General features: G+C 40.2%; 7 protein-coding genes and 1 pseudogene across 11 annotated transcripts; 4 read left to right on the forward strand and 4 right to left on the reverse strand.

The window, feature by feature from the left end:
• Window positions 1-2,952: 2,952 nt before the first annotated feature.
• Window positions 2,953-5,631, reverse strand: LOC122331660 (annotated as a pseudogene).
• Window positions 5,632-21,749: 16,118 nt separating this feature from the next.
• On the reverse strand, window positions 21,750-26,133 carry LOC122331559 (somatostatin receptor type 2-like). The gene is made up of 2 exons (XM_043229075.1): window positions 25,972-26,133; window positions 21,750-24,992 (listed from the first exon to the last, which is right to left on the reverse strand). Exon 2 carries the CDS (start codon window positions 24,942-24,944, stop codon window positions 23,823-23,825), a length of 1,122 nt encoding a protein of 373 aa, XP_043085010.1. The 5' UTR covers window positions 24,945-24,992; window positions 25,972-26,133; the 3' UTR covers window positions 21,750-23,822.
• Window positions 26,134-34,545: 8,412 nt separating this feature from the next.
• LOC122331574 (gastrula zinc finger protein XlCGF8.2DB-like) lies at window positions 34,546-40,329 on the reverse strand. 2 transcript variants are annotated; one of them, XR_006248215.1, is made up of 3 exons: window positions 39,792-40,329; window positions 37,399-38,408; window positions 34,546-34,656 (listed from the first exon to the last, which is right to left on the reverse strand). XR_006248215.1 is itself a non-coding variant. In XM_043229120.1 (2 exons), the coding sequence occupies exons 1-2, from the start codon at window positions 39,874-39,876 to the stop codon at window positions 37,561-37,563; spliced, it is 933 nt and encodes a 310-aa protein (XP_043085055.1). In that variant the 5' UTR covers window positions 39,877-40,329; the 3' UTR covers window positions 35,636-37,560. The 2 variants fall into 2 exon arrangements, 1 of the variants encoding a protein (XP_043085055.1); XM_043229120.1 differs by lacking the exon at window positions 34,546-34,656 and having other exon boundaries at window positions 35,636-38,408.
• A 1,100-nt stretch (window positions 40,330-41,429) lies between these two features.
• LOC122331590 (sterile alpha motif domain-containing protein 9-like) lies at window positions 41,430-43,535 on the forward strand. The gene is made up of 4 exons (XM_043229145.1): window positions 41,430-41,553; window positions 42,609-42,669; window positions 42,793-42,835; window positions 42,933-43,535. Exons 3-4 carry the CDS (start codon window positions 42,818-42,820, stop codon window positions 43,533-43,535), a joined length of 621 nt encoding a protein of 206 aa, XP_043085080.1. The 5' UTR covers window positions 41,430-41,553; window positions 42,609-42,669; window positions 42,793-42,817.
• On the forward strand, window positions 43,534-44,557 carry LOC122331578 (sterile alpha motif domain-containing protein 9-like). The gene has a single exon (XM_043229127.1). The coding sequence runs from the start codon at window positions 43,547-43,549 to the stop codon at window positions 44,411-44,413; it is 867 nt and encodes a 288-aa protein (XP_043085062.1). The 5' UTR covers window positions 43,534-43,546; the 3' UTR covers window positions 44,414-44,557.
• A 2,656-nt stretch (window positions 44,558-47,213) lies between these two features.
• Window positions 47,214-53,212, forward strand: proza (protein Z, vitamin K-dependent plasma glycoprotein a). Its single transcript, XM_043229151.1, is given in 9 exon segments — window positions 47,214-47,561; window positions 48,859-49,028; window positions 50,014-50,038; window positions 50,296-50,364; window positions 50,857-51,042; window positions 51,203-51,318; window positions 51,625-51,739; window positions 51,812-52,128; window positions 52,658-53,212. Coding segments are annotated over 9 exon segments (1,278 nt in total). The 5' UTR covers window positions 47,214-47,485; the 3' UTR covers window positions 52,862-53,212.
• A 2,106-nt stretch (window positions 53,213-55,318) lies between these two features.
• gprc5ba (G protein-coupled receptor, class C, group 5, member Ba) lies at window positions 55,319-75,046 on the forward strand. Of its 2 annotated transcripts, XM_043229070.1 has the most exons (5): window positions 55,321-55,695; window positions 60,108-60,167; window positions 64,608-65,625; window positions 65,704-65,816; window positions 71,246-75,046. In XM_043229070.1, exons 3-5 carry the CDS (start codon window positions 64,608-64,610, stop codon window positions 71,288-71,290), a joined length of 1,176 nt encoding a protein of 391 aa, XP_043085005.1. In that variant the 5' UTR covers window positions 55,321-55,695; window positions 60,108-60,167; the 3' UTR covers window positions 71,291-75,046. The 2 variants fall into 2 exon arrangements, with proteins under 2 accessions (XP_043085006.1, XP_043085005.1); XM_043229071.1 differs by lacking the exon at window positions 60,108-60,167 and having other exon boundaries at window positions 55,319-55,695.
• Window positions 75,047-75,260: 214 nt separating this feature from the next.
• On the reverse strand, window positions 75,261-84,974 carry iqck (IQ motif containing K). Of its 3 annotated transcripts, XM_043229135.1 has the most exons (9): window positions 84,226-84,974; window positions 81,521-83,648; window positions 80,866-81,221; window positions 80,649-80,775; window positions 80,114-80,166; window positions 79,937-80,014; window positions 79,740-79,824; window positions 79,358-79,472; window positions 75,261-76,032 (listed from the first exon to the last, which is right to left on the reverse strand). In XM_043229135.1, the coding sequence occupies exons 3-9, from the start codon at window positions 80,934-80,936 to the stop codon at window positions 75,821-75,823; spliced, it is 741 nt and encodes a 246-aa protein (XP_043085070.1). In that variant the 5' UTR covers window positions 80,937-81,221; window positions 81,521-83,648; window positions 84,226-84,974; the 3' UTR covers window positions 75,261-75,820. The 3 variants fall into 3 exon arrangements, with proteins under 3 accessions (XP_043085070.1, XP_043085069.1, XP_043085071.1); XM_043229134.1 differs by having other exon boundaries at window positions 81,521-84,974; XM_043229136.1 differs by lacking the exons at window positions 81,521-83,648; window positions 84,226-84,974 and having other exon boundaries at window positions 80,866-81,001; window positions 81,110-81,138.
• Window positions 84,975-125,862: the final 40,888 nt, after the last annotated feature.

Here is a 125,862-nt window from a genome sequence, read left to right on the forward strand (position 1 = left end):
GAAACTGTTAGTAATCACGAAGTTCCTGTAATGAGGTTCAATGCATGAATGAGACCTGATGCTTTATTTCATGCGCTTGAGTCATTGCCCGTTTCTTAAGAGTTCCTCCTCAAAACTATCTGGCCAACGCAAGAGGAAACGAGAGTTTAATATAGAGAAAACAAGTCTTCCTAAAGCTACCCACATCCCATCTGCTCATTAATTATCAGTTTTATTATTATCATCGCTGTTGTCACGATTATGAGCTGAAGTTTTCCTACTGCCACTGGATCATCTGGCTGTATTCCTGTTAAAGCCGCATGTACAGTACGGGGAAATCCAGCTGTGTGCGTAATCATTCATTCACATCTCTCCTAATGACTGGCTGCCTTTCCTGCCTCCATTTTCTTGTCCACTCCACTCCTTTCTTTACTTCCCAGAAAAAGAGAGAATTAATAGAGCCCTCCAGCACATAATACACAGAATAGATCAGCTAAAATTCAGCAGTTCTTTGCGTGTGGCACCGTGTTTCCTCCTCGACTGCTTGGCATGAATGCCAGACCCGCTTTGAAATTCAACTGCCTCCGCCTCTCAGTCTCTCCATGCTTTTCCTATGTAAAGATCGGCTCGAGAGTTTCTGTCCTGACAAACGCTTCCACGCATGACTACGGCAGTGAATACACACGTCATTCCTTCTCGAACACGGCTGCTTAAGCAAAACTGGCTTATCATTTTGCTCCGCAGCACGCTGGCGCATTTTAGAGCTGTATCTAAAGCAGACGCAGAAGTTTTAAAGTTTCGCCGGTAGTTCATTCAGGCGCCTGGAATAATTGTAAAGCGCTTTGCAGAGTTGTTTATCATCCCTCTGCTTTCCAAAGTCGTTACGGTAAATCATTGTTTATGTCTTAGAAAAATATATATTACAATTCAGTCGTAGAACACGACAGAAGCATTTGTCGAATAAAATCACGGGTCACTTCGTCTTGGACGCCAACAGCTAAGCTAATGCCAATACAAGTGCAGCTGCTTCCAAACAAGACAATTTATTATTCCCACAAAAGTATGGAATAATCGTTCAATAGCTTCGGTATAAGCATATTTGCTCTGTATTTGGTAGAAAACCTTAAAAACGTTTCAACGAACTGAATCTGTTTTTTCATCATTTTGACTCGTAGCAGTTTAGTGAAAGTTTACATAACAACCCTTTTTCAAATAAATTTATTTTTCTCCACAAACATTGCCTAGCAATTACTGGTTAGCATATTGTAAGAACGTAATCCTGTTAACAAAAGAGAAGATTCATATAGCCAAGTCGCTTAAATTATACACAAGAATAAACAAATGAGTAAACACTTTCGTGTTTGAGCTTCACAGCCTAAAAGGTAGCTCTAATTAAAAGTTCAACTGATTTGCTGATACAATTAAAGAAACATATTTAAGCCAACGCCGACAAACGGGTATCGATGACTGACGGTAAGCAAAAATGCGATTATTAAATGAGCTTACTGTAAACGAAGAGCCTTTGACGCGGTAAGAAGCGCTACCAAAACGATGCACAACGTAGGAATAACAAATGAGTGAACGATGAATGTCTTTAGTTAGTTGGGCGACATTTAAACCAGGTTCTTACAAGGCCTGACACGCCACCTGCTAACGGATACCCCTTGTGAATGCTTTTTCTAAAAGATACGCTGTTTATCAAAACCATTTCTCGCCCTCCACCCTTTTCAGCTTTTGTAAGTACTGTAAAACACAAATGAACGCTACAAGACGACATAACACAACATAAATATATATGAAACAGTGAAGTAAAATGAACACGCTTTTAGGTAAAAAAGAAAAAGAAGAGGGTTAACCGAGAGGTTCATTGGTCCCGATCCTGGAGCGCCCAGCAGTCCTCACAGAGGATTTCTGCTAGCTCCTTTATCTCGCTTTTAGCACCAACCGGCAATGTTCTGATGTGACGAAAATCAGCAGAATCACCATCGCCGGTTAGTCGCCGCAAACTCCTTTTCAGAGACTGCCGCCCCTTCCATTGGTGCAAAATGTTCTTGGATCAACGTCCTTGTACAACATTCCAAGCAACCAATCAGAATTCAGGATACATTTCAGAAATGTCAGGTTTAGCCTTACAACCAGAGTTTCTTTGGATTTTTAAGTTAGGTTTAGGGCTATGTTAGATCAACAAAAGATGTTGATGCATGAATAGGGTTAGGTATGGATTAAATTTGATCAAATCCAATTCTGATTCTTATCGGATCCCAGTTTGATTCCAATGGTTTAAAAAAATGAAGTCCGACATTTAAATATCAAAGATATTATTCTTTTATGTAAATTTTAAATTGCTACTGAATACCATGATCAGCCTAATCAAACTTGGTTAAGAGCTGTTTGTATGCAAAAAATAGAGCGATTCTGGATAAATTGATACTTTTGTAAATGTTGTAGTGTAGAAGGTTGTAGTTTTCACAGTTCTGAAGAGAAAACATTAAAACCTCTGCGGAATTTAAGGAAAGGAATGATTCAAAGACTCAAGATATCCGCCAGGTTTCTGAACGAATCTCTTTGAATGAATGATTAAAAAAATTTTGACCACAAAAAAAAAAAAAAAAAGATGTGCACACAGAAATTGGACAAGTGGAATGGAAATGTTCATTTTACATACAAATATCTGATTCTCGATTTTTTGTGTTCAAAAAATATACAAAATTGAAATCCATTTTCCTAAACGTGTTTTTGGCTTTTCCTGAATCACTACGCACACCTATGTAAGTGTTTATATTGGGGCTATTTAGACTAGTTTGGGTAAGTACCGCAGTCGGAGGAGCCTAGTACCTGTGTATTCAGACATAAACAGAAAGAATGTAGTTCGCCCACAATGTTCTTCCCGCAAGATGCACGCAGTTCTGTTTATTGGACCGCAGGGCGCTAAAACTTATGGCCTGGCGGCTTTAATTATCCAATTGTGGAATCTCAACCCCATCCTGAACGCCTTGCTTGGCGCAAATCGGGCGATCCGCCCTTCATTATAGTACGGACGAGTACGCCGCTACCGGGCCTCACGGCCGGAGAGAGCGTGGTGTAAACCGGCTGATCCCAGCTGGCCGAGGGACTGTGTGAGGCGGTATGGGCAGGCCGTTGAGGATGTTGCTCCCGTATGGCCTCCGCGAGGAATGGAAGTAGGGTACTGGTAGAGGCCGGACGGGTAGCCGGGCACGGGCTGTAGTATCCCGAGCTCTGGAGGTCTGTATAGTCACACTGAGAGCTGGCGCATGAGGCGGAGCCGCCGAGGGCCCGTGAGCGCCAGACGCCGCCGCCGGCCGAGTGCTCGCCGTAGTGACCCGGCTCAGCTGCTCCGCTTTAATGTGCGCCCCTGTGCTGACCGGCCACTGGTGGCGCCGGCGAGGACGCCGCGGCTCTTTGCGCCCAGGAGGCCCCGCCGCCAGAGGGCGGCGCAGGAGCCGCCGCCTGCCCGCCTGGAGCGTACGCTGCTGGGCAGGTACTGGTTTCGAACTCGTGCACGCCGAAGGCCTCCATGTTGCTGATGACGCCCGCGCTCAGCCCGAGATGTCCACGTTTGCTGAAGTCGAGTGTTCTGTCGCTGCGCCGCCGCAGCAGGCGCGCCCTCTGCTTGGGGTCTGGCTTTCTCCGTGATGGAGGTCCGCTTTGGGCGCCGTGGGGGTGTCGGGGTCCATGAGGCTGGCTCTGAGGATCATAGTAAATTTCTGTCATCGATTGAGATATTTATCAGACTTGTAGATATTTTTTGCCTTTCTAGCTTTATTTGATAGGAAAGCTATGAAGCTGATATTAAAAAAAAAAGAACTGCAGAGAAGAGATCTGCCTACCACTTTTCCGAATACATAATCTGAATAAACAAGCTTCCATTGCTGCATGGTTTGTTGAGTACGCACGATATTCGACTGAGATCCAATTTCCAAAAAAAAATGTTAATATTGACAAAAATATTGTCCGAATGAAGTAATGCATATTACCAATCAAAGATTAAGTTTGAATACATCTATGGTAGGAAATTTGCTAAATATCTGGGCAAAAAAATATAAATAGATAATAAAAATCATTTTTATTATTTAAAGGTATTTTGGGCTGTGAGGGTTTTGTGGTCCAGAGTCACATATGACACAAAAATATGTTGAAATATATATTTAATATATAATAAATATAATATTTGAAGTATTTTATTCAAAGATGCTGATTATTTTACAAAAGTATAAATTTTGATTTAATATCACTCTCGAAGATTCATTGCATTTCAAACTAATAAAACAGCTGCCCTAACAAATAGTAGCAAGTTTTTGGTAACGCTTTATTTTAAAGAAGCCCAACAAATGATGCATGATTAGCCATCAGCCGAGGCCTACTCCTGTAGATGCATGACTATCTGGTGTGTGTGTGTGTGTGTGTGTGTGTGTGTGTGTGTGTGTGTGTGTGTGTGTGTGTGTGTGTGTGTGTGTGAGAGACCTGTGTGATCGGCCGAGCCCTCCAGTCGACTCCATCCCCGGTTCAGCTTTATACATGTGCTGGGTGAGATCGGGCGCCGGCCTCAGCCTCGCTCTGACCGGGCTTCACACTCTTTCGCGCCTCGGCTGGTATTTGTAATCCGGGTGATCCTTCTGTGCTGAACTCTCAGTCTCTCGGCTTCCTCCACGAACGGTCTCTTTTCACTCCGTCAGCAGCCTGTTGAGCGAGGTGCATTCTGGTTAAAACATTTCTACTCTTGTTATAGTTAAGAAACAGAGAACTACATGCATTTAGTAATGAGTGAATTAGACCCGGGCGTGACAAAATATAACCCATTTTAGACCAAAAATACTGCATCATGAAATGAAGAGATTTTGACCGCTGGATGCTTTTATCATCCTCATACGTAGATTCAGTCATTTCAGCTTTAATTGCATGGTTTTTTTTATATGCGTTAAAGTAAAAGAGCTGGTCGTGACCTTATGAGCCTGAGGAAAATGCTCATTTTAGAAGAACATTTCAAAATACCGTTTAAATGCATTTAAATTTTAAGCGATAATGCATAATTGCATGCAAGTGTCCTTAAAGCAAGTGCATGTAGTACATAACATCACTCAACACTTAAATGTGCAATCTAATAAAGTTTAAGCACAAATGTGCTTAAGTTAATAATAGTAATAGCCATTATTATAAAGCGTTGCCTCTCCGCGCCACGCATTTGGGCATCCAGCTCTAAAAAGTGTGCGTAACAGCGCTCTTACCTCCAGAGCTTCCGAGGGTCTTGCTGAGCTCGGCGTTGTGCAGGTGCGGGTACTGATCCGCCAGCTTCCTGCGCGCCGCTTGCGCCCACACCATGAACGCGTTCATGGGGTCTCTTGACGTGCGGCTTGCTCTTGATCGCGCGCTGCCGCGCGCCGGCATGGGCACCAGGGGTGGGACCAGTCGTAGCCTTGAGCACCTGGGACACCGCGTCCCTGATGCACGCCGGGAAGCGCTCGTCCTCGCGCCCAGCTTCGCGATCGCGAGCGCCGCGGGGGACGCCGGCGCGTCCGAGTCGGACTCCTCGGGGACATGGAGCTGGGACGAGGCGGCGGGGCTGCACGGCGGCTCCGCGCCGGACTTATCCTGCTCCTCCGTCATGATGAGCGCTTCGGCGAGGTGTCCTGGTTCAGACGCTGCTGCGGTCCATCCAGGAGCTCGGAGGCGCAATTGACGGAGCTCAGGACGGGCAGCCGGACTTTGAGGCGCTCCTCCCGCGGACGCTCGTTGGCGGACGCTTCAGCCGTGATCGGCTCCGATTGGTTCAGCGCGCTTCACTGAACGAGGTCAGCTGATGAGTGTCACCCAGAGAGATGCTCAGGGTGAAGGCAGGCCCTCAATTCACTTCTTTTCTTTTCTCGTGGGTGTGTTTAATTATGACCAAACATCGTTTTAAGAAACCCAAGCTGTCTTAGTAATCCACTAAATTCAGGTGTAAAACCGATACACCAGAATAGTCAGATTTATGGAAGAAAATGCAATTCATAAGGGTTATTATTTTTATTATGTTGCCATGTTGAGAGAAATCATCAGAAACGATCTTACTGTGGTTCTAGACTATAATATATATTTACTCATCACTGCAAAAACTGATTCAACGTTCCTCAAAATGAGGATCCTTAATCATGTCTTTACTGATTTCTGAGGACCATTCACTTTTTTTACATTATATTTTACAATTTTACATTAGAACCCATAATATTAAAAATAAACATGCAAGCTGTTCGGATTGAAACGGTAACCGCCAATAAGTCACTCGTGAATTACGTGAATATAATTAGTTACTTTTTTAGAGGAACGCAATGTTGTAATGAATTATATAAAAGTAACTTTCATCATATTTGGAGTGAATATAATGAAATATTGATGAAAGTCATATCTGCAATAACTTTAGAAACGAATTTCCTCAAACAGCTTTCCACTCCTCTCATCCTTTCAATCCAGTTTCACCTTCATACTTCGTTTTTCTTTCTTCCAGCTCTGTTTCTACGGGTCACTGAGCCGTCCGCCATTTTGTAAAGGGTAAGTTAGCAGGTCAAGCGCTCGCGTTCACTCTGTAAGTAGCTGAAGGATAGTTTAGGTTCTTTCAGTGCGCCATAACGGGTTAAACATCGACGTGGAACAGAAACGAACTGAGCAAGAAACGAGGTGGCCCACAGCTCTACCGTGAACAAACCCTTTCCTACAGAAAGATTCAATCCGACAAACGATTGTTCGACGTAATGAAATGCACGCTTATGTAGTGTGTTATGAGACACATATGCGGATGATAGCGGAGGCTGAATCACTGTCTTTGTTCCAGTGTATCGCAAATGATTTTATCAAACATCTTTCTCATGAAAAGACAATGCCTCGCTTGTCAGATATCTGAGTTTGCCCGAGCCGCAAGCAGCGCTCGAACATCGGAGCAGAATGAAGCGTTTGGATTTATTTGTTAATTGAGATCGCTTGCAGCGTGGTAAGTCTTATATATTAAGGTTATAGATACATATATTTGTATTGCTGTAAATCTGATATCATTGCACACGTCATTTTGTTCGTTTTTTCCCTAATATTAGATGTTAAGATACTACGTGCTCGAAGAAATAAGAAATGCAATAATGTACATATCTTAAGAACAAAGATGTTGCAAATAATGCATTGTTTGAAACCTTTTGTATCGCTTGTATGTATTTGAATTTAATCATTTTGCGATTTTTATCCAATGTGACTTAAAAACTAGTAATAAGCGATTTTTTTAACTCCTTGCCAACCCAAAACTATTTTAAAAAGGTGAGTCTCGTGAAAAAGCGTGTTTAGCGTGGAAAACGGATTTTACCGCACTAAAAACAGCACCTAGTGGCAAAGAACGAATTAGCATTTTCGCTTTGGACCAACGCAAAAAGATCAGTAAGCTTGCCAGTAAATATGCTAATGCTAATGACATCGTGAAATGGCTCGGATTCATTTTAAAAACAATTCAAGAGAAAATAAATTTATACGCGCGTGATTTTGAGATTTAAAACTTTTCAGTCACTTTACACACTTTTCAAAAATCCATAATAGAGGAAAATAATTCAAAGACAGTCAATGGCTACCAACTGTTTGGTTATTCACATTCTTCAAAAGATCTACTTTGAATCCCCAGAAGAAGAAACTGACCGGACGATGATCGAATTAAAATTTTTGGTTGATTTCATTTGAATTTAGCGCTTGCTTTAAGTGGTAGAACTGTGACTTCAGTGGAGCGAGAGATATGGGTTATCTTGGGCTGACTGAAGAAAGTCTTTTTGTGCTAAGAGTTGCTCTTAGAAAATTTGTGTTTCCTTGTAACATTGAAGAAAAGATCCTACTAAAGAAAAAGTAATTCAGAAAGCATCTGAAAGTTCCAAAATTGGTGCGGAAGAGAACTTTGAGACATTAAAGAGTTTCTTTAGCAGTGGGTTAATAAGACGCTACACAATTAGATCGTGTAGGGGTCACGCTTGTGAAACGATCTAGAGACACGCTAACATCTTCGCATCACTATAAATCAACTACATTAATATATTTAGCAAATTGAAAAAGCTATTCCTTCTAGGGCACAATTTTTTCCTCATAAATCCACAAAAATCCCGGATGCATGGTCCATTTGAAATCAGCTTGAAACTAAATCTAAAGTGCTGCAATAGCATTCATAAGCTTTGCGTGAACCTGCTAGTTGAGACAGATTTCAGTTCGAGAAAATACACATTCATCGCTTGTCAGACACATGCGTTTTGAGTACAACCAAAAGTAGAAGCGCTTTCTGCAGCTTGTAAAGTCAATTCATGTTCACACATATTTACATTCAAACACGGCAGTAAAAAAAGAAAGAATATTCAGCTTCAGCCCACGGTCTATGTTACGAGTCTTGAAATGAAAGGAAACGCTGGCCACAGCTGGTTTCACTTGATGACAAGCGCTGGAGCTGGTTTGAAAGCGTCTGAGAGTAAGAGTGTCAACAGAGGTTACACATGAGACAACAATGAATCCAGCCGTCACAGCGCTCTGTATTGTGGCGAATAGTTCTGCTTCATTTTTATAATATGAGAAAAAGAAGGAAAGAGTAACAGATGAGGAAAAGAGGCGCAGATGAACTCACCGTGTCCCAGTGAGACAGAAGGCTTTATTTCTCGGGGACACTTTTGGTTTTTGTGTCTGCCATCTATATGTCTTTGTCCTGACCAGTTCCTGTAAAACCCCGACAATCAAAACCATTTTCGCTCAGTGGATGGAAGTATTTATCTTTTTCTTCCGTTAGGTTTTCTCGATGTTGTACTATATACTGTCTGTAGCTTTTTGCAGGGATTAAACAAATATTTAACCACATAATTAAACATATATCCATTGTTTTTATATGTGAACTTGTTTTGTGTTTGACTGCAGCGTCTCGCAGCATTTTAATACCAATTGTTTCAGACCAATCAGAGGAGACCGGGGCAGGGCAAGCGCTGCTTTTGTTTATGGTAGCAGGTTGGCATGATGGAGGAAAATCATGTTTGAGCACTTTGTCTTTTTTTGTGTACTGCCTTAAAGAAAGCTCCACTTTTTGTCTAAATAGGCTAATTTTCCAACTCGGTTAAAAAGTTGAGTTTTACCGCTTTTGAATCCATTCAGCCAATCTCCGGTCGGGCGCTAGAACTTTCAGCATAGCCTAGCACAACTTTTGTTCAATTTTAATGTCTTAGTACATTATATAACTACAGAAGAGTGAAGTATTAAATAGGAAAAATATCGTAAACTCGATGCTTCTGGTCCAATTGATTCAATGATCTATGCTAAGCTATGCTAAAAGTGCTATCACCCAGACATCAACTGAAAAGATAAAAAAAAAGTAAAACTCTGGGGGAGTTGGAGAATGAGCCTATTTCCAAAAAAGTGGAGTGTTGCTTTAATGTTCTCACTGCTTTTGTCCATTAATTGAAAACATACAGTGACCATAAGGTTCAGTTAAATGCATCACAGAGCAAAGAAGACTCTGACAACATGCCGACAGACAAGACATAGTAGGTTACTTCTGGTATAAAACAAAGTCTCAGCTTTCAAATCTTGTCATTTATTGAGAAATTCAAACAAATACCGTTTAAATGTGCTGTGTCAGATCCCTTCTGCTCCCCAGTTCAATTGATCATCTCTTTTTCTTTACTAGTTAAAGCGTGAAATAATAAACACGAATGAACATCAGTGGTTATCTTTTTGCATAGTTTCAACTGCAGGAAGGCATTGATTTGAAAATTAAGTCCTTTAAGTAAGTTAATCTACTCTTGTTTGCAGATTTGGTGCTTTGATTGGTCAGGTCGCCTGTCAATCAAGCTTTCTCCGCAAAGGGTCAAATGACCGTATCAGAACCTGGCAGCAGTTCAGTGATATCAGTGGTGTAATGTGATTAGTTATCAAGGTACACATGATCTAAGTCGGCCTCTGAAGTGAGAGCTGGTCTGAAGATGAACGAAGGTCTGAAGGGCCGTTCACAACATGTTTTTCCATACCAATGCGCTACTTTTCTATTTCTATTTTCTAAAAAAAACGTTTGACGGATGCGTGTAAACGTTACGCTTCGCTGCCTCTCTTATCTTTCACAGTGCGCCACGCATGAGCACCACATTTTTAAGTTGTCGGTGTCTAGTTAAAAGAACCTTTACAGGCAGCGCCACTCATCGATGTCAGTTCTAAAGCCATGGACCAATCAGAGGCACTCGGAGGCGTGCCAAGTGTTGTTAGCTTGGCATGACAACTGTTGTATTTGACTGGAGTCACTCTATGCTGCTATCATGTGACAACAGGGTTGACCTCTGATGCGTGTCTGACCTCACGCTGCTCTCTGACCTCACACTGACCTACACTCATTCGTCTTAATGAAAGGTTTACAGTTCTAATTAGAGGCTTTGTTTAAACATATTAGTGGGAATGTTGAGAGGAGCGGGAGGGTTTGAGGATTCAGACTGAAGGAAACAATTAGTGTGAACGGCTTCGAGTGAATGGCTTGGAGCCATTTTTTAGCTCTGTGTGGAAGAGAGTTCAACTACTTCCAGATTGTATTGGTTGTACGTGTTTATTCCCAGATACTTCACTGTCTTGTTTGTTCAAGAAGGGATCACGCTCAGTCACAGGTCAGATTATTCAGATCACTAATTGATATTCGACAGAAATGCTAAACGTTTTCATGTATGTCTACAAGACACAGTCTCTTTCTTTGCTAATGAAACTTTTGCGCAATGCGTTGACAGAGATTTTCCGATATCTGAAAGATGTTTGGCCTCCGTTCTATTTTTCGACTGTGACAGGTCAAGTGCTCGAAAGACTAGTAAGATCTGCGTCTGAGTTCTTCGACGGGACAGCTAAGGACACATATTATCACCCCCCCACCCTTCCCACTCCATATGGTCTGGATAAAAGTTGTGGCATCCTCCGTCTTCCAACTCGTCTGTCTTTTTGATCCCATATTCTCATAAATCAACTTCCTAATTTTCATGTTGAATTTAATTTGCATGGGACGTTTGTTTTCCGAGCACTGCGATCCACCCCGCGCTTTTTACGGGAAACGGGATGTCTCCGCACAAACACACGATCACTAGGGACTGCTCGGTTTTCCACAGGCTTGTCTTGTTCCATCGCAAACCCACCAACAGCCTTATCAGCAGTCTTATGCTAAAACAACATACAAACGTATTAAATAGAATGGAAAAAACTGTTAGTTGAAGCACGCGTGAGCAATTAAAGGCTGAACGTCTATTTGAGTCACGATACCAGGAGCTCACCTGGATTCGACAATATTCTGCCATTCTTTTCTGCAGATCTCAAGCTCATCATTTTCAGGTCTCTTCAGAGAGGTTGCACTGGGTTCGAGTCTAGTGGCCACTTGAGGACTTTCGCAGAGTCGTCCCTAAACCACTCTTGCATTGTGTGCTTGGGGTCAATATACTACGGTCGTAGCCAGCTATTTCTCATATTCGAAAGTAACATTTTAAGGTCTAATGACTAATTAGCACTTCAGAACTCCTCCTATGAGTGTCCGCATGTGTAATTCTGTTGAGACTAGGCTTTCTAGATTGCCCATGGTGTGAAAATGATGGCGAGCAATTCGTGTGAATGGGGCTTGGGAGAGTTGGCTGTGCCATGTTGCCAGATCCAGTTGTTATAAGACTTTATCTTTTAAAAACAAAAGATTTCAACTTATTTCCTTTTTTGTTTAGAGGTTTTTGTTTTCCTACCGTAAATAAAACAGTAAATAATACAGTTAATACAAAAAAAAACCCTTAAGGCTGCAGCAGCAACTGCATCTTTCACAAAGCTTTTAAAATGGTGTCTAATGTATACATGTCTTCTAGTGGAGAGCTGGACTTCCATTGCCTTCAGCCTCAAATAAAAAAAAAAAACTGAGAATTAAAATAAAATACAGCAGGTATATTTGTTTTCTTCGGATGAGGGACTTTGCATATGTGAATATAATGTGCTCAACTTTTGAATGTATTCCTCACGTATAGCTGGACCACTCGGGTCCACACTTCCTACTTGAATGATCATATACCGTTTGTTCCTCTTCTGTGTCTGCATCAGGTATAGTGAAATGTGTCAGTTAGCTCAAACGGCGCACGGCTTGCTCTTACTTCACTATTTTGAACTGCTGACCGTCAATGTCACTGGATGCAAATCTTTACCTGCCGAAAGCGATGAGATGTGTGCGTGTGTGTCACAGCGTGCCTCAAGTATTCAAAGCATTTACCAGTTGACTCACGCTGAATCACAAATTCAGTTTTTCCCCTTATGTGGAAAAAAATACACACGTCTTTGGGGAGACTACTAAAGGGATAGTTCTAAGAAAAAGGACAATTCTGTCATCAATCACTCATGTCGTTCTAAACCCGTAAGACCTTCCTTCATCTTCAGAGCACAAATGAAGATACTTTTGATGAAATCTGAGCGATATCTGACCCTCCATAGACAGCAACACAACTGAAATGATCCAGAAACGTAGTGAATACATCGGTAAAACGTTCAAACATTCTTCTCCCCTGCATTCCACCATTTTAGAAAGTATCATGAACATGAACGCTTTAACTTATTTGACGTAATCATGCTCTCTGATGTCACATCCTGTTTTACTCATGTTTTTACTACATTTCTGGAGCTGGAGCCTTTCAGTTGCAGTGCTCTCTATGGAGGTTCATCAAAAATATCTGAATTTGTGTTGAGAAGATGAACGAAGGTCTTACGGGTTTGGAACAACATGAGGGCAACCTTACAACCTCAAACATCCTGTCCTCCTTCTTCTGTGCTGAGGTTGAGCTGCCAACCAACAACCCCTCAAGAAGACCAAAGAAGAGGTCCAGACCACTGCTGTCGCTATGTTCCTTAAGAAAACAAAAGCCATGGAATCAAACGCCACTTAAGTGCTCTGTTGTCTGCAATCTTCAGGAAGATTCATTACAGCTCTGGAAACAAACATGCATGTAGACTGGGATCCAGAAGCTTTTCTGATCATAAAAATTATTGTATTAGTGGCTTAGGTTAAACACACAAGGTCCTCAGTGTTACATTAACACAAACATGTCAAGAAAGATAAAGAGCAGCAGTAAAAGTGTGTATACTTCTTTTTGTACATAATATCCTAACGTCTTAAATAAAGGTAATAAATACCTCATACAAAGTATCTTTAAGAAAAAACTAAAAAAATATCAAATTGCTCATCTTTAAAAAAGTAGTAATGGTAGCCCTAGTAGTGTCTCACACACACACACACACACACACACACACACACGTTAGTTTCTGGGGATTTTGGCTACTTTCCATAGACCTCTATTGTTTTTTCTCCTAATCCAATTCTTCCTCTAAACCCTCCCTTACACTAAAACCTGTTGCATCGTTCCACTTCACAGTTCATTTGTGATTTTCAAACACATTGTATTTGAATACATCACATTGATATATGCTGTGCTAAGATTCGATTTTCACCGTTATACATGCTAATGCCACTTTTTGACAAGTCAGATCTTGTCAGGTTTTACTGTCCTTGGGGGGGGACGTCCGGTCCTCATAATGTAGTATAAACACACACACACACACACTTACGCTCAAACACACTCTCACAAGTTCAAATTCAAGTTGCTTTATTGGCATGACATTTGTTTTATAGTATTGCCAAAGCTTTCAAGTGGTTGTGTAGAGGGTTGTGATCCTGTAACTGGTGCTCAAGAATGCATGACAAGTTATTAAGACATTGATATTTTTTGTCCGTAATTGTTAATGGTCCTTAACAACCATTGTTGTCAGCCTTTGTTTCAATAACTTGTTGAGATTGAAGAAATTACTATTGCATGCTTCTACCTAAATGCCCTACTTTCACTGCAGCATGAACTTTCCATAAATTTCAAATATCCCTAGCTTTTTGTGGGTAGTGTATATATGTGTGTGTGTGTGTGTGTGTGTGTGCGATTTATGGCAGCCCAGTCCAGCTGACATGTGTGGGAGAGATGTCACTTCCTGGACATTTCCTGTGAGCTGCCAGGGACAAACAACGCTTTTTCTGATTCATCCCCATCATCTTCAATATCATTTTCAGCACCTTTTTTGCTCACTCCTTATGCTGTCCGTTAAACCCCTCCAGTAGCTATCGATCGCTTTGTGATTCATTTGTGACTCTGAAAGTGAAGAAAACAGTATATAAGCTGTCGATATATGCTGTTTTTATGATATATGCTGACACATTGTAATGCTGTTTTTCGACGAGAAAAATATATATGATCTAATCTAACAAATATGGTTAGCCCATGCATTTTTATGTGAATGCACTAAAATAAGTCTGTCCGCGCATTACACTTTTAATGAACCAAGCAAAACTGGTCCTTGTGGTATGTTTTTGAGCGAGTATGTTAGTTAAGTAGAGATTTCATATTTCATATTCTCAATCTGAACAGGACCAGAGTACTCAACAAACCTCAACAAACTCCTAATTTACTGTTAATCAGTAGTTACTGTGTTACAGAACTTGTTAATTTTAGCTATTGGGAATGATTGTGGACGTAGAATATGTGCTTTATAAGTAATAATAAACAGCTCCTTTGAACCCATGTAGTGTTAGTTTAGCGTGGATGATCCAAATCAAGTGTTACCAACCATACTTCAATGGAAAGCTTGTATATACTGTTTGAGATTATGTATAAATCCCTATGAATAGTTTTGTGGTCCAGGGTCACATACGACCGTGTGCTCAAAATGTATATGACAGGGTTTGTCTCACAACAAACTGAAATCGAATCAATTTAGCAAATATTCTGACGGGTCTCTGATAGCACACATACATCTAGGAGATGTCCGTTTGATGTCTGCATTTACATCTGCAAGACATTTTATTTAAGTTGTTTGACGTCTATTGGATGTCTCCTTTTAGATGTCAAATAGGCGTCTATGTTTACGATTTAGAATGTATGTAAAACTATGTATGCCAGATGTTTGACATCGGATGCTCTCCAGATCAAGAGATCTTTACCAGACATCTTGCAGACGTACTCGTGCTATCTGGGGTCTGCTGTGGTCGTGAGACTGTGAGAGGAGCAGTTCGCTCTAGCCTGCATCCATTTCAGAAATCACGTTTAATCAAAAAACAATGCCCAGACAACCTGAAAAACTTCTCTGACCCACTGAGAGCTAGTTTTGTTATTGCAACAACCACGACACAAGAGAGATATTCACCTCAGAGGAGAAAGAATGCGCACAATTTCCAAGAGCAGCTCTTCCCCTTGATTTCTCAAAATGACGTGCTTGTATGTTATTTGTCAAATCACAAATTCATTCATCCATTGCTCACTACAGTATTTTTGATTGTGATTTGTTGATCAGGTGTTTGTCATTCATACTTTTAAATGTATCTGTGTCAGCGGTCACACACGCTCTATGAAGGTTGAGGGTCGGAAGCAGGCATGAAGTCGACACATACGGTAGCGCACGCTCTTACCACATTCAGAAAATTTGACTAAAGTGCAGCAAACAGGCTGCTCAGCTATTTCTGCCTCGGTCACATTTGCAAACGTGCTTTGCATGCTGCTGGAAGAACACAGGTTTGAATATTTGACATCTGCATGTGAAATTATGTGCAGCGCTCGTCTTTTGTTCAGTTACTTGGACGCGTTCGTTAGTTTTGCCCTCTGCATGAAGCTCATGTAACAGGTGTGTGTGTGTCAGGCATGAAGGTATGTGTTCATCTAGTAGCATGAAGGACAGTCAGTGTAAAATCAGTGAAGGAGGCAAGACGAGCCGTTTCTGCTTCTCTGTGTTTCCTCTGCTCCTTGTGTCCACCCAAGGACGGATTACAAAGACGTGCTTTGTGAGCGGCTGCAGCTGCTGAAATGCGACAAGATCCAGCTGAAGAGAGATGGGAGCAGGTGGGTCAACAACACGACCCCTCCGTTCCCAGAATATCAGACTGCACTCGCGCACACACACACACACACACACACACACACCTACTATGGTGTAACAAACACGCAGTGGTGCAGAATCACATGTTTACCGAGTCTTCTAAATGAAGACGCCTATTGTTTATATATAAAGCTATTTATGATGACTCAAACGAACCTATTCTAAAACCCAACGCCCTAGAAGGAGCCCTTTTTTTCCACGAAGATGTTCCTAAGTGAAGGTTACAGTCATATTTAGCTCAGTGTAGTAGACACACACATGCACCATTTTGACTCTACAGAAGAAACACAGTTAACTAAATTAGCTTATGGTCTTAAAAGGATAGTTCACACGAAAAAGAAAATACTGTCATCAATCACTCATGTCGTTCCAAACCCGTAAGACTTTCCTTTATCTTCTGAACACAAATGAAGATACTTTTGATGAAATCTGAGAGATATCTGGCCCTCCGTAGACAGCAACACAACTGAAATGATCCAGAAACATCATGAATACATCGATAAAACAGTCCATGGGACATCAGTGGCTCAACTTCAGTTTTGCAACGCTACGAGAATACTAGAACATAATTTACTCAACCATTCTTCTCCCCAGAGTTACGTCTTCCGCCATCTTAAAGAGTATCGCAACAAGGCTGATTACGTCAAATACGTTCTCAAGTACTCGCCAATAACTGAAGATAAGCCATGATTGTCACGTGGACTGTTTTACCGAAGTATTTACTATGTTTCTGGATCATTTCGGTTGTGTTGCTGTCCATCTCTAATTTACCTCAAAAACATGTTAACTTGTCTTCTGAAGATGAACGGTCTTATGGGTTTAAAGAGACATGAGGGTGAGTAATTAATGACAGAATTTTTATTTTTGTGTGAATGTTTGGAATTAGTCACACAAAAATATAAACTGTGCCTCCATAGTGAACCCTAAACATAGACTGTAAAGAAAGATGGATGACGCATCTCCACTTCCTTTCACCATTACTAAACTCAACTTTTCAAAAACAAAAATGAACAATTAAACGTATATCAGCGTGACGATAACTGCCATAAAAAAACATATTTTGAAAATTGTACTGGAAGCGCAATAATTTTTTGAATGTTCCAGGACGTGTGAGACACACTCGATCCTAAATAAAAACTTTTTTCTTTCAATGACAGAATTATTACAGCGTTAAAGGGACAGGCACATGTTTAAGTTAAGTAGCCAAACAATCGATCGATCTATAAATCCACGTCAATCAATGTCACAGTGACGCAATTAGCCTCTTTTTCTTCCTTCACGTAGTCTGAAACAACAGAAGAAAGAGCCAAAGGAGAGGATGAGACACAGACAGTTCTCATTTAACACACACACACACAGACACACAGATATTCTGCTCTTTGTAGTCATGTTTCATAAGCTGCTTCTTTGATAATTATAAAAGCCAATGGAAATGAGGGGCTGCGGGATCTTCATCCATTCAGCAGTTACCAGTGTAAGGGGTGTCTCTGCCGCTGGCCGTGAGCGATCCCCCTCAGTGCATTCACAGCTCGGCCTTTTTTGTGGCATCTGTGATGAGAACGGGCTTCTGTCATCACTTCTGCTTGCTCGCATTATGGCCGAGCGACGTCCCCTGCCCGGCGGTCCCTGCGGGTCCTCAAAGACTCCAGTGTTTTGGGCACACTTAGTATTCTCGCAGGGGTATGTAAGCCACATCCTTAACACCCGTACACACATGCTTTAATGATGAAGCCTAGAAGCAGGGCCATACAGAAACTGCTTCAGTACAACGGCAGGATGAAAGGGAGTGTTATGATGACTCAGAGGGAAAAAAACAACTGTTTTGACGTATTGAGACGTGAGCCAAAACGTACTTATGACGTATGTATAGAGCCACGTAAAGTCTACAGTAGGGGTTAAACGGCACGTTCACGTAGAGGACGATAACTATAAAGAAATAGTTGTAAATATCGTCACAGTATTAAAGAATAGCAGAGTACACATCACAGTTATAACAATAAAGGCACAGAGAAATTATATGTTTGGAATAGTTTCAAAACGATTTTGAATCGGCCGATGAACACTAAAAACACTGGCAGCCAATCAGTACGCATGATATACCCAACAAATACATTTTTGTACAAAATTGTTTTAACTACTATGACGAGTGGAACGCTCTTTGAAAACGCTCAGTTTTATATTTCTTTCCTTTTGATGAGAAACAGGAAAGTCGCTGGGGAAATTCAAACACTCCTGATGAGATCGCTGTAGAAATGAGTTTTGCATATCTTAATAAACGTCTCATCCCTCATGTAATCTGTGTATAGTTACACTCAATAGAGGTACATTTGTGCGTCGAAGCAGCGGACTGTGGTTCGTTTTCATTTCAGTACATGTCTCCTTCCTCTTTTGGATGCCTGTAACCTACACAAGATTTTCTACTGTAATTGAAGCGCTCAGTTCACCAAATGACATAAAAACTGTCACTGATGATTCAGTCCGATGATAATGATTGTGAACAAGTGGAGACGCTTTGCATGGACAAATGACGGGCCGTGCAAGGCTGTCTATGACTGTGCGATAAGCTCAAGTGAAAATAGGGCTCATTTGTTATTCAAAGCTGCTCCGTTTTCCCCACTCCCAGGAGCCCTCGCTGGGGAACTTATCCCGAGCCATCAAGGATGTTTTGGATGCAAAGTGACATGCAAAAAGTCAAAGATTTGCATATTTGCTTTCACCTGTTAGTCATGCCGTGTTGTTATTAGTGCTTATACAGTGCCATATACAACATAGTGTGTTTTTGTTATAGTGAGGAACATAAGTCCAGTTTAGCTGTTTCTGACCTGTTCATGTCACCCGGGTGCAGTAAAAATTACACTTGTAATTGACAGGATGATACACACACACACAAAATACACAAGATTACACTTACTGTAATTTCCCAAAATTTATTACTCTAAAAGCAGTGCACTACAAATATGAAACAATTTTATTAGCATTTTTACCTCGCCTGCCTTGGATTATGGGTAGTGTAGTTCATCACAGGGAAATCGGCTCCGTTTTTAAAAGGAAGCTGAAATCTAACTGCACTATCGCTCTCTCCTTTTCACTTTATTAATATTTTAAACCTCCCCTGCAGGACATATTATTGTATGTTGAGTGAACTGCGTTGTTAAATCACTGGGTCAGTCGCTTTTACAGAATGATTGCAATAGAATTAAAAGCATACCGTATCTGTCACCACCACCTTAATTTTAATTCAGTATAAGTGCTCGAAATGCCCCGAAGGAGCTGATGTTCTGTTGATAAAGGGTGAGGTTCTCCACTCTTCTGGACCACACAGCCCGAGAAAGTCCTGCTGCAGGACCCAGCCCTGATGGAGTGGGTGTAGAAGATGACAGCAAGATCAAACCAAACGGAAAAATAAGCTGCTTTCCTCTACGCTGCGCTGACCTCCAGCTCGCGACGAAGCTTGTGTTTTGTTCACACATCTTTGCAGTCATTTATCTTCTCATAACAAAAGCGTCAGAACTGATTTACTGTTGTTTTTGAAATGCTCCTGATCTCAACACCTTCATAAGAAACAGGAATAATGTTCTCTGAGGAGACGAATCAAAGGTGGAGTTGGCCAAAACTGCTCCACATATATATGAAGCAGTGTCAGGAACATGCCAAACCAACAGGTGGCGACCTGTAATGCCATGTTGGCCAATCAGAAGCTTGAAAAAGTTCAAAAATGTTAGGTTTCAGTGACCTGGTGCAGCGTTTACCTGTGGACAAACGGCCAAACCGCATAGAAAAAGCTGCATCTGAGAAGACAGGACCATAGACTCAAGCAGAACTCTCCATCGCTTCAATCTTCAATCTAAACTCTATCATCAACCAACCCCCTGAAAACTGGTCCAGATATGTCTTGTTTAGGTCTGCAGGACAGTAGTGCTCCAGGAGTAGGGATGAAGACCCCTGGGCCAAGGCCTGAGGGTGGGCTGCTTTGACTTGACTTCTAAACAGGCCGAAACAAAGGCTTGTGAATAAAATCCCAGTAAGGTGGCAACCGTGGCATCCATTTAGTAATTTAAATTAAAATTTATACTCAGGGTGAGTAAACATGTTCATTCATCTTTCTGACACAAAAGCATGTCTTTCAAAGAAATCTGAGGGATTTCTGTCCATTGAAAGTCTATTCACATACAATATGTGATGCTGAAATGTTTGTGAAAAGATGGTGAAGTGAATTAACACTGATCAAGTTGTTTAATCTGATTCAAACCTTCTGAATAGGTTTTAATTTAGGTCATTTAATTTAGATTTTATTTACATGTAAACAAAGTAAATCGACTTTAGTTCTATTTTCTAGTTCCCTTCTGTTTCTCTAAGGTTATTTAAATGAATAACATTGCAGTTTTATTAAAATAGTTTTAGAACTGGAAAACAAGACAAAAAGTAGGTAAGAAAAGAAGCGTGGTGCTTCCTGGTCACAGGATCTGAAGGATATGACTTCACGTCGCATGCTCATGAGGATGCCATAACCTCGACTAGATCATCTTGTGGCCACAACATATCCCGCCAAGTTAATTAGCTAATCTGTCTTACCCACAACAGAACTAAGTGAACTGAACCGGTCTCTTGAAATAACTTACTAGCTCATGCAACAACACAAGAAACAGTTTATAGCAATTAACGCATGCACAACAAGAAAATATTGGAGTTACTCGTTCATCCTCTTCCTCTTAAGGTTTTAAGGGCAGCTTGCATCCTTGGTGTTGCTTTACCGCCATCTTCTGGAGCTTCTGGTTACCTCGGGGCGGATTTACTGAATTTAGCCCCATATATATTTGCCCACATTTACCGAAATCAACCATTTTTGTTGTGATGCTTGCTGCTTCACAATGGTGCTCCACAGTTGTCCAATCTTTCTACATTTTATAATCATATTACATTTATTCATTTAACAGACATTTTTATTCTTTTATGTTGTAAACCACAAAACAGCAAATGATTTTCCATTGAGATACAAAAAAAAAATGTAATAAATTATAAAATGGTAAAACCATTTTTCAAAAAAAGCAAAGAGTCAGAAGTAAAAGTAATGGCACGACTGTCGTGAATAAACCTTCGAATAATCTCGACTTAATTTGATCTGTTTTAAATGTAACACTATAATGGACACATATTTGAAACGGATTTCATCAGAGTTGTCCTAAAACTCTTTCTGATCCACCTCGAATGCTCACTGCTAGTAACTTCCTCATGTCTGACAGATCTGCTGTTGCCATGTTGAGAGAAATCGGGAGTAAAAGTGCAGAGGTGTTGCGTGTAGCTCTATATAAATATGAACATGTATTTATTCATCTCACCTGCACAAAAACACATCGGTATTCATCAAATATGTATTTAATCCTAATTTATAAAGCAATGTCTTTGCTCCTGACCTTTAATGATCCAATTTGACCATATTAATGAGTTTAATTTGTTCTCTGTGAAGAGAAGAAATGACGCAGTTTCCTTGTATTTGCGACCTCAACCACAAACCTTTGCTCATAAAGCAGCTTGACGGTTGTTTCCGGGTCAACTGCGTTAGCAATGAACTAATAACTAAAACAAAGCAGGATCTTGACATGCACTCAAATTGTACATTATAGTTAAAATAAAATCGAAATGTAATTTTGTTGTCATTTTTAGAATAATGAGGTCAACCAAAATGCAATAAGAGATTCGGCCTCGCAGCTCTATTTTGTTGTTTCTCCAGAAGATGGTGCTCTTTAGGAGATAATGAATGATGACCGATCAGGCATATACATACAGAAGATGTTTATGTTGACCTTACAACATCTTTAATATAGCAGCATAACATAGAGGATTTAGTGCAGAGATTTATTTAGAGTCACCAAAGGTATTCCACTCAAAAGATAGAACTCTCCAACTAATGAAAGCTGTTTATAAATATTAAAAGTCAAATATAAGATCGCAGAATTATGGCTTATTCGGCAACAGATACTAATAACATAAATAAAAAGAAGACCAGAACTTGCCGAAAAGAAAAGATAACCGAAAACGTGACCAGGTTTGCTTTCTAACAGGCATGGAGACTGTTTTTGTAACTCTTTTGTTGCACGAAGTCTTGAATAAAATCACCTTATCGCTGGCAGATGAATGCTCGCCATTAAAAAGACAAATAAAGTCAGAAAGATTCTGGACAAAGAGGTTAACGTGTTGACATAAATGAAGCCTTTCACAATTGCAATGACTGTAACCAATATCATTGGTACAAGCCTTGTATTCAGAAGGCAAGATATGTGCGAGAGATGATCCAAGATCATGATACACGTGTCCCTGCCTGATCTCAGAAGCAACATAAGGACAATGCTTTAGCCCTTTTCAAATGAGACGAGGAAAATCTCTCTAGATTACTGTCTGACCTGAACATTACGTTGATTCAAAGGGATAGAGGCCAGAATCTTTGAACAGTTATTAGAAATTATCAGAGAGACCCACTATTTTTGGCTTGAATTGCCGCTAACAAGACTACAGCCATATTGCATTTCTGGGTAAACTCTCTTCAGATTAGTTAGATTCTTGAAAATAATATTAACAGAGAGATGCGTATTCCAGTTCAGCATGTCTGGCCACGCCGTAAACAATTAGAAAGCGTATTTGTGTAGTGTAGTGAAATTACGGTAGTGGAGGTGTTTGCTATTGTCTGTGAGTAAAAATAAAAAAATAAATTAGAAAATTAGTATTTTCTTTGAACACAATGCCACAGGTGAATACCATAGTCCTTTAGTTTACAATCAGAACTCTATAAATATACTAGATAAAATATAACATTTTTATACAATGCATGGTAACACTTTAGTTCAGGGAACAATTCTCACTGTTAACTATTGTATGTAACTATGCTTATTAGCTGCTTATTAGTACGAATAAAGCATGCCATATTCTGCTTGACAATATACTAGATCTCTTCATCCACCCCATATCTAAACTTAACATCTTACTTACTAACTATTAAGAAGCAGAAAACTAGGAGTCATAGTTAATAGTTAGTAGAAAAAACTGGTAAACTATTCCAATTCTTGCTATTAACAAAACATTAGCTATGACTTTTGCCTCAATAAACTCTTAATTTGCTTCTCATTAATAGTTGGTAGTCAGAGTAATACAGTCATGCAGAATATGTGTTTTATAAGTACTAATATGTTAATAACAGGCATGCTAATAAGCAACTAGTTAGAGGAATAGTTCAGCCGAAAACATTACACCGTATTTTATACACTCTGAAGACATCCTAGGTGTATATGAACACAGAACTTTTAAAAAATGTATCCTGGCTCCTCCAAGCTTGGTAATTCTGGTGGATAGCAGCCATTATTTTGAAGCTCAGCAGCTCAGATATATCCACAAGTGCTGTAATGTAAAACTAAACTATATGCCTCCCGTGGGGGTTATCACACGTCCTCTGAAGCAGATCGAAGGTTTTCTGTCACAAAAATATTTCTGGATTTCAAACTTTTCAAACTGCATCATGAGTCAGTTATTTAACTCATGGATCTGCTTCAGAGGACGTGTGATGACCCCCTGAAGGCGTATAGGTTAGTTTTACGTCGTCGTACTTGAGGATATATTTGATTTATGAAGCTTCAAAATCATGGCCGCTATCCACCAGCAATACCAAGCTTGGAAGAGCCAGGATAAATAAAAAAAAAACTGTGTTTATCTGAAAGAAGAATGTCATATACATCTAGGTTTCAGGGTGAGTAAAATATGAGGTCATTGCCAAAATATGGCAAGATGACAAAAAATCTATTAGTTTGTAACTTTGGGAAACTAAGCCAGTAGGCTTTTAACAAAACCATATTTGATGGTTTCACAGTCAGTTACTATGGATTTCAAATCCACAGTTTGCCGAGCAGTGACCTTTGTTTTTTTCACATGCTGGTTTGCAGGTCTCCGTTGAGCAGTGTGTCGTGAGTTTCTGTTGGCTCCTTCAAGATTCGAGGCTTGTCCTGTTTGCTGTCGGTGTGCTCAGCCTCATCCAAAGCGCTCGCTCTTCTCAAGCACAGGACGTTCTGGAAACTCTTCTTGAAGTTCTCTGACAAGAAAGCGTACAGTATTGGGTTCGCGCAGCTATTGGCGTATCCCAGCACCACCACGAAGGCAAACATGCTTCTTAAGAAAGCCGTGGTGCTGATGGTGCCGGTGACCGACGTCACGTTGAAGATGTAGAAGGGCAGCCAGCAGAAGACAAAGACGGCGACCACGATGGACACCATCCGCGTCACCCTCTTCTCAGACTGCCTACGTTTGCCAGAGTTCACCCTGACTGCCGAGGACTTGACCTTGATGATAATGCACAGATAGCAGAGACATATGACCATCAGGGGCAGGAAGAAGCCCAGGAAAAAGGTGTAGAACATGAAGGCAGTGTAGTAGGTCTCCTGCGGCTCTGGCCACACGATGGTGCAGAAGCATCCGTCGGGTTTGGTGATCAGTCCGCTGTAGATCACGATCGGGAGGTTGACGATAAGAGACACCACCCACACCACCAGATTAATGGTCTTGGCCACATGGGGCTTCCTCCATTTGGTGGACTTGATGGGATGCACCACAGCGAGGTAGCGGTCAATGCTCATCACCATCAGACAGAAAATACTGGTAAACTGGTTCAGAGAATCCACGGTCATGACCACGCGACACAAAGCCGCGCCGAACGGCCAGTGCACCAGCGCTAACTGGATGGCGATGAAGGGCAAGCCGAGCATGAAGAGCACGTCCGCCACCGCCAGGTTCAGGATGTAGATATTGGTGACCGTCTTCATCTTGGCGTAACGCAGGATGACGTAGATGACCAGAGCATTTCCACACAGGCCGATCGCGCACACCACAAAGTACATGAAGGTGATGACGGCCGTGCAGGGCAAGCTCATGCCCGTCTTGTTTCCCTGGCCTTCCTCAGATATGTTGCCGAGCAGGATGTCGTCGTACATGGGGAGTACAGACAGATTGCTGGGGAGGTTGCTGGGTGAGAACGAAAATGTCCAGGAATCCATTTTAGTGTATGCTTCAGATTCCTAATTCCATTAAGTGTGACTTATAGCCTGGGGGGAAAACATATAGTGGTCAATGAAGTATATATCCTATACTGTTATCAGTTCTAATCCCAATGCGACCAACACTTAACATCTCTGTGGCAAAACCTAGGATGCTTCCTTGTTTGTGAGAGCCCACATAGGGAGCTGTGCTACTGCCTAAAACATCAACCTAGCCGACAGATGAGGAACAATCATATCAACGGCAAGTCACAGAATATGATTAATAGTTTAATTGTTTGAAGAGATATTTCACAATGTAAAAAATCTTACTGATCCCAAACAGTCATCCAGCATCGCTCTATAATAGCGTTACTTATTTACAGTTTTAGGCCAACCACTAAATCTTCAGACGAACTTTAATGAAGACGGTATGGTCCTGTAAGTTTACCGCTTCTGGTCAGTTTGTTTTCTCAATGTTGTTCTGTACAGCTATAGAGAGCACAGTCTAACCGACTTGAGAGAGCAATGTCCTCTATGTCACAATCATCCCCGGTGGACAAACAAGCAAAGTAATCAATGTCCCTCTCAGATCTGGACCCATTTATGGCTTTCATTTTTTTTTCTAGGGCATGTGTGCATTAATCCTAATATTAACCAGTAAAGCTCCAGGACTGAAAGTGTCTGTCCCGTCACTCACAGTCCAAAGCTGCTCCTGTCAGTGAAAGGGCTTTCATTTGTAGCATTAATTACAGTCTCTTTAGGAAAAAACAAACTTTGAATGTGAAAAGTTCATATTCCATCTAGACATGAAGGTAACAATGACGTTGCTCAGTATGACTCAGTTAATGGTTCATTCATACAAAATGGCTCTAGAAATAAGTAAACAAATGCTACAAATATTTTTAAACACAAAACTGTGTTTCATATTAATATACGCAGTGATTTTGCCGATTTTGCCAAAATAAATATTTAAATTACAGAATTTTCTGATAGACAAAATGAATACAAAACATGTTAAAAAAGATTCAGAGCAGGTGGTTCTTACCTTCATGTTGATGTGTGCTGTACAGTACAGTGTCTGCTGAAGAGCACATGTGGAATATCCAAACACATGATCTGATCTGATCTGAACTGAAACTGAAGAGATTTGACCCTGTGCCGAGACAAGCCTCTCAGAGAGAGAGAGAGAGACAGACTGTGTGTGTGTGTGTGTATTGAAATATGACTGTATGACCGGTGTTTGTTCAACACTGATGAGTCGAAAACATTGTTCGTATACAGTGTTTATCGTGTACTATTGAGATTGTTTTTGTGCGCATCGTAAAAACAATTAGTATATGAACCCTTTTAAAAATATTTTCCGTTGAATAAAAACTATAGTTTACCCCATTGTAACCAGTAAAACCACTACAGATTTTGTTATTATTTCTGTTGTATGTCTTTTCAACTGGGTAGATTTCTGAAATGAATAACTTATAACATGTGGTGTAAAGACGTGATTATAGACAAAGACGAGAAAACCAAAAAAGACTCGGATGTTCATCTGCGAGATATTTACAGTCGATCTTGAGAGAGGTGAAAAATAACCTGCTGAGCACAAACTTTTTTTGCTGCCTGAGGGTCAAAAGAACAATCTCAGCAGACACAGAACGTCATAAATATTCAACAAAATTCAACACCTAATGTCAATGTTAAGTTGATGTCCAATACAGACATCAGCTGATGTTGATATTCGTAGTTTTTAGGTTGTGTAACCAAAGTCCAACATTAAGTCAAAGTCAAATTGGCATCAAATATTGACGTCAACCCGCATTTTATTTTCATGTCATCCAACGTCAATCTGACGGTACATAGACGTCCGGTGCCTGGAGGGTTGAAATCAAATGCGTATCATATTTAGCCTAAAACCGCACATGAACTCAAACAGGATTGTGGGGAGGGACGTACCAAAAGCAGGCAGGGAGATCTGCAAAGTACGAAATTTAAGGGTTCACTTACTTTTTCCACCCTGCACTCCGAATGATTGCTCGATTGTAATTTTCACAATACATTACAATATTAATATATTTTTTTGTGTCTGTAGTTGTGAGTCAAGTTGGAAGCAATGCTTAGCTGATGCCACGTAGCGTTTCGTTTTCTCATCTTCCTACAAGAACCAACGTGACGTCTCCGTTTAGTGTCGTGAGTGGATAATTGCCTCTAACTTGTGTACTTGTTCTGATTCAGCTGCATTAAAGTACATGCGAGCACAGAAACTAGAAGAGGAAAAACTGATACAAAGCGGGCTGAAATTAGACAGAATGCAAATGTTAGCGATGCAACGAATATTCTAATTAGCATACAGCATTAAGCATTAGGATTTAGTGATTTTTCAAACAGGCTTTGGCCACTTTCCATCGAGAGTGTTTGGCAACAGTCGTGACCGGCTTTTTACCTCATTACCAAAGGCTGGAAGTGAGAAGCGGCTGCTGAGCTCTTCTGTGGAGCTGCAGCTGGCCGTCTCTGAATAACTCCAGCAGCTTATGTAGAACATGCCTTTGAAGAGCCGCGGCAGGATTTGTGAGAAGGATTACATCATACAGCACTAGGAGGATTACATCATGTGTCTCTGGTCAGCCCTGCATCATTTACAGAGCGGGGGCAAAGACACGTTACTGAAGTTACCCACTGGGGAAATTAAAGAAAAGACTTACCCTCACCCCCATCTCAACTAATTAAACCAATAAGTATGCAATCATTACGCTGCAAAAAATGTCGTCACGTCAGGGTCTGAGCAGACGTACGCACTGCTCTAAATATATTTCATGTGTCAATGACTTTAATTAAGAGAGCTGAAACCATTTATTTGCGCGCAAGTATAAGGATCATTTGCGATTTGTAGATTTCACATCGCTTAGGCACAATTTCTGTTTGTACGATTATTCTACGAATCTGAGAAATGAACGTAAGATCAAATATAGGATGGTTTGGTTCCATTGTCCTCATTTGAAAGTCGCTTTAAGTAAAAGTGTCTGCTAAATGTCTAAATTTAATAGTAACAATAAAAGAATCCGATTGTTTATGTCTTCCTACCATTTTGTATTAATCTTGCAAATGATGCTACTTTCAGTTCATGTAGTTTAACGGTTCAAAATCTGGTAGAGGTTGTACACAAAAGCCCAGAGTGAAAGCTAGCAGGTTTTATGAGGTTTCTCATGGGCAGGAGAAGACATCCAGACAGGAACTAGGAAGATGGACACTCAAAGAGATAGTTCACCCAACGAGGAAAACTCATCATTCACTTGCTGACTCTTATTTCAAACAGAAAACGAATATCTTGCTCATATTTTGGATATTTCCTACCGTAAATATGTTAAAAACCTAATTGTATATGTTAAGATTTTTTTGCACCCTCAGATTCCAGATGGTCTATCCTAACATCAATGTAAACATTATTTATTCAGTTTTCAAGTGGAAACATGTACACTTACGTCTGGTTTTGCTCTCCATACATATACATATATAGTCAAACTACGTACATGATGCCGTTAAGCGGTCATTTTGTTGCTGTTGACGTGTTCGGCTGTGTCCGCAATCTAATATGTATGTCACATGTATTATGTCTGAAATATTAAATAAAGAATTAGGAAATGCTAAGCTATGCCACAGAGATTGAAAGGCAAAGTAGATAAAGAGTGTACTTTGTGCCACACTCCTAAATTGTAACCTCGCATCACCCTCGAGGCAAGGAAAAATCCATAGCAGCTGGCTGGTGTTTGGATCAGCCCTTTATGGACTTTTATCTCTTCAAGCAGTTCGATACGCGATGCTTTTCGTTTGGAAAATGCATGAAAGCTTTACAGCCCCGAGATGTAGTTAGCCTTCAGCTCCAGGCTTGCGTGAGCCTTCAAAGCTTCTCCAGGTCTTACTGTAAACGCTTCAGGAGAGTGCGTGTCGCTCGCTGGATGTTACTGTGACGTTTCATTTGTGGAACGTTTAATAGCGTTGCGTAACGGTCGTGACCCATTCATCAATCTATAAAATCGAACACGTCTGCCGTAGAAGACAGTTTTTATGTGCAATTTCACAAACCATTCACTCAACCTTCGCATTAAAGCACATACAAAGTATATATCAATGTTTATATGTCACATTAAACGTATATATACTGATGAAATTGTTACGGTAGTGCACAACGTAATGCAGTGGTAACAAAATAATTGCTATTGTGTGAATAATCATGCAATCCATAAAAAAGTAACTGTAGTCTGATCCCGGGTATGTTCAAATGTAAGTTACTCTAATTACAAGTACTTTTTGTAATCAGTTACTTCTCAGCTCCGATAACGCGTGTAGTGTTGTGACTGTAACAGAACGGACTTTGCTTCACGTCATCTTCTCAACTGAACTACGATCATCGTGACACTGTAAGGTCATCAAATACATTCATTTGACCAGGAACACCAGAAACCTAAAGCACTGTTCCAGTCGCGGAGAAAAGCCAACTCGGAAACAGCTCTCCATGCTGCTTTTCGTTAAAAAATGGCTGCCACATACACGAACCTAGCAACGTTTGGCGAAAATACAGTCAAATCCGTATTGGAAACACATTCTCTCCTTTGTTTTTTTTGCTGAAAGCCTTGCTGGTGCGATGGTCTTTTCTTTCTGTGGGATGACGTGGATTTATTATGGAGTTTCTTGAGTAGGATAATACCCCCGTGGATTACACGCTCTGCACACAGACCACCCGCAGTAATCAACCTGACACAAAGCATTTGACGTGAATCAGCAACGGACAGATGTTCAGTGTCTGTCCTGATTTCTTACACTGTCTTCTCTGCTCTACTTTACCTGCACAGCGGCGAGCTTTCCATGTCATATCATTGTTCATTGGTTTAGAGGACGCAGTGCTTTATAACAGTGTAGGGGTGCACAGCTTGTCTGTAATGCTCAGGTCAGCCCCAAAAAACATGGCTATACCAAAGCATTTTTTCATTTAACACATATTTTCATCTCATTAAAGTACAATATTATCCTATTTAATGTATGTGAAAAACACGATCTATACGTCTCAGCATATGAACATTGGATCCGAGCGACGCAATTAAGATCTTGACATGTTTATTGCCATTAATATTGGCATATGCCACGTAATTTGGTATGATTGTGGACATTAGTTTGATCTACGCCTCACTTTCTATTTTTGCTCCAACTAATTAATAAACGATGAACAAATCGCGTCTTTGTTTTCTCAACGTAACGTTTCTGTGTTCTCCGTTAACCCAAAGTGAAATATTGTTGATAGGCATTCATGTTTATTGGAGAACATTGTTACATAACACCAGGAACAAGTTTGCATTCAGTGTTCTTTGCGGCATGGGATTGATTTTAAGCTGCGCAGCGTGTATAATACATTGACTTTGTTCAGATTCTTCCAGATAATCTAGAGTGATAATCTTTGATGCAGTGATCGTCTGTGATATGACATTCAAACATTGATATTTATAATGTAGACTCGGCCTCTTGAGGTTTTCTCAGAAAGCAGTTATGTACTATCTTTCAGTAATTTCATGGTTTGATTGTGGTACAGTTATGAAAAAACTTCATGGTGTTGCCGCATTTCACCAAAGTCCGACCGATCCTCTCTGGGTTTCACGGTCACCATTTCAAAATGTCCATCTTCTCACAGACTGTTTCTTCTTGGCTGTTGTGAAAGTACTGATAACTGTGCTCATCTTAAAGTCTTTAACATCAAACGTGTTTGATGTTTGGGGAGCTCTGGGATTTATAATCCACAATGAATACTTGAATGCACCCTTTGCTGCGAGTGACATATGGTAACTGTGACTTCTGCTCCAAATCTACTGAGCGTTGCATTTGTCCCATTCGAAAATACATGAGTGACCACATGTGAGGCAACCAAATACCAAGTGACTTATACTTTTAAAGGTCCATGAGCCCAAAGTATACGTAGGTGTACACTAGCATGTGCGTACAGTTGAACACGCAGCCTTTTCAGAGTATTCTTCATTTGGTAGCGTCAATTTTATAATCGTGATTTGATGCTATCTCATAACCCTCTGCCGTCAATGGGAGCTTCTGTTGCAGTCTCTGCTCTTTTCCTTTTGTTTTGTATGTTTCTTGAAGTCGGTGCTGCCATCTTGTGGAACATCTGAGTGCAAAGCCGGTTCAATGCTGGTGTTGGAGAAGAATTGGGGTTCTTGTTGAAGAACATCTCCAAAGCACTATGAACCATCTGACTAGTAAGTGAGCCTTAACTGTTCAACTGATTATCATGATGTTTTACAACTACTGAGATATTGTGCACAGTTTAATTATTAATATTTTAATTCTGTGTGTTTTAAATGCCTCCTAAGATAATAATGTTGCATAATGTTTTGCTCTTTCATTTATGTGCCAGAAACATCATAGAACACATAACTTTGTTGGTTCATGCTGAACTGGTGCTGACAAATGTACTTTTTATATTAATAACTTGTCACTGATAGTTTTTTAGTGACCAAATATTGTTTGTATTAAATGTGTTATGAGGGGCAAATTATTATTAATGTATTTAAATGTACTTAAATGTAATATGTTAACAAAAATTTATATATGGACATATTTTTCAAATTATTATTTTACACTGTAAAAAAATCCTTAAAAATACAGTAAAAACTTCCTGTTTTCAGTTGAAGGAATTGTTCGGGAACCGCGTAAGAAGCAAATCCCATTAATACACAGATTACTTCATTCATTTTCCAAAGAAGGATTAGTTGAACTCCTCTGAGGTAAAATTTAAGTTTAGGATTTAGTTTTTGTTCTTTACAATCTTTAGTAATGCCAATGTTTTATTTAGGTGCTATATCTTATCAGTTTGTCTTATTAAATACTACGCCTTGTCACAGGTGACTCCTTTGGGACAATCAACAGCTTTGGTGTTGTGTTCTCCACAGTCACCAAGATCATCCCTGATGTCACCATGGCCTCATGGACGAGTTCATGGCTGTGCCCACCAGACAGAAGTTTGAGCAATGGTGGACTTTTGTGCTCTGTTGTGGAGCTCTGGATGGGAAGCATATTGTCCTAAAAGCGCCTTCTAACGAAAGTTTTACATCTACAAGGAAAGTTCCCCCTTGGTCCTCTTGGCAGCTGTGGATGCCCAGTATTGTTTGAAGGTAATTGATGTTAGGGGCTACGGGAGGACCCAAGATGGTGGGATTCTTTTGGTCAAGCATTTTAATCAGGCATCCTCCAACTCCCCCAGCCACATGTGTTTGTTGCTGATGAGGCTTGTCCAGTATGGAGAAACCTCATGAGACCATTCCCTGGATGCATCCTTCCAAGAGAGCACTGCATCTTTAACTACCGCCTGACCTGCCTTACAGAAATAGTCCCAAATCATGATTTATAGTGCATATATATTTTATGAGCATGTGTCTTATCTGGGATCGAACATATCATCGTATTAACGATGGAGTAATTGTAGCATACGCTACATTATATTCAAAGCACTTTTTTGTTCCTCAAAATAGCACAACTGAGTACACTTAGTTGATCTTAAGTTCATCTTAAGAAGTACTAGTGAGCTACTTTTAGTATATTAAGTACAAAAGTGCAAAAATAGTGCACTTTAAGAGCACTGTAAATAAAGGCCCCCGGTAGCAAATCCATGCGTTTTTTAAAGACAGATATTCACTACTCTATTTAACTTTTTTAAAGTGTTTACAGCAAACGTACCTGGTTACTGTCGTAACCTCTGTTCAGCAACATACCCGAACAAGTATTGTTTCTGTTAAAGATGCTATGGGAAACGTTACACCGCACAGCAAGGAATGCTGTACTCATTCCCATATCCCAGGAAACCAAGGTTACGATAGTAGCCAAGTACGTTCCCTTTCAATACTTCACTTAAAGAAGCTATGGGAACACAGTTTAATGCTAAGATAGAGAAATGAACATGTAAACATGCCCTGATACCACAGTGGTCAGGGGACGATAACAGCAGCTTTACTCGAACAGGGCATTGTAGACCCAAGGAAGAATAGGTCAGCAGAATAGTGTCCATTTATCTATCCATTTATCCTTTGGATATACAGCCATGTCTAGGTTTCAGGACGACCTTAGAGTTGACAGGCCCGAATCCAGGCAACTAGGGCTCACAGAGAACATGGCCACAATTAGATACAACTTTTATAAAACTGAAGAAAATCATTAAAGAGACAAACGCTTCTCACCTGTCTGTTGATGAAGAAATCTGAAATTACCTTGTGCTTTTAAGTGTATTTTTCTTTAGGTCTCATTCACAGTAGCAATTAATAGGCTATATCTTCGGGACCGGGCAAAGCCAAAACAACAAACAAAACATATCACTAACTACAACCGCATTTCCACCATTGAACTGAACGGTTCGCTTTGAGTTATGGTTTAGTTATCAGATGTTTACATATGATGTGAGGTAATAATAATTATTATGGAGGATGATCTAACATTTCTTACAATTAATTTTATTACTAATTTGTGTTTATGGAGAAGCTAGCAACCCGGCAACAGATGTGACAGGTTCTGACTGTTTAACCGTACCGAGACTTGCTTTGGACCAAGCTCACGTGGAAACAAAACATCATTCACTTTCCTATAGTTGGTACAGAACCTGTAAGTGCCTCAAATTTTAGCACTAAGAGACAGGGCGAACTCCATAGACTAGAAATGGGAACGGCAAGACCAATATGCTGCAAACATTCATTGAATAATACAGGAGCTGCAATCATTGGGGTCACAATCACAGGAGCCGCAATTATAGGAGCCGCAATGACAGGAGCCACCATCACTGGAGCCACCATCACGGGAGCCACTATTACAGGAGCCAGAGTCACAGGAGCCACAATCACAGGAGCCACAATCATCGACACTGCCATCACCAGAGCCACTGTGACAAGGGCCACAGTCAAAGGAGACTACATAGGAGCCACAGTCTTTCGAAGACCCTTCAGACGTCCTTTGCTTAGGTTTCGGTTGACTTTGGGTTACCGTATGGCCATGACACTGGCATATGTTATTGCAATTCTTTTTGCAGTTTTTACATCCTTCTTCATTATTTTTAAACTCCATGGCTTGTCTAGGAGTCTGAGGTGAATAGGTGAGCTGTATCTTGTATCTTGGGGGAATCAGGATGTGGTTTGCAAGGTGTCTCAGGACGGCACTGCTATAAAGCATCAGGTTAGAGACTTTCACCAGATGGTCAGGTTTCGTGGAAATAATCATTTATTGTCATCACAACTCAGTACACTGAAGAAATTCTGCTTCGCATGTTGTTTTTCTACAAAACAGACAAATAATATGCAAGTATAGCATATAACACGTATAATAACAAGAATATAAGATTAATAGAGTAGATAGGAAATTAAGCTCAAAGTAATATTCAAACTGATTTGTGATGTTAATCCTGCTATTTTTGACTCAAGTGCAGTGTAAAATGCTCGGATTCAGATCACTTAAGAAAAGTGCAGCCTGAGACATGATGTGTGTTAGATAAACCATAAATGGCACATACAGTAGATTATGTCATCTAAACCTAACAGTGATAAATGTGAGGAATCTAGTACACTTGACTAGGACGAATGAATAGACTGGTACTTACTGTTCAGAGACGCACACCGTTAACAAAGATCTCTACACAGCTTTCATCTCTGACTCGGTGGGCGGGGCCTCTGACCAGAGCAGCACTGATTGGCTCGCTGGTAAGTCGACTCTGCAAATTAAACTAAAAAGTGTGAATGCAGCCCAAATCTTTCTGAGGGAAAATAAAGCTGCAAAAACAAACATACTTTCCTTTTTATTCACCATGTCATGTATGGCTGCTAACATTTTCAACTGGAATGTTCCATCGTGTTTCATTTATTTGACAAATAATCCGAATGAGTGTAATATATGATAATATTTCGATAGTGGGCTCGTATTTCAGGTAAAAAAAACTATTTCTTAGGATTTTGTGGATTTAGGGACAACTGATGGGATAACTACACTAGAATGGAGATTAATGTTTATCACATTATATTTCAAAGAAACAACCTGTCTCTCACACACATATCTGTGATACACTTTACTATAATTTGGCTTTTTCCTGTAAAGCTGTTTACTTTCGTTTTCACTTGAGCAGGAAAAAACAACAGAATTCTGCGCTCATCACATGTCAGAAGACTAGAGAGGATCGTACCAAATGTTAGAAACAATAATTTTAAGTATATACAAATAAAATCAATCGGGAGAGAACTCCGAAGTTTACCCCTTAAAGCCATGTCTTGGGAACGACTGAAAGACCATACACTGTTGCAGATATGGATGATTACCTGTTTCAGTTTTATTTTATTTTGCTTAGAGTTGACGCCTACACTGTAGAATAGGTGTGAAAACCTAACGTTTGTAACTAACCACGAAGACTGCTAAGACACAGTGTATAGGAAGTTTAAAGCCACCAACAGAGAAAAGAAGAGTGCTAGAAGAAGACAGAAGAACATCCAGCAAATGGACATGAGTTACAGGAACTGACACCTAAAAACAAGTGTGCAATCAATCAATCGATGATTCAATTACTTTTATAGCGCTTTTAACAACTCAAAACAGTGGACAGTATAAAGTAGAAGAATACAATGATAGGGATGTATAATGACGAGATTGAACAATTTGTTATTAAATGCATGACATCTGTCATCAATTCAACGATAATCTCTAGAAGTTAAGTGTCCCCAACAAAGCAAGCCAGAGGAACCACAACCCCATCCATACAGAATGGAGGAAAAAAACCTTGGGAGAAAGCCAAATTAATTGCACACATTTTCATTTTTGTCAACCAAGTCTGAAAATGTCAATGTGGTGTAACCATAGAAAACGTGTACCAAAAAAACTTGGTAAATGCTCAATAAAACATCAGATTAACTAGTTCATTAGCTAAACATCCGATTAACTAACCATGCTAAAATACTGTTTATTAGTAAATAAGTAGAGCATTATTGTTCTGTCCAATTTCTTGTGTCAAGGGGGTGTAACCATCATTTAAGGAGCCATTTTGTTGATATTTTTCAAGAAGATCATGTGATAGGACATTATATCCCAGAGAAGGACCTCTGGTGATACAAACTGCTTCATGCTGATGTTAGTAACTCTCTTTAAAATGTCAGATAATGTGACTTTTTTAGGGAATGGTGGGGTATTCTTAGGTGTACTTGTCAAATGGTATGACCTCAGAAATATATTGATAATTCATCATCGTTATGAAAATGAGTATTACATTTAAAAAATAGCATTTGAAATATTTATCGGTGTCCATGACAATGCATGTCAAATTTGATTTTAAATTGAATTGTCAAGTGGTGTAACTGAAATTTCTACACTATTAAAAAAAAAGGTAAAAGGTATGATAAAGACTGATTGGTTGCAAGAATTTTACCATAAAAATATGCTAATGATGGTTTAGATGGTTTACGGATTTAAATTACAATTTAAATGTACGAATAAAAAGTGTATTTCTTTAGCTGACATAATGTTACTATGCCAAACTATTAAATCAGGCGGTGAGAAAGTCACATGAAGAGTATCATTTTCTTAATATCCATTGCATTCCAAATGTTTAATTGGTGTAAACAAATTACTAAAATACAGATACTGATCAGGTATTATTTTTTTGCATATTGTGACTTGTGTTCCTGTGTTTTATGTTTATTGATATGTGAAGATGCAGAAATAATTGCATTAATAAAAGAAAATAAACCACAATGGACAGACTCAGAAGGTGCCCTGTGTCTTTCTTGACTTTAACATCTTCCCTCACCAGACACCAGAGGGTACTACACTTATAGAAAAAAAAACAATACCGTTTATCATGTTGAATTATTTGAATGCCTAAAACAACTTCATTTATAACATTTCATCTGATTTAGTTTTTTTTTTTCTCACAAATTATGTGTTGTGTATTTATTTTCTTTCTGGTTAACAAACAAAGGCATAAAATGTTTCATTTAATTTATAATTAAGCAAACTTTATTTTTGCTATTAAAATTCAAACATGGAAGAAATATTGTGTCATTATTCCACCAAAAGATTGTGCAGAAAAATTGTTTCATCTTAGTAGGCTATATAAAGTAGGCTTCATAAAAATAGAAAATGTGTTTTCTATTTTTATAAATGCTGCATTAAATTAGGGCTCTGCTCGTTTTAAATGTTTCAGAAAAGTATCGATATAAAGTTTAATTTCTGCCATTTTCTCTTTATTCTATAGTACAGAGAGAATCTAGCCGTTTATGTATCATATTAACTAATGTACAGACACTGAAATGAAACATTGGAACTTTATGTAAATGATTAATGATTAAGTTTTTATAAACAGTTCCTGAGACTTATAAGAGACAGATTTACTTGAGACCTTCTTCCTGGGTGCTGTTTTTTGTGGGCCAGGTTTCAGTGCAAGTTTCTTTCAGTTGAAACAGCTCAGAGTTACCTTTTAGTGTGGGTTGAGGCTTAAGCCTTGCCTGTGAAACCAGGGAGTGATGGACTGAGAAAATGGACTTCTCCTAGTCTCTTGTAGGTATGGACGGGTTCCAGAACAGGTGCATCTGCACGATGATCACTCTGTAGTTAACGTGCAAGCGCCCGGCGGACACTAGGCCTCGTTCCCGGAGTGAGTGAGCAGATGCCGCTTCAGGTCTCTCCGGTACGTGAAGCTCTCTCCACACTCGCCGCAGCCGTACGGCTTCTCCCCGGTGTGCACTCTGCCGTGAGTCTGGAAGTTCCCCACAAACCTGAAGCTCTTTCCGCACCGAAGGCAGGTGAAAGGCTTCTCTCCCGTGTGGATTCTCATGTGAACGCCAAGGTTTGTGTTGTTTGAGCAAGTCTTTCCGCAGTGAAGGCACATGTAGGGCTTCTCTCCGGCGTGAGACATCACGTGACTCTTAAGGCTGTCGCCGTCCGGGAAACTCCGCCCACACCGATGACACCTCAGGCTGCTCTCTCGAAGGTGAGCCTTCTTGTGCTTTTGGAGGGATACTTTGTGCCGGAAGCTCCTCCCGCAGCGGTCGCACGTAAACGGCGTCTCGCCAGTGTGGCTGCTCACGTGATAGCGGAGGTTCAGTTTAGTTGTGAAGCTCCTTCCGCACAGTCTGCAGACGTACGGCTTCTCTCCGGTGTGAACTCTCAGGTGTCTGTTGAAGCTGCCCTGCTGCGTGAAGCGGTGTCCACACTGAGCGCACGTGTAGGGCTTTTCTCGACTATGAATGCTCATGTGGCCTTTAAGGGTTCCTTTTTTAGTGAAGCTCTTTCCACACTGCTGGCAGGAGTAAGGCTTCTCTCCCGTGTGGATGTCAGCGTGGACCTTCAGGTTTCCTTTGGTAGAGAAGCTCTTTCCACACTGATGGCAGGTGAAACTATTTTTCTGTGAGGACGCCGTTTCTTCGTTATCTTTTCCTTGGGTTTCTTCCAGTACTTCTCCCTCCTCTTTCAGTGGCATCTGGTCTAAAAAAAAGGAAAATACAAATGAACCCGTTTACTGAGCACAAAGCAACATGCGCACATGCTGCTGAAAAGGTTTGAGAACCTCTTATCAATACTTTAAGATCACAGAAAGATGTTCAGGGACAAAAAAAACTCAAACGACTGATTCCACACTGCTGGTGTGAATGAAGAAACATCTCATCAGATACGAGTACGGGGTGCTCCAGGGCTCAGTCCTAGGTCCGCTCCCGTCCTCCTTCTATATGCTTCCCGTTAAACATATTTGCTTTACATTTCACAGCTACACTGATGATCTACATTTACCTAAAGAAACGACAAAATGAAATAACAAAAGTTAGAAGTCTTCCCGTTTTGGCAAGACACGACCGACCATCTTGATCTGGGACTGATCAGCTTGTCAGTAGAGAACTAAACCGGGTGTGTCCAGGTAGGGAGACGAGGGGCCCCTAGGACAGGACTTGGAGCCACTGCTCTACATCTGGACGTATACTCAGTGTTTTGTAGCACGGCCCACTGGATCGTATCAGACCTGAATGCTCATGATGTTAATGCTACTACTGTTTCTAAATCTCTGACCAGGTGAAGTCACTCATTTCAGCCGCTGTCCACATTAATTTCAGCGGATTAGGACATGTGCTCTAATGCTAACATCTTAGTTGTGGATGAGTAGATGTAGATGTAGAGTAGAACATCAACTCTGTTACCACAACAACGCTGGCTTATTTAAAGGTCTTTTAATCGTGTTTTCATTAGCGTTGTGTGCTATTTAGCATTATGCCTGTAAGTGGAGTTTTTGGGAAGTTGTCGATTCTGTTAGCGTCAAATTTTACCAAGATAGAGATACTCATCTTATTCTTTTAAATCTCATAAACATTACTGAGATATTGTTGCATCTTTATAATACTTCAAGACATAAAGACATAGGTATTTCTTTCAGTTTTAAGGTGTGCACAGGTGAAATGATCTCAGTTAAAAGTTGGCACATAAGGACTGTTTCTTTAATGGAACAAGAAGGATTTTTTGATTTATAATCGATTGTTATTTCTGCACAAACATCTATTGTTTCAATTAAAGTAACCTTCACGACCTTCTCTACTAGAAGATTACAGTATTACTTTTACATGCCCTGAGAGTTATTCTGGCGTCCGTGGAGAAGCATCAGCATGCTTCATGTCTCAGTGCATTTTGACAAGAAGTTGTTTAAGATAGCCATGTATTGTTTTCTTCTAATTTAAGGTCTAATATTACAGTAAACTTAAATGCAGTGTTAGCACTCGTCTGGTCAAGCCATCTTAACTTAATGTCAAAGTTTTTTTATTAAAAAGCACTCCTTAATGTTAATTCTTCAGAGAGAAATGTTCATCTTTGAGAATAAAAACCGACCTGTGTGCTCCTCATTATCTTCTTGTTTCACGCCGAACGCCTCTTCAATCTTCAAGTCTTCTCTCTCCTCTTTAACAGATGTCATCTTTGTGTGTTTGGACACTCTGTCGTGATTAGATGAGCAGAAACAAACCTCAACCCGCTCCCCAGTTCAGTGTCAGTACGTTTTCATTTGTAAGTGAACTTGACGTTTGATGAATGTTTGTGTTTTGAGCAGCAGATGTCGTCAGTGTTCACTGAACCGAGTCATTTGAATCGGTTCGTTCGGTTCAGTTCACTCGAAGTTCCTCCATCTCTGCTTAAAGTGACTGAATGTTTACTATGAACTAATCGATATAGGGAGCGAAACGAGACGCGTCTTTTCTGTAACTCCGTGGGAGCGTTTTACTTAAGAATGCGTAAGGCTAACGTTAGATGAAGCATCGCGATGTTACACGCAGTAATAGCATCACTCGAGAAAACACAAACAGCGCTGATTTAAACGCACTGAACGTTTAAAAGCGCAAACCCGGACCAGAAGCAGCGGCGCAGCCCTGTGACGTCATATCCCCGCGACGAAGATAAGAGTCCCGCTCGATTGAAGTCTCCAGAACAAAACACACAGATAACAGATGACAAAGAAACTAATTTAATTAAACGCTTTAAAAGCACTACCAGGTACACACAGAATTGTAATGAATTCAGAAGTTATATACACTTTAGACAGATTCATATAAAACCGCCTCAGACGTTTAGAGCTAAAACAAACTCCCCAGAACACAAACATCTCACAGGACGTTCAAGACGTGTTCAAGAGCGTCAGCCTCCCGAAAACACATGATTTCAGTGATCACGTTTATTTTCTGCTTGTTGAAGATTCAGCCAAGCAGGAAAGTTCACAACATGAATGCCTCCATGCCCTTCAAAGGCTTCCACTGCAAACGATCGGATATTTATCACACATTAATTTACATTTTTATTTCATTTACATTGTGAAATGCATTAAGCACGAGTGGAGTGAACATGACGGAGACCTAAACTAAATACAATGCGCGAGGCCCTGTAAGGAGGAGGCGGATTAAGACAATATACATCAACGTTGAAACAAAGACAGGGTCAATACCAGGAAAACAGGTTCGAGGGTGATCCGGTTCTCAGAGTCAAGAGTCAGCTTACAGTAAAACTTACATTTCCTTCACCAACAGCGTGGTTGTTACCTCGCTAGTGAGAAGTCAAGTTGTTTTCAAGCTGATGTTAGAGTAGGGCTAAGAACATATTAATGTGTGTCTCTGATACAGTTCGGGCTCTCTGTACATAATAAATCATCATTTTTGTGGCAAAACGTTGAAATGAGCTGTCGTTTCTGTTGATTGCTGCATTTATTTGTTTGGTCAGTCTTGTTGTGGGCTTTGGTTATTTTGCTGTTGTAAGATCTTGGTCATAATATAATTATTAATTGAATTGCCTTGCAGAAGAACCAACTCTTGGTGTATATATATATATATATATATATATATATATATATATATATATATATATATATATATATATATATATATATATAGTTAAAATAACAGCCTTGCTAAAGTTTGTGAACAAGAATTGTAACATACACCCTAGAGTACTGACAAATATGTGTGATATTGAAGAAAACATCTGGCAACCTTGCTGAGTTCATTCTTTTGTCAAAAAAAGACTCCCAGCCGTCAGAAGAAAACAAATGAGAAAGATCAAAACTTCAGCTCATATCCTTCTTCACTCTTTCAGCAAGGCTACTCGACGGGTAAATATAACAGCTTTAACTTCTATTCATTTACCATTATTGATCAAAGATTAAACCTTTACAGCACAGGAAAGGGTAAAAAAACAGCTGATTTAAAAAGGTTCTAGAAACGCTGTATATCTAAAGTTAGTGTAAAGCTCCACAGAAAAAGGATCAAAACTTTCATATCCTACTCACAGGCCTACTTGTTCACTCTTGACTTTCATTTGTTTTAAACATTTAACATTATTAATCAAAGATTTCACACCGAATTACATGCATTGGAAAGGGTAAGAAATAAGGCTGATTTCTCACTTCTCAGAACCCCAGTGAGGGTATGAAGATATTATTTCTCAGATCGTTTTCTAAATATTGGTTCACGTGTGCTTCGTTTTTCTCGAGCTGTGGAGTGACGGTGGAGGGTCAATGAGTGAAAGTGTTCCTCCATGATATTTCATAAACCGTATTTATAACAAAGATTATATCAGTCAATCGTTTGAAAGATTGAAAAAAAAGTCGCTGAAACAGAGGATCGAAGTCCTCCGCTGTTTGGATTGAGACGATCACAAATCTGTGTAGTTTATGGAGCTAATGGCAAAATTCTAGGGGGCTAAGTAATGATTCCAGGGAAGCTTATTCTATAGCATTTGCACAAATACGTGCTTTAAATGATATTTGTTGTCTGAGCTATGCTAAGTTCGCTTGTTTTGGCGTGACAATTAGTTTGATCGGTCTACAGTAACACAATATCAAGAGGGTTCATTTTTAAAGCTGATTTTGAAAATTGACCAGAATAGTTTCTTAAACTAAACTCATTTCTATTTACCCATATGTTTACAGTAGATTAACTTCTTCCTTCGATATATTTCCTATATACATCGAGTCCTTCTACTGCGATACAATACATGGGCAAATGAGCTTAAGTTTTGTTTAGTTTTTTTGTAATGAGACAACGCTTAAAACTAGAAATGCATTAGATTATGTGCTTGTATATAACCTGCCTTCTTTCTCCCTTGTTTAATTGAAATAATGAAATTGTTTAGTCTTACAGAATAGTTTCATTTCTGAAATTTCAGGTGGCACTGAAACGTTACAAAACCCTGAAGCCAAGACGTATAAATTCTATTCCTTGATTCGGTAAGTCAATCATTACTGATTTTAAATTTTATTATTATTGTTATAACTTATAACTTAACTTAAAACTTTACTGATTTATGTATACAACACAGTTTTAATGCCATGTTTAAATGTCCTATTTAGCTCCTAATCAGTCTCTGCTTTCATTATGGACGGAAATTCTAAGGTCAGTCATTTTTAAGTGCATCGTCTTACCAATTTATTTAAATCATTAAGATGCAGGCATCAATACAACATAACTTTACGTCTTGATTTCCTTTTAGGAAAATAAACGTCCAGAGGACATGAGTGACTGGAACAGAGACCATGTGAGACAATGGCTGCTCGAGATAAAGATAGATAAAAAACATGTAGACAAGTTGTACGATGAGGGACTGAATGGAGCTGGTCTTTTCCGCTTCAAGGAGGTTTATCGTTTAATGCGAGACCTATCGTCAGAAGAACAAGAGTTGATTTCTCAAAAAATAGACCTTTCGAAAGAAGAGCTGAATGACGTGAGTCAGGCTTGTTGCTTGAAGCCTTATCCTTTCAGTAGATACGATGCTTCATACAGGTACATAGAAAACAGCATTCTAGATGTAACTGAAACTGGTCCTAAAGACCTCATACAACCATGCCATGAGTTCAAAGCCTTCACCAAAACAAAAGAGTACGCAATGCAGAAATACACTTATGAAGTCATTCGATTTGCAGCAGCTTGTATGAACAGTCGCACGAACGGCACCATTCATTTCGGCGTGTCAGACAAACCGCACGGACTAATTCTTGGTGTTGAAATCTCGAAAAACGATGACTTCAATGATCAGCAGATACATGCAATTGAAAGAAATTTCAAATCAAAAAGAAAGTTCAAACAGAACAAATAGATAATGTTCGAATGGCAAAAAGGTGTATAAAACCCCCTCGGTTTGTTGAAGTTCTCAAAGCTGACATGACGCCCTCAGGAAAATATGTTATTGAGGTAGACATTGAGCCATCCTCCATTGTCTGTCAAGACCTCTATTTTAAGACATTTGATGTGGTCGTAGATGAACAAGCTAAGAAGAAGAAAGGTGGCGAGTCTTTCTTCATAAGAGACGGCAGCAGCAGCAAGCAGGTGGATTATGACACATACATCGCTAACAATCCAGGCTTGTCCCAGGAGAGGAAGGAGGCTGAAGAAAAGCATCTCTCTGTTGTCAAAGTCCATGCACATGGCTCTGCGTTGGGGGCGATGATAACAGGAGGGACACATTCTATGGACAGGCCTAATTTTACTTCGTACATTGTGGTGGCTAACAAGTCTCATCCTGTTCAGCTGGACAACCTGGATTTCCTTCCTTGCATGAATCTTACGGCTGTTTTGGATTTTGATCCACAGTCTGCTGAGAATGGCTTGAATAAGCTTATCAAAGAGAGAAAAATGAAGATAAACGATCATTTACCTGCTCAGTATACAGTGACAAGTACGGTTAAAGACACCGTATGCAGCTTAAGTCTGACTAAAAGCACAAGCTGGGTTTTCTGTAACGGAGGCATTAATGGGGAAACTCCCTCCGATGATGATAACTGGCTGACTGAGAAAGGACACTCTGTGCGTCATGTAGTCTCTTTCCTGTGCCAAAGCGTTCTCCCTCGCAAGGAAATTTCTTGTCATATTCTTGTTACTAAATCAGGTGAGCAAAGCCAGCGACCCCTTGTTTCAGACCTTCGGTATGTTTCTACAGGAGCTTCAGGGACAAAACCAAATCTTGTGCATCAGTGACAATGAAACATCACACACCTACTGGAATGACCTTGTCAGGCAGCGACATCGATGGGACGTATCAAAATGCATTTATGAGCTAAGTTTTGCTGAAATCAATGGCACCATCCTAAGTCAGTGCTCAGAGCTACGCAAGTTAGTACGGTTTCTGCCTAGTGGTGGTGGCAGTAAGGTTGGGCTACTGAAGCAGACTGAGGAATCCTTAAAGACGCTCAGTATTCTTTGCGTGAACCAATGCGAACAGGAACACGAAGACCAACAGCTACACGAGGAGAACTTCTATAAGGGAGGCAAGGCATCTTGGTGGAACTTCTACTTCTCAGAGCAGTCTGGGTCTGTCATCAAACGTGACAAGTTGGACTACATTTTAAACACTATTATACCAAATGTGTTGAACCAGAAGAGGTCTTGTGTGTTTTTCAGTATCTCCCATGTTTATGGCAGGGGTGGCACTACATTAGCCATGCATGTTCTGTGGACCCTCAGGGAGAAATACCGCTGTGCAGTGCTGAAAGACACCAGCGATGATTATACCACTGCAGCCGAACAGGTAGTGCAGCTACTGACGTACAAGACAAAAGGCCACCCTACACGGGTTCCTGTTTTGCTCATGATCGATCACTTCCAAGGCATTGACAAAGTACTAAAGCTCCAACATCAAATTGAGGAGGAGTGTTTGAACCAGCACATTTTTTCAAAATCTCCACAAGTCATTGTTGTCAACCTCATAAGTATCGATTCCTGCGAACTAACCGAGGACACTGTTGATGCAGTTTTCATCCCAGACCGTTTATCTGAGAAGGAACTGCCACTGTTTAGGGAAAAGATAGAGGAGTTTAAGAAGACCAACAGAAGCACAGAAACATTTTACGTGTCCATGATTTTGAACAGCTTTAAACCTGACTATATTCAAGGTGTTGTGAAAAACATCCTGAAGGACTTCGAGTTCAAACACAAGAATGCTCAACTTTTTACTGTTCTTGTCCTCTTGCAAGTCTACTCCAAGAAGACATTGCTCACAGTCTCTACGTGTGAAGAGTTTCTTGGTCTGCGAGAAGAAGATAGATCACAAGGTCAGAAGGTTGAAGATAAATTTGGGAAGTTTTCCTCTCTTTTGAAAAGATGCACGGCTTGTTCCAAAATGACCTTTGAAGGCATGAGGGTGATTAGCTCAGAAATAGCTCAACACTGTCTGAAAGAGCTTTTTGCTTCTCATAAAGTGACAAAAGCACAAATTGCTAACCTTCTGCTCACAACCGATTTATTTTATGAGAACAAAAAATTCACACAGGATGTTCAAGACATGTTCAAGAGTGTTAGCGTCCCGAAAACAGATGATCAGGAGATATCGTCTTCAGATTCAGCCGAGCAGGAATGTTCACGTCTTGTTCAAGATATAAAGACAGAGACACCAGAGAAGGTAAATTCTCTACTCAAGACAGCAGAGTGCCTCGGGAGAAAATAAGTGATATTTCAGCTCCTTCAAGGGGACTACTGAATCAAAAAACAGCCAAAAGACAGAAACACCAAGCTGATAGGTCTCTTGAATTGGCCGGCCGTCTCGATGAACTTCAGACCACAGCTACATTCATAGAAACACAGGTTTTCCTTACAGCAATCAACAAGTCTTCTTTGGTGAAAGGACCATTCAGGATCGGTCCAGAGAGAAGCCTGAACTCGACCAGAAGCCCTCTAGTTGTTCCTACACATTATCTCACTTTGCCCTCCAAACATATTTTAATATAAACACACATTCTACTCGTTAACGTTGTGTGTTTTTGGGCTGTGCTTTAGCAGAAGCGCCTGATTGTGCTTGATCTGAATCTCATAAAAGCATGGATGTGATTTCTGTGATCTGAGATATATCCTGATATAATAATATCCTGTGTTTTAAGAGACCGTTCACAAGTATTTTTTGTTTTCTCAATCCATTTTTTGGAACAATTGAATCATTTCTCTGTGATTCTACTGATTTTTGGATTTCTGAACCAAATCTTTTAAATCAAATCTTTGAGTCTGATCTCCCGTTGTTATTTTTTAACACAACGTTTCAACAGGATCTTCCGGCAAATTTTTGAACTGAACTTTCCAACTGAATCTTTTGAACTTTGTTCTGAACTGTTTATTTGTGTTTAACCCCGAAGGAGTTACTTTTGGATTGAATTAAGTGAACTGTCACCATAACCAGAAATTGAAATCAAAACCGTTGCATCCTGGGAAACTTGCTTAGTGAAGAAATGGTCGACCAAAGAGTCAGGTGAAATTGTCGTTAATTGCATTGGATTTGATCGTTTAAAGGATATTGTGACAATTGTTTGAAATCCTTTTGAGATAAAATCACAGCACAATATAAGCTTTTATTATAATTATTTTATTTATCTATTGTTGTTTAATTTACATCTCCATAGCCGAACCTACCGGCCTTTAAGATTAGCAGTAAGTGATTATTAATTGACACGTGTGCCACTTTTTACCAGTGTGTTTACTACGGTTCTGGACCTGAAGGATTTCTGTTGTGTTGTGTGTCATTTTTTATTTATTTTACTTTTCCAATACAGTAAGAGCAGTCTGCACTTTTATAACTGAGTATACTGTGAGTCATGACCAGTCTATCGCTGGCCTCAGTTCATTCACTCTTCATCTATTCTTAGATAAGGGTTAAAACGTCCTAAATGCACGCTATTTCAGCCCGTACTTGTAGAAGTGTGTCTGAGCATCGAGAAGAAAGCGTTAAAAGACCGTTTCGGCTCAGGACCTGAGGGAAAGCACCCTCGTGTGGACACACACACACACACACACACAGCACTAGATGTGGTGATATGTCGGTGTGACGGACTGTTGTCGGTCGGTGTGACCCGGGACCGGGGGAGAGCTCCTTCACGTCCGCGTCGCGAGCGCCGAGTCTCCGTTACGTAATCATACTCTACAAGAGATAAACAACACCCGCCGTGTTTTAATCTGAAACACATTCTGACTGGAAACGGCTCGTCGGGACAGCGGAGGCTTTCACGGCCGCATCCGTTAAATGAGGTTAAACGCCCGTGTTTTTCCCAGGCGTCGATAAACACGAGCATGGCTCGCCTCGGAGGACTGCTGTCTCTCGTCGTGTTGTTGGGCTGCGTGACCGCCGAGCCGCGCGGGAAAACAGGTACTCATTAAAAACAGAAACGGGTTCAGAAACCCTCGCCTCGGGTTCTCGGCGGACGCTTCGGTCGGGCTCGGCGTATAATTATGCAAATTAATTAAGCGAAGAATAGAGCCTGACACGCCAATGAAAATCCCATAGGGCCCTTATAAAACGCGTAAATAAAACCGTTATCTTGTTACAGACCATTGGCTCGTCGGGAAAGCGGTGAGAAAAGTAACAGGCGGCACGTGATCAAACCACTCTCGGGTTGCCAAGTCCGTCTTAGTCCCGCGGACAATCCGGCCGCGGTTTGTGTTTATTGTTTTGAAGAATATGGTGTACAAAAAATATTGGCGCTAAAATATAGTCTGACACAATACACGATACACGGTCACAGTGAGGCTGTGTGCTGTTTCACAGTGTGGGGACAGAGATGCGTGGCATCATGAAGAACTGCGCCATTTTAGTGTATTTGTGGCGCTGCCAGCCTCAGGCAGAGCCCTCTGAGAGACATCACCACAAGACCATCAGGTTTACTGAGCCTGGTTCACATCAGACTGTAGTTATGATGATAAAGATTTAGTTTTTAATGTAAAGGAACAATATTGAAACTCTTCCAGACTTTGTTTTCAAGCTTAATAATGATAAAACATTTTGACTGAATAAGCTGCATATTTCCATCACGCTTTGTTTTGCTTGGCATTTTAATGTGACATCTTCAGACCGCTCTCACATTATTATTTAAAATTGTATTTAAATATGAAAAAGACAACGGACACTGTGCTAATTCAATGAAATACACCATGATTCAAATTCCCCAGAAGACCATGTGTTTCTCTCCACATCCTCAGCGGTGTCTCTTGCCCACTTTTTCCACAGGGTTCTTTGAAAATGTAATTGTATTTTCCCTTTCACCTGTAATTCCTTTTATTGTTTACTGGAACGTCTCTAAATTACTCAAAGCACTTTTGAAATATCCATTAAAGTTCCAGTTAATGTAGGAACATTTTTGGTAAAAGCAGCCATATGTCCTTTACCCAATATAAATTTATATCACTACAGTAATATTCATCCCTCCTGTAATACTGCCATGAAGAGACTCGTCTGAGAAGTTGGGCGGTTGAGGCATATAGAAAGCACTGCAGTAGACTTTTAAGTAATCTTTGCGTTTGCTTATTAAGGATATGGTCTCTGGAGGCCATAACCAGAACTCATGTCTGAACGTTTCAACTGAAACCTCTCCCTTATCTGTTTCTCGCCTGCCGTTCACGCTATATAAAATAACTGGACCGCTGTTCTGTGTCCCCAAACACCTCAGCTCCTGTGTTCCTGGAAAAGTGGGATGCACTTAGTTTAATTTCCCGTCAGAAGAGAAGCAACGCGGGAGATGAAGAGACCAAACTCCCGGCCAGCCTCGAGAGGGAGTGTTTAGAGGAAGTTTGTGATTACGAAGAAGCAAGAGAAGTCTTCCAGGATAATTATCGCACCGTGAGTCTGAATCTTCACCCATCTAATCTGGGGCTGTGTGGTATTTATCGTTGAGATTGTGATTATTGTCTGTGCGAGCTGACATGATCAAGTGCAAATGTCTCTGTTCACTTACTCTTTATTTGTTGGAAATCAGTTTGGGTTCTATTTTAGATGCAATTCTGTATTTCGCCAACAAATAATGTTGTGTATCCAAGACACCTGGTCACTTCATGCGTTTTCTCTGACTGGAACACTTTCGAGATGCATTTCAATTGCTCAAACCACTTCAAGGAGGTGGTCTGGACCACCTTCCAGACGAATCCTGACAAGTGTAAATAAAACACGCGATCATTTTCATTGAAAGACTAATCTATCTTCTGAGGACTGATGTCGCACTCTTACTTGTTGCGGTCGTTGATCTTGAAATTAGCTAATAATTAATCAAATATAGCCCTTATCTGTTGCTTTCGTTAACGTGAACGCCGTTAAATAGAGCGTGGGAATCAAAGACTGGATTATATCCTTCGTGTGAAGATAAAAGCGTAAATGGAGACATTTAAACAAATCAGATGGATATTCGATCAAAATATGAACTTTTGTGACACACAAGAAATTTATTTATTTTATTAATTTCTGATGAACGTTTTGCACACAGAAATTAGTGTTATAGTAAGTACATATTAAAGTTACCAGCAAAACTGTAGACTAGTAAACGGTTTTCGTCAAGTTATCCGATGCAGCCTATATAGTTTTCTAATAAAGTATTATTTTTCCTCTTTCTTTTTTAAATGAATTCATTTTAAGGATGTAAATAGCAGAAAAGCCAGCCTAAATCATTCAATACACCAGCACAAAACACTCGTTCAAAACACTGTACACATGAGTCTGTGTGAATACCGCACACTTCTAGTCACACTTTTAATCTTACTACTAATATTCACAATGCACTCGTAATTATGTACGGACTGAAATGGACTGTTTTGTTTGTTTTTTTTCTTGAAAGGATATCTTCTGGTCTGTCTACGTTGGTAAGTTATGAACGTTTCATATGCATAATGGTCAGTGAGATGAATATAGACAAATGCAATTGTTTTTTCCACTTGTTGCCCTCATGCAGTCAAACTGATTGAAATATGTTGGATTTCATGGGAAAGCAGTTGATTATATAGTCATCATAAAATAGTATTGCACATTGACCAATCATAGTCAAGGCTTCCAGAGAATCATGCACTAATGCTCAACATTTACAGACATGCTTTAAGTAATATCTGATTTTCCATGTTAGATGGTGACCAGTGTGCTGAGCAGCCATGCAAAAATGGAGCCATGTGTTCAGATAGTGTCGGGGGCATTTGTAAATCACTGCACCTCATCTTGATTGAGCTCTTCTTACTCTCAACTTTGTAAATCAGGCTTTCAAAAGATCTAAGACTCTTTCTGTGTGCGCTAAAGGCCTGAGTCACAAATCCATCAGTGTTGATAATCCATCCGACAGGTGTCATGCTGACCGCGGAATGTCTACCAGAACCCTCATCTTGATTGAGCCGCTCCTCTTAGAGAATGCGCGTTTTCTCAACTAAATTATAAACAACAACCACTGTTGAATAATTTTGCACTGAACTCAAAAGATCTAAGACTAGTAGAGTTAAAACTGGTGTTCCCCAAGGTGTGTCTATTATTTATTTAAGGCCTAGGAAGTTCAACGATTTTGATAATGAAGCACTTTGCCTCAGTTGTGAAAAGTCTATAAATATTACCTGATGATGCTGGGGCTGTACACGCATGTGTCTAAAGTTGTTCGATCTGTATGACCCTTCCAACAAAATAATAATATCTTAACATCTAGATCAACCTGATGCTAAATGATGTGTCTGTTGTTATCTCTATATTTCGTCACATCTAGATCAAACGGTATGTGTAGTCGATAAGAGCAAAGGGTGCAGTCAGTTCTGTAAGCCGGGCTATCAGTCGTACGAGTGCTCGTGTGCGTACGGCTGGAAACTGCAGCAGAGAGAGAAGTGCGTGCCGGCTGGTGAGTCTCACTTATTATTACTTGTTATTATTCCTAAAATAATATTACAAAGAATAGAATAGAATAACTATAACTTCTATTCTATAAGAATAGAATAGCCCAAATAAGAGTCCAATCAATACCAAACCATCTCTAAATACACGCTTACTTTTCTCTTTAGTGACATTTCCTTGTGGAAAAGTGACAAGTTTGAGTCAGTGGGACAAACGTCAGTCAAGCAACATACAGTCAGAATATCAAGGGCTCACCTGCGGCCAAGAAGAGTGCCCCTGGCAGGTGAATAAACCCGCTCGAAATACACACTGCGAGTTGATGAAAGTCAGCTGATCTGCAGATGTGACTTTTCACAGAAAGCCGTGTAGCGTGTGCTGTAGCTTCCGACAGTGTTTCTTCTTTCGTCAATCGTACGCTGACCGATTAGTACATTTCAGCCTTGAGTCATTCATATCTTCTTGAATGAAGTTCTGTTAAGAGTTTAATTAGTTGAATTAGGTCTAAAGCAACATCCACGTTCCGTACACACACACATTGAGATGGCGTTCAGCTTCTTTACAGTGTGTTCACGTACTCGTTCTCTCGAAGGCGATACTGCGACAGGGATCGGTTGGTTTCTGCAGCGGGGTGATCTTCAGAGACAACATGGTTCTCACCACGGCCCAGTGCGCCAGGAGGCACGACAGCTTTCAGGTGGTGGCGGGTAAGTGCCGCTATGCTTTCAGACAACGGCTGTTCTTGAGCCGCTAAAAGCATCGTCCCTTAAACTCCGCAGGTAAAAGGGTGACCTCACTGGAAACAGGAGAGCAGGTGCGTCAGGTGAAGCAGGTGCACATCCACCCGCTGTATGATGAGGGCAGACCTGACAACGACCTGGCTGTAGTGGAGCTGAGGCAGAAGCTGGTCTTCAAGGAGAAAGTGCTTCCGGCCTGTCTGCCCGAGAGAGACTTCGCTGACAGCGTGCTCATGTCGGGCGACTACATGGGTGTCGTCACCGGCTGGAAGGAGGCAGCGGTTCTGGAGGGGAGCCTCGTGTTAAACCACCTGTCCTACGACAAGCTGGAGGTCTGCTCGCAGCGCCACTCTGGTCAGGTGGGTGGACTATCCGAGCATCAAAACAAATCATCCATGGTCTTGGTGTAGAGGACAAGTTTTCCCCAAGTTCACATTTCAAATAAATGATTCGATTCATTTGATTTCAAATAAATCTCGATTATAAGGATTTTTAGACATCTGCTCTGGAAACACTAAAAGAACCACGAAGAAGGACAGGTTTTTTGCGCGGTGGTCAGAGGCTACAGTAAAATGTATTTCCAGAAAAAATATGTTGGGAGTTTTTATTCTAGTCTCCTTTGGAAACGTTCTTCCATGCTATTATTCTGTTGTGTTCCCATCAAATTATTCCTTACGTATTCTTGACTCGGTCTTAAATTTATCATCAGAAAACCCTGCTGCACTCTTTTTATCTACCTGCATAAAAGTACTAGATACATTAAGCTGCATGAAAAAGCTTGCGCTGCAGAAGCCTTGTGTAAAGAGTGGAGGTCTTGTCAGGTCTAATGGATTTGATCCATTCTGAGGTTCATATACATATAAGCGACTGCTTTAATTCTGTCTTCAGGTCACCAACAAAATGGCGTGTACTGTGCCTCGGGCCAAGGCAGACTGCATGCTGGGACAGGGCAGCCCGGTGCTCACGCTGTACAGAGAGGTGTTCTTCCTCACCGGGATAGTCAGCCAGCCTCCGGAGAGCGACTGCAAGAACGGCTACGTCTTACAGAAAGTGTCCCGCTACCTGCCCTGGTTAAACACCTTCATGAGCTGAACGCACGAACGTGCAAAACCTTAGTTATTATTATTTAAGTTCCTGAGATTTATTGTCAGTCATGTTTTTTGTGTCCCAAACCACTCCTTAATTACTTATATATATGACACTTATATATATGTATTACTAATTGATTACGAGTATTGCAGACGGCATGAATAAAAACTAAACCCATTTAGAGCTAGCTTTCTGTAGACATTTTTAAGCTTGACTTTGGAAATGATTGCAGCAACAAAAACTTAACGTCTTGAGTAACCTTGACTATGCATTTTCTCATATACTGTATTATATAATGGTGTGGATATTAGACAAGTGACACCTGGACATAAATAAAAACAGTATTAAATAAGAGAGAAACTGAAGTGTGAGTTTGTGAAAAGTTTCAGCGTTTTTAAGACAATGACGTCGTCAAGCTGACATGAGCAGATATAAACACATGGTTCAGGGCATGCGTATGTTGTCATTGTTGTCATTGTACGTCAGACTCGTGTAAATTAAACCAATAGTTTGATTGTACTTAGCTTTACCGTGTTAGTAAAACAGGTGGCGTAAAACTATCTGTACTTAACAGCATGTATGGTACCACTTTATCGGTTCAACAGAGTTTCACTAGGAGCTAACATGACAAATAAAGGATATTTAAGTGATACGACAGAAAATCAGATGTGCGAGGCGTACGGTTTTCCTCGATGTCAATGCCTAGCAATAACTGCTGGTTTTACATCCAAAGTTTAAACACTTTTATTTTATGCTTACACCTATGAGTTGCTTATTAGCATGCATACTACTGGAACATTAGCAGTAATTAAGCACATATTAACACCTTATTCTACATCCCAATACCTTAACTACCCTACTAACTATTAATAAGCAGCGGACTGAGGGAAACGGTTTAGTTTATACAGTAGTTAACAAGTGTTACTGTATCGCCTTTAACGTCCAAGAAATGTTGAACGTCAGTCAGAACATCGATCTTTACGAGGTCCACCTCAGATGTTGGTCTAATAAATTAACAACACGTTATGAGGTGTATTTAATGAGGATGCTGACAGATTCAGTGAGGTGCTAGTGCTGCATCTTCAGGGGAGAGCATCATTTATTATGCAGTGGTACAGAATAACCTCAGCGACCGCACGTGTGAGTTTTTAGATCCAAACACATTGTCTGGACAGCGGCCTCATTTCATCGCACAGGGCCGAATTGAATGAGCCATTAAAATCAATGCTGGCCGTCGATCGTCCTCCGGGACTTTCTGAGAGCCTGTGGAGCTATCGTTAGCGCTAACCGGATCCCCTCGACTGCTGGAGGAAGATCTAAACGTTCCTGTCCTGGAGCTCCTGAGCGGGACCTTCTGGATCCATCGAGGTCTAAATGCATTTAAATCCTTCATAACCTCTCAGCCCTTCATCAAGGCTGGTGATTGGCTGGTCATCAGAGACATGTGCTCCACAAACTCTGATCAGAGCCTGACTTGACAGAGAACGTTGAAGACGAAGCCGGACAAGTCCAAACTAATCCTGTAACCCTGCGTTTGTTCAGCCACCATCATGCTTCTAGCAATTAAAAATCAGGGCAAAACTGTCCATGTACCCATTATTATTATTTTAATATTAGCTATTTATAGATTAATAGGAGGTTTTGTTGTTTGAACTTTCAGTGTGTTTTTATAAGTTTTAATATGTCACTACCCTGACTAAGGTCTACTACTTTCATGCAATTTTTACTATATTTGGCAACATTAGTGTTAAAACTAATTTTTAAAAATGCTCTTTTTGTAACAGATTTGGAAATATGTTTATATCAAAACATGTTGGAATGAGTTATGCTCCTATCTTTTAGGAAAAATGAAAACGTTTTTGAAACATTTTTCTTTGTTACAACACAGACTCTTCATGATATCGTTACTGTACCGTTGATTTCAATTGCTCGAAATTAAGATCCATGCATCTTCTGAAAGCTTTCCGTTGATGTATGGTTTCTCGGGATGCAAGACAATATGTGGCCGATATACAAACATTTTAAAATCTGGAATCGATACTGAGAAAAAACACCTTTAAAGTTCTCAGCAATGCATATTGCTAACAAAATATGTTTATGGTGGGACGTTTACAAAGTATCTCCATAGAACATGATCTTTACTCGATATCCTAATGATTTTTTGCCTTAAAATAAGTTGACCCATGCAAGGTGTTTTGGGCTGCTGCTACAAACACAGCCCAGAGACTTCAGACCCTCCGGCTGAGCTGTGCGAGGACTCTGCCAAAAGTAAATGCACCCTGTTGTCCGCAAAAACAAAGTCAAATTTGCAGCGGTTTAATCGCGACCCACAATCTGCTGTGTATAATCGCGCACGTGTCTTTATCTCCTACAGAGTGCTCGCCCTGTTAAATACAGCATGTTTTAAGAGATGAAAGCCTCGTGGAGGCAGACAATGGGGTGAGGGGGGGTCCCGTACATGGCTCGCTCCGGTGACCGACCGCGGGGGGGCGGGGCTTCAGGAGCGCTGATGGATCGAACCGAACAGCTGAGAGCGCGCGCGGAACGCCAGAGGGAACGCGGCGCGACGTTCACCCGCGAACGAAGAGCGAGCTTCTGCGGCAAACGCGTGAGAGACGAAGGACGCCGCGCGACGAGAGGGAAGCCGCATTTTGTCACGGGGCTGTTTCCTTCGGTCCTCGGCGCTTTTTATTGTTGGCGTTTGGCCTCGTTCGGCGACTCCCGACCGCACGAATAACACCAAGGGAGGGAACCGGAGAGCCGTCTTTAAAAGAAGCCTTCGCGGGAGCAGAAATGTGAGGTTTCTCACGCGAGCGTCGAGGCTTTAATCGATAAAGGTACGTGCTCGGGTCAGGTCCGCCGTTTTCTGCCAGCTGTCATCAGATGTCTCTCTCTCTCTCTCTCTCTCTCTCTCTCTCTCTGTTTATATGGGAGAAATGCATTCACTGGACGCCTTGTTATAGGTGGGTTATGTAAATGCGAGCAAATTAATTTTCAGTCAACACACAGGAAATTGTTAGTGACGCGATATTAATATTATAATGATTTTAGTTCTCTGCAATTGATGAATAATGTACGCAAAAAGCATTAATGCAATATTCGACGTTCTTTAAAGGGAGAAAAACGGTCTGAAATCTCGGCCAGTTCGTTTTTGAATACTGTTAGTGTTTAATTGCACTGCATCGAAAGCAGCGGCACGTTTAATTGACGGGAGGAGAATCCCCGCAAGCTTGTTTGATTTCTCACGGGTTTTGGTTTGATCGTCAAGCGCTTCTTTCGATCAGCCATGTTTCGAGCGTCTCAGGGTCGAGTCTTCAAGAGCTGGAGGAAGGGATGGAGTTATCTGTGTGCTGGGGTCTGGGAGCCCAAACTACAACAACTACAACAACACCCTTCAGCTGCCTCACTTTTAACATGTATACTAAATGTAGAATTTTTACTAAATAAGAAGTGACGTAGGCTGGTTTTATATATCGTCTGTAATGACCAGAAAGAAAAAAAATTAAACCGTGTATGAAAAAAATAGCATTTGTTCATTATGCCATTCTTTATCTATCGCAGTTTAAAACTCACACAACTATCATTCACATACTATTACAGTCTTCATCTAGACAAACTTTGGAACTCGCTTCAGTATTAGACTATTAATGCTCATCGCAAAATCAACATATCTCAACGCTAATTGTTAAATTGTTAACTTTCTGGAAATGGGCTCATTGTCCGATTCCCCCGGGGGCTAGTAAGCTGAGTTTTACCGTTTTTTGTATCCATTCAGCCGATCTCCGGGTCTGCCGATGGCACTTTTAGCATAGCTTAGCGTAGATCATTGAATCCGATTAGACCAGTAGCATCGCGTTCAAAAAAGAAGAGTTTCGATATTTTCTTGTTCCGCGGAAATTGAAAAGTTACGATTAGGAACTATACTCTCATTCGTCTTACAAGGGGACTATTTTCCACAGGTTTTTTGAACGCGATGCTACTGGTCTAATCGGATTCAATGATCTATGCTAAGCTATGCTAAAAGTATTATCACCAGACCCGGAGATCGGCTGGACGGATTCAAAAACGGTAAAACTCAACTTGGGGGAGTTGGAGAATGAGCGTCTTTCCAAAAAAAGTGGAGTGTTCCTTTAAGTCCAAAGAGTTGCGTAGTTGTCCATGACTCCAGTGACTTCACTCCCATTGGTAGTTGCTCCCATTCTTATCTTTGCAGCATTACTGGTCACTCCGGTTGCTGATTTGGCCAGTACTTCAGTGAAAGTCAATACGAGCGTGGGGTGGAAACTGGGCTCAACTCACAAGGTTAATTGATTCACAGGGTGACAATACTATTGATGTGACGTGCACACGAGCAATAGAAAACCATTGCAGGTTTTTGACGCCCAAACTGAAATCAGCCCGTCGGTTTAGATCATTGCTTCCCAACACTTTCCTCTGGCCCTGGACATTTAGCATGTCTCCATTGTCTGAAACAGGTCTAAAGGAAGCTTTGACAGGGCCAACTTATTCCTGCTCAGTTTTGAAAAACTGACTTGCTAAAATAGCTTGCTTATTTTAGTTTGACTTGGTAACATTAGTATAGTGACCGATTCTCACTGTTAACTAGTTGTTTATTAATATAACATAAAGCCTGTATTCTGCATAACCGTATTCCCCAATCCCTAAACCTAATAAATACCTTACTAACTATTAATAAGCAGCGAGTTAATGGGTAAAAAGTCGTAATGGATGGTTTGTTAATAGCGAGAATTGGGCCTTAAAATAAAGGAGTTGCTTTAATAGGGCAAAGTCAAATTAGTAGTAACTAAAGGTTTCGAATTTGCAGCGCAACGATTTCCGAAAATGTAATTTGAGTGGAAACCTGAAGAACTGTGTACACGGGAAGTTAGCTGAGAAAAAGCAGCATTACTATTCACGACGTATCAGAGGAAAGAATCAGAGGTGGGGTTTATACGAAGGGAACTGTCTTCAGAAAAGTTGACCCATGTAGACCTGCTTTGGGAAACACTGTATCGATGCGATCTATAAGCGCCACCTACTGCCTGAATTCATCGTTGGCGTTTTTCTCTAAATCTAGTTTAAATCAAATAAGCCGCTCACGGTGTTTCAGTTGGGTCATAATCAAGCAGTGACTTTAAACAATGGCCAGATTCATTCTCGATCGAAGTCGATGTTTTCGCACCTCACCAGGAATAATTCTGTGCATTTTAAGCTGCTCGGATCTCGTAATAATTGACGTTTCTCAATCGATATGTCAGGCCAGTTTTGTCGGTCGTCGCAGAGGCGCAGGCTCGGTGAAGCCTCGGAGCCAGGCGTGCAGTAGAACTGGTGAGAGCTGGATCCTTGTTATGTAAGAGCCATCGTGGAAAGCAGCACAAAAGAGTGGGAGCAGACTGGATGGGGGAGAGGGCTGGGCGCACGTCCACGCTCCCCGAATCACGCCATTTCCTTCACGAGCGCCGTATCTGCCGTTACACCGGGGTGCAGCTGAACGCAGCTCTTTCTCTGTTTCTCTGGGCATGCCTTATATATTTATGACGGCCACGGGTGAATAAATGTGTGTGCGCGGGGCTGCCAGGACGCTACGCTGTGAAAATAGTAACAAGCAATTAATAAAATGTGATGGGCCTCGCTGCAGGAGGCTCCTTTTTACCTCTGAAATGCAAGGTGTTTTTCTTTTTATTGTACTGTAACATGCTTTTTTGGCTGCAGCACTAGCTGCTTGCCTTGTCTGAACGCTTGTAACCTCGCTGCGTGTCAGAAGTGGTGAAAACACGAAGCATTGGCTGCGCAGCTCTGTGTTTGAAGAGCCGAGGATGGGCGAACACCCCCCACATCTCTTTCTGCCTCTTACTGTTACCATGGCAATCACTGCACAATTACTCATGACATCAGCTTTTCCCTTTTTTCCCACACGGTGGAATGACATGAAAAAAAAAGGAAAAACTCTGCAGAGTTCAACTTTAAAGCCGTTTGCTCTCGTTGTGGTCAGATCTTCTTTTAAAGCACGCAGCGAGATGCAAGATTCTGCTTGGAAACGGATCGACTGCTGCTTAGTTGTTTTAATGATAGTTTAGTTGGCTTTTTTAAGATCAGCTGACCTTTAAAAAAAGAGAAAAGAAGCTTGAACTAGATTAAATAAGTCATCAAACATTTACTGATTATAAAGATCGCTATTAAAAGGAATAACACATTGGAAGCGTAGCTGGTGTAAATTCTCCAAAAACAACTTTGTTCAAAATTGACACATCTATGGATGATAACTCATAATTTTTTAATTTAACAACACTGTTATAGCTAGCTAATGCCACCGCAAGGGAGATAGAAATAACACCCCCTCGCTTTTGCATGTGTTGCGCAAAAAACATCCGTACAGACAGAGCATTATAAAACAGTTAAGATTTGTGATGTGGCTACTGTCAGGTCCAGTACAGCTGGCTCTTTCAACAAATGTTTCTTTGCAACGTGAATTTGAAAGAAATTCAACTGGCATCCATTGAGTGTATCCAGTGTAGTGATTGAAATGGGCTCCATTTGCTTTTGATGCAAGGCCACTAGTTTGTTATTGTTGTTTTAAATCACGAAGACATTTTAAAGTGGTCATGCGTGCCTTTTGACAACCGTCCCTTTAAGGAAAGGCCAGCATAATTGCGTAAAGAGTCCCAGGAGCCGTGTCCGTCAGAATCTCTAATTCGAAAGGGATTCTACTTTTATCAGGATGAGCGCACGTGCTCTTCGGTTGAAAAATGTTTAGGGGCGCTGTGAAAATGTAGTGTTTTTACCTTATAAAGGAGAACTTTAAAAGCAATACAATAAGTACACAAGGTTTTCTTTTACTGTAACAACAGCAGTCTCTTTAAATGGTACTTAATAATTACTTAATAAATATCATCGACCGGGAACCGTATTATTATTCGGTATAATTTATTCTGTCTCTTTAAACACATTATAAGTAAGGTTTTTCATGGAGGTCTATTTAGAAAGTCGGTCATTCTAAAAAGACGTTTGCCTTTGCCCACTGCTGTATATTGTTACAGGTTATTAATAAAACACTGAGCATGTGTGCACTATAAATAATCGGCGTTTGAGCCGTCTCACACAAACATAGCATCAACACACAAATACTCTCCATTCCAATGCTAACAGTAATAGACAACCGATACCGTAAAACACATGGTTTGTAAGTCCCGTTCACGTGTTTGTAACATGAGATATGGGAATACTAATATACCTTTTATTGTCTGTACAGGGTCCATCTCTTAGACCATCATTTTCAAGGCAACTACCACTGATTATATCTTATACTAAGGTAAGGTGCTACAATTATATTCTGTCTTAGTTCAAATGAACCCATGAAGCGCATTATGCTAAAGTTATTTCTTGTACACATGCACACAAGATCACTTTAGAAAGAGTGAACCTTTCAACAAGAACAAAAACGTATTAATTCATATAGTGAATAATCAGTTAAATGAATACTATTCTCGAAAGGTATTTTTTAATTATAGACGTATTCGATCAAATTACTCTAGCTGTGAAGTAAACTGTAGTGCCATTTTTTGAACCATCTGGTGTCATAATCCACATGTGCAATGCATATTTAATGACTCAATCGTTAATTAATGTAACCCAATCTGCGTGTAATGATCCTCTTTTAATTTCACGAATATCGGGCTATACCACATCATCATGACTTCATTAGAACACGTCACGCTAATCACAGTTTAGTGGCACTTAAATCTGCCAGCAAGCCATGAGCTGTAGTGAAGGAGAGACTGGCTCAAACGTACAGCTTCGTATCTGACAAGCTAGTTTCGACAGCTATGAACTCTGTGTAAGTTAAAGTCCACTGTGTTGGCCACTGGTTAGTCCCAGCAACATTTTGCCCAGGAGAGCGAGAGTCGAATAAAGATGTTGGAAGATCTTCATCATCGCAACCTCATCATAATCTCTCTTTCTTGAGCATCTCTAACTACAGACGAAGCTCTCAGGACTTGCGGCTAAACTTCACTTGGACGCACGCTCAATAGCCGCATTTCCGTTACCCTTCGAATTGCTCAAATAAAAACCGCGAATTGAAAATACGCCTAATTTAGCTAAAACTCCCATACGTTGCGGAAAAGTGAAGACGCTCGCATGAGGTGGCAATTCGAAAAAGAGTCGAAGTGAGTTTTCCGCAGTTAGAGGTCACATGGCGTATGTAAAAAGTCATGATCATGTACTTGCATGACATTGGGTAACTTTTTTTATCAACATTTATAAAATATCACCAAAGTATTGCTTAAACCTGTAATGGAAACGTGGCTATGCATGTACAGGACGATCGATTGTGAGCCCATTTAATAAGATGTTTTAACTGGAACCGCTTCACATGTGCATGTGATACCATAGATTAGTTCAATAAACTTCATGCATCCGTTTGCTGGATGAAGATTGCAATATTAATTCTGCAGCAGTTAGTTCTGGCAGCTGATATAATTAACTATAATGGATAATAAACTGACTATAATTGATTAGAAATATATACAGTGCTACAAAGCTGTAGTTTATTAAAGTCTTTGCAAAGACTATGTGAGTCTAATACATAAATAAAAAGAGACGTAAGCTTTAAGTAGATGTAATGCTGGTGAATTCCTTGTAGTGGAAAAAAAATATCTGTCCAAACCTGTTTCTAGAGGACCACCGTTCCGGAGAATTTAGCTCCAACCATAAAGCTCACCTGAACCAAAGTAATCAAGGTCTTCAGACTCGCTAGAAACGTTTAGACTCGGTTGGAGCTGAAATCTGTCTAATGTTGGCCCCTCAGGAGCAGGAGTGGACACCCCCTGTGAAGAAGGGTCACAAAGGCTGCGTCTGAAATTGAGTACTCTATTAAGTACATACTTTTTAAGAAGATAATAATAATAATAATAGTATGTTCTATACAGTAGAAATGTGTGCAGGACATACTACATTCGCCATGTTGCCCACAACGTGCAAGCTCTACATGCAGGTGCACAGAGACATGGATAAATGCTCAGCCGTGGGGAAGCAGTATAGGAAGTGTAGCAAACCGAACCATTTTGCCATGGCTTGTGGATTACAACAACTGTAGAAACAGAGGCATGCATGCACGTCATGCATGCATAACAGGACTGACTACGATCTCGGAAACCCCCAGGAACTCTTCACTGACGCAGTACCAAAAGATCACAGCAACGTGGTAAATGAACAAGCTTTTGTGGAACGCTTAATAAGATTTAGACTAGACGCAGGGCAGAAGTCAGTATCATTCCAGAAAACAAGATTCAAAATATCATCATCTCAGTCTTTTAAAACAAATAACACAATGTTATCAGGAAGCGGTTAACCGTATCATGCAACATCCAGCTCCAATGTAAATACAGGGATCAAAGCCATGCTAGAATCCTACATCGCAAACACTCAATACTAGGACTGAAGGCTTGCCTTGGCATGGATCAAATCAAGACTTTGAGCAAAATCAAGACCTTTGTGAACAAATTTGCTGATGTTTTCATAGAAATAGGATAGTTCCCAGACGGGTGTAAGATACGTATTGACCACACTGTCATTTAAGTAGTTGTTAGCCATTTGATTTGTTTGCCATTCAAAGCACAACAAACTAGAAGCTCAGTATCTGTACTGTTTCAATACTATTTGAAACTAAACTGGCCCCATTTTTAGTATACAAAGTAAATACATGTAGTTTACTGTAGTAGTATGTGCATACAGTCACCTAAAGAAAATATAAAAGTATGTTTGGAGTATAACATCTTATCTAGAGGGGGTCGTGAATTGAGAAATCTAATTTTCCACAATCTTTTCACATATTAGAAGTTGCCAAAGCAACTCATTTGTACTTGTCTTCAGATACATTTGTCAGTGCAAGACTGCCTGCACCTAAACAGCTCCCCACCTGCTTCTTCATCATCACCTCTTTGTCCAAGCCGCTGGCACATTAATGAGGTGATAAGCATGACTGGAATGGGGCCCATTCAGCCTGGGTGTTTAATACAAGACTAACCCTTTTTAGTGCAGGCTGTGTCATTTCTTTATATGCTGCTAGCATAGACTCTATGAATTACTGACGCATGCCGAATTATAAATATTAGCAAATATTGCACATTAATGATGTGAGCAGAATTTATCTATAATTTACCTGACTAAATAACCAGTCTATTAATCATTTGATTAGACGTTTTGACTTAAAAACCGCTTTAAAATATTTTATTTTCTTTCACCCTATGCTATAGTTAAACCTAAAAAAAATCCAAGCCATGTGTTCAACAAAACGCACAAGACTAGACGTAACACAATGAACATATGACAACAGCACATGGTCAGTGAAACGAGGACAAAGGGCCCTGTTGCTCAAACAAAACACAACAGGGATGTGAAAGGACGTGAAACTGTGTTAAAGAACCCCCACCATGCCCTCACCACAAAAGACAAAACACCAGTATCCAGATTCAAACACTGAACTGAATCCAAACACACGACATGGACTTTAAAGTACTTATACATACCTCTGTGCCATGTTTGTGATCATAGTCGTTTAACTAGTGATTCAAATATAAAATATTATTTCAATGTTAAATTAAAAATAACATCTAATTTGTGATAGATATGTAGGCATGTATATATTACATTTTATTAATAGTGTATTCCTAATCTTGGATTTAATTATTGTTAGTATTTTCAGAGATGGAGCTAAACACCGTGAAGCACCCCTTTAGAACATAAACTCAGCTGTTATTAACAACAAATGTGAATCATTGGCATTTCTCAGGCTGCTTTATGGAAAATAATTTTTTTTGTAAGAGACCATGCACGAATAACTGACAAATTAAATATTATAATAAACAAAATATAATAAAAATGACAGAAGGCTTATGTAGCCTATATTTTTCCTTGGGGTATAAAAATTGTATTTCCCTTAAGAGCTTATTGTGGATTAAGACCTAAATGGCTTCATACATCCATTAAAAATGACCTTGAGAGTTGGCTAAATTTGTTTTATATAACCTTTCATGCAATGTGTAATATAGGTGTTTATGAATAAAAAAGTTCTGGAAAGTTTACAGATCAATGTGCACGACAAATAGTTAATGTCTCCTAAAAGAAAGTTTATACTGTAGTCGTCTGTAATGTCATTTCCACTTACGTCTTCATTGACTTCCTGCGAACAATGTTTACTTTGTCTGCCTTCAAAAACTTTATGGTTTTTGTGGTGATGCTATTTTCTGCAGTACGAAAGCAGATTTGCATTGTTGGATATAATACATTTACCACAGCAATAGACCAATCACAACCAAGCTATCTGATGAATCATAGCAGAGTGGGCTTACAGAAAGGATGTCTTTAGAATGAATCATTTCAAACAGTTTGAGAAACTAGGTGATGCAAAAAGTGTATTATGAAAACCTATCACTAGGGTGTGTTCACATTTGTAGTTCGTTTGGTTAATTTGGTCTGGACCAAAGAGGAAAATGATACATTTGGTCCTGGTCCACTTAGTGTTTCCACTGGCGAACCCATGGAACATTAAGATACATTCACAACCTGATTTGGTTGGGTTGAATGAAGAATATATTTTGTCCCATCTTCTAGCGGTCTCAGTCCACTTGTTTGTTGTGCACCAGGGTTTGTACGGCAACATCGAACCAAACATGACAAGTGTGAACACACCCATTAAACCAAATTGTACAAAGTCTAAGACTAACTCATTCTCGTTTTCTCTCTTTCTCAGATGTCATTAATTCATGTCATGTTCCTGCTGCTCACTGGGCTGGGTGTGAGTTGGTCTCAAGATGAGAAGCCGACAGTCCCATTTGGCTGCAGATTTGGACCTCCAAGACCATACACTCTCTTATGTGACCTGGATGCTATATGGGGCGTGGTGGTGGAGGTGGTAGCAGCGGCTGGTGTGTTAGCTGCCATTTTACTGTTGCTAGTGTTATTGTGTCGCCTGCACTCTGTGACTGAGGCACCAAAGCGAAGTGGCATCGGACCGATTCTCTTACTGTTAATGGGCATTATTGGGCTGTTTGGGCTTAGCTTTGCATACCTTATTGAGCATAACGACAGCATTTGTGTGGTACGACGTGCCCTCTGGGGTTTGTTTTTCTCACTCTGCTTTGCCTGCATGTTAGCACAGGGCTTGAGACTTCGCAGGCTTGCAAGTGAATCTCGTAGCCCAGGTGGGTGTGCCCTCGTTGGACTCGCTCTAGGGTTAACGGCAGTACAAGGTATTATTGCTGCAGAGTGGCTTCTTTTAACAGTGCTGCGGGAGGGTAACCCGGCTTGCGAGTATCAGCAACTGGACTTTGCACTAGCTTGTGCCTATGTGGTTGCGCTCCTGCTGTCTGCCCTAGTAACTGCAACATTAGCGTTGTGTGGGAAGGCACGACAATGGCACTGTAATGTTGTGTGGCTTCTAGTCTCCTGCTTGCTGTCCATTCTCCTGTGGGTGGCTTGGGTTGGTTTCTACGTCTATGGAAATAAAGTACTTGGAAAGTCTCCGGACTGGGATGATCCAGCATTGGCTGTGGCCCTGGTAGCACAGGGTTGGTTGTTATTGCTGTGCCATGCTGCTCCTGAAGCCCATGCCTGTCTTCAAGCACCACCTCAGCCTTCAGCTCCAGACTATTTTGACACATCTCAGAATTCTTCACGCATGAGAGAGGCCAGCCTTGATGAGGACATCCCACTTTCACACAGGCAGTTTGTGGAGAACCAGGGATATGCGTTTGATGAAAATGCTGCAGGTACAACTAGGCACAAAGATGAATATATAATTTAATATACATTAAGTAGATCCTAACATCCATACTCTGTTGTTGTAGGATTGAGAAGTGGTAGCCATCATAACGGCAACACAGGAGCCAGACCCAGTGCACCCTTCAGAAGTAACGTCTACCAACCGACTGAGATGACCATGATACTAAATGGAGGAGCAGTGAGTACATAACTATATATATATGTAGAAACCTTATTTTTAGTTTATTACAACTGACAAGTTTCAGTAAAGTGATTGACTAAAGATTGAAACAACCCTTGTCAAAACAGCATATTAGAGATTTATTTTTTTCTGTCTATTGGGACTAGGACTGAACAAATAGGTTAATCTATGTATTGGTTTTATCATAAACCTGACTCATCACAAACCTTTCAGACATCAGCTTTGTTAATTTAAGCAACAGGTCTTACAGTATAACCCTCTGGAGTGAAAAATATCATGGACTCCACATATATTTTGATATGTGACTATACTTTACACATAAATAATTGGGTTGTAGCTCTTCAAATTTCAGTTACATGTAACTCAAATGAATGTTCCTGTGCCAACACCAGCCAGATATTCCAGTTTGTTCTTCAGAAGGATGCTTTATCTCTCTGGTTTACCTCTTTTTCAGAAACTTATTGGCTTATCGTTTGATAATTTACTTAATCTGAGTCAATGAAACACAATATCTAGAGTTTGTCTTTGCTCAAGTTTGAACACAATGGCTTTTTGTCAGTGTGTCATTCTTTGTCTTCAAAACAGAAGTTCTTGGACATGCACAGGAAAGCTGTTATATAGAGTGAGCACAGTTTTTTTCATGTTGTACATGGGTGCAGTCTGTTTCTAAGTGCAGTCTGTTTCTAAGTGGGAAGTTGTGTTCAAGTCTGGAAGCTTGCAATGCAAATCACTTTTTTATGTTTCCGCCTGCTGTTAGATGCAACTGATTTGGTGTTTTGGTCTTCAAAACATTTGGACCATGTGACAGGTCACTAGATAGCTGATTCTGTTTCAACGGGTGCTGCTGCGTTTCAGATGTCAACAGTTAAAATTTGCATTTTTTTTATGGTTCAAACAACTATAATGCTGTGGTTGTACCCTAGTCTGCCTCCATTGTGAACTTTTTGCTTGGGGTGTAGAGCGAGTGTGTATTGCAACAGGCAGTGCACATCTCAGGTTGTTTGAATCTAAAAACAGGAATGCAACAGGAAAACCAAGTGGAGCTTCTCTTAGTAGCACCATTTTGGCTGTCCCACATTTGATTTTCAATCCAGGTATCGCTCCTGGAGGAGCCTCTGTTCTCTTTTTTCCAAGGCTTAGGTAGGCTGACATTAGCCGTCTCACTTATGAGCCCCAATCACCTCTGAGCACTACAAGAAATGGCGAATGACAATTTGCATGCCGAGCTCCTCCCTGTACATACACTCTCTGTGCTGAGGAGCCGAGAAAGCATCCTGGCATTCCACGAAGTTCAGGGTTGTGGCATGAGCGACATAACATCTCTGTTCCCTCATTCATAGAATGCAAGTTTTATAACTCATCCATGTTCTTCACATTTAGTCAGTTACTTCAACACTGACATTAGGGGTCCCTATGGAAAGTGTGCCAGAACTGATGTAGAGACTCCTTTGAATGCCACCTTTTGCTAGAGGAACTTGACTAGGTTTTACCAGATGGGCAACATACTGGAACAAAATAAGGAGAATGCATCTAGCTGGAGGAATGACACCACAAGCAAGACACTGAGACAGTCCTCCTTTAAATTACCTGTTCATACTCAGCACATGTTAGAAGACTGGTTACACACAGAGATTTTAGAATCTCACAAGGGTATTAGGTGTCTCACATCTCTGAAGATGTCTGCTTAAAAGGCACTATGACCCGACATTCAGGAGGCAACACAAGTGGAGAGAGCTCTCACCTCCTTCCCTCGTGTCTGGTATGCCAAGGCAATGGCAACTAGGGCTAAGCTCTGTTTGGAGATGGGCTTTCACTACTATTGACTTCTAAAGCAGACAACAAGTTAGCCAGAACATCTAAAGATGTGACACTAGCTAATGTCAGCCTACCTAAGCCTTGGAAAAAAGAGAAGAGAGGCTCCTTCAAGAGTGATACCAGGTTTGAAAATCAAATGTGGGACAGTCAAAATGGCGCTACTAAGAGAAGCTGCACTTTGTTAACCATCTCACTTAGGAGCCCCAATCACCACTTGGAGGTAGAGGATCCAGGTCTTGTCGAAGGTTAGGCTTGAAAGTATAAAGGCTGCATAATTGAGCTCCCCTGCCAAACATGAACGTCATGCAGCAATTTGAGCTACATCTGACTGCAAAGGGATAGATGGTGAATGAGTTGCAACATGCAAAAAGCCAAAGGCCTGAACCTGTGTGCCTGTTGCATATAATGACCCAGCCCGTCCTGGAGGCATTTGTTGTTACAGTGTGTCTCAACACTTGCTCAAGGAGCACACCCAGCTCTTAGAAAACTAAAGTCTAACCTAGGTCAAAAAGGCCTAGGTCAATTTGGGACTTCATTGTACAGCCAGTGCTGAAGCATTAATTGTATGTAGATGGGTCGTCTCGTCTGATACAATTACAAAAGATTCCATATGGCCTCTAAAACTTTTTCAGAAGAACCGCTGTATTCCCCCTAAACTAATACAGGCAGTTCATCACTGATTGGGTATGCTTGTTTATGAGACGTATTGTCATGATGAATGAGTCTAGCTCCATACTCTGAAAAGAGATGCTCTGCATAAGGGAGATCTTGCTCTTTCCCATTTGGCCCTAAGCCCCTGCTGACTGAAATGTTAAAGCTAAAGCCATCCTTCAGGTTGATTGCTGCAAACCAGTCTTGGTACTGAATGCATGAAAGAATGTTCTGTTTTCTGGGAGTCTGCATTGAGATGGACTTGACCTGGGGCAGGAACACCACTGAAATAGTGAACAAAGGACAGCATAGACTCTACTTTTTGAGGGTTCTCAGAAAGAATAGTATTGCTCATAGTCTTCTTGTATCCTTCTTGTGTATTCTTACTTACTGCCTTCTTGTGTGGTTTCCCAGTTTCACCATGGCACATAAAAAAGACCTTCAGAGTGTATCAGACCTTCAGAGAAAATCATTAGGTGTCCATTGGAGGACCTTCATAGTTCCTGCTGTCTCGAGAGGTCATAGGATTATATAGGACTCACCGCAATCAAGTCACTCTTTGTTCACGCTGTGACAAACTATTTTTTCTAGCTTACGAGTAAATACAATCTTTAAATGGATTTGTGTATTTAGTATTTGCACTTGTGTTTTTTATGGGATTTGTGCAATTTTGAATGTAAGCAGGTGTGTGCAAAATCCTAAATGCAAGCCTGTGAAGGCCGATTTAATGCACACCGATCCAGTATTGCTTGTAACCCACCACTCTTATTGGGTACAATGATATAAGGGTTGTAAAACCCAAATTTCATCTCGGTTTGAGGGACAGGCTCTATTACAGGGGTTTGTAACCCTGATCATGGAAGGTCACTGTGCTGCAGAGTTTTGCTTCAACCTTGGTTAATGCCTGTTCTATTACATCCTTCGCCAAGAGGACTGTGATCTTTGTATGCTGTGATTGGCCTTATTCCCATTAGGAAGTCAGAATGAACCACTGGGTTCTTCATGGAATGGATTGGCAACTTTGACCAAGAACTCAAAGGTAAAAGGCAGGACTTCTGTGAGGGCTGGCAAAGAGGAAAAGGACTGGGTAGAATTCAAGAGGAGCCTCATAATAAATGAGAGCCGCAAACTCTTCATAGCCATGGACATGTGCATTCTACTCTCCAATTGTCATTGGCCATTGCTTGCAGTGCTGAGAGGGGCTCCTATTGTAACTGAGACCTCTAAATTAAGTGTTTTAATGTTTAAATGTCGAAAGTGACTGACTGAAAGGGGAACATGGTTCAAAATGCAAACATGTTTGATTCATGGCTCAATTCATGAAATGAAATTGTCAACTATATTCCCAGTCAAATTAACCTATAAAAGCAATGCTTAGATACATTAACAGTTGTTGTGAACCTACTATGTGACTATGTTTGACACAAGAGGTTAAATTATGAATTCTTTTTAAGGCATTTTTATCTACACAGGTTGGTGCATTAAAATTGTTAAAAGGATCTTTAAACCAGATTTTTAAAAAAGTTAATTTACTACTCCTAAGAATAATTTTGCTTTTATTCATTTTTGTTAGTGTATTATAGAATGTGTCATGCACTGTAGGTTTGTACAGTGGCACTTTGAAATTATATTTGAAAAAGATGAGATTCGAGTTTTTGGTCATACCATTGATTTTACAAACTATTGGCCAGATCCATTTCCAGTGCACAAATGGTATTTTCCGTAAACATTTGGTTGACTAATGTAATATGGAGAAGAGTAAATGTCTCTTTGGTGGGAGGAGTAAATTGTTTTCTCTGCCTTGACCCAACTATAAATAGAACAAAACCTGCCAACAATGCAACGCTGCAGCCAAAGCCTGTCAAAAGCTGAATTAACATTTATCCAAACAACAGCAACATTTCTGTGTAAAGAGAACGAAGCAATCTAATTTAAAAAGCTAAACTGGACTTTACCAACTACCACAGAGGCAACTGTATTAAAATCATTTTGGGAAAAACAAATTGGATTGATAATTCTGTAATTGGCTGTAGAAGTAAGAATGGCATGTAGTGTAAAGACTTAAAGTTCGCAATGAATGAGTCTAAACAGATTCAAACACAGCTAACTGGATTAAAATAATTGCATCAAACAGTTAACCACTGACAACATCTGATGAGAACAAAACGTGAACTGAATTGGGATATTCTCACTAATGCCTTCTGGGCAGTATTTTTGTACCAGTATAGCAACGATTGGGGGAAGTATTAAATGTCTTCAACCAGGTCTTTATTTGGGAAGGTGTCCATTACTTTGTCCCTGTTTGCAGTGATTTTATGAAGCCTGAGCCCGAGCTAGAATCTATTGTGCCATTTTAGGTACATTGATCAGCTCTTCCTCTGTAGGAAGTGACTTTAAAGGATTATCTAGAGAGGAAGAGCTGATCAATGAATTCCCTCACCCGCTTTAGTCAAATCATTGTCACAATGCCAAAGAAATTGTCATGCCAAGATGCAGTAAAACATTGCTGTATGCATCCTTTTGAAATCTTTATAAGGCCACCTAACAGGATATTGATAAGGTCAAGGCCAGGGCCAGGCAGAAGTACATTATTGAGAGATACTCCAACAAACTGCACTAGAGTTAGTTAACACTCTGATGTGCTCTGTATTTTTGGGATGGTACATACCAAATCCTGTAGAGGAGGCGGTAACTTTCAAGTATCTGCTGTATGAACCCTCATGAGACGTTCTCTAGTAGTTTCTTAAACTTGTAACTGAGAGACATGGTATGGCGACGATACTACCCATTTCTTACCTAAATCTTTAAAGAGTCATTAAATATTGTTGATGGGGAACTGCTGCCCGACTGCTGAAAGTCTACATTTCAAGTTTCTCGTCAGGTGCATGTAAGGTATGAAAATGTCTTGTCTGTAAACCTGCCTGCATCTAATTGGATCATTTTGTTTCTTATTGTCACAGGTTCCATCCGCACCTCCCACATACACAGGAAGGCAGCTTTGGTAAAGGAGTCTGGGAGAAGGGTGAATGGAAAAGTGGGACTGTAAAAGAAAACAAAATCTCCGAAGTGAATGCGGACTTACAGTTAGGAACAACATTAAAAGCCGCCAGTGCTCCAGTGAGACTAAAATAAAGGACTCGGATGATGGTGTGTATGTGTGTGTGTGTGTGTGTGTGTGTGAGTGAGAGAGAGCGCAATTTGACAAGCATGATAGAAGGATGTTAAACCCGGACAACTCTTCGCACCATCAATAGCTGTAGTGATTTTGAGTTAGTGTACTGGTAAAAGTATTGATGCAGTTTCACACATTAAATCAGCTTTTCATTCCAACAGTATTTTAATTTCATGGCTGTTTCGGATATCCGCCTGAATATTTATCTCGCTCTGGCTTCAGATTCACGCTGAAGTCCGGTACGTTACATGAAGAAGCGACGGATCCGTCTGTACTGCGGTAGTGATTGTGCAGTAAAACATGGACATTTTGATCATTCTGTGATAACTGGATACAGTACTTGGATTTTTCTGGTCATAATATTTTTTTATTTCGTGAGTTGTCGGTGCGTGAATGACTGGCGTGCGTGCAACTGTAGCCCCGATCCCCTTGCAACATGCTGTGACAAATCCTTAGCGTTCTTCTATGGACTTTTTAGCTCAAATCTCACTTGATTCTATACGACATCTTATTGCAAATGGGCTGTATTTTTATACATCAAATTGTTTTTGCATTTCGCCACTGGAGCTGCGAAATATTGAATCAGTTTTGAGCCCGGCTCTGTTTAACAGTTAAACTTCAGATCCCAGTGGAAATAACTGATGATGAAGTGAGGACGAGGGGTAGGTCTGCTCATCGTGTTTTAAATGGCCATATACACACTGTAAGTTTTAGGAGTGATAACTCCCAATGTGGGAAGAAATGTTCCCCACACGAGTTACTGTGCTTGATAACTATCACTGTTGATAGGCTTATTTTGTTTTGCTAACTTTAATACATTGTGTTTGCGTGTTAACATTTTTTCATCTAACTAACATTAGAGCCCGAGCAGGCTACATTATTGTTTAGTCAATGGGGTCCAGAGAGTTTAAGATTCAAAATGGAAAGAACAGTAAAGTAATCCAGAAGTTTGAATTAAACAATTGGAGTTGTATTAAATTTTACTTCATTCGCATATATTTTTATTTTATGTACAAAAAGAGATGAAGTATATTTTGCTGTGAGGGTGATTTTTGGGCACTAAAAAGAGTGACGACTGCAGTATGTAGATGGCCACGGTGTAAGAAACCGGAGAACTGTGGTAAGAGGGTCTGGTCGGTTTATTTTTTTAGACGGGTGTCTGTTTTTCCCCCTATGAGAGTGACGATGTGTTCTGAAAGTGTTTTTGTCGTTGATGTTTGCTCCTTACACTGTGCTGTAACTATCTGAAAGGGACGGGGGGGTGTAGAGAATAACTATGATTTCCTTTATAGTTATGCATGCAGAGTCCTAAACCACATCACACACAAATATATACTATATTACAGTTCACTATTAGGCTGTTTTCCCGAAACCAAGTGTGAACATTTGGTTGATTTCTCGTTCCAATTTAGAGTTCGATTCCACCCTCCTCCCCTGGTTGTACGAGATACAAAAGGCAAATAATATGCCGACGTTAATAACAGTTATTCTCTGAGAATGCAAAGATGTAAATTACACATCATCAATCAATCGCAGTTTAATTCAATTAACGATGGATTTCTGAACCCAACCCCATGTGTGGTTCACCTTTGCACACCAGAGTTACTGATCACCGTAGACAAGTATAGATTTGGTCTTGGGGTTCTTACAGTATTATTGTAGAAATCTGAACGAGCCTAAACCCTCAATAACCAACCACAGGGTGAGAGCTAATAGTTACGGACAAAACCCGAAATATGTGTGTATTTAACCCAAAGAACAAAAGTCTAAAAACATTAAACAATGCTTGAAGTACAATACGGTAAAAGAAACAGTAAGACATTTCTAAAAGTCAAATAGCACTTTAATATGCGAGTTTCGAAGCAATACGTGGTTAGAAGAACTGTGAAAATTGATCTTTAAAGAGGTCATGACATACTACGCTCATTTTGCTCGTATCCTTGGCTAACTTTGCATGCTCTCGATGGATGCATCTCTTCAGCAGCCATTCGAATATATATCGTCCAGTCCTGCTCCTGGAGAGCCACTGTCCCTCAAAACACCTACATGATCCTGAAGACCTCAATTAGCCGGTTCAGGTGTGTTTACTTTACTGTGAGTTGACTTCTAGAGGAAAAAATCTATTGAACAGTATGAGTACAGCAGCCTGTCTACGTTCATTTATAACGCATTGATCGTAGAGTGTGCATACGCTTAAATCCACGACTGCACTCGTATTTGTAAAAACTGTGTACGTCTGCTCAGACCCTGACGTGGCGCTAAGCACTTTTCCACGTCCAAGTATTGCAGGTTTTTGATAATGTAAGCTGTTCTTGCAGCTCGCTGCTCTACATTATGGTGATTAGTGAAGTTTTATGTTAATGACATTTAATTAGGAGAAAATTTACAAGCAGAGAGCATTTCGAGGATCCACTAGATATGTTTGAGAATGCTTATCGGAACAAAATGCTAACTAGCAAAATTTCTCATTTCCAACTCTTATTCGTTTGTCCAATTCACACTCAAAATTGCTACTGGGTGGTCCATGAAGATGAGAATGAGTTGTGAAACTCTTTTATATAAAAATCGAATTCCGTGTCATGACCCCTTTAAAGCGATCTACTAGCTTCTAGTTGAAGTGAATGCTACCTAAAATGTAGGTTTATGCTCCAAACTGGGATAGTTGGACAGTTTTTTCCATAAGGATGTCCCCTCATCCCAGGTTCTCAAGGTCTTAGCGTTGGATTTGTACTCCACGCAGCTATGCGAGCGCACGCTTTGCGTTGTTGCGTTTGCTGTATCGAAGTGCAGTTCGTAACGCAATGCAAGTACTTTACATGTTGCATTCTCAGAACTGTCGCAAGGGGTGCTGTAGCACGCATTACCACGAACGTCCTTCTCCTGTGGTCACTTTTTTATGTCAACTGCTGTCCTGGTGGAGCAGTAGGGAGAAAATAACTTATTTACACTGTTTAAAAGTTACCTACCTGAACACTAACATGTTTTTTATGGCACAGACAGTATTTGAAGGTAACTATTAACCTAGAGTACAACGAGAAGCTCACTTGTAATGTATTGATGACATATTTGTACCTATGTTTGCATAAGGCTTGTTTCTGTCCCACTACACAGGTATTAAGAGACTTCCTGAAGGTACTGTGTGAAGGGAAAGGTCCTGTTGTGTATTAGAGCCTTTATATTAATATATTGTTTGTTGTTTATGTTGTTTGGTCAGCTCCTGTATATGTGTGTGTATATAATATGCGCACATGACACGTTTGTAAGGGTTAACATGACAGTCAGAAAATAACCTGTGTACTGTATTTTCACATGACTGAAAATAAAGAAAACGGCAATGTCAGTGTGACAGTTGGTTACATATGTTCATAAAGTTAGAAAAACAGTAGTGAGATATGCACATAACGTCTGTTTCCTGAAATCTTCCATACTACTGAATTTCCCTTGTTTCTGTGTTCTTCACATCGTTCACCTCTTGGTTGTTTTGCCCTCAGATTCGATCATCTGGAGCTGTGCAGTGATGCAGCATGTCTATGTTTAGAACGATTTCCCCAAAAAACAGTATATATGGAATAAAACAATTCAACAACCAGTGACCGTGTTTGCTCTTTTTGTATTCAAATGAATGTAAGTCTTCTTTTTTTTGACTCCAACTTTTCACTAATAAATTTCCATGATTATGAGATGTAACTTTATCTTGACCACAGGTCTAGACCCATTATTATATGAATTCATACATGGATGGATGTTTGTGTTTATATATGAAACTCTTTATATATAAAAGCTATCCATCTTGGACATGAGGGTGAGTAAAAAAATCATTTTTATTTTGGGTGTAGGATCCCTTTAAGTACACTATTATTTTTTTATTTAATATCAAAGCATAATATAAAATTTACATATTAAATCATTTTGTTATGATTAAATCTACATTGAATTCCTCTATTTTTATTGAGGGCAGAGCAACTTTCTGGCAATATATATGTGAATCAGCTCAAGACTACAAGACCTGAAATGGGTGTAACCAATTAGGGAGACATACAAAATTCAACATGTTCCTTGGTCAACAAATTTTGTTGACCCTGGAACAACATCTTAATCAAACTATTTAGTCTTGACCAAATCTCTACACCTAAACCTAACCTTACCCGTGAGTAATGCCTAAAAAGTAAATGATAGAAGAATGACACTGATGTACAAGCACCCAGCACTGATTGTAAACCTACACTTCACAAAAACTATTAACTGGTTCTTGAAATCTGATTGGTTAATCACAGTATTGTCCCAGGGTCAATGAGATGTTGATCCAGGAACGCATTCAACTCAGCAAAACCAGGTTATGCAATAGAGCCACAGCAGGAATGCTTCATTCTACAGCTGTGTTGTTGACCTGATGTAGAGCGCTGGTGCGTGGGGGAGAGAAGCTTGGCGTGAGCAGCTCTTTTCTCTCTGAGGTTCTCTGAGGAGCTGGTGTATTCAGGGCTCTGCTCTGAGGTGTAGGAGGAACCACCTCAATGGACACACCAGCCTCCACATTCTGGTCAGAGCGATCAACAAGTTCAACCAACTCCGACCAAACTGGAAAAACAAACAAAACAACAAAAGGTCATAATTCAGTACAAGGACTACCAGTGTACAATCAAAAATTAGATTTGAGCAAATAACCTTTCAATATATCAGCTTGCCAAATGCGGGAACAATTATATAATTGCGTAATTAATCAACGAATGGCTTAAATGAATAGCTTCTAATTGACTAGAAAATATTTCCCTAGTTTTAATCCAGTCCTCCTTTCTTTTATAACTCTTCCAGGCACATTCGCTACTGCTGATGGTAGGGGAACTGCAAGAAAGTTTGACTGTCGCAGTAGCATGTTCTTGCGTTTTTTCCACCAGCACAGCACTTCTTTTCCATCACTTTAATTGATGAATGTCTAAAATTCAAAAAGGAGAATCCTAAAACAGGCCCAATGCCCAACCTGCGTGTGAATGATGATGCAAAAACTGGCCTGAAGCCCAGCTTTAGGAGCATAAAATTACAGCTGTTTTCTCTTGCATATAGTTTTTTTTAGCAATGTTGAGCCTAGAGCTTCATTTGTTTGACCTGGTCTTGTATTATTCTCCTTATAATGAACTTCAAGGGGGTGTATGATGGCATCAAACAGATATTGGATGCTATGCAAACGAAATCTGCCCCTCTGATGTTTCCAAAGTCTGAGGCAGACTCTAAGTGGGAGCAAAGCTGGAGCCAATAATCATTATTTGTGTTGTTCTTACTGAAGAAAACACAAAGCATTCCTGAGATGTTGCCATCTTTTACTGGCACTGCTGTTTGGTTTAATTGGAAGGATACCCTCAAGCACTTGAAGAAACTCTTGTTCACATATCTTGTTGGTGTTGATTTAAAGCCTGCCTTCTTTTTTGGTGTGATTTAGTCTCCTCTGCGGGTTTTGGACCTTACTGGAGAACAGAATGATCTGAATCACTTGACATTAGACTGCACTTGGTGTGTGGTCAGAATCAGCTGGCGCCAGTGTCTTGACCTTAGGTGTCTCCAGGAAAATTTATGCTGTGGTTTCATGGTAAAGAAGATGTTAGTGATGACCTGACCCTGATGGCAGCATAACTTTTGTTCATCCTGCCGACATCACATTTTCCCAAGCACGATGGTCAGGAATTGTGGGCAGTGCCCACTCTAGCATTAATGTTACCAAGCATAAACTACGGCTGATTTGATGGGACATTGTTGACGATATTGAGAACATCACAGAACTTCTCGAATAGCTATATAACCCTTTTTCATGAAGAAAGCAACAAAAATGTCACATTTACATACTGACATATGGGAGGTGACTTTGGAGCCAGACCAATGTCTAACCACTTCTCTGTTCAAAGTCTGATTGGCAACAAAATTGCTGGCAAAGCACCACTGAATGTGCTGTATAAACAAGATCTCCAGTGAGAGGGTTTCTATTCACTCAAGGTGAATGACTTGAGTGTTTACTATGACAGCAGCAACCGCTAGAAACTGAAGCAAAAATCTGAATAAGTGGATGCCCACTACCTCCCTGCAAACCCTTGCGTATGGAGGAGTGTCTAGGCTTGCAAATTCCACTTGCCAATGTTAATTTTTACTGACTGGGACTCTAAAGTGAGACACTATTCATTAGCATGTTGATGTAACACAGAATGCGTCCTAATGAAAGAGAACTTGTCCTTTGTTTCAGCTGTGTAAGTCAGAGTTGGTTGCTAAGCACTGATAATGCTGTAATGTAGAGCTGCATTGAAAGGACTCTTTCAGATCCCAAATTTGGAGCAACAATACTTCCCGGCAGGTTGTTCCTGTTTGCAAAGCCTACACCATGTTCTCTTTGATCTAATTCTGACTTGAAAGAAGGTGAAATCTTTCTCCTTGATGAATCTAATAACTCACTTGCTGAGGATCTTGCCTGTAGTTACTGATTTGTTTATCCTGGCCCATCTAAGCTTCCTAATGCTGGTGGATAGCAGCCTTTATTTTGAAGCTCCGTAAATCATATATATCCACTTGTAAAGCGTTGTAACAAAAATATTCCTAGTTTTACAATTTTAGTCTAAATAACTGAAGCAATATGTGTGTCCTAAGAGAGCGTCTTGGCTGACCTCTGACTCAACCTATGATGCAGATTACCTCATATGTCATAGATCGAGTCAGATGTCAACCAAGAAGCCACTCTCTGGGACACGCATGGGGTTTTAATTTTAAAACTAGAAACATTTACTTTTGTTACAGAAACCCATCAATCTGCTTCGGAGGATATGTGATAACCCTGGAAGGCATATAGGTTAGTTTTATGAGTATTTGCACATATATTCGATTTACAGAGCTTCAAAATAATAGCTGCTATTGGCCTTTACCAAGCTTGGAAGAGCCAGGTGTTTGTCTGAAAGAAGAAAGTCATGTACACCTAGGATGGCTTGGGGGTGAGTAAAATAGGACTTAATTTTTATTTTTAGGTGATTTGTTTCTTTAATGATGTGTTTCGGTGTGCAAACCATTCACAACCCAGGTGCAGAGAAAAGTACAGCAGAAGACGTGAAGCTGAATAGGATTTTGCAGCTGAACATGGAGTTACCTCTACAATTTGATAAGCAGAAATCATACTATTTTGTAGTATTCTGTACAGTGATAAAGGCCATGCTGAATAATATGTGTGTGTTTTACAAATCATCTTGTAATATGTTTTGCTTCCCCCAAAATATCTCTTTTGCATTTCATTTATAGTATTTATGTAAAGTTTTTGTACAAAATCTATTTGTTTAAGGTATATGTATAGTCAGGTGATATACTAATTATATATAGTTCTAGCATTGTTTTTAACTAATATATAACACTGTGTTCCTGCGAGACGAGACATTTCATTCCACTACATGTACACACAGCAGAATGACGATAAATCTTGACTTGAGTCGACTTGCTACTGTAAACAAACCTTATTTGAGAGTTTGTACTAGCCTAGATCAAGTAATCATTCCCTTCAGCATGGCATAATGGATATTTGTTCCCTACGAGTCGCACACACTAAATTCTTTACAATCTGACATAGCCTAGTTTCTCCATTCTGTCATGGATGGGGTTTTGGTTCCTTGTCTCTTCTGGCTTGCTAAGTTAGGCACTTAAGAAACAATATCCACTACCCTACACAACCGAAAACACATCACATGACCATTCATCTAGGTACAAAAAGTTATGTTTCTCTGATTATCTTCTTTTACATTCCTTAGTTTATGTTAGGCCACTGTATCTTAAATGTTTACGGGTAACAAATTTCCTTGAATCAAATAACAATAGCTTTAAATAATCTCTCGTGGGTAGATTTATTTAGAAATGAATGAATCCAGAGAGCATGTGGCTTGTTTTCGACCTCGATTCTCCTGACGGGCCCAGAAGTCCTGAACGGTTTTGTTGATGTCACAGTTTTCTTCCCGCAGGTCTCTCTGCCACTGCCTTAACTCTTGCACATCTGGACGCGCACGAATCTGAAAAAACATTATGACGGCATCATTTAGCATTCACCACTCTACTACATTATAACTGGACAAGCACTTTAAACAGCAAAACTGCGTCTCAATCAGCTCCCTTGTTCGGCAGTAAGGCCACTGATCAGGGAGTGCACTGAAACGTTACCTGACAAATCCCAAAAACTAGGGAGCATCGGCGCTCACTAAGCTCCCTTACCGGAAAAATGACGTTGCCTGTCTGAAGCGTGAAGCACACAAGTGAACATCTCTGCGCACTCTTCTTACCTTGTACCCTCTCCAGAAAGCCTGGATCAACAGCGCAGCTTGCTCATCTGTCAGAAGTAGAGAAGATGGGACGGGCGGCCTGGGACTGACAGAGAGAGAGCGTTTATACTGTCACGTCAACAAATCATATTCAGAGGTTAAAAGAAAACTGAGAGAGGCGTGAGCCGGAGCACGCTTCTGAGGAATGATCACCTTACTGTTCAAGAAGCCAGTTCTGGACCAAAGGAATCTCATGGAAACTTGTGGGCGTTCGCTCTGTCCAACGAGGGTTTTTACTAATGGACAAGTGCAAAAAATAAAGAACATATTTTGAAACGTTTAACCTGTACGAAAGTCACAAAGAACAGCAATAAACAGAGTCACATTTCTCTTACTTGTAAAGCCATTCAGTGAGGAAGTCACAGCCGTTAAACGCTGTCCGTTTCCTCTGGATCGACAATCCAACGGGAAATAAAGATGATCATGAAGATGTTATATTATAAAATCCTGGCATAGATGAGGACCGTGTCTATACAGTACCTTTCTAAAGTTTGACAACTTTACGATTTTTCTTCAAAATCTGCTATACTGTTGTGTTCATAAAATACAGTAACATTGTGAAATAGTATTACAGGTTTAAATGAGCGTTTTATATTGCTGTGGTGAAATGTCATTTCTTGCTGAAGTTGCATCCCCAGTCAGTTCAGAGACACAAGATCCTTCAGAAATCACTCTAATGCGCTGATTTAGAGCTCAAGAAACATCCATGTTTAAAGTGCCGCTTCATTTTTGTGTAGAAACTATAACATGCAACCGTTCAAATGTTTAAACGGTATTTAAAATGTACATGATATAAGAGTACTTAAAAGTAGAGCGTGTTAATAATTGAACTATATAACAAATAATAACTTAATTGAATTTAGCAGTGACCTCCAAGCAGCGGTGCTTCTGTGCTTCTTTCAGCAGAGCCTCCAGACCAGGGAGGAGAAGCGGAAACACCTGCTCCTCCAGATAACACCCACTGGGCCCTTGACCGAGGCCAGGGGCCGCCCACAGTCTGACAGGAAATAGAAAAAGGACATTTTCACTTGAAACAGCAAACAAGCCAGCAAATGAATAAACAGCCTCAGATGTTGAGTCAAATTACTCTGTTTGAGAGGAGCATCTGATGAAGAGCAGGTAGTAATCGGAGTCTGTCAGACTGGACGACTCCTTCATGTCTCCAAAACCAAACGAACCTCACTGTAGACTTTCCCAAAGTCGCCGTCGACCAATAACTAACCCTGGTGAGAGTGTCGCGTGGATTCGACACGATTAGTGATGTATATATATATACTCCGAGACGAGGAACAAGAGTATGTGTGTTTGGCTGGAGATCGGTGTTTTCTCACCGCGGTCAAAACATCCCGACAGAAAGCGGACACGGCTTGTTGTCTGTAGCCATGGGGACGGTAACTAAGGAAGTGATGACTGGATTGACCAAAATCTTCTCCTCCTTCTAAACTAATTTAAAAGATTTATCAACACAAGTCCTAAAAAGGGATCACACACACACACACACACACACACACACACACACACACACACACACACACACCTGTCAGTCTCTATCTCTTTCAACCCGCGGGTTTTCTCTAAAACACAATAAAAACAAATGTACATGAATAAACGGCAGGCTCCGGGAATCGAGATTCTTTTAACTAAACGCGATCTAAACGTTAGTCATTTTCAGAGTTTAAATACACACGAGGAAGAAAGCAGAACATGAACGAAAAATCACTTGATTGATTCATTAGACTTACATTAAACACTGCGGCCAGGGTGCGGAAACCGTTGTCCTCTCCAGAGTAAGATTTTATGTATTATTATAGCCTAACCTAATGTTAGCGCGATCTTAACAACGAACGTGATCGAGTCGTTTTAGGCAAGTAAATATCATGTCACGAAACGTTATATAATACGACGGAAAATGCATCAAGAGAGCTTTTTGAAACCGAGTCAGTTGAACCATTGAGTCGCACCGTGATTCGGATCTCTCGAGTCGGATCACGTGGAGCGAATCGTTTGATTCAGATGAAGATTCAGGATTATTATCATCCCGTACTGTAGTGTTAGTTTTGTGGTAGCTCACTGCGTTTTTCTGTCAAGCTGCTTTGTCGTAAAAAAGCACTAGAACACACATGAACTGAATTTTAAAAAACGACTTCTGTGTCAGTAATTCTCCATTTTATGTTAGCGGTGGGAGCCCACTTCAAGTAAATGCTTATCTCCGTTACTGATGAACTTAATAAAAACTTAACTGATATAAACATGCAATAAGACACTGATAAGAACTACAACACGTTTATTCATCGGCCACACGGTGGCGGTGTTGTTTTAATATCTTATTCACATCTTCATATTATACTTCATACACAATGTAGAAGAGGAGGCAAAGCATGCTCCTAAAGTAATCTATAAAGCCATGTTAACTGAGAGGAATACGTTTACCTCAGAAAAGAGCAATCCATCTTTGTCTAATTGTATTAGTTTTCACCCAACTTAGCGTTATTTGAGCGGTTATTCCTCACTGTTACCAGTGCATTCACACACTAAAGAAATGTCCACACGTTAACGTCACACTACTGAACATAAACTGCTGTGAAACATCATCAAATATAATTCTAATAATCTACAAAACATCTAGAAGTGTGTAAGTGGAGTCAGATTAATAACACTTGTCCTTAAATAAGACAGACGTAAGATGAAACACCATCAGGTGACAATTTTTTTTTAGTAGAAAAGAGTATTGTACAATTTTTATAGGATCTTTCTGCAGCATTTGGTACCAAATAAATGACTATTAAATTCAGTGTGAAGTCACTATTAAACGTGCGTTCGGAGTTTGTCACGCCACAGAAACATGTTGTACACCCAGACAAATTTGAAAAGTAAATAAAAGAAGGTATCTGCTCCCAAATCCTGTGGGCGTGTCCATCTGCGGCACTGAAGCCACGCCCACTCACACCACTCATTTAAATAAGAAGACCAGGCTCAGTTGTTTTGTAAATTATAGCAACCGTGTAGCGTGACGAAGGCATAGCTAGATAGCAAACAATCAGTGTTTCACAATAAAGTCCAAAACATTTCTGTTAGTTTCAGTGCTCACGGCTCCACTGAGCTCTGATTTAGACCCGCCCAATAAATCCTGATCAAGAAAATGGTGAAAAACTTTAACGGTATAACTCCACCGTTAAGTATTATATAGTTCACCGTCTTTGCATCATGTTTCAGGAATGCATTTCTAACATTTATAACGTGTTTACAAACACTTCTCAAAACGGACTTTAATGATCCCAAGGGTGACCCAAGAACAGAACACCTACCTTTCAAAGTGAGAGCATCCTTCACGTTAAGTATCGCTTACAGTCATACTCGTTTTCTCCAGCATGTTAACGTTTCAATAACTTCCACTGTGTAGCCTGGAAAGGGCTTCATGAATAAATAAATAAATACAACACAACACATCCCTGAGCGTGACCTGCTCCCTCTTTCTGTTTCTGTCGTGTTGTTGCTTCCGGTGTAGACACGATGTAAGACTTGTCTCCAGTGTGAACTCTCATGTGAATTCAAGGTTTCCTTTTTGAGTGAAGCTCTTTCCACACTGTTTACAGAGAAAGTGTCTCTCCAGAGTGACTCCTCATGTGGACGTCCTGGTTTTGCTTTTGAATGAAACTTTTTTTCCACACTGTTGACAGGTGTAGGGCTTCTCTCCGGTGTGAACTCTGACGTGGACCTTAAGGTTTCGCTTTCGATTAAAACTCTTTCCACAGCGATGGCAGGTAAAACTGTTAAATTCTGTCTTCTTTTCTCCAATTTTTAAATAACGATCTTTCTCAGTCCGTTCTTCTCCTTCCATATCCTTCAGCTCTTGACTCTTCTGAGTCAGGTCTAGGAAAAAACCAAAACAAAAGCAGTCATCTTTGTAAGGTTCAATCTCTCTTAAGATGAAGTTGTCTATTGTTGTGAAAAGTCACAATCTAACACAGAAGCTAATGGCAAACACGATCTAGAAATGAACAGCCAGCATTGTCTCCGGTGGATTCTCAAGATCTGGTACACTGATAGCATCACCAGTGAAAAAGTCGTGCAGCTGGGAAATTCCAGCAGCTTTCAAGTTGCTATCATGCAGCAATGACTTAGACTAACCGGGCATACTCTATAAATACTACAACGCATTGGTGGCCACGGTGTATCTCTGATAAAGTGCTTGAGTGGTTTAAACCTAATTTCAGACTATCACGATGTTCCCCAGGGTTCTGTCCTAGGACCTTTGCTTTTTAGTATCTACATACTATTACAAAGCATTGGGGGTTTGGGGTTTTATTTCTATGCCGATGAGAAATTAATGAGAAAGACGTTTTGTTATGTATGCTGCACAACAAATTTTTAATTTGCTAAAAAAATTGCAAACTGAAGGGATAACTGCAGAGGTTCCAAAACAATATTAACAAGTCCGTAAGCTCACATTCCTCAAAAAGAGGATCCAGGAGAAAGAAAACCGAGCTGTTTGTTCCTCAGGATCTTCTTGTTTCAGGCTGAACACTTCTTCAATGCCATCTTTATAATAGTCTCATGTGGATCTCAGCTGCTTCACCGTTTTTTGGTACTGTCGTGATGAAGAGGAGAAAAAAATAATTAAAAAATACTGCCAAACTAAACCTCCTTTGTTTATCAGTCAGCGTACTTCTAAGGGAATCTGCCAGAGCAAGCAATAAATAAAAACAGTAACAACAAAACACTAGCACACTATAGATGTTACTACCTTTTACCTCAGCGACTTCACCGTCTGCAGTCGGTTTTTCATTTTGTTGCATTTAATCAATTAATTTTATTATTTGAACATTGTATTTAAGTTACAGTGGTAACTACTCTGAGCATAAGTTCCTTTTCTCCCCTGCTTTCTCGAGTTTGACCCAGAATTTCCCTGATGTCAGGGTTAACACACTCATTGTAGGAGTTTATTTCCTGGAGGTGTCATCAGCATGCGGTGATGGAGTTCCACAGGGATCGGTTCTTGGTCCAATGTTATTTGTCAAAAATTGACCCTAGTGGTAAAACGGACAAGTATGGAAGTTCCTTTCGTTTCTTTGCAGACGAGACTGTCTATGAGGATAAAAATGTGCCACAATGCTGGAGTGGGGAAGTTAAAGCCTGGCTATCAAATCACTTTCAGACTTAAAAGAAAGGTATTAATGTTGGATCCTTCCTCAAGTTTGATAAATGTAATTTCTGAAACGGTGAAGAGTCCACAGTAGACCTTTTTATGAAGAAAACTCACGTGCAGGCAATGTCATGAAAGAGGAAAACAAACCTGATCAGAATGTGAAGTGGGTCGCCTCACAACTACAAGATTAACACGCAAGACGTACTTGTTTGGCGCTTCACAATCTGTATTGTTAAAAGCACTAGAAATAAAGGTGGCTTGACTAAAAATCGAATTAATTCCAATTAATAAAATGTATCTCAAAATAACTGAGATTAATTCATTTGACGATTCATTTAAAAGACCAATTTAAGGTAAAAGTGTTAACTTTGAACTCTGAATCAACAAAAAGTAGCTTTATTAATTTATTTTACATAAATACAAATATATTGTGAAATATACGATCACTTTAAACAAGAAACTACAGTCTAAATAAACTTAATAAGCGAGTCATTCATCGACTCTTTCAGAAACAAAGCTGCTTACTGAATCAAATATTCACTATTTGTATAATAATAAGACGGATTCATTGAAGAAACGCACAACAGTTCTTCTGTTTCACTGGTTAACTTACCGAGTTTGTCTAAAACTGTATTATTCGCACCTTCACCTTATATTTGTATGTAAAAACTTCCATCTAACCTACTTTTTTGTCTTTCCACACAAAATAACGCATCTGACTGACAGAACAGCTCTTGCCGGTGACGCTAGGCTTGTTCTGCCAATTCTGTTCAACGGCATTGAATTGAAGAGAGCTGCCAAACGTTCTCATTTTAGGTGTTCATGGCAGCTGTCCAGTGATTGGCCGAATGCTGCAAGCAAGTGGCGGAAATGGCTATGACAGCAAAACAATAAAACACATTACAAACAAGGCATACTGACTGATTATGTTGAAATTATATGATCACTTTAATCTTTTTAGGGCCACAGACTATTAAAAAAAAGTCTGACACACACACACACATGTTGTTTCTTCCACTTCTAACTTAAATTCAGATGTTATTAATACAGTACTTATTACAGTGTTTGGCTCCGCCCTGCATTTCTGGCTTTCCTGCAGGAATACTGAGCCAAGGCACTAAAATGCATGAGGGTAGTACCAAACCGAGGTTGAGTCTTCCTGGGGACCAGGGCAGTGCTACTGTGATGAGTCGGGGACCTCGAAGCATTTCAGCTCATTGAAGAGTTCCTTGTGTTCGGGCTGGCCTGCTCTGGTGTTGTCTTGAGACCCAAGCCTTAATACGTGCCTAAAGGTTCCTACCACGCCTTTCCGCGATCAAGTGGTTCACCTGCAAGCACAGCCCTACGGCCCCCGTCTCCCGCTCTGTGGAACCTCCTGGACCGGACTCAGCAGACTTGACTTCTCCGACACCAGCGGAGGTGCATTTTTTAAATTAGTTTGAGCCGAGTCAAAACGGTGTCATCCACGTGAAGCACAATGTGAAAATCAATTTCAGAGCTGTTTAAGGAGGAGCATAACAGTAGAGTTCATGTTTTGTTTACAAACGTGTTCACTGGATATGTAAGGGAAAAAAAAGAGAAACTTTTGTGAATGTAACGTAATTGTTTATATTTGTGCAGAATACTTGGTATAATGTATTGTTCATGTATACATGCAATTGGATCACAGAGAGACAAGGACTTTGAGTTTATTTGAAGTTGTTTACAATATATTTATATAAAAAAATCTTGAAATTGAATATGCAATTCAGGTTAATATTTCACAATAACAGAAATCGGTATAGAGTAAAGAAAATAAGAAATATTATAATGACAAAAAAAAAAAAAAAGAGTATAAATTTAAAAACATTTATTAGAGTGTTGTAGGCTGACCACACATAGTATCAAAAACATTAGGAGTCAGCTAGCAGTCCTTAAGATAGCAGTTAATATTGTCTAATTATCAGTGATAGCATTTATCAATACTGCACATAGTACTCACACAACGGTTTGCTTGTTCTGTGGCTAGTAGAAGTTAAAAAATGGTATACTTTTAGTAGCTAAATTGGTGGAAGAGGGAAAACTTCTAAATGAATGTCTGCATTCATGTGTCTGTGATTGAATATATGGGGAGAAAGCATACAAATAAAATAGTATTTTAGATTGATAATACAGAAATTACAAGTTTAAAAAAGGAAAATAAGACAACAAGTGCTATTAGCAAACATTATAGTAAAAATAATGGATTAATCATTAAGACTGGGAAAGGGTGTAATACCATGAAGAGGGCAAATAATAATAGAGTAATCAATTATAAACTAAAAAAATGATTAATTATTGTGGTAGCCTCTAATCCTGTCATGGTTACATTACTTAATCATGACACGGCGCAAGGAATTGCCGGGGAAACATTGTGTGGGGCAATATGGCCCAAAATACATGTTTAATTTTTATTTAAACAATATTTCACAATATTTCTCTTGCTCCCGTTGACATCAACATCTAAAAGAAAAAGAGCAATATGATTAAATGCTGATAAATCAACAAGTTCAAAGTGAGAATTATTAATTTTGAAAGTAGGCTCCTTTTCACCTTAAAGATATAGTTCTAAAAATCAGTCCAAACTACAGCTATGATGATAAAAGGAACAGAGAAACGATATTGTTGGAATCATTTTCAGAACGTCTTTCTTCCAGCTGGTGAACAAGATGAACTCTGACAGCCAGAATCCATCTTGCTATAATGAGCTAACATTGTGATCTTTATAGTTATTGTGCTTTTCTTTATGTTAGGACATTTGGAATGCATTGGGTTATTTAATATTTAAAAAAAGTATGACATCATATATTGGCCTGTATTTGTTTTGGGGTTTCGAGTCATTTTGCAGACCTAAAGTCATCAGTAATAATACCGTTTGTCGGTTTTTCTTATATATCGCTGCAAGTAAGTGGGCAAAGATTCTTTATACTAAATAGGCATTGTGGATGTGTACATGTGGCCATGGGTTACATTATTGTTATCAGAAAGTTCCAATTAACTATACTGACTCAAACACAGCTCTTCTGTATTGAGCATAGCCATTTTGACACGCTTTCTAGAACTCATAGAGACATTAAAAAGAGTTGTTGTACTGTACCGTTCTGGAAGAGACCGTGTGGTTAGCTGGAAAAAGATCAAAACCTCCACTTAGTACTTTTAAGAACATGTAAAAATTACATAAAGTGTTATGTACCTACCCCCAGCAGCTCCAGAGCAAAATGCAGACAGTTGTAGAACAAAGAGATTGTATTTTTTTGATTTCATTGCCGCCTTAACTTTTTCAGCAAAATCCTTGGGTATGCCTTTCTTCAAACGAAGAACAACATACGCTCTGTTACCGATGAAAGTATTCACATTTACTTTGCTCACTCCACCCTCCATATTTGATGAGGATGCACAGGATGATGAGGATGCTGAAAAACTGGCAAATCCTGCCCCAACTGGCGGTTGACGTGCTAGATGGTGTAAATGAACAATAAATCAATCAAACTAAACATACAGATTTATCTAACATTTGGTAGATATTTGCTAGGTTGTTTTTTTTTACTTGCAACCATACCTGGATTGTCACACGTCATAATTACACAAACACAGTTGGACTAAACTAATAACACACAAACAGTTGTCTCTTCTTAAGTCTACATTGAAGACATTGTTTAATCAAACTGAACAGGCTGGAAAAAGTAAAAAGCATCTTTGCTAAAAACGCACAAGCGATCAAGCACTGTTCAGCATGCAATATGACAGTAAAAGAAAAAGGAGGTCTCCAAAAGTCCAAAAAACAGAGTGGGACACCGCTGTAACCTGAATCAGTGCCATTTTACCTGGAATTGTATGAGGAGGTCACTATGTTGTGGAGGGCATTTTCTCTGCTTGACGCCTCCTTCTCCCTCACTCCCCTTAATGTTGGGGTTGCTAAGGGTTACATGGAGGTGACCCCCCAGGCTGAGAGTGCAATTGTGGTGGCTTTATACCCACAGGGCGCCACTACGTGGAGGGATCAGCCGCGTCTCCCATCCAAGGCCTTTGAGCTGACATCAGGTCTGGCTGGTAAGGCTCACAGTTCTGCTGGACATGGGGCCCCTTGCCATGCATGCAATGAATAATAAGAGACGTTGATCACTTTCTGCAAGGGCATTGCAACTCTGCACAGAAGTGAAATGAACATCCCTGAACTTGGAGGGGGTGGTGAATGAACTGAAATTGCATAGCTGAATTGGATTGAATTCGATGAGCCACTGAGATGGCGTGGAAAACGCAAGCAAGACTAATGGAACCGCAGATGCACCCTAGGTGGGGCAGCGAGGTACGTCTGTGGTTCGCGGATGCCACCAGGTCTTCTTACACACCCTCTGCTACCTTCTGGTGAATAGTGAGGGAGAAGGGAGTGGCAAGTTGCTATGAACACATCGTCCATTGCTACACAACGGGATGGAGGCAGCAGCTGGTCCTCCTAACAGAACCAAACTTTGTCGACTAAACCGACTTCTGAAAGTGTGGCATCCAGGCTGCTGAGAACCAGCACGACCCTTCCCAAGGAACCAACTGTCCAGACAGGGCTCAGGACACAGAGGCTTAACACTCAAGGCTGACACTGGCAGCGGCCCAGAGAAGCACAGCAGTCATCTCTGGGTCGGGCAACAATGCCACATCCAAAAGGGGGCAGCGTGGCCAAAACGTCATCCCTGGAGGACATGCACTCACTCTCTGATGCAGCGAATGACATTGGTCTTCTGGGGCAGCCCCAAAAGTGATGACTGGTACAGCATGAACACCATGCCCTTTTGGAAGCTCCACTGGCTGCAGTGTCATTGAGGAATGAGGAGCCCAAGGAGGTAAAGTAGGCCTCCTTTGGGGGAATATACAAAGTGTATATTCTCTCCAGATACTAGAGTCCCAATCTTAACATGGAGATGGTCATCTCCTTGCAGCTAGAAAAACAATACAATCATGCAAGGCTGTTTAAGCACCCCCACTCTCATGGAAGACGCAGCGTCACCAGTGAGCCGTGTTTTAATCTCCCACAAGAACGCGACCAACATTCCCAACTCCATAAATCTAGACACACAGAAGCTCCTTTCCAAAGGAGCGGCTCGTTTTTCACCACTTCTGTAGATAAAACACACGTACGAACAGCCCATGAGTGCAGCTCCAAAGTGAAAGCAAAGCAAAGATCACTGAATATTCGTATGTCTGTGCAGAGCAGCTGTTGCAAACTATTGCAGTCCAACACGCACTGGCCCGTTTTTGTTACACTCAAAATATATTGGTCTCCCTAAGCCAGGGGTGTCAAACTCAGTTTCAGGAGGGATGAAACCCTGCAGGGTTTGGATGCAACCCTAATAAAACATACCAGATCTAGCTAATCAAGTCATTTAGGCTCATTTGAAAACTGCATGGTATGTGTGTTTGAACAAGGTTGGATCTAAACTGTGCAGGGCTGCAGCCCTCCAGGGACTGAGTTTGACACCCCTGCCCTAAGCGATGCCCAATTCATTAGTCTGTTCTGACATCTGTTGAACATGACCGACTGAAGGGGAACAACTGTTTGCTGTGCTTACTTGAGTTTGCTTTATTACAGTAGCATTTTCAGAACATCCATGAGTATTTCTTGCCTGTAAACTCAATGACTTCTTCGTTGCCACAGTAAATCCCAGCATGATAAAATGGGCTGCATTCCACATCCATGGTCCTCAAAATGAGATCACCTTCTCTTAGCCTTGATACATCTCTGTCAGAAATGGGACCGTCGCGCTTCAAAATTTGTTCAAAATCCTTGTGGGTGCCACATATCAGGAGTTCACACTCGTCCCAGTTAAGCATTGTGCCTAGTGAAAAGAAAGCTTTTGCTTACTTGTTTGTGAAGGCTATTTTAAACTTTAGAAAGCGTATAGTTCACTATAGTGCTACTAGTAGTAATAAGAAACAGTGTTGGAGAAAGTTACTTGCATTGCAATATTGTGTTACTGCCTAAAAGTAAAGATTGTTTTAATAAGTTACATTATGCATGTAATGTAAAAGCACTTTCACACCAAGAGTGAAATAAATAAGTCTCAGGCAGAGGGACATGTAAATTCACGAAGTTCATACAAACCTTCCAGCTGTGCTGTTATTCTGGATTGTATAAAGAATAGGATGCAGGAGGAAAAAGTTCACTGTTTGGCAATTAAAAAAACAAAAAAAAAAAAAAAAAGAAAGAAGAAAAAAATCAGTGACGGTCAGCAGATAGGATACAGGTTCATAAATGGAAAAAGGCAGCTTGTGTTAAAAAGCCAATTATTGCAGGTTTACATCGTATTCTGAATTTTCATTAATTTTAAGGGATACTGCAACTCTTTTATGCAAGATAGATGAATACCTGCATGTTCACATTTAGTTCAAACTACAGTAACGGCACACATAAACGACACTTACCCTGATTTATCTTAATATGGGGACAGGGGAGTACTAAATAAATGGGGAAACAAATGAACTAAAATAGTAACTTTGATGCGTGTTACTTCACTAGTTACTTGAAAAATGGAAAAACGATTTACCTTGCCACTGAGGAGAATCTCATCATTAATTCACACCACATATACACAGCTATTCAATAATACATGTTTGAGTAGTCAACTACAGTGTTGAAGAATTAGTTTTAAACATATTTGTCAAATGTAGAGTTATAAATAAATTAGTACATAACTTAATAATAATAATAATAAATGGAAAATAGACTGTAAATTAACACTTTAAACCGGTTTTACTTAACAATACAATAAGTTGTACTTACAAATCCGAGTGTTATGAAGAGTGCCAGTCAGTAAAGGAGAGCTTCTTTTGGGTTACACACCGAAGCACAAGCAGTATATAACTCCCACAGCGTTCGTGATGGGCGTCAACACATTTGGCTTTGGAATGTACTTTCGTATTTCTGTTCGAAGAGATAAGAGAAAGAGAAAGCAAGTGAGCAGGGGATATTTTCCACTGCTTAAAAATGAGACCAACAAACCACAGATCAGGTTGCGTACTTCAGTGTGTTGAACTCATGGAACACATGTACAATTGATCATGTTTTATGATTATTTACCGTGTGCAATTCAGCCTAACTTGTAGTATTTATGTTAGATAATATAAAAATAAAGCATTGATCCAATCATCAAGAGTCCAACGAATTGGTGAAAAGTAAGAAATAAACAGTATCAATATGAGAAACTGTGAAGTTAGATTGACTTCCCAGGGCATGTTGACTTTGGACATCATGTTAAACTACAGCCTTTAAGTGCCTAAACAATATTAAATTAAGTATCCTCTGTAAACAAGAAACGTGTTAACCCAGGCATAAAGCTCAAACAAACCTCTGCCGATGTTGAAAACCGGAAATATGCCTTTGTATGAACTACGCCCCTCTATATAAAATGTAACGGGATGAGCGTTATTTGTCTTCTGGTCCAAGGTCCTTTAAATCCGGCGTTAATGAGCTCGCGCGTCCTATTGGTCGCGCCGCTGCGGGTGAGTCGCTTCTGCTGCAACTACACGACAAAAGTTTAAAAAAAAGCACCGTTAGGCACTGTCTGAAAGCTGTCATACATCACAGACACCACGACTCATTCCACGTCGAGTGTGTCTTTCTTCGGCACGCGTCGTCGTTTTGATGCTGTTATTTTTGCCATTTCCACGCGCGCCATTTTGTCTCGAGCGACGCGCGTTCTGAACAGCTGAATTATAACATCTCCAAACTTAGTTTTTTCTTTGTTTGCGACCTTATCGTTGACCATTTTAATGTGTTGTGCTAAATGCTTTTGGTAAAAGCCCTCGAGAGGTTTCATGATGGTTTCCACTAACTTCACGGATACAGAGTTTCTTAAAATGGAGGATGTAAGGTGGTGTGGTTCATGTAGTGCATATGCTTTACTTCATAGACCGTTTTTCTGTTAATTTTATTCCTGCTTAATTTAAAACATCATATACGATCTCAAGTTTAAAGAAGAACTTGTTTTTGAAGAGCTGTTTGTCTCGTCATGGAGAAATTGATATTTCAGCTTACTGTTTAGTTTATTAGTCCACACAGTTTACTGTAATATTAAGCGCAGCAGAGCTATGGAGAACTGTGGGTGAAACTAACATCTCTGAACCTTATCCAAGTATACATGTATACCGAGACTAAACATTGTTCTTCACGTTCATCTTTGGCATTTCCTGTTTGAAGAGAATAAAGTGTACATCCAATGGACACCTAGCTTACCGTATCCCAGGATTCATAGCGCGCAGATGTATTCTGACAATAAGACGACTGCTAGTCTTTAGTGTTGCTTTGCCGTCGTGCAAGATGTTTCCTCAAACGCTTTAACCAGACTTGATCAATCCAGTATTTCGTATGCCTGTCTCGCTGTGTCATATTTCCTACTGCTGTACGCCATACTAAAGTTAATAACCAATTCTAATATTTTAGTGAAGACGGATAGGCCTGCGTTTATCTCGGGGTAAAAAAACGAATCCACTAAAAATATCTGAACTTCTGCGTTACAGCTTCATGTAATTTCAATGCTTCAATGATTTGAATGTTTAATGTCAATATGTACAATATATCGACATAAGAGCCGTCCTCAGAGTTTGCGTTCCCTTTTGCAGGAAGTGGCCTCTTGGGAGTGTTTGAGGACATGTTTCCGTTCTCCAGCCCTGGGACATTCAGGCTCAGCCTGCACTGCGGGGCCTGGTCTGGTTTAGGAAGGAAGGAAGGAAATGACTAATTGTGTAGAGCGATGAGTCTGAAATAATTGAGGTACTTTAGTAAAGTGCTTTCGGTAATAGCGCACTAGGGGACATCTGCATGCATCTTAAGTGCATACTTGGTTAAAAGTAGAAAAACTAAACACAACAATTGTCTTGCATTAATATTACTGCAGCACTAGTTTGTGCAATAAGTTTCATTGTGTTTATGAATATGTTGCAATACTTTTTGCACGGTACTGTCGGGCGGTATAATAACTACGTACTCTGCGTATAGGGAGCGGCGGTAATGCCTGTTCTCGTTCCCTAGCAACTGTGCGAGCTGCTGTTGACGAGCGGCAGTAACGTTTGTAAGTGGCCTTTTCTACTGCGTAAACACTCCATAACCAGACAGAAGTTGACGGAAAACTACGTTCAGTCTTTTAGTTGCAGATGCACACACTTTAACCCTTGAAAGTGCAGTCTGATTGTCAACTTTTTGAATAAAAGGTTACAACGAGATGTGTAATGGAAATTAATTTAATGTGATGTCATTTTCATGTAAGTGTACTATGTAGAACATCTCAACTGAATTACAGAACCTGATCAAAACAGATTAGTTTCTTTCAAGCAGTGGAAAATATCCCCCTCGCTCACTTGCTTTCTCTTTCTCTTATCTCTTCGAACAGAAATACGAAAGTACATTCCAAAGCCAAATGTGTTGACGCCCATCAAGAACGCTGTGGGAGTTATATACTGCTTGTGCTTCAGTGTGTAACCAAAAGAAGCTCTCCTTTACTGACTGGCACTCTTCATAACACTCGGATTTGTAGAAAGTACAACTTAGTATTTTCATTGACAATGTTGTTGATAATCGGGCACTGTAAGCTAACACATTTATTAAGTATTATTCATATTTTTCAACATAATATTCAGCACACTGTAGTTAACTACTCCTAAACATTTATTATTAAATTGTATGTTACAACCTTTGCTCTTTGAAAGGATGTCTTTGTTTTAAAAAAATTATTTTAACTGTTTCAGGAACACTTCTAGTGGCTCTAAAATCACCAAAGCCTCTGGATCACTAATAGAGTAAGATCATTTTGAATGGCTGTGATAAATATTAGATTTCTGTGTTGTTGAAATGCTCTGTTACTTCATCTGAAAAAATAGTATAAATTACTGAGGAATTCTTATTATTGTTTCATGAGCAGTAAAAGCTCTCTTCTTCTCTACTCTCTGTCTCTGTCTCTGTCTCTGTCTCTGTCTCTCTCTCTCTCTCTCTCTCTGTCTCTGTCTCTGTCTCTCTCTCTCTCTCTCTCTCTCTGTCTCTCTCTCTCTCTCTCTCTGTCTCTCTCTCTGTCCTCTCTCTCTGTCTCTCTCTCTCTCTCTCTGTCTCTGTCTCTGTCTCTCTCTCTCTGTCTCTCTCTCTCTCTCTCTCTCTCTCTCTCTCTCTCTCTCTCTCTCTCTGTCTCTCTCTCTCTCTCTGTCTCTCTCTCTCTCTGTCTCTCTCTCTCTCTCTCTCTCTCTCTCTCTCTCTCTGTCTCTCTCTCTGTCTCTCTCTCTCTCTGTCTCTCTCTCTCTCTCTCTCTCTCTCTGTCTCTCTCTCTCTCTGTCTCTCTCTCTCTCTCTGTCTCTCTCTCTCTCTCTCTGTCTCTCTCTGTCTCTCTCTCTGTCTCTCTCTCTGTCTCTCTCTCTCTCTCTCTCTCTCTCTCTCTCTCTGTCTCTGTCTCTCTCTCTCTCTCTCTCTCTCTCTCTCTCTCTCTCTGTCTCTCTCTCTGTCTCTCTCTCTCTCTCTGTCTCTCTCTCTCTCTCTGTCTCTCTCTCTGTCTCTCTCTCTCTCTCTGTCTCTCTCTCTCTCTCTCTCTCTCTCTCTCTCTCTCTCTCTCTCTCTCTCTCTCTCTCTCTGTCTCTCTCTCTCTCTCTCTCTGTCTCTGTCTCTGTCTCTCTCTCTGTCTCTGTCTCTCTCTCTGTCTCTCTCTCTGTCTCTCTCTCTGTCTCTGTCTCTCTCTCTGTCTCTCTCTCTGTCTCTCTCTCTCTCTCTCTCTGTCTCTGTCTCTCTCTCTGTCTCTCTCTCTCTCTCTCTGTCTCTCTCTCTCTCTCTGTCTCTCTCTCTCTGTCTCTCTCTCTCTCTGTCTCTCTCTTTCTCAATATTCTTTAAAAGTTAAAAATATTCTTATAAAAACAAGGAAGCAAACATTTTTTTTCCCCCACTAGGCACAATGCTTACCTGGGACGAGTGTGAACTCCTGATGTCAGAAACCAGCAAGGAGTTTGAAACAGTGATGGAAGGCAAGGGTGACATTTCTGACAGTGAACTACCAAACCTAAGAGAAGGTGATCTCATTTTGAGAAACATGATTGATGAATCCAGCCCACTTTATCATGCTGGGGTGTACTGTGGAAACGAAGAAGTCATTGAGTTAACAGGCAAGAAATACATTTGCACATACTGAAAATGCTAGTGTAACTGAGCAAGCTTAATGAAAAATAGAGTATGGTGTATGGTAATGGTGTTTCTTGCAGCCTTTAGGTACAAAATGGTATGAAAAAATCTCAACGCTGTTTTTGCCAAGGCCAAGTGCCGCTGTGATTAAAGAAAATGTGAGTCAGTTTCTGAATGGAAAGTTGTATAAAGTTTTCCGTCTGAAGCATGGCATACCTGAAGAATTCGCTAATTCAGTGAAGTCAGCAATGAAGTGTAATGAGCAGTATGACCCCTGTAGAAATAACTCTCTGCAATTTGCCCTGAGACTGCTGAAGGTGGGCAAAATTTTTTTACTTTTTCAATTTAATATAATATTCATGTATAAGCATTAAATTAAGTTTCTTGTCTTTTAAGCTACAAGCTCCACTTCTTCCAGAGCGGTATGACAACAAACTCTTCTAAATGCCTAACCTGCACCAGATATTGGTTTTAAATGTGAAACAATTAGTTAACAAGTTAATTTGAACTGTTTTAGGAAGACTTCAAGCAGCTCTAAAATCACCAAAGCCTCTGGAACACAGAGTAAGATCATTTTCAAACTGGCTCTGCTATTATAGCACTTTTGAATGTTGTTGTTTTTTTTTTTTTTTTTTTTTTATTTTTTCAGTTTTCTGCACACTCGAGAGTGTGATAAAATACAACTATAAATATCAGTTTCTTCTTGGGAACTAGCTGCGTCACAATGATTTGGGAATGCACCCTGCGTGACCAATGTCTAAATCTGCTGTAGCATCTTTCCAATGGTTTGGAGCAACGTTATGGGCCAGAGACCAGGAAGTTTAAAGGAAGCACTGTGCGTTCCCATGCCCATGGTACATCATTGCTGCGTGGCTTGCCGAACTCCACTCACGGAAATCCCTCTTTGAGAAGGGATTTCAAAGGAGAATCCACGGTTTGGGTCCGCTGCTGCCAAAGTAGAGTACAGTTTACAATTGTGGGGGGCTGTAATGCGAACTAGAGGAGCAGAATCAATGCTTACTCTTTCTTCCTCTCCATGAGGTTGATGTAGAAGTGCTGATGATTTTCTGCCCCAATCACAATACTATAATACAATAAGGAGAGCTCTTGGAGGTGTTAATTGCCACACAGTGGCCAAGCTTAACATCGACTGGCCGGCCAAGAAACAAGCCGAGCTAACATAAAAGCTAACAGGATGAACATTTCTTATGTGGTGCGTCCACCACCTCTATAGAAGCCTGCCATTTTTCCCAGATCTGCACACCGAGATCCCATCTCAGTGCTAGGGGCAAGGGTACTTGGCAGTGTGCCATGCTGGTGCTTGCTTGCATACCATGGTGAGTATTACAAGCATACTAGGCTAACCTGCTGAAATAGCTAGATGAGTCTGAGCGCGCATGACATCTCTAAGCTCAGGAGGTCCACTGATCTGTCTCTCCACACCATAAAGAAGACCGCCCGTGCTGTTGGGCACTCCATGGCCTTGTCACTGTGTAACGCTAGCAACAAATGCATCTCTCACCGGTTGGGGTGCAGTCGTGAGTGGCCACTCAGCCTGTGTTCTGTGTAGTAGTTGCCATCTGGTGTGGCACATCAACTGCCTGGAGATGCTGGCTGTGTTTCTAGTATTGAAATATTTTCTCCCAGAGCTGAGAGATCACCATGTGTTGGTGCACACCGATAACACAGTGGTGGTCTTGTGCATCAACCACCACGAGTGTCTGTGCTTGAACCTATTGTACAGACTGGCACACCAAATCCTCCTGTGGTTCCAGGAGAAGTTCCTCTCACTGAGGAGCACTTTTCTTTTCTGGGAGTCTCAAGTGGAAGCAGACACGCTGCTGAAAGACCTAGATGAGTTTGAGCGTGAGTTGGTGAAGGACATATGGAACCTTCTGGTTTTCTCTAGATCCTACAGCTCCTGAAACTGGCCAAGCGCTTTGGCTGTATACATTTCCTGACAACTCTGCTTCTGGGAGTTCTGGTGAGAATGTGTAGGGACAGTGTTCGTCTACTGTTAGTAGCCCCATTCTGGCCGGGCCAAGTATTGTCCTTGGACCTGATTTCTTTCCTAGATGGCTCTCTGGAAGATTCTCTCCAGGTGTCCCAGTTCCAGACATCTGTCCAGACATTGATAATACCCCAGGTTCTTTAGTCCTCTCATTCTGATCTTTATAGCTAAAGAAAGACAGAGACAAAGGTCAGGGACTTCTGGTGGTGTGGGCATCTCATTCCCAAAGTGTCATTATGCAGATCAAGTTCCCAAGAATGAACATCCATAAGGAATGAGTTGCATACTCTGGCATCCTCCATTGCAGTTCCTCATGGCAGAGGCTGACACAGGCTTTGCCTCATATGCTTTTAAGCTTCCTGGTCTCTGACGTCACCCACTTATGGCGTTGTTTCCATCCATTGGACAAATGCAACAGCGGATTCAGAGTGTGGTCATGCAGAGTCGTTCCCAAAGTGTCATGATGCAGTGTTTTGTTCCCATTAGGATCCATGGTTACATACGTGAACTGGAGATGTTTTCTGTGTTATTGGGATGCTCTTTGTTACTTCATCTGAAAAATCTCCTAAACTAAAAATAATACTCAAGAATAGTTAATTACCTAAAATGTTTATCAGTTCTTAATACTCCTTTTTGTTTAAAGAGTAATAAACTATATGCTCTCTCTCTCTATAAGATTCTTATAAAAACAAGGAAGCAAACATTTTTTTTTCCCCACTAGGCACAATGCTTACCTGGGGCCAGTGTGAACTCCTGATGTCAGAAACCAGCAAGGAGTTTGAAACCGTGATGGAAGGCAAGGGTGACATTTCTGACAGTGAACTACCAAACCTAAGAGAAGGTGATCTCATTTTGAGAAACATGATTGATGAATCCAGCCCACTTTATCATGCTGGGGTGTACTGTGAAGCAGAAGAAGTCATTGAGTTAACAGGCAAGAAATACATTTGCACGTACTGAAAATGCTAGTGTAACTGAGCAAGCAATGAAAAATAGAGTATGGTGTATGGTAATGGTGTTTCTTGCAGCCCCTTTAGGTACAAATTGGTATGAAAAAATCTCAGCGCTGTTTTCATCACAGCAAAGTGTCGCTGTGATTAAAGAAAATGTGAGTCATTTTCTGAATGGAAAGTTGTATAAAGTTTTCCGTTTGAAGCATGGCATACCTGGAAGAATTCGCTAATTCAGTGAAGTCAGCAATGAAGTGCAATGAGCAGTATGATCTCTATAGAAATAACTCTCTGCATTTTGCACTGAGGCTGCTGAAGGTGGAGCAAATTTTGTAACTTTTTTTCAATTTAATATTCATGTACAAGCATTAAATGAAGTTTCTTGTCTTTAAGCTACAAGCTAAACCTCTTCCAGAAAAGGTATGTTGTAACCTTTACTCTTTTAAATGCCTAACCTGTCACAAAAGAATTAGTTTACAGTAATTTTTTTAACTGCGTTTTAGGAATACTTCAAGTGGCTCTAAAGTCACCAAAGCCTCTGGATTATAAATACAAAGTAAGGTCATTTTTAAACTGGCTTTTCTTTTATACTAGTTTTGAATGTTTCTTTACACTGGAGACTGATACAATTATAAATATCAGTTTGTGTTATTGGGATATTCTTTGTTACTTCATCTAATAAATCTCTTAATTCTCATTTTTCTGTAGACTTGATGTTGAAATGGCATGAATGGATGATGAAGAGGGGCAATCTTTGTTAAAGAAATCTTGACGTCATTTGAAAATGTTAAACATTTAAATGCAGTTATAATTGGTTATCTAGAACTTATAATTACTCCTCTTTTCACTGGCCAGTGTGTGAGTATGTTGTATAAAAACACAAATTCTGCAATTAACTAATTTTGTAGAGCATGCAGTATAAAATGTGCCATGTACTATCTACTTAATTAACAATATTAAAGGTAATACTTGTCAGTACTTTCTATGTCATGTACATTTAATTTTTATACACGCTTAGAAAAATTACTGGGATGCATCTTAAAACAACATAAATGCACTGATATATTTTATTATCAGTCAGTACAAGTTTATTTCAGTTACAAAAAGCTGACTTTCTAGTTTAGGATATGTTCATTTGAAAGTGAACTTAAAGGATAAGTTCACTTTCAAATGAAAATTTCTGATAATTTACTCAACCCCATGTAGTTTATGCATTTCTTTTTCAAAAATTAAGGTTTTGATAAACATTCCAGGATTTAGTGGACTTTAAACGAACTCAAGCGTTTGAAAAAGCACAGTCATATGGTTGTTTTGGTGGTTTAGTAGCCTCCTGCTCACTGAAAGCCTCCACCAGAACTTGGTATTCGCCGGTATCACAGGAGAATCTGATGGTTGGGGAGATACTGATGGAGCTGCCACCGCCACCCCAGAATCACATGGAAGCAGAGGGAGATCATGGGTTTTAGCAAAGTTTATATCCACAAAATTCCCAGCAGCATCATTAAGGTATCAGCTTGTACACATCATTTAAACTTTAAAAGAATTGGTAGTCTAAGGGATTCTGAGGAATGGGAGACACTCATCACAGCCTTTCAGGAAAGTGAGGACTTTCCATAGTTGAGGCAGAGCTGATTTCTCAATCTATTCTCCGTTCCTCGGACCTCAGATGAGTGTGCTTCCGAGTTGCATGGGTTCTTGTTCAGGCGCGTTGCGACAGGGAGTTTAATTTGGCTGTGAAGTTGAGACACCATGTGAGACCTCATAGAAATTGTTGTATGCCTTGGTCATTGAGGAGTATCCAGATGCAGTCTAAGCTAAATTTCTTGATGTTTTCAAGCTTTTGGACTTGCGCTCGAGCTTCTTGGTTTGAAGAGCTGATGAATTCCAAAGATAATGATTTAGAGTTTTCCCGGTAGAGGCGAGGACTTTAGAGGAAGATCGGCTGAGATCCAGAATCTTTGGTTGAATGGGAAGTCAAGGTAAAAGGCCTTGCACAAAAACTTAAGGGTTGCAAAGGAGTTTACCTCCACATCTTCTCCGTGTTTCAAAGAACCACAGACTAGTTGTGAGGTCTATCATAAGACTGTATAAAATGGCATATAAAAAGAGAATATACAAAATGACCTGGGGTATATATAGGGAAAGTCCTCAAAGAAGCCATTTCTATAGCAGTGTGTCTCTAGAGAGTGAGATTAAGGATCTGGCTGAGATGTCAACCAGGGCTCTAGAGGTTGTTTACAGAGATATAGGCCCGAGTCTGGTGTTGTGTGAGGCTCTGTGCTAATCGTTTAATCTAATAATAAATAATTTTTAAAACTAATGAACGTTTTGTCTGACTGGTTCAAACACTACAAAGTTAATTAATGTTTTGATTACGCATAGGAAGTCAAATAAAGATTACACCAGATTTTACATTTACAGATTTAGTAATAATATTTAGTTAAGAAATTATTGACTGACTAATTGTGTGTGAGGGTATGCAAGATCAGTGTTAGTGCTTATAAAATATATTTTTCAAAAAAGTATACACGCATAAAATTAAATGTACAAAAAATACAAATGGATTTTAAGACGTGTTGGTTTGTGCTCTGCTCTCCCCTAGATGTTTGTGTATGTACAGCAAGATGTTATCTGTCCCTAAAAAGAAACCACCCAAAATTTATTTACAGCAGCTCATTTCCTCACAATCTTTATTTAGCTGAGAAATCCTGTTGAGTCTTCAGTCTCCTCTACCAGGAGACCTGGTCAGTGGAGTTGGTATGTGATGTAAAAAAAAAAAAACCATTAAATATCCATTCATGTCAGGAAAGCAGTAATAGCGCTCATCTGCCCAAAATATAATCTTACATTTAGTCATTTTGCAGAGCCTTTTATCCAGCGGACTTACAATTGAGAGTATATCAAGCGATTCATTTTTGAGACAAACAGACAGAGTATATGTCAGTTTTATATGCAGGTTAATGGTGCAACTGAGGAATTTTGCAGCAAAATAAGTATAAAAAAGGCACTTTATATCCCCCCAAAAAATGATTAAAAAAAAAAAAATGCTGTTGGCGTTCTTTACCCCCCATCTGTTCTTTGTGGTGGCAAGACAGATCCCTGACCCTAATGGCATGTTTTGTGGTGTTAAACGTATATAATAAACTTTATAATTATGCAAAATGCAAGATTTTGTGTTTAAATATTTTTTATATATGTATTCAGGGTCTGCACACAGTTCCTGATACAAAAGCATTTTGGAATAAACTGTAGGGAATGCAAGAATACAGTTAGTCCACAGTTTAGTAAATTACAACCAGTAGAGGTCTGTGGTCCATATTGATATCTGAGAAACTTTTCATAGTGTAGTCTCTGAGTCCTGTTTCTCGTCAGACCTTCTGCCACCTTAAGAGGTTCAATCACCTCAAATTGTTCATATGCACTGAAATATTGTCCATACAAGTTTATGTTCTGAGACCTCCTATGAGAGAAAGCTGGGACTTTTATGCGTCTCTGTTCAGTAGAACATGGAGATTTTCCCTGTTGTCTAGTCTTACTGAGTGGATAGTGCTTAGTAACAGTAGCTGACTTCTCGTGGTTGAGCCCTGGCCTACATCAAACTGAAGAGGCTGAAGAGCCAGTGGTTTGACTTGTGGTTTAGTGAACTGAAACACTGACACAGCGCATTGCATTCCCAGTATTTTACTCTCTAACATCTGCCCGCTTGCAAAGAAAGCAGGGTCAACTGACTCTCTTGCTAAGTTAACGGGAAGACATGGACAATTGTTCCATGTTATGCTTCTCCAAGATCTGGCTGAATAAGTGTGTCCTGGACTCTGCATTACATTGGCTGGGACTCGACCTATTCTGAGCAAATCATACTTCAACTTTATTGAAGAATAAAAGAATCTGAGCCCTGTTTTTCTATGTAAATCAGTAGAAACACAGTGAACAGGTACAAAGTAATTTCAACGGTGTGTTCTACCAAGCTGGAACTATTACCCATCAAGTGTAGACCTTTTCACCTACCTAGGAGACTTTACTTCTGTTAATTTGATTGCTGTGTACATTCCACCTCAAGCAGCAACAAACGGGCAGCTCAACAGTTGGTTGCCCATAATACATTTGGAAATCTCATATACAGATTTAACAGTATTGTTTCTTAGGGACTTCAATCATGTTGACATGAAGACAGGACACACCCAGATTCAAACAGCAGATTAAAAAGTAATGACGAGGTTGGATAAGACCTTGGACCAGTGTATTTCCGATTGCTTTTCACTCAGACTGTAATTACAATGTTTATATTCCTGTTTATCAAAGTTAATCTAAATATATTAGCAAGTGGTCAAGAATAGTCTGTGGAGGAAATAAACATGCTAGTGGAGAGAGGATACTGATTGTTCTGCTTTAGATGAGTACACTGAAGTGTTACCTCCTGTTTTGAGGGATTAGTGTATTAACTTCTTTAAATTTTTAATTAATTTTAATGAATACATTTAAATTTGCAATTTAAAAAGGTAAATTTTTGGCAATAGTAAGGAATAGAAGAATTTATTTTTATTTATGCAATAGAAGGTGGAAATGCACCACATCAATCAAATTAGCATTGGTGAAGTCTCTATGCTGTAGGTGAGTCTCTAGGTAGGTGAAAAGGTCTACACTTGATGGGTGCTGTTTCAGCTTGGTAGAAACACCGTTTAAATTACTTTGTACCTGTGCACTGTGTTTCTGAACTGGTTACATAGAAACACAGGGCTCGTTCCAACTTACTTCAATACAGTTGCAGTATGATTTGCTCAGAATGCAGGTCGAGTCCCAGCCAATGTAATGCAGAGTGTAGAGGTGTAGAGGATCATGGGCAACTGTCAGTACAGCTGGTCTTCTACCTAAACCATGTACCTTCCTGAACTGAATCCCCTGTGCCAAGTACTTCCCATGACATGGGATGCTTCATGTTGCATGTGGTCAGTATAGAAATGCATTTCTAAAAATAATAATTATTAGTGGTAAAGAACCCAGTAAAAGGTTGGAGGCCAAAAAATCGAAACTATTGAATAGTGGTAGACATTTTGACCTTGCCTGATTGAGGAAAATTCTGCCATCATGTTCTCACCTTCATATTGTCCAAAACCATAAAACAACAAAGAAAGTTTTATTGCACTACTTTATCATACTTTATTAAATGTTTGAATGCTTTGTTATTGAAACAACACACCTGAAATATTATTTGTAAATCATCAATCTAAAAATTCTAAATTAATCTGATTAAAACAACAAGAACATCGTAAAGAGTGAAACATCTTAGGTATTGAATTTAATGATCATTTTAATCAAGTCAGAACTTGAGAGAAGTCCATGGCTATGATCCCAAAACAAGGCTTGGGATTAGTTTTAGAAAAGATTTTCAAGATGATTATATAACCAAGGATTGATTTCCTCTGCCAATGAATTTGGCAATAAAACAAAAACCCTTTATATTTACCTAAACTTGTTCCAGACTCGAGTAGACCAGACTGGAGAGCGTTTAGATTTACAGTTATTATTAGCTTCTGTCCAGATGCTTACTAATCAGTCCTGCTTTGTCTGTAAAGCTTAGTTACTATAGTCTCCTTCCTGTCTGTTTCCAGACAAAACGTTACCAACCTAAAATGTACTTTTCCGGACTAAAACAATCTTTCTCTTACTTACCAATCGTTGAATTTCAGGGCTCTTATAGACACTGTTATCGTTTTCAATCAAGTCTTCAACTAAATTCTGAACCCCTTCCCTTGAAAAGAAGAAACTGGCTTTGATTCTGGACAAGCACAAACTCGTTTTTTGCGGTTTCTAAAAACTTCTTGATTGTGTCGAGAATTCTTTCAGTGATATGTTGATAAATAACTCCGTGCCAAATTGTTCATTTGATGCTAGACACTCCTGAGGTCAAGTAGCGTATCCCAGACTTGAGCTGGTTCTCCAGTGACCATCTCTGGCATTTTGCCATTGGTCCTCGTAAAGGGCCATGGCATCATGGGGTACCAGGATAGTATGGTCAGAAATCAACTTATTATTGTCCAGTTTTTCCATCCAGTTATCATAGTCAGGCAGCTTGGTTTCCATATTTTCGTTTTCTATGTTTTCGACGTCTGGTGCGTTATTATCATCATCATCATCATCATCATCTTGTCCTGTTTGCTCACTACTCTTGAGCAGTCTGTAGAACAAAACATGATATCAGGTCAAGCATAAAAGACCAATAGAGTTACTGCATTTACGTTTCTTAATAGTTTTTAGGCACAAAGTAAATTAAAATGTTGTGTCGAAAAATTTATGATTGTAATTATAAGCAGTAGAACCTAGCTTCAGGGGAGTACATGCAAAGGCGGCCACGCTCTGCTATTAAAAGGCATTTACATGTTACAAGATAGATATGACACATGCTCAGAACACATTTAACAGTTTTCTTTTATCAGTGTTTGGTTAAGATTACATGGAGAGAGGAGAGCCAGTGGTCAATTAATTTTATTATTGAAAATGATGATATGTAAAGGAAAACGTTTCTGTTTTTAACACGAGATTTTAATTGTCAGCACCATCGATTCGTATTAAAAGACACAGATAGACAACATCAAATATTATAAACACACTACAACAGACATACAGAGCGACATCTGGAGACAGATGACATGAAAGAAAGAATCTGGCTCATATTAGAGAGAGGATACAGGATGGGCTGATAATGGTCGCTTTATTTCTTTTTGTTGTGGTTTAAATTATTTTCTATAATTATTATTATTATTATTTATCAAATTATTATTATTATTTTATACGTTTTTAAACCTCAAAATTTCAAAGTTATATAAATATATATATATGACTTATTTTTCAAATTTTTTTCATACTACAGCAGCACCAGGATAAAAACAGTTTTCCAGTAATCATCTTCTTTAGTATCTGATCGGCAGAGAATAAGAAACATACATATATATATTACATATTGAATATTAAGGTACAATATTTAAAAAAGGTAGCATAGTTACTAGCAATGTTAAGTAAAATATAGTAGAACAAAGCAGAGAAAACTCACAGTCCTGGTGTACGCTTATAACCAGACAACCACTTTGAACTCGTCCTGTTGAGCACAGCACCTGATACTGATACAGCTCCGTGAAGAACTTACAGAACCTGTTCATTTTATGATTACATTGGGACATGCCATTGGTTGTCTACTCCTGGTGTATATCTGCATATATTTGCATTGCTGTCGGTCCTACATGAGTACTGCGGTTGCCCTAATATTGAGAATGATCTGAAATCAACTTATCTGTACTTGATTTGTATATCAGGGGTGAAGGTCACTGCAGCAGGAAAAAGCATGTGTCAGTGAGTCAGGATGACTGCTCTATCTCTCAATCGTTCCAGGGTTAGAAGGTCAGCCTGGAAAATCTTTCACCTCAAACCAAGAACTGTTTAGCGCTTGTGTTTCATTGTAAAAGATGACACCAATACTGTGAGGAAAATCATACATTGTACACGTGTTTAGCTTTATGAAGTAGTACCTTCACACGTGAGATGCAGGACTGGAAGCATGTCGAGCAAAGGAGCACGAAAAATCAACATTCACAGAGTTTGTGCAGAAGCATATTGTTTAATAGCATCAAAAGCTGATAAAGCTAGTTTTCCAGAGATGGCAGGTGTTGGAGCGTGTTTGATGATGTAGAATCAAGAGGACTACAGAGGGACTACATCCTGGGAATTATTTAGAGTTGGTCATTTACATGGGAATTATGACGTGTACATGAAGGAACGTCTCACAGAGATCATAGAGAAAGGTAAGAAAGATTTACTGATGTCAGTGTCATCATTGTCTCACCCTCAGAGTAGTTCCAAATCTGTATGAAATCTTTTGTTCTGCTGAACACTGTCATCCAGTGAAGAGGGGAAAAAATACTGTGCTAGTTAAATGATGACAGGATTTTCATTTTTTTAGGTGAGTTATGCCTTTAATGTCAAGTCTGTCAAGATAGCTGCAGGTAATTCTATTAAGTGGAAAAAGGAAGTTGAAGCTGAGAGAAAAACACTTTAGAGAAACAGGAAAGAAAAAGATGAATCCTAGAGAAATGGCAGGTGACTAGAGCTTTGTTGCAAACGAAGTGCGTATGAAGCCCAGAAATAAAAAGAAAAATAGAGAGCAGCAGTTATGCCAGCAGTATGCCAAGTATTGAACTTTGTAGTTTTCTTCGTTATTTTGCCAGTGTACTGACCTTTGCTTTGCTTGTAGATTGTAGCTCTGTCTAAAATGTTCACACATTTATTATCGTTTAGGAGTAATACATCTATATCTAGTTCATGGTTTTATACTATTTGAAATGCACAACTATTTCACCTTAATTTTCACCTTATTTAAACTAAAAGATTTATATAGCTTCAGTTCTAATACAAAAAAAACCACCTATAACACCCCAGATAATGCTGCATATGTTAGTTTATTTTTGTGATAAAGGCCTGGAGGAGAGCAGCAGAGAGCAGAAGGATGTAGGGAGAGAGGTGGGTAGAGGATGACTCTGCCCCATTGTAGATAGTGTTAGTCAGGAAGGGGCTGAGCGGGGAGTGTCTTGATGAAGACTGTACTGTTGGAGTCTGTCGTTGCTTTCATTTCCAGGGGAAGGGACAAAAACCAGTCTGCAAGCCACCGTCACCACGATTCTGATACAGCAGAGGACTACCAACCTGAGATTGAGCCAGAAACACCGTCCACAAACTTAATTCAGCTTTGTACAGTAATTCAAACACTCAGTGTTATCCCAGGTTAAAATACCGATAATGTACTTAAAGAGTTCTATTTTGATTTATTTTGTAATTTTGTAACTGGCAATATGCAGAACCAGTTGCTTAGTAATTCCTATGATAAACATAAGGGATAGTTCACTTGCAAATGAAAATTCTGTCATTAATCATACAACTTTGTATTATTTCCAAACCTGTATTAATTTCTTTTGTTCTGCATTACTAAAAGGAAGATTTAATATTAAATACATATAACACCTGTTTATACACATACACATACAATACTATGCGACACAAACCTCCAACACTAAATTGGCCAAGATGTTATATATATATATATATTAGTATAATATATCTGTGAATATAGCAGTGCCAACAGTGAAGTGCACACTTTTTTAGCAGGATATTTCGAAAAGATTACAACTGGGCGCAGTAACATGAGTAGTATCTCAATAAATTATAGAGTGTCAGTGAAAGTTCATTTATTCCAGTAAATTCCATTCAAATTGTAAAACTTGGAAAGCCCTGTGGAAAGTGTGTGATTTTCATACATGTACTTAATGCTTAGTAGGAGCTTGGGTTTGCTTTAATTACTGCTTCAATTCATCGTGGGCATGCAGGTGAGTAGTTTGTGGCCCTGCTGAGGTGATATGGAAGCCTAGGTTTCTTTGACAGTGGCTTTCCAGCTCATCTGCATCATTTTGGTCTTTTTTTGCCTCAAATTCTTCTCTTTGACAATATCCTATTGATTCTATATATGGTCTGGGTGAAGTTGCTGGCCAAATTAACAACACCAACATCATGGTCACATTTAACTAATTTGGCATTACTTTTAGCAGTGTAGGCAGATGCCAAAAAGCTGGTCAGCAGAAAGGAAGCATGAAGTTCTCAGAAATATCTTATTAATTGGACAAATTGGACTTTTTATGAGTTTCTAGCCCTTCCCCTCCAAATTCTGGGACCTTAAGTTTGAAATACAAAACTTGCTTTCATCTAAAGAGGACTTTTGGGTGCACTGGGCAACAGTCCAGTCTCTTCTCTCCAGCCCAGGTAATACACCTCTGATGTTGTTGCCAGTTGAGTAGGGAGCATATATAGAAGAATATGACAAACTGTATTCAAATTCCTTTGTCATGTCTGTGTGTGAGGTAGATCTTGATTCCTTGACCTCAAGTCTCATCCATTCTCTATGAAGTTCCATCAAACTCTCCTGAACTCAATTTTGCTTGCTTGTGGTTCCCTCTTTCGGTTGGTTGTACATTTTTTTCTGCTCTTCACTCCAACTTTCTGTTAACATGCTTGGATACATTATTCCTGTGAGCAATAGCTTCTTTAGTAATGACTGTTTGTGAAAACACCGCCTTTTGTGAAGAGAGTGTCAATGATTGTCTCTCTTGACAGCTGTCATTGTCAGATCAACAGTCTTCCACATGATTGTGTAGCCTAAATGAACCAAACTGGGAGCTAGGCTCAGGAAACCTTTGCAGGTGGTAATTGAAATTGTTTAATATACTACTAAATTACTGAAATAAACAAGCTTTTCCGACATGACATTCTAATTTTGTTGGGATGAACCTGTGTGGCAAATTTAAGCCTGTTTTCAGACTAAAAATTTAAAAAAAGAGGCGTGGCTGAACATTCAAAGGTTCTGTGCAGATGTTGATCTGTGTGTTGTAAAGGATTGGTAGCAGTATAAATGTAGGTGTGGAATTGCACAGAAGAGAATGGATCAGCTGATGAGAAGAGATGTAGAGATAAACAAAAGGATGGTGCTTGAGATGCTACAGAATATCCTGATATTTAAAAAGTCCTAAACCAGTGATTATATAACCTCACATGTAAAATTCTTGAATTCCAACCAATTACAGATGCATGAGTACCAGGACCAAAGCCTGGATTACACATGTCCAAGCTGTGAATTAGCAGTATGAAAGAAAGCGGATAAGATAGTTTCACAGAGTGCTAGACTAACTGCCAAAAGCCACATCAAAAGTGTATTATCTACCACCATCTTCCACTGGCGGTGCTGGAGTGGCCACATAGTGTAACTGATTACTCATTAAACTCCATTGATCTGAAAATGTATAATGTTGGATCTGGAAGGGCACAAGTCATCATAACAGATTTAACGCAAAATTAAGTTTTTCTTAAAAATGATTACCTGTCAAAACCTTGAGTAGCAGAGTAAGTCATCTAAAATAGGTCAGAGGCCAAAGTTCCTACACACACGCTGGATCACTGTTGCTCAGTGACAGATTCAGCCATCCATGGCCATAAAGCTGCAGAACGTTCACCACGATCGTGCTGAGAAGGAAAGTCAGAGAGAGATAAATGTAAATAACAGCTAGTGACAAGTACAAGCAAATAACAGAAAATTGCAATGGCTGATCATTTAAATCTGATTTATCACTGTGATAATGAGTGATTAGTCTCTACATACACATGTACAACACTCTTGTCTTATTAGCAGAAATTATTTACACTAACCCCACCCCACCGACATGCAGTTGGACTAAGACATTTTAAGTATCATCAGCTCTAATTAGTGGCAGATGATAAAGTGTTTATTATACTTATTTGGCCACGATCAGCCAGGTTAAAATTGTATTCTCTCATAGTAAATGTGAAAGCAGTGCCATTTATTTTAAAAAAATTAAATAAAGGAAATAATCATAAATTTAAAATAAACTAATAATAAGACTGGAATAGGTTTGGTGTAAGGAGTGGCTCTTTAATGAGTCTGAATAAAATTTTTAAATTACACTCAATACGTTATTATTGTATACTATTTTTATAATGTGCTACAATGCACACTACAAAGACAAAAGACTGCAACTTCAGATTTTGCTCGAAAAAATAGCTGATCTCGCCAGCATGTCTGGGCACTCAGGTGAAGCGTTAAGCTGGGCTGTCAACCGATCACCACTCAGTGGTGAGTTGGATCCGTTGGCAGGGAGGAAGGCCGGACAGACTTATCAAGGGCCCAAACATTACTGTGAGGGTCTGTTGGGAAGGATTTGGCAGAACCTCTGTTAGGAGTATCTTCAACTCCCACCTCCAGCAGAACTTTGACTGATCCCAGAGGGGAGGCTTGGAGACATTGAGTCCAGGGTGACCGCTGTTCACCTAACTCTTTGCCAGTGACGTCGGCGTCAGGAGCTGTGGCCGTAAAGTCTGCTGTGATGTCGTGGCAGCCAACCCCTGAACCTGGTGGTGGGCAGCGGAAGTAATGGATGCCCGTTAAGCTGAAGAAGAGAGTCCTACTCAGGGCCTGGTTGGCTGGTTGGCCAGGACCGCCCGGTGGTTGTGCAGGCAAAACTCGGGTTTGGGAGGAGTTCTGGGAGGCCATGAAAGGACTAGTGGACAGCCTCAAAGGGATTCTGGCAAACCGTCGGCCAGCCTCAGAAAGGGGGAAGCGGTGCCAACTGCCTGATACAGTGCCAGTGCTGGTGGGAACCTGCTAAACTCTCGATGGTGAGATATTGCTTGGGTGGTGAAAGGAAGGCTGCTGGGATTCTCCTCCAATCCCGCCAACGCGCTCTCTCCCGCAGAGGAGCAGAGGCCGAGGGACCCGGGGGGACCATCACCCTGGCTGCAGAGTCACTGAGGTTGCTGAGAGCTCCTCAGTGCGGCAAGGGGACACCGGGGTGGGCTGAGATCCACCACGTTACCTCAGGTCTCTGGATGTTGTGCCGTCTCTGCTCAGGTGGAGGAATTTAAGCCTCTTGAGGTCTTGTCTACGACAGGCAGAGGAGCATGGATCCACAGAGATCGACAGATCGGATCGTGGTGCAGCTTCTGCAGCAATCAGGTCGCTGTAATTGGTCTGTCTCATGGTGAAGAGCGAGCTGAGCCCGCGCGGCGGCGTTTCTGACCATTGGTCAATTGCCCTTACTACTCAACACCCATGGTCATGAGCTTTGGGTCATGACCAAAGGATGAGATCCCAGATGCAAAGCTGGCCGAAATTAGTTTCTTCTCTGGGGTGGCTGAGCACTCCACCAGAGATAGGCAAGGGAGTTCAGCCACTCAGGAGGAGCTGGGAGTAGACCCGCTGCTCCTCCACGCCGATAGAGGCCAGCTGAGGTGGCCTGGGCATCTGTTCAGATGCCTGCCTCCAGCTGGAGAGTTTCGCAAGCATGTCCCACTGGGAGGAGGCCTCCTGGGAAGACCTATCTGCAGGCTGGCCTGGGAGAACCTCAGTGTCTCTTCCCGAAGAGCTGGAGGAAGTGTCTGGGGGAGAGGGAAGCCCAGGCGTCCCTGCCAGACTGCTTACTTACGTGGCCTGGCCTCTCGATAAGCGAGAAGAAAGAGCTATTCACTGAGTGAGTGAAGTCCAGTTCAGTCTGGGAGTTTCAGTCACACAGTTCAGCTGGCCGCCAAAAAGAAACTGTTTATCAGCATTAATCATTGCGTTTTAGAAACACTCATGGCGTACTTTGCACTTTTGCCAATGTTGAGCAGATTTTAATTACTTTTTCTTGGTTGTATTTGTCTGCAAAGATCAGCGCCTGCCAATGGCACTTCTTTTGGCATTATTGACTGGAAATGACACTGGGAATGTGCCTTACCTGTGATATGTCTTTAGTTGTGAAGCACCATTTACCTTTGGAAACCAGAGGCTAGATTTAAGTACAAAAAAAACATTTGTGTGACATGCACGGAAACTCACCAGCCTAGGTAAATACTGCCAGATCACTGTCGGCACCATTGGAGATGCAAAGTAACAAAGCCCTGGCTGGTTGGTGGTGATCTTCTCATTGATCCAGCTCTGGTACTTAGAACCTCCGAGCATACACACCAGGATGGTTACGCAAAGCACATTGTTTGCCAAAGCTCACAATTCCAGGCTGGACCCAGACAGAGAACTTGTTTGCTGACCAAAGGACCACCAGAATCAAAACTGTACAATGGAAGAACAGGTTAGTGACATACTATATGTTACCTATTCCACTATATTTCTCATTCAGATGAACATCAAATGTGTAATAATATGAAGGAATTATTGGAAAATTACGTGTAATTGTTACTTAAGATTTTTATCTGCAGATGTAATAACAAAATTGTGCCTTGTGGGTCAATTTGACCTATCAGCAGAAAATTAATTAAATGTACAAGGGGAAAGAAAATTCTGACACAATCCTGAAAAATGGTGCATACAAAATATGAGGGATAAGACCTGCAGAGCTCTCAGGTGACATATTTCATACCCCATATTATATTTAAAATAAATATTTTTATACTGTAATATTTGCACTAACATCTCAAAATCCACTTGTTTGTCATGTATTTGTAATTTACTATAATATGGGAGTTTGAGTTTTGTTTCTCTATATTTGTTTCATATTTTATTAAAATATATAGTTCATAATCAGTCATAATCTCAAAATCACATCTATCCTTCTAATCTTCTTTGTTTTACAGATACAGCAAGCTGTTTTTAAAATTTGCTACTCTCTCATGATATGACAATATCAAATTAAAATTTTCAACTATTTGAAATGATAATTCTTGATATCCAACAATTTAAATTCCTAGTATTAACAATTAAATTTTTCATATGTATTATATTAAAAATAAAAGTTTTTTTTATTTCAACAATTACTTTATTACCTATTTAACATTTAACTAGTAAAATACACTATAGATATCAACAATTACCAAGAATCGAATTGCTGATATAAACACCAGCATTTTAGTTAAAATCCAAAATGTACATTTTAACCAGCTTGAAAATTGAAATATTGATATTATTGGGTTAAATACTAAGGATCTTGCCATATTCAGTATATTTTGCACCTAATATAGATAATACAATACACGAAATCACTGAATACTATAATGATTTTCAAATATTATAACATTTGCATTGATCTGTTTTGAAAGTGACTCACTAGTTGTTCACTTTGAATTCAAAGTTTCAGCCTTGCATTGTAGTATTTAGAGACTTTTTATTCTCTTTACTATTTGCTATTTTCATACTGAAGGATTATTTGCAACCCATTTAAAACTACAAAATAACTTGAAGCAGATGCATAGTAGGAATTGCTACCAGACAGGAGTCTTTCCTCCTTTCTAATAGTCCAGCACAAACTGTTGTCTGTGATCGGTTCGTCTTTATTAGGAACCGTGACACTGCCTGTTTCAACAACAACAGGCACTTCCACTTCCTGTAAGAGTTTGCGGTGAAGGCAGAGAAACTGTGAAAGACATTAAATGATCAAATGTGCATTGGTTCTGCCATAATACAGTTTATAGTACCGTGTCCGTGCTGCATGATCACAAGTTAATGAAATAAAATAAAAAACTGACCGTCTGTATCAATATTACCTCATCCGGTGACCCAGCTCTTAGTGTTGCTGAGGTAGGTGCAATGTTTGATAGCCAGACCAGACTGGTTCGATAACAGTCATTAAAACCTGTCACGGTGTAATCAGGCCTTAGAAGATTTATATTCATTGTCACGTAATGATGTGGATGATAGGCGGATGTTTTAGCGATTTCGAGACATTTCGGAAACGCTTCGTGCGGATTTAGTGTTCCTGTGTCCTTGGCCCAGAGTACACAAGTTGGGCCAGTGACTCGTGTGCTTCTAAACCTGGTGAGAAGGCAAGTGGTAGTGCGTTTCATTGGAAAGTCAAGTGCATGTCTGTTTACGATTGAAAGAGCTCTAAGGATAGTTACTCGAAGCAATGCAGGCTGCAGTCAGGACCCATTCGTTGTTGATGGAGCTTTCGATCCACTACAAAAGTCGCCATTCTGGTTGTGTAGACTTGCCTGCCACGGTAAGACACTTGACTTGCCGCATCCTGTCCTCCAACTGTCCCTTGTGTTGAGAGGTGCTCTGCCACACTCTGACAATATATACAGTTAATGACCAATGTGTGTGTGTGTGTTCTGCCAATGGGAGTATCAGTGAGGTTTAGGTTGAGAAGTTAGGATAGCTTAGTGATGTTGATGTACTTGCAAGAACTGCTCACTGCTTCTACTACTTACTACTACATATAAGTTAGTCTTTGCATTAAACAACTTAGATATAAGAGACTAAATATAATCCATTGTAGTTTAAGTGAGATGCAAATGTGTTTATGATCAATTATAAATAAGTCATACTCTTAAAAAGGCATAACCACAAATAAGTAAATATTGTAAATATATACACTTTCATAAAAGGCCTCATTAAAAATATGTGGAGCAAATAGATTACCATTCTGAACATCGCGTCAGCACTCTCAGAAAACAAGAAAACAAGTTTGTAGCTGCCTATAATCGTTTGAGAAGAGTAAGTCAAATAAAATTGGAAATATAAATTAAATAAAATACTTATTGATTAAATGTTTGTAACAGTTTTTTTAAGTTTTTAGCAAGAAGCAAAGCTGCATTTATTAGACCAAAAGAGATAATTATGCAATATTGTAAATAAGCTATTACAATTTTAAATAAACGTTTCTATAATAGCTTCATTATCTGACGTGGTTTAAAAAGTTTAAATTAAAGTTAAGGTCTGAGACAAAACTCGAGACTTGATTTTAGGATTTAAGACAACTTTGTCACACTCTAAAAATTAAATTCAACAAACATAAAATGTTTCAAAACCGATACCAAAAATATCCAAACTGATCTCTTGGCTGCAACCTTGTGGCTGTGTATTGGAGTAGAAGAGAGAGAGAAAAAAGACATGAACCGTAGTTCAAATCACATACGTCCCTACTATATAGTATTTAAGGTGGAGTAATATTAAAGTTAATTAATAAGTAACGTGAGTAATTACTTCTGAGAAAAGGAAGCAATGTGACTTGGTGGAGAAGCAGGCCCTTTCTCACAGGACGTGCACACAACTTCTCTGTTCTGACTAGAGGGCTGGCATTCCTACTTCCATCAGCATAATAAAACAATACCAGCAAGTGAGATCACCCAGACGTTTGTAAACTTCAATGCAGTTAGGATGAAGTTAAATATGAGGTTAAAGTATATTTCTCAAATAAACATTTTAGACATTTACATGTGGTAATGGAAGACTTTTATGTCCTGCTTTATTCAGCACCTGTATGTACAGTGAATAGTTCAACATAAGCTTGTACTGTCAAAATATCAGTAAAATGTTTGACTTTTCCATTTTCATTTTTATATTAATGTGGAAATTCAGACTTTTATGTATTTTGGTTTTGTTCTTGTCATTCTATAGAACACCCTGTGTTTCCTTTGTTTGGTCCTTCCTGTTACCAAGTAATTATTAGTTAAGTGGACTAAACATGTTATACTTCCATTCATACCTTTAGGTCTTCGTTCTTTCTCACGCATTTGACATGACATACTGTATGTTTGAATGCCTTTGTCTTTCCCTGGCCAGCATCATCAATCATTATGAACAAGAGAAACTGACTACCCAGGATCCATTTGTTAATTGTGCGATAAAGCAATATATAAAGATAATTTTTGAACATTATTTTTTTATTGAAGATGGGAGTAATGTTTGCTAATTATTCAACTCAACATCGATAGAAGGATACACTTCTCATTCATAATAAAGTATAACTAGTCAACATTTGAAGTGAGATCAAAACCCTTTTATCAAGTGTTACAGTGAAAATAAATGGTGGAGCTCTTTGGTTGTATTAAATCAGAACCTCCCTGTTTTTCATTGGAAAATTTGAAAGAAGATACAGTGAAAGTAAAGCAAGTCATGCGTACATGAAAACAAACCTAAAATAGCACATTTGGTATTGAAAAGGGAACTCTGAAAAAGTTAACAGAGCAACTACCTCCACAGAGTACTTTAACAGAGGTACACATTTATGTAAGGTCATTTGTGATCTGTGAGAGCAACATCTACTGTAATGTTGTTGGTAAGCTAAATAGATTTGTTTTTTCTCTGAAAATTGCCTTATAATAATAGAGCTTTAGCAGGGAATGTTATCACGTAAAGAAAGCAAAAGTTGCGGAAAGTATAAAACACTCCAGATACAATCTTTCTAAAAAAATCAAACTTCAATTTTCCAAATGTTGCTATGCGTTTTTTAAAATTCCCAAATTAATTTATTTTTAGAAAAAAAACAAGGAAAACTAATTTGCAGAATTGAAGTGAGATAGGACTTTTCATAGGGATATATGGCACTTAATGCATAGCTGTTTACAATAATAAAAATATAAATAAGAAAAGTGTAGCTGTATCAGAGGCTCCCAAAATGTTCTACAATGTTAAACACAAGAACTTACTCTCTTAGTAGAAGAGCAACTGAGGAATGCTATACTGGAATTATCTGAATCATCTTCATCATGTTCATACGCTGACGGAACAGCTCAGATGACACCAAAACTGCTCTTAAATATCCTAAAAAAGATTTCCCCTGCACGACCCGTCGGCTCTCCTGTCAACAGAACAAGAGCACATCAGCATCTCTCTGATCTGTGTACTCTTTCAGTTTTCTTTTAACTTTTCTCATTTTGGCAGATCTAATGCGCGTTCATGCTGGTGAGTAAAGTCATGCTAAATTTTTACTAGTCACAAACTTTCTGATTTTGTTAAGCATTTGTTAAATTATTAATAATAATATCCTTAATACTATGTTTTGTATGTGTAGCACTTTAAAGAACATATGTCACTTTTGCATAAAACAAGCTGGTGTTTGTTAACAGTTTTTCAATCCTGAAGGATGCTTAAGATGATTTTATTGATTGTGTGAAACTACACAAGATTAGTAGCTCTAATCATGCGATAAACTGAGCGTATGATAAGTTGGTACATTCGTAGCGCTTCCATTGTACCTGAATAAGCCGAAAAACACAGCTCAAGTCTGTTAACAGGGAACAAATGAGTGTCACCTGGAAGCCCATGGAGAGCACCTGGCCACGCACCCATCACCAGCACAAAGCGTTAATCTTTTGAAAATATTACACTAAAGAAGAAACCAGGTCACTGAACTTATCACAAAATGCCAGCATTACAGCAAAAAATGTTTTCTCCTATTTGGCTAAACTTAAATTAAGTTTTGGATTAGTACCATGTAATATCATCAATGTGATATTTTTTTGTGCTGGGGTCCTGTTCCTGAGAGCTCTTCAGGGGCAACTGAGATTACATACTGGTGTATTTGGATCTGGGGTTAGATCTTGAATTCTGTAGGTAGTGTTTAATCTTTTCTGGTAGTTTTCTAGGATCCTATTGAAGATGTCACACATCAGATGTTGGCCTGGACAACTACAGCATACTACACTGACCTCTCTGATTTGGTATGGATGACCCAATACCACCATGTTCTGTGAAGGTACGTATCATTGTAGGAAACTGAGTACACCAGTGACAGGTCGTGCTATGCATACTGTGCATTGTTGTCACTGAGAAAGATTTTTGTAGGAGTTGCAAATGTTTGAGACAGGACACACCTTGACATCTCCATACAGAAGACAAATCACGGTGGCACAGAGAAAAACTGTGGAGCTCGAAAAGGAGAAAATCTTCAACGACTTGCCTGGGCTCTGGCAGCGGTGCCCATGGTCTCCTCCCTGACCGCAAATGAGGCCGGCTGAGGTTTTGGACGCTCTGGATTCTCAGGGGAGGAAGCGGAAGAGACTCTGCAGCAATCTGCGTAGTCAGAGTCCCACAAAGCAATCTGCTAATCAAGTGGCCGGACTCTGCAAGATAGATGACCTCAGCACGTTTCTGCAATGTTGACTGCTACTACCGTTTCTGCTGCGGAGGCCGTCTTGGGCCGTGAATACTCTCCTCAACATGGCCTGTGTCACAGCACACAGCCTCCCAGCACCGGATTCCTCTTCTGAGCCTCATGTGTTGACTGCTGGGCAACCGATGACTGAGGAGTTCGAGAACCAGGAGCCTCTGCGTTGCCTGTCCCTTCTTTCCCGGGACACCCTTACCTGGAGAGACACGCAGGGGAATTTCGGCAAGTGTAAACACACCTTTAGTTTTCTAACCAGTTCGTGCCATCCCCTAAGTCACTTAACCTATACGTTTGTGATATCTCAAGAAGGTTAGAGACATCCCGAGATATCCTGTGGCACATAAAGTAGTTGGATTCAAAGTACTGGAATTATCAGAAGAAGCAAAAGCAAGGCTTTGAAAGTGGGTAGCTGGTAGAATCTGTTTATTAACATTTCTGAATCAAAGTAACAGCATAATACTGCAAAATATTTTTCCAGATTTCTTGCAAATCCATGCTGTTGTAATCCCTGCGAAATCACGTTTCATAATAAAGGCACTACAGTTTTATACCATTTTGTAATTCGATTAACAACAATAAAACTGCTGAACTTTATGAAAGCACATTTCATCATATCTCCTTTAATAAGCATCAATATGCTGCAAAATACATATTAATATCCACTTATGTCTTGTGCTTGGAAGCAGTTTTTAACCATATGAAACGATACTCCTGTACCTCTTTAAATTATTGAAATGGTATGATGATTTACAAACTATCAGTCAAAACCTGTTAAAACTCTTATATGCCAGCATGCCAACACTTTTTGATGGACAGTGTCACATACTGAAATAAATGTGTGTGTGCTGCAGGAGAAAATTGCTGCAACACCTAACCTGGACATTTGAATATTCTCTCTGAGCTGAGAGTGCCAAACTCACATGTTTTCAATAAAAAACAAAGCATATGCATCTAGGAGTAAACATAAGTGCATCACCATGGTAACCGTCTGCGTGGGGCTGCTATTATTTCAATTCATTTTTAGTAGTAATAATTAATAGATGACTGTGTGGATAGCAAAAACCACATACGCCAGTAAATATTAAACGAAACATATTGTGATATAAGTGATGTTTGGAACATCTGAAGATGATATGCACAAAACTTAGTCTAGTCCTACACAAATTTCTCCAAACAAATTTTACGAAATATATTTCAGTAAACTGTAATCTTCAGTAACATTTAACATGTCAGTTTAACGCTTTATGAACTGAGGACAATTTAAAATCAAACTCATTGGACAATCTCAAAATGGTAAAATAAGGGTGTCACAAAAGGCAGGCAGGTAGAACAGGCAGGCAGATAAACACGGGTGACATCGGTGAAGCGTGGCTAGCTCGGACCAACAGAACTCAAAACACAACGCCAAATACGCGGGGTAGTGACAACACTGTGAAACACGGCTTGCGATGATGCACAATTAGCATGAGAGAAAGGCAGAGGCACCGAGGGCCACGGCAGGTGAAAACAATAACCAAAGTCAGAGGCGTGACGGCCTCGGAAAGTGCGTCCTGCACAAGGGCCAACATCCGAGCTCGAAACAAGCTGGAAGTTGGGATGCGGATCAGGAGGACACGGTGGAGAGGCGGCCCCAGGAGAGTAAACAGACAGTCAGGAGGCAGTGAGGAGAGCCGGAAGAGGCAGGAGAAAGTCAGAACGGAGAGATCCAGAGCCCAGCTGGTGGTCAAGAGTGGGTCAGCGGAGGAGAGCAGGAGAGTGGAGAATCGGGCGGAGTTCAGAGGCCCAGCTACTTAGTGGTCAGATGAGTCGACGGAGAGGAGGCCATGGAGGAGGAGCATCATGTCGGCTCCATGGGGCCGACGGCTGTGAGACAAGTGGTGGAGAGCTGAGGCGAGAGCGGGGAGGCGGTGCCAGGAGTAGCGTCCCGAGCGCTGGAAGTCCCAAAGCCGGCGCCCGCGAGCACGGTGGCGAGCGGGGGGGCCCAGGAGAGCCTTGGCAGAGCAGGCCGACTGAGGTGACCGGGGAGGAGCTGACAGGCGGTGGGATGGGCGGCGGCCGGAGAGAATCCCGAGCTGACGGATGGTAAACGACAGACCAAAGCGGGCCGGAGGAGGGCAGTGGAGCCTGGTGGAGCGCTGGTGGTAGCGGACCACGGTGTAGGAGGAGCTAGGAGGCCTGGAGAGGCCAGCGGGTCGAGCCGAGGAGGAGTCTGGGTCTCGGGAGGCAGGAGGCGGCGAGATCCTTCACCCTCGGCGGCGGCGATGGGTTTCCGGCAGACCCGTGGCGAGCTCCTGATGAAGCTGAGGATGGCGCAGGGCTGCTGGGATCCATCAGCGTGGTATGACCAGGGTGCGGAGGGCGGGAAAGCTGGGCTGCGGCGGCGAGCGCGGAGGCGCATGGCGGGCACTGGAGGAAGCGCCGCGTGGCGCGGGCCTGAGCAGGTGGGCTGTCGGCGCGGGCACTAGGCAGACGGGCTGAGCAGGAACAGGAACTCAGGATACAGGAGAGTGCCCAAGTCTATTCTTGAAATCATAAGTCGACTCGCGATCCAGCAGCCCCAGGTGGATGATCAGCTCATCCTCAGCGATGTGCAGTGGCGGAGCTCCACTCCGGCTCTCATGCGCGATGGCTATCTCCACCGCGGAAGCTTTCGTTGCAGCTCGCGCACCTGGTCCCGATGTGGCTGGTGCTCGCTGCAGCCACTCTGGCGCTCGGCATTCGTTACAGCGTGCCTTTCGACTCAACGTGTCGGTGGGCTCAGGCACGACTCAACCATCGGTGAAGGGCTGAGCTGACTCTGCTGGATCTGGAGTGGGGCTGGTGTGGTGTCCTGCAGCATGATCATTGACGATTGCAGGACACCGCACCTGCGATGTATCACGGCTGATACTCTCTGAGACCGCTCCGGACTGGCTGGGCCAGCTGGAAGTGTTAGAATCCTTGAAATAGATTCGCACAAGCTATCCGGTGCGTAGGAGTCGTTGGCCAGTTGAAGGAATGACAAATATATTCCTAGGAGAAATCCTGCTCCAGCATGGCGGATGAGAAGTTTGGAGTCTTTGCGGAGAACATAGCAGCAAAAAGAAATCGCGCTATTTACTTTTTGGAGTTCGGCGTTCTGTACTGGTTGCGCTTTGCGGGACTGAGAGACCACGAGAGTGAATGAACTCAAATGGTTTAATCTCAGTAGTGAAATAAAAATTTCAAAAGGCGACGGGTGGGTAAGTGAGACAGGATGTTGGTGTAGACATGGATATGAACCTTGGCGGCTTTGTGAATATTATGAACTCAAACGTGCTGTATTGCAAAGGTGTTGACAGCACTTTAATGAGACACGGCTGCAGACAATCCATACAAATGCGGAAAGAGCGGAGCACAGGAACACGCCAGCGCAGAGACAACAATAGCGAAGTCGGGGCGTGACGCAACATTATAGTGTGTTTATTATTGCCAATAATGCGTGTCAATTTCATGAGATATCATTTTAAAGTCATAGACAGAAGCTTGTGACCAATTTACTTCGTATTTACATACTTATAAAACACACTATTAAGCTAGAAAACGGTGACATTTCTTCTAGCTAACCCATTGATTGTATGTAATAAAGTGACATTTCAGGGCGTGGTCAATGATGTCATGCTCATGCCCAAAGTATTCAAACACGCATCATCGGCGTCTTTATTGCTGAGTGCTGCATAAACAATAACATAGCGTCTTTCCAATGAGTGGATGCAAGCGTCCTGGTTGCCTCAGCGCTCAGATGCCACTTCCCCTGAGCGTGAAGTAAGAACTACTTTTGGGTTGACTCTCAGTCAGGACCAAATCAACGTTCACTCCAGATTTGCAGGTGGAAATTCTCTTCGGGGTGAAGTCTCATGCGCGTTTTGAGTTTCATTGCTGACTTCAGACGTTTTCACGGTATTGACATGAGAGAGCGGTTCTCTCGGTGATCTCGTGGTAATTTAGACCTGCGTATTACAAACTTTCCACGCTGACTTTGCGTTCATTTCGGTGTGAATGGTCGCCAGTGTGGTATCTCAAATAGTTCTGTTATAAAGCTCTTTCCACATAATCACATGCAGACAGCCTCTCAGTATGTATTTTGTATTGTTAAAGTGTTTTATGATGGCTCTTACTGCACTGAAAGAAGCAGGTGCAGGCCTCTCAGTGAATCTCATGTGGACTTCAAGGTTTTGCTTTTGAGAGAAAGTCTTTTCCACTGTTGGCAGGTGAAGAACCTCTCTACTATTGAATTCATGTGGGAAGTAAAGGTTGCTTTTATGTAGCAAAACTCTGTCCACACTGAGAGCAGATGTGAGTTTTTCTGGTGTGCTTCTCATGTCAGAACTCAGAAGGCTTCATGCAAGGCAAACTCTTTCCACACTGTTGCTTGGGTGTAGGGTTTCTCTCAGTGTGTGAACTCACCGTGTGAATTTTAAGGTTCTCTTTGAGCGAAACTCTTTCCACTGTTGGCAGGAAAGGCTTCTAAAGTGAGCTCTCATGTGAGTTTTCAGTTTTTCATTGGTAGTGAAACACTTCTCACACTGTTTGCAGGACAAAGCAGTATTGAATTCTCATGAACCAGAAACTTCCTTTTGGGCGAAACTCTTTCCACACTATTTGGCAGTGCAGGTTGCTGTTGTGAACTCATGTGGACCTGTAGTTCTTTAAGACTGAAACTCTTTCCACAGTGATGGCAGGTAAAATCTCAGTTTAATCTCTGGACGCTTTTTTGAGACAAACACTTTTAGTCTATGGATTTTTTCCAATTTGCAGACACAGTATTCTCATTCTATCTTTCCTTTAAGTATAACAGTTGTGATATATAGTCAATTCAAAATTAAAAACACAAATACAATCTCATCAAATGCAGTAACTCTTTGTTTTGAAACTTTAGTTTATATTTCAATTTATATTTTACCCCACAATGCATGTAACAACATACAAAATAATCAACATAGAGACTGTTACAGTTGGTCAGTTCATGCATTTTCATGATCAGATGGCTATCAATCAGCGAAAGACCAGGTGTAAATGCTCTCGATACATCTGAATGGATTTTCAAGACTGGCATTTAATAAGAACCAAAAGAAAGCTAGTAACTGTACAACACCAGTATCTTCCTTTGTTTACTCTAGATACGTGCTTAATCTTCACATCTTCAATCTTCCAGTCGTCACTCTCCTCTTTAATAAAAACGCCATCATAACAATGTGGAATAAACAGAAGAAAAAATAAAACAATCTTTTTGTTTAGAAAGTAATTCAGTGAAATTTAATGGCCTTGGCAAGGGATTATATGTCTTTGAGAAATAGACCTTTTTTATAATTTTCTAAGTTGTAATTACAATGTAGTAATTACAGTAATTACAATATGTCATGGACCTTCTTTATATACCTCAGATAGTTTGTTTACAGCATGTTTCACAGTGACTGAGCTTAGGCTATATTCGTTGTTTTATAAAGCCAAATCATTTGACAAATGATAGATCAATCAGAAATAAACCTGACATTTTTATTCCGTTACATTAAATTGTTGATTAGTCTGTTGGTCAAAACCAGAAATAAGCAGCTTTTCTTGTGTTTTGCTGGTACACTTTATCTCACGAATAATGAGCATACGTTAAATGACTCATTACAGGCTTCAAGTAATTTTCACATTGTTAGCACAAAATTATAAACCTTTCTTCAACCGAATCCACGGACACGAAGCCAGATGCAGTATATGACATCACCGGCACGAATAAAAGTCTTCTTTAATAGCATTTCTGTTTTGCTGTAGTTCTAATTAAAAAAATTTTAAATGGAGAAGAAGGAAAAACTAAAACATTTTCATATTTTTATTATATTTTGATACATATTTGAAGGCATGTATTTGTTTCTTAGTATTATCTAGACATGTTATGTGGTTAAGATTCTCTCCAAAGGCAAGCGATTCAGGTTTAAACGTGGAAACCATCTACCAAACACATAATGTAAATCTTTATTAGGGACACATAATATTATTAAAAACAAAATAAAATATAATATTAAAACAAAATGTATCTTTGCTTGATGGATAGATAAAAACAAAACCACGTTTTGGTATAAAATGGTAGGATGTAGAGTTTGGACATAGAGTTGCTGGAATTAAACCATACAGGGCCTTAAAAGCAGTGTTATTCTAGTAGCTGGAATAAATATCTTGATGTCACCAAGCCAGCAGAGGCCCTGACCTCTGGGTGATCTGCATTCACTCCCTCGACCGCTTCTGTTTCAGGACTATAAATACTGCAGCAGGCCACTCCTGCAGGTTGCATTTGTTAAGCACATTTCATTGTTTGGATTACTAATGGTTTGTTTCTTGTTTCCTGTTTCCCTGGTTTGGCTCCTGCCTGTCTTCTGATTTTCTGATTGTAGTGCCTGACCCTGACCACCGCCTGTTTTTGGATTTTGTGTTTGCCTAGTCTCTGATACTCTGCCTTGTGTTTTCACTGTTTGACCATGCGTTGTTCGTAAAAGCCTGCACATGGATCACTGTACGCCTCCAGACCGCTCATTCACTGACACTTGAGATATAGGCCACAACCCTCTACAAAACGGTGGATTACTCACTAAATATTCATCACAATATTTTGTCTTTCATCACTATACATTGTATTCTATTCCTATTATATTCCTAGTATACTTCATCTGAGAACTAAGTCAGTTGAATCTAATGCACATCTAAGCATTTAGTCTGGGAGCTACACTGTATTCAACGCTTCTGACCTCTCTCTGATTTCTCTCAAAATGGGGACATGGAAACCTGTGGTCAATAAACGCTGGAAAACAGTAGCTTTTTTTAGAAAAAGTAACAGATATTTTCTTCATGCATTAAAAAGTAAATGTGTTACTTTACTAGTTACTTGCAGTAAAGTAATCTGATTATGTTACTTGTAATACGTTACTCCCAAAATCTGATCCTCACTAAAGGTGAACTGGAAAATGCAACCTAATGTTCTTTATTTTATCTTACTTTCAGAGCATGACAGAAGATAGATATTGATAATTTGGATTCAAAGTAAAGGAGGTTCAGAAGAAGACAAAAGAAGTGGTTGCGAAGGTGGACAGCACTCAGTGAGCGTTCATAAGTTTGCAGGTGAAGGAATTCTCTTGAGAGTGAAGTCTGTGTGACTTTAGGAGGTTAAATTCATGATTGAAACACTCCTCCCCACACTGTGACTGTAAAACAGTTCAGAGTGAGTCCTCATGTGGTAAAGTGCAGGCTTACTTTACGTGCAAAACTTTTACTGACAGCACATGAACTATTTCTCTCGGTGTGTGTGTAGTATCTACAGCTTAGTTCCGTTGTAGGCTCTTTTCCACCGATCACATGCGAGCAGCCTCTCTCCTGTGCACATTCTCATGTGATAGT

This window comes from Puntigrus tetrazona, unplaced genomic scaffold, assembly GCF_018831695.1.
Source record: "Puntigrus tetrazona isolate hp1 unplaced genomic scaffold, ASM1883169v1 S000000001, whole genome shotgun sequence".
Taxonomy (NCBI): Eukaryota; Metazoa; Chordata; class Actinopteri; order Cypriniformes; family Cyprinidae; genus Puntigrus; species Puntigrus tetrazona.

Coding starts and splice junctions, on each gene's coding strand:
- LOC122331578 (XM_043229127.1), top strand. CDS start 43,547: ATGGCAAAAAGGTGTATAAAACCCCCTCGGTTTGTTGAAGTTCTCAAA.
- LOC122331574 (XM_043229120.1), bottom strand. CDS start 39,876: ATGACATCTGTTAAAGAGGAGAGAGAAGACTTGAAGATTGAAGAGGCG. Junction 38,409..39,791: donor AGATAATGAGGAGCACACAG/GTCGGTTTTTAT, acceptor CCTTTTTTTTAG/ACCAGATGCCACTGAAAGAG.
- iqck (XM_043229135.1), bottom strand. CDS start 80,936: ATGAAGGAGTCGTCCAGTCTGACAGACTCCGATTACTACCTGCTCTTC. Junction 80,776..80,865: donor AGATGCTCCTCTCAAACAGA/GTAATTTGACTC, acceptor ATTTCCTGTCAG/ACTGTGGGCGGCCCCTGGCC. Junction 79,473..79,739: donor CTTTCTGGAGAGGGTACAAG/GTAAGAAGAGTG, acceptor ATGTTTTTTCAG/ATTCGTGCGCGTCCAGATGT.
- gprc5ba (XM_043229071.1), top strand. CDS start 64,608: ATGTCATTAATTCATGTCATGTTCCTGCTGCTCACTGGGCTGGGTGTG. Junction 65,626..65,703: donor GTTTGATGAAAATGCTGCAG/GTACAACTAGGC, acceptor CTGTTGTTGTAG/GATTGAGAAGTGGTAGCCAT. Junction 65,817..71,245: donor TGATACTAAATGGAGGAGCA/GTGAGTACATAA, acceptor TTATTGTCACAG/GTTCCATCCGCACCTCCCAC.
- LOC122331559 (XM_043229075.1), bottom strand. CDS start 24,944: ATGGATTCCTGGACATTTTCGTTCTCACCCAGCAACCTCCCCAGCAAT.